Raw genomic sequence first — 101,412 nt, forward strand, 5'->3', positions numbered from 1 at the left:
TGGGGGTCTTGATCCCAGGACCCTGAGACCATGATTTGAGTGGAAGGCAGATGCTTAACCAACCGAGCCACCCAGGTGCCCCACATTGTTGTATATTCTTAAATACAAATCTTGTTCAATAGATATCAAGACCTTATATAGCCGATTTCTTCATGACTTATACACCTTGTTTTGGGTCTTTTTTTTTTTTTTAAGATTTTATTTTATTTATTTATTTATTTATTTATTTATTTATTTATTTATTTATTTATTTATTTTTTAAAGATTTTATTTATTTATGTGACAGAGAGACAGCCAGCGAGAGAGGGAACACAAGCAGGGGGAGTGGGAGAGGAAGAAGCAGGCTCCTAGCGGAGGAGCCTGATGTGGGACTCCATCCCAGAATGCTGGGATCATGCCCTGAGCCGAAGGCAAACGCTTAACGACTGCGCCAGCCAGGCTCCCCATGGGTCTTGTTTTTATTCAGTATGTAATTGTATCATTCTGAATGCTTTTTTTTTTTTTTTAAATTTGAGAGAGAGAGAGAGAGCGAACTCGTGAGAAAAGCACGGGAGGGGCAGAGGAAGAGGATCTGAAGCAGACTCTCCGCTGAGCGGGGAGCCCCACTTGGAATTCAAACTCATGACCCTGAGATCATGATCTGAGCCGAAACCAAGAGTCCGACTGAGCCACCTAGGCACCCCTCATTTTGAATGCCTTTTTTTTTTTCTTAAAGATTTTATTTAGGGGCGTCTGGGTGGCTCAGTTGGTTAAGCGTCTGCCTTCGGCTCAGGTCATGATCCCAGAGTCCTGGGATCGAGCCCCGCATCAGGCTCCCTGCTCGGCGGGAAGCCTGCTTCTCCCCTCTCCCACTCCCCCTGCTTGTGTTTCCTCTCTCTCTGTCAAATAAATAAAAAAAATCTTTTAAAAAATTAAAAAATAAAGATCATGACCAGAGCCAAAGACAGATGCTTAACTGACGGAGCCACCCAGGTGCCCCATCTCCCTTTTTTAAAGATTGAATCCTTTTTAAATTTGAGAGCAAAAATCTTGTCATATACTAAGAATCATAAAAATTTAGGTGTCTAGGAAATCAAGGCCTAGAGAAAAGGAACTTGTCTTCAAATCAAATGGTCAAACATTGAGAAAGCTGGTATTAGAACTTGAATTGTCACCTACTTTACTGCCTCTTATTTTTTAACCATATGAGATCTTCAAAGCTGCTACTATAGCTGCCTAATAAATTCCAGGTGAATTGAATATCATTTTTATATCAGTGATAGGTTTTTTGAGAGGATATTATTAGGAATTTTATTGTTTAAAATTATTTAACACAGATTAAACAATAAATATAACACATTAGACAAAACAACAATGGAAAGGCATCACAATGAACTCTGTACAGACAGTGGAGTTGATCGAATCTTATTGGGGTGGAAACGATTTGAAGTTCGAAGATCAGTGTGTAAGACTAACACACATATTAGAAAGATTACTAAGGGGCACCTGGGTGGCTCAGTCACTTAGGCATCTGCTTTTGGCTCAGATCATGATCTCTGGGTCTTGGCACCGAGCCCTGCATCAGGCCCCACGCTCAGCGGGGCTTGCTTTTTCCTCTCCTTCTGCCCTCTCCCCTCACGCCCTGTTTCAAATAAATAAAATCTTAAAAAATAAAAATAAAAAAAGATTACTAAAACTGTCTCCGAAGTACAATACAGATGACACTTTTTTCCCAGATGAGTACCAGTCAAATAATTGGTTTACACTTAAGGTACAGATACAAAATGTTACACATTATCTTTAAACAACAGAATCACCCAACAAGACAGAGGTTCACACAATGATAGGCAGGGAAGAAAGACCTGCCTGAAACTTTAAAGAGCAGATTATGAAATTTACCACTTATGTTCCCTCCTCCAGACTATAATAGCCATTGAGTCTGAAGGCAGGTGGGACAACTCCCTCTCATTCACTTTGTGTGTGGAAGTTGCACATGCTCAATGCTATTCTGTGGTAGGTCAAATGGCCACATGGTCCTTGTGGCCTCATCCCAAGCTCAAATGGCAGACTCCTGAGGCTACTTCCAGAACAGAGACCCAACACCTCACACATTCCTGTATTTTATCAGGTCTTTCTCTCAACAAGGTTGCCAGAGTTTCTCTTAGCACTTTACCTTCAAGAAGTCAGAGATTTAAATCTACTAAACTTTCAAAGTTTTGGGCAATCTGTGGGGCACCTGTCTGGCTCAGTCAGTGGAGCAAGTGACTCTTGGTCTTGGGGTTGTAGGTTCGAGCCCCATGTTGGGTGTAGAGATTACTTAAAAATAAAATATTTTTTAAATTATTTTTTTAAAAAGATTTTATTTATTTAATAGAGAGAAAGAGAGAGAACACAAGCAGGGAGAGTGGCAGGCAGAGAGAGGGAGAAGCAGGCTCCCAGCTGAGCGGGGAGCACCACGTGGGTCTCAATCCCAGGACACTGGGACCACTACCTGAGCTGAAGGCAGACAGACAATTAATCGACTGAGCCACCCAGGTGCCCCAAAAATAAAATATTTTAAAAAAATAAAAATAAATTTTTGGGCAATTTGGAAAAAAAAGAACATTTTATGATTTTTAGAGTGTACAAGGTGTTTTCACATAAATTCTCCCATTTAACCTTCACAATAATTCAAACTGCAATTAATTAGTAATTAGATCTAAAGTCCAAGTTCCCTACCTATAAATCAACTGCTCCTCTCTAGAAAAATAGGAATCTCAGGAAATAAAAAACTCCTCAAGGTTTCTTAGCAGCAAAATTTTGGAGTGTTTTGTTTTGTAAATCAGATTTCCTCAAATTTCATTTTGCATGGCCTAAGATAAAAATTGTTCTGCAATATCTGCATACATCACTCACAAAAATAATGGAAAGCAGTCTAAAGATGACGCCAGAGTGGAGCTGGACATAAGAGGAAATGATAGTTTGGGATTAAAATTTCCCTTTTGTCATTTTTGCAAAAGTTCCCTACACTGAGACCAGAGCTATCACTACTGCCATCTGCTGGTTGTAAAGAAAAACTTCATTTGTTAAAAACCTTGCTACCATGGTCGCTGGGAAGTGGTGGTTTCTTAGGTTTTAATAAGATCTCCAGGGTAGAACCCTGCAACTTGTATTCTCAACTAAATCTCCATGGATTCTCATGTAGCCAGTCCACACATAGGGAAGTGGTATAAGGCTGTGATAGATAAGAGGTACTATTTTCCCCCATCACTAAACATAAGGCAAATTAATTTGGCAAACATGGCAAATGACCAATTGTAATCTCATTACTATTTATAGTTGAAGCTATTTAAAAAACAAACAAAACCCCAATACACAGGCAGGTGAAACAATTTTATTTCACAGTTGTTTTTACAAGCACAAAGACAGTATGTTCTTCATATAAAAACATTAGTACAGATAACTATGCTTTCTAGAAAATTTTATAGACCCTCTCAAAGAAAAATTCACACCATTATATGGTTTCTGACAAGCTGCTTGGGAACAAGAAGCCTGGACTGATTCCTAAACAAGCCGCAATACCACCACGCATCTTTTGGTTCAAAGTATAGATTATGGTCATCAGTATGTGCTCCTGCATTCCTACAGATCTGATAATACACATACAGACTGGTTTGTAACTTAATGTTCCATCGGTTCATCCGCCTTTTCTGCAGGTTCATCAGCTGGTTGAGCAGGCTGTAAGGGGAAGAAAAAAGAAAACAGATTAAAAAAAAAAAATTCACTTGACCAATATATACTTCTTATCACAAATATTATAAAAGAATTTACAAGAAAAAGGGGTTAGGAGGTATTCTGGATACTCAATTTTAGTTCATTGTCCTGTTAAAATTTCTGAACAAAGGTGTTTTTTTAAACAGACATAATTTTATAGGTCTGAAAACCTAAGCATCATCGAACAATTCCAGCATTTTATCATACTTTGTCTCGTTCACGAATAAACCTCCTTTTTATTATCACTACTAGCCTTAGAATATAATCAGTACACTTCCGACATTCTTATCCTCTTTAGCACTAATAAACACAGAGAAAACATGATCAAACAAATCAGCTGTGTGGAACTCACGGCATTCTTCCCAACAGTGCTGGTTCTTATCAACAGTTTAAATAATGCAAATCCTACTCCTCTAAATAGTACCAACAATATCCTCTCCAAGTTGAAAAAAAAATTCACACTGTAGAAAATATTTCTCTCCAGGACACTTTATTTTCAATTACACAGCTATCAACTAAGTATCTATAAACAGCATCTGTGTATTCTAAATACCCAACAAAAAAGACCAGTATTTAATCTGAGACTTTCCAACACTTTCTGATCCTTTTCTCCGTATTTGTGAAGGGCCAACTTAGTTTCCAAAGGGTCCCTGATGAATTTTCTCTCAGTCCCCACTCCTATAGACTGTTGGCCGGCCTTATGATTTCCTTTCAACCAACAGAATGAGCAAAACTGATGCTGGGCCACTCCTGAGCCTCAGCCTTTAAGAATGTCTGGCAGCTTCCACTTCTGAGCTTTTGAACTTTTGCAAGCTCTGAGATTACATGGACAGTGGTCCAGCCATCTAGCAGAGGTCCCAGCCTTCTAGCTGTCCCTCTAGGATATACCTGGAGAGTATCAATAAAGAAGACTGGGAATAAAGCCATCTTGGATGTTCCAGTCCCACTGCTTCAACTGACTACAAGAGACCCTAAAATGAGACCAGCAAAAGAATGACTTAGCCATAGTCAATCCACAGAACTGCAAAAAATAGCAACAGATAACCAAATCATCAACGCTTGCTGTTTATGGAGATCACTGCCCCCACAGTATTTTAAATTATGCAGTTCTAAGTTTTCCTACTGCCATTTGAACTGTGAGCCTATCTCAATAATTAAAGACAAAAATGGTAGGTTTACTAAACAACTGTGGTAGGAACAGCAGTTAATGATAGAACTAAAGCCTCTGGTGTTATGATTAGTTACATACCTGCGCCTTTCTCTGTGGTCTTTCCTCAAGACCTTCCAGGAATGGAGATACATCATCATCATCATAAATCGTAAACTCCAAGTCTTTACCAACAATTCCAATGGAAACATTCTGGGGGGGATAAAAATTAAAAATCAAGAGAATTTATGTTGGAAAAATGCTTTTTTTTTTTTTTAAAGATTTTATTTATTTATTTGACAGAGAGAGAGACAGCCAGCGAGAAAGGGAACACAGGCAGGGGGAGTGGGAGAGGAAGAAGCAGGCTCCCAGCGGAGAAGCCTGATGTGGGGCTCGATCCCAGGACTCTGGGATCACGCCCTGAGCCAAAGGCAGACGCTTAACGACTGAGCCACCCAGGCGCCCCTGGAAAAATGCTTTTGATTAAATGTTGGGTGAAAAAAGGAGAATAAGTTTATATAGCACTTAATAAGAGTAAAAAAATACTTAAGTATAGCAAAAAAGGGAAGAAAACTAGCAGATTCTCGTAACTTGCAGATTTAAGATTCACTTTTGATAATCATCAATAATGCCAAAGGTCTATGCCACCTAGAAATTTGTAACTTGGCTCATAATGGAAATGTGCTGCAGACCAGTGTTATCGGAGCAAGCAACTTAGCTGGGAAGTAAGCCTAACTCCAAAGAAATAATCAGCTTTGTTCCTTGTGTAAGTTAAGACACGATGGTTCTTAACAAGGAAATAGAGTAAGTTTTGGGTTCTAAAATGTTGAATTTGGTGGGGTCTTGGAACTATTTTCTATACGTTAAAATTAAAGAGAAATTCTTAAAATGCTCAGTGAATGCTAACCAGTGTAAAAAAGCCTCCTGTAAGATTAAAATTTTAGTGAAAGTTTGAGGCATAAGAATATACAGGCCCTCTCTCAATGATTTCACTGAATCATTTTGTATGATTCAGTAAAAATATAAAATCAGAAAGCCAGATACTTGAGCAAACTCTTCGAAATTGTAAATGTCAACAGTAACTGTAAACCCAAATTTTAAAAGATAGTCATCTTGGAATGATGGCATTATGGGTACTTTATTTATTCTTTGGGGGGGAGGGAGGGTGGAAGGGAGAGAGAGAATCTTTTTTTTTTTTTTAAGATTTTATTTATTTATTCGACAGAGATAGAGACAGCCAGCGAGAGAGGGAACACAAGCAGGGGGAGTGGGAGAGGAAGAAGCAGGCTCATAGTGGAGGAGCCTGATGTGGGGCTCGATCCCATAACACCGGGATCACGCCCTGAGCCGAAGGCAGATGCTTAACCGCTGTGCCACCCAGGCGCCCCAGGGAGAGAAAGAATCTTAAGCAGGTCCCACGCTCAGCGTGGAGCTGGATGCAAGCTTGATCTCATCGTGACCTGAGCCAAAATCAAGAGTCAGATGCTTAACCAGCTGAGCCACCCAGGGGCCCCTATGCGTACTTTAAACAAATAAAAATAATTTAATGTACATTCCTGATTTTTTGGAAAAAAAATTATTTTTAGGATAAGAAAAATTACTTTTAAAAGATTACACAGGATATAAATTCTTCACATACATATTAAATAATAATTACCCAATCACTATAATAAAATGGATTTACAAAATGCTGACTTGATCTCACTTTAGTTAATAATCGTTAACCACAAGGAGGCCCACAGTGGTTCCTGCATTGTACTATACGGGTTCCTAGATCATCCAACTGCCTCTTCTCCTGGACATCTTTCTAGCATTTTCCATTCTCCTTGCTCCTTATTTCACTGAGAAAACAGAAGCAATTAGAAGAGAACGTTCACAAGCTCCCACAGTATCTGTTTCCTGTATCTATGTCCCTAGATCTCTCTCTTCTTGTTAGTGTGAATGAATGATCCATTTCCTCTCTAAGGTCTACCTTTCCACCTGTATACTGTTTAAAGACATTGGTCCAGCAGTTTTTCTCATATTTCTCCTACATAAATGTTTCCCTTTACACTGGATTATTTTTATAACCATGCACCAGACGTGCTGTAATTTCTCCCATCTTAAAAAACCAAAACAATGAAAAACCCTCACTACATTCTCTTCCAGTCAGCACCCCATTTCTCTGAACCTGCAAGAGAAAATCTCCAAAGAGCTGCCTCTAATTCCTCTTCGCCCATTCTCTCCTGATTCCATTGCTTTCAGGCTTTGGGCTCGCCATTCCAATGAAATTGTCAAGTCACCGGTGACGTCATTGCTAATCTAATGGTTAATTCTCATTCCACATATCATCCTCTCCTCCTTGAAATAGTTTCTCATTTGTTTTCAAGAATGTCTCACTTTCCAAGTTTTCCTCCTACCTTTCTGGTCATCTTTTTCAGTCCTTTTTTGCTGGTACTTACCTTCCAATCTCTAAAGGTTAGAGTGCCCCTTGCCCAGGCCTCAAACCTCTTGTAAAACTATTTGATTCCTTTAGTGGTTTCATCCAATCCAATCTCTAAATGCCATTTCTACATAAAGACTCCAAAATTTGTTAAGTCTAGCTAGACCATTCTCCACCAAACTCCAGGAGATACACATCTGATAGCTGCTTATTTTTTTTTTTTTAAGTAAGCTTTATGCCCAACATGGGGCATGAACTCATGACCCCTAGATCAAGAGCTGCATGCTCTACTGACTGAGCCAGCCACGTTCCCCAATATTTGCTTATTCTATATCATCAATGGACAGTAAGCATTTCAAGTTTTATAAGTCCTAAGCTAACTGCCTGATCTTTCTCCGCAACTCCTACCCCAAGACTTGTTCCTTCCACTGTCTTGACCACTTCAGTAAACCATAAATCTCTCCTTCCTCTAATCAAGCCCAAAATCTTGAAAACAACTTTTTTTTTTTGTTTCTACACCCTCACAACCAATTCACTAGCAGATGTTTTTAGCTCTAATTTTAAAACCTACCCAAAACTGAACCACTTATCCTCATCTCCAATCCCAAAGCTCTTTTACTTCACCACAATTTCTCATCTGTGTTACCCTAACAGTTTCAAAACTATTTTCACCCATGCTGCGTACTATAATCTATTTTCAGAATGGCGACCAGAATAACTCTTTTGAAACCTAAATCAAATTATGGTATTCTTCTTTTCAAACTCTAACAATCCACTCAGTAAAATCCAAAGTACCTGCAATGGTTTATACATGATTTCTCTTATCTGACTTTATTACTTCTCTTCCTTTTGATCATTGATCCAACATTCCTGGCCGCCTTGCCTCAAATACTAGGAATATTCTGGACTCAAGGCACTTATACTTGTATTCCTTAGAATGATCTTGCTCTAGACATCTGAATTGCTCACTCACTCACCTCCTTTAGATATTTTCCTCAAATTTCACTTTCTCAGTGAGGCCACCATTGACCACCCTATTTTAAATTTCCCTCACCACATCTCCTTCCTATACCCGGATGGTCCTTCTTTCTCCTCTTAACCTATTTTTTCTGTAGTATTTATCATTTTTTAATATATTATCTAATTTACTTAGGTATATTGTCTATCTCCCTGACTTGGATGTATGTTCCACGAAGGCCAAGATGTTTGCCGTGTTTACTGTATTCTCAATGTCTAGTGCCTACACACAGTAGATGCTCAATATATATTATTTGTTACCTGAGTTAATCACACAAAGATATTCCTACCTGCTGAAGAAACCGAAGGACATTTCACCTAAGACTCATTGTTTTATTCCAAAAAGAAATGTTTGAAAATCATTTCAAAATCAGATACTTCATGAACAGCTTAAAGAGAAAGAAAGAATGAACCAAGGCAACCATCTCCCAAATTAAAGAACTGTTAAGTATACACTCTGCTATTATATTTACGAAATAAATGACTGACCTGTAATGTTAAAATCTCAAATTGAAAAACATGATATCTACCTTTGTAGTTAGGTCCTGTTCTGCAGGAAGTGTCTCTCGTAAGGCACGCAGACCATGTTTAACCAGTTCATTCAAATTGCCTATATAATAAATTAACAGTTATTTCTTAATTCCATCTTCATGCTAGGCCGCTCTTATTTGTCAGGTCTATAGTCTGAAATTATGGTTTCAGTCACATACTAAATATATCACAATAAAAACAGCCCAAATTTTAATGTTTAGCCATATAATCTTCTAATAATAATAAATAACATCACTATTATTTTAATGAGAATACATTTTTGTTACTAAATTTGACCTTTTTTATGCTAAATTAAATGAGAATCCTGAATCACAAATGATACAGCACAAAGTTTTGTTCTGAATGTATTCTATAGAAGGTGTTTGCTTTTTATAAACAAAGTCTCCAACTCTTTCTATGTGGCCAGTATTAACCTGATACCAAAACTAGACAAAAATATCACAAGAAAATAAAACTACAGATCAATAACCCTTATGAATACAGACACAAAAAACCTCAACAAAATACATCCAGCAACATTTATGTTTATGTAAACATATATATATAATATATATATAACATATATATATATATTTAGTTTATATTATAAATCATGAGCAAGAAGGATTTATTCTAGGAATGCAAAGCTGGTTTAACATTCAAAAGTCATATAATGCAATATACCACAATAGAATGAAGGGGAAACACCACATGGTCACCTCAAGAGATGTCCAAAAAGCATGTGTTAAAGTCCAAGACCCTTGCATAAAGCAAAGCACTTGAAAACCTGTCCTATGATCACATCTTACATCAACATTTTACCTTTCTTTCCCATAGCTACATTAATTTTTTACTTGTTTACAGACTACTTAATGCAGAAATGTCTGTGTGGCTAAAAATAAGAACAGAATCACAGAAAACTAAAAGTTGGTAACAGAACTTACAAGTGATAACCAGTACAATGGTTCTCAACTCTGGCTGGGGCACACTTCAGACCAACTGAACCAAGACTCTTCAAAGTCGAGGACATTTGTATTTTCATATTTGTATTCTGACAAAGTTCTACTCATGATTGAAACCACTGTGATGGCTAAATGAGGTAATAACCAGTATGTATAACAGAAATAATAAACACTCCATGGGCTTATTTAAAAACAAAACAAAATAAAACAAAACAAAACAAAACAAAAAGCTTTCTGTAAGGCTGATAGTTTTCTTCATTTAGTATACTATTTATTCACAATATAAAGACTGGAGGGGACAAAAAAAAATCACTTACACTCCATAAACCCAGACATATGTCTCTCCAAATATGTACGAGCTGATTGAGAACGGGCTCCAATGGACATGGCTCTACAGTCAAAATAGTTGGCAGATGGACAGGTTTGGAAAATGTGAGGGCCCATATCCTACAAATAGAAAACACACACACACACATACACAAAACGTAATTTCTAGTCAGTTTTTAAAAAATCATTAAAATGTAATAATTCTATGAACTTACATCATAACCAGCAATAAGGAGTCCAACACCATATGGTCTCCGTCCATATCGCTGTGTTGGTATCTGGGTCTCTTAAACTAGTTAAAGAAACTGTTCTAACAAGGAAAAAGTACTATCTTTATTTTCAAATTAAACACAATTAACAAAGAGCTCTGTTTTTTTTTAGTGGCTGCATAATCCACCACAGCAAGAAGAAAATAAAAGAGCAATATTTCTTTGACCTAGTATTAAAAAATGTTAGGACTATCCACCAAACCCAAGAATGAGTGCTAGCAAAATGATCTCTTCTCACGTACAGAACCTCATCTGTTTTGGATATAAGGGGTCAAGAATTCTGAAGGACATCTAGAACCACCAATAAAAACTTTAAATCTTCTCTAAAAATGAGACTTGAATGGTTTTCCTCAAATTGGGCTTATCTAGGTCTGGAAAAGGGCTGACGAAACAGCAACCCAATTCCTTACTTAGAACACATTTTTCCACGGCAAAATGTCCCACAATTCTTCTAAATTTTAAACATTCTGTTATTGACGAGGAACTAACCTTAAAGTTTTCAAAATCTTACCTATGCTATCTATTATATTCCCAATAATTAACATAACACTTATCAAATCAATACTTATCAAATACTTATCAATACTTATCAATCAATACAAAAAGTACTTATCAATACTTATCAAAACTCTTAAGTTCACATCCATAAATGCTAACAAAAAAGGATACTGCTTCCAATTAGAGATACAAGACGAGACACAGGAAGAGGTCTGTCAAATACAAATCTGGAATCCAAACACTCCTGGCGCATAAAATTACTAAAAAAGAAACAAGGAAAATTAGTTATTTCACATCAGTTATTTCAATCTAAATAAAGTAGTTTCATTTCTTTTTGCTTTCTTCACATGGATTACATCCATATAAGGGAATCAGAAAGACATGCCACAAGGATGCATTTTTATACCAAACCCTTGGGCCATATGAGTTTTTTTTTTTTTAAAGATTAAAATATTCCTTAGCTCTAGATAAATTTGGTCTCTGAGCACTTTAGAGAACAGAGAAGGCTGAGCAAGAGAAAAAGAGCAAGCTCTCTTTTCTTACCCCTCCCAGTGTCAGCAAGGTTGTCTTAATTCAAGGTTTTGAACCAGCAAAAAGAGTAACTACTTGCTTTTTTTCTTGAAAGCTGACCGAAACCTCCCCAAGAGAGCAACTGCAAGAAATAGAACCTATACTAGGACATTGCTACATGTTCTTGCCAACGCTGCTTCTATCCGTAAGTAGCACTCTAGAGGAGACGCTGGACACTAGACTGCTCAGCCTCGCTGTTAAACCTGACAAGAGTCAAGCAAATGTAACCCTGGAGAAAAGGGAATTCATGCCTAACTACTAAAGACAAGAGGATAAACAACAAGAAATGGATATGCATCTTTCCTTCCATGTTGCTTTGTCCAGTTTATGTGTGTATGTCACATCTGAGAATCAAATGTTGACTGGGGGAACCACGCTATTTGTTCAGTACTTTGAAGTCCATTTCCCAAGGCTAGCTAAACTGCATTGCTCAACATGGCAGGTACTGGTTACACGTGACTATTCAGCACTTGAGAAGTGGCTAGTCTGAATTGAGAAGTACCGCAAGTGCAAAATACACGTGAAATTTCAAAGACTCAGTACAAAAAACAATGTAAAATATCTCATTAATAAGTTTTTATATTCATTACATGTTGACATGGCAGTATTTTGGATAGATTGGGTTAAATAAAATGTTTGACCATGCAACATATTTTACATTTTCAAAAGCTTTCAGAAACCAATAATGCTCTCACTGTATCGCCAACCTAAGAAAGCAGACAGCTTGCTGGGTAACTTGAAAACTTAAAACAGTAGCACTATTATTTGCTCTTAGTGTTCATATTCTTTCTTCCCTAATTAAATCACAGGCTTAAGAAATTAGTTTTGGCTAACTACCTTTAACCTCCTAACACAATCATATATTACCTGAAAGGCGCTGTGTTAAATGCTCTACATGTTAGGTTCTTAAACAATAACCTTGAAAAAGAAAATTAAAAGAACTGATGGTGTAAGCAACTAGTCTCATCTCACATACTAAGTGGTAAAGGTGAGAACGAAACTCAATTCTGCATGACTTCAAACCCCAGCTCTTCATTTATAGAACGCCTCTCAACTAGACATTATCTCCTCTGGACTCTCACAGAAATCTACCTGTTACTCTCTCCTTTCTACCTCGCATTACAGATATACTACTAAATTTTAAGTTCTTAAAAGACAAGATGCATATCTGACTCACCTTTGCGTACCCTGCAGTATCCAGCATTGAGCTTCACAAAAAATATATGTCTAATTAATACTGGCATATTAAAGAAAAAAGGGTAGTTCCCCCGATCCTTAGAAACCAGACAAAAATGTCAAGCTCTTCTTAGACATAACATTGTCTCGAACAATATATCCTGAGTTAACAAGTATCACATTATTTGGTGACTTCTCAAAAGCTTTAATCTTAACATGGTTAATTCTAGTAGTTACTATTACAGGGATCAAGAAATGGAGTACTGGGGCACCTGGGTGGCTCAGTTGGTTAAACCTCTGCCTTCGGCTAGGGTCATGATCTCGGGGTCCTGGGATCAAGCCCCGAATTGGGCTCCCTGCTCTGCCGGAAGCCTGCTTCTCCCTCTCCCTCTGCCTACTTGTGCAATAAGTAAGTAAAATCTTTGCAAAAAAAAAAAAAAAAGGAAAAGAAATGGAGTACTTAGTAACTGAGCACAAATCCACTAAGGTATCACAATCTGCATTTAGAAACTCTGCCAGACAACTTCCTAAAATATCTTAGCAGGATGAATCAAAATGTTTCTTTTGTTTTTCATGATCATACTCACCATAACAGTCTAGCATCAGCAGTAAGTCCCGCAATTGAGATACCAATATGGTTGTCAACATGGAGAATTTTTTTCTGATGAGCTGCAAGCTCTGACTGCGCTCTCTAAATATAGACATTATAAAACATAAAGACACATTTATAATTTCATTATTTACACAGTGAAACTTACATTTGTTAGTCCCATTTTCTACATGAGGAAGATTTATTTACTGCCTCACTCACCTTCAATGCAACCAACACTGCATGGGTTTTTGATTTTAGACCAACTGTGGCTGAACCTTGCTTGACAGCTTCCATTGCATACTCAATTTGATGAATTCTGCCCTAAAGAGAAAACAACACCACATCTTAGAGTCATCTTACAAGACCCTTTTATATATTTAAAATTGATCTAGTGTTCCCAAATCTCAGGTGAATATAGTTAAATCTGAAATGATTTTTCTTTCAATTAGGAAACTTACTTTAATGATAAATTTAGGTTCCAGGAATGTCTAAAATGATTATATTCCATTTTCTCACAGCCAACAATTTCATGAGTTTCTTTCTTTCTTTTCTTTTCTTTCTTTCTTTTTAAAGTAGGCTCCACACCCAAAGTGGGGTTCTAACTCACCACCCCAAGATCAAGAGCTGCATGCTCTACCAGTGAGCTAGCTAGGTGACCCTCTAAAGCCACTTCACAGATAAAGTATAAAACATTTTTACCTGAGGGCTCCAAACAGTGACATCATTGTCATACTGGTTGCGAAACTGAAAGTAAAAAACCGTATTAAGAACATTACAAATTCCAATTTTTAATAAGCCCTATCACTAAAAAATGTTCTCCCATCTGCTTCTATCATGCTGTTAATACAACCTCATTGGAAGATTACTCAGTTGCAAACAAATTCTAAATTTACCCTGAGTTAGAAGGAAGGAACAGATCTAGATGGGACCTAACTTCCCAACTTTCAATTCTACCACTGTCTGTAGCACTCCCTTTGGGTTCAATTACCGAAGTTCATAGTGTCAACTTTGCTTCCCTTCTCTGCTTATGCTCTTCCCTTATACTGGGCCCTAATAAAAAGAGTTAAAAGCACTTTTTCTTTAAACTAACTCAAACGTCTACGTCTTTAAGTCTTCCCCATCTTTTCTCCCAAAATTCCAACACATACTCCTATCAGTTCTTTATCTACACGTCCCTTTCTATTTTGTGATTAGGGACATGGCAGATTTATCTTTGAACCCTACTGCACTTAAAACAGTGCCTTGTACATATAAACACTCAAATTGAATGAATAAACACAAGAATGTTCTCAGGAAGTTACATGTTGACACAAATAGCTACAGCATCAGAACCATTACTGCTTTGATAAGGATATTAAAACAAGTCTACTAGCAGAATGTTGGGAGAATAATCTGGGGACGGGGGAAGAGTGAGAAAGTTGAGTGCTGGAATGGCAGATGAGGCTGGAAGCCATGAGCCTAGGTGGTAACCGTGATATCACCACTTCTCTCAGCCGCGGTTTATTCATCCATAAAACTAGGTGACTCGACAAAGTGATTGAAAAGAACCCTTTCTGATCAAGCTCTAGGGGAGACTGAAATCAGATGGACCCACAAGTAAAATGGACGCTATCCTGGAACCCAAACCCTGGAATCAAGTCTGCACTGGCAGTACAGTGAAGCCGCGAAGTCCAGTCCCTATTTCCTCCGCTCTCCCACACAGAGCACGAGGGGCCACTCTGGGCCGCTCGGAACTACTCCCCTGAAGGAACTGGAGGGGCGAACTCGGCAAGCTGACCGAGGAAGTAGTGCCGAGGCCCGGCAGAAAACGAAACGAACCCCGAGGAATGGCCGCAGCGACTACCCACCGCCCCTCTCCCGGCCAGGCCGGAGATGCTGAATCACTACCGGAACCCTCCCGTTGGCGGAGGCTCCCATACCCCATGGCCCCGGGCCGCTCTGAGGATGACAGGAGGGGCGGCTCGCCATCCCCCCGCGGGCTGACCTCAGCCCCAACCCTGCCCGCGCTCAGAATCCAACGCACCATGGTTCCGGCGCGGGTCTGGCTGCGGCCTCCTGCGAGGCGCGGATTCAGAAAGGTTGCCGAAACTACCGTTCGGCGATCTGCAGAGAAGCCTTCGGGATTTTGACGGAGGCGGCGCAGGGCAGGGCAGTCTATCCCAGAGATATCGATAGACACCCAACGCTTCCCCGCCCTTAAAGCTCTCGGCCCCTCCAAAGTGGGCGGGGCCTCGGAGGAAGGAGGAGTTGAGGTTGGCGGGAAATCTCGGGCTAGGAGTACCCGCGGCAGCTAAGAGCTGCGGGATGGCCACTACAAAATCGCCCCTTTCGGATTCTCAGTGATGATTACCTGTGTGTTGCAGATTCCCGCCAGTTCCTCACCCGCCCTGCCGATACACCCGAAATCCATCGGAGGCGACGCCTGCGACTCCAGGTGATCCAGTGTGCCGCTGGACATCTCTCATTCAGGATCCACAGAGATTTGGGGTGTTGTGTGACTGGGAGAAGGACGAGGCTGTAAGAAAGGCCACAAGATAATGGTCCGTTTGTATGTGTCAGCCCCACTCTTCGTCAAGTATGTTGTTTGTGTACATGCTTTTCTTTCTACTTTGGAATTCTTTTCTCCGTTTCCTGGAGAAAACATTTTTCAAGGATCTCTCTTTATTATCATTAGTGGTCTCCTCTACAAGACTTTGAACTCCACGAGGGCAGTAATGTCTTTCTGTGGTCTCAAAACTAAGTATGATGCTTGGTTTTTATGTGTTTTTTTTAAATATGATTTTTTTAAGCTGGTGGATTAGACCACTGAAAAAAACTGGGGATTTTCTTCCGAAACACATATTTTCTCTGTTGAGAACTTTTGGTAAATCCCCAGATGAAAGACTTTAGTACAGCTCTGCAAATATCTGCCAATTTAACATCTACTTTGCACCAATGGTGATTTATTTTCTTTATAAAGTAGAAAAGATAAATACTTAGGCTCAGGTAGGGTATGAATCGAAAGGGTCCTTAAAGATCTAAGCTTTGCAGATGGAAGTAACAGACTCATATCACTTGAAGTGATTTGCTCAAGTTCAGAGCAATGTAGTATGACACTCTTTTTAAACCTATCACTTTTATATTTTGGTCTTTTTTCCCCTGTTAAACATTTTCTAGGTTAAATATGACTTTCTAGTATTCTGCATTATGAACATATGATGTTTTATTTGCCCAAGTCCCCACTGTTTAATATTAGGTTCCCCCCCTACTGACCCACTCATTTATGAGCTGCTTGATAGATATTTTTACACTGCTTTTTTTTTTTTTTAAGATTTTATTTATTTGTCTGAGAGAGAGAGAGAGGACAGCAGGCGGATTGGGGAGCAGAGGGAGAAGCAGGCTATACTCCTTTCTTTAGAATAAATTCCTAAAAATGGAATTGCAGGGTCAAATGAAATTGATTTTTCTAAAGCTTTTAATAGAAAGTGCTAAGTTGCCCTCCAGAAATGTTTTACCAGTTTATACTGTGCACAATATGGTGGTCTAATGGTTAGGATTTGGCGCTCTTCACAATAATAGTTTATGAGGGTCTCCTCCTCCTTAAATTCACCAATACTGGTTGTTGTCATTTTAAAAAAATCAGTTAATTTAGTGGATTAAATTAACAGGTTTAAATTAACAGAGTGTTCTCTTTTGTTTCTCTAGCACTCAGCATAATGCCTAGCACATACTAAATGCTTAATAAATGTTGTTGAATAATTAAGTAACTACTTATTTAAAAATTTTCATATAGTACATAAACATTTTGACTATTCTTTTCTACGTATATATATATTCACTTGCTTCAAAAATATGTATAATGGGGGCATCTGGGTGGCTCAGTCCATTAAGTGTCCAACTCTTGGTCTCAGCTCAGGGTTGTGATTTCAAGCCCCACACTGGCTCCACACTGGGCATGGAGCCAACTTAAAATTATATATATGTATAATAAATATATAATTGTTTTTACGAATAAGATCACACTAAACTATTTTATACTACACTTAAAAAGTTATGGCAGGGGCGCCTGGGTGGCTCAGTTGGTTAAGCATCTGACTCTTGGTTTTGGCCTAGGTCATGATCTCAGAGTCATGAGATGGAGCCCCATATCAGCTCCATACTCAGTGGGGAGTTAGCTTGAGATTCTCTCCCTCTCTCCCTCCCCTTCTGCCCCTCTCCCTACTTGTGCATGTCTGAGCTCTTGCTGTCTCTCTAAAATAAATAAATAAATAAATAAATAAATAAATAAATAAATAAATAAATAAAATCTTAAAAAAAAAGTCATGGCCATGTTTTCATGTTCACTAAGTAATGATATTATTTTCAATAGTTGCATATTATTCTATTGTATAGAAATATGATACTTAACTGTGGGTGAGCCATGAGATTATTTCTAAGCCTTTGGAAATACTATAAAAATACCATAATGAATATTCTTATGCATACATACATTTTGTGTAATTTCCTGATTACCTCCTTATGATGAATTCATAGCAATAGAATTGCCAGGTCAAGGGGAACCTGCATTTACAATTAGGATAAACATGGCTAAATTACAAAAAATAAAATTACATCAATTTATATTCTACAGTGCCTGAGAGTCCCACTTTCTTTATGACTTCAACAGCACTGGATAGGGTGAGTACTTTTTACCTTTTTCAAGCTGATAGGCAGAAAAAGAAAAAAACTTTATTTGTATTTTTTTATTACTAGCAAAAAAAACTTTTCATGTATTTCTTGGCAATTTATGTTGCTTTAGTGAATTGTCATTTAATTCCTTTTCTCAATTTGTTATTATTAGTCATTTTCTCATTGATTTGTAGGAGTTCCCTTCCATTATCTAGTTATTGTGTTACTTTTGTAGAAGGAACCTGTTGAATACAAAGAAAAGAAGTCCAATGAAGTTAACTCAAGTGAAAGTTGGGGGGGTGCAGCATGGGGATATTGTAAATATGTAATAGGGAATCACATGAATACTCAAGGATAGGAATTTTTTATTTACTGAGGTATTTCCAGTGTTTGAACAAAGCCTGGCATAATAATAGGCACTCACTAAACATTTGTTGAAAGAAGGAATGATGAATCTCTTACTCCCAAACTTGCCCTTTTCATTATCTCCTAAGCAAATATCGGGGCTTTGTGATATATTATTCATTCACAGTGAATGGCTCTTACCAAAGCTCCACTTATGAGCCATCGGAAGGGGCATTTGGTTGTCCTTTTTGTCAAAACCGAAGGTCCTGAGTACTTATAAAGTTTCTATATGACTTTCAGCTCCTCTGCATGTTTTGGGGATTTGGCTTGGGATACATCTTGGTCCTTAACCAAGAGCTGAAAAATTGGTCATTAAAGATATTTGGTAGGAAGACTGGGTCAGCAAATATAGCACTACTTCTTCAATTTAAAGGTCATTGGTTAATTTATGTCAGAATTTTTTTATTTCTTTTTTTAAAAATTTTATTATTTATTTGAGAGAGACAGTGGGCGAGAGAAAGAGCACAAGCAGGTTAAGGGGAGAGGCAGAAGGAGAAGGAGATTCCCTGCTGAGCAGGGAGCTGGATACAGGGCTCCATCTCAGGACCTTGAGATCATGACCTGAGTCAAAGGCAGAGGCTTAGCTGACTGAGCTACCCAGGTACCCCTATGCCAGGCTTTTTTAGAATCAAATAAAAAGTAAATGCTAAATAAAAACCAAGTTGAAATTTTTTTCCATGGGCATATAAATCTCAATATGTTACTCTGTTTAGCAGCTGTAATTGGTACATTGTACAAATGAGATGTGTAGGGTGCAATTTGCAAATAACTTATTATTTTCCCCCATATATTTAAACACACCCAGGGGATGGGGTGCCTGGGTGGTTCAGCCAGTTAAGCGTCGGACTTTTGATTTTGGCTTGGGTCATGGTCTCAGAGTCATGAGATTGAGCCCAGAGTGGGGCTCTATGCTGAGCGTGGAGACTGCTGAAGATTCTTTCTCCTTCATCCCCTCCCACACTCCCCCAGCACGCGTGTTCTCGAGCTCTCTCTCCCTTAAAAAACAAAAACAAAAACCACAGCCAGTGGAGTTAATTCCTACCTGCTCCGTGAATGAAACACGGCACAAATATCACCAGTATTAACTAGTGAGTTCAACAGCCTCAGATCGGTAATTAATACGTTCAGTATAATAATAAAATCTTTAGGAGTGAAGCCTCTTCCCTCCAGCTTGGGCCTGCCATGACAAAAGGGAAATGATTGACTTCGTTTCTGTGTCCCTACCTAAAATTTCTTTTTTAATATCCCTACCCATTACCAACACCGAGTAGGTTGCCTTACTTCTCCCAAGTAGGAACAGAGGGAAGGGCAAGAGAGTTCTTTTTTTTTTTTTTTTAATTTTATTTATTTATTTATTCGATAGAGATAGAGACAGCCAGCGAGAGAGGGAACACAAGCAGGGGGAGTGGGAGAGGAAGAAGCAGGCTCATAGCGGAAGAGCCTGATGTGGGGCTCGATCCCATAACGCCGGGATCACGCCCTGAGCCGAAGGCAGACGCTTAACCGCTGTTCCACCCAGGCGCCCCAGGGCAAGAGAGTTCTTAACATGCCTAATACAGTTCTGCAATTAAGGGTTGATGCTCTCTGAGCTTAACAGGTGTTTACACTTGACACTTGTTACTTTATGCATTCTTTGGAAACATCTCTATCCTCACCTTATCCTGATGAGCAAATACTGGCAATCTCTTACTTGCACTTGGGTAAATATATGTCATCTGGCAATCAGCTCCATGTCCGTTGCCGGCATCTGTGCTATATGCCTCAAGCTTCTTTCTGTGGAAGTCTCTACTCTTCCACTTGACTTTCTTCAGTAGCCGGTATCTGATCCAGATATCCAGAGTGGCTTTGCCTCACACCTCTGGGAGTATAGATTTTGACCAAACTCAGAACTCATCTTTGCAGTTAGCCAGCCATCTTTGCTTGTCCAGATTCCACTAGAATGTTGGCTCCATGAAAGCAGGGGATTTTCATGTATTTCATTCACTGCTGTAGTCACCTGTGCCTAGAATAGTACCTGTACTTAATAAGTGTTCTGTAAGTATTGAATGAATGATTTCCTCAGATATGATCCTGACATTAATCCACTGTGACCCCCAGAACCCCCAGCTCTAAGGGCCATGTATCAAAGTTCCATTACAGTTCCTCTCCCTAGGCATGAGGTGAGGAAAAAGCAATGTCAACACACTGCACTGAAAACCCTCTCAAAGTCTTTTGAAATTCAACTTTTTTCTGACTTAGAAGTGGATGGACAAGTAGGGGTTGCAAAGGCAGCCCCCCGCATTTTTTTCAATTTCCGCTTTGGTGGCCTTCCACTTTTTGTGGAATGTGGGAATAATTTACTTTCTTAGAGGCACGGACAAAAGTGAGATAGAAAGAGTCTCATTTTAACATCCTGCTACATACATAGAACAATTGAACCTGTTTGTTTCCATATTGTCTCCATCTATTAAATTATAAGCTCCTGGAAGACAGGGCCTATGTTTTATTTATTTATATTTATATATATGGTGTCGTACAAATGGAATGCTCAATATAGTTTATAAAGTTAGGAATGAATAAAAGTGCTTTAGCAATTGTAATAATTTCAAACGTACTGCACAGTACCAAAGATTAATGTCTAAAACTGTCTTTCGAGTACTCTTCTAGTAGAAATCTTTAAATTTGGAAGTATTTTTTTCTATTTAAAAAATTTTTTTTAATTGAAGTATAATTGACATATAATATTATATTAGTTTCAGGTACAACATAGCGATCCGACAATTATATATGTTACAAGATGCTCACGACAGTAAATGTAGTCACCGCCCACCCACCGTACAGAGTTATTACAATATTATTGACAATATACCCTATGCTGTACTCTTCATCCCTGTGATTTGTTTTATAACTAGAAGTTTGTACCTCTTTTTTTTTTTTTTTAAAGATTTTATTTATTTATGTGACAGAGAGACAGCCAGCAAGAGAGGGAACACAGCAGGGGAGTGGGAGAGGAAGAAGCAGGCTCCTAGCCGAGGAGCCCGATGTGGGACTCGATCCCAGAACGCCGGGATCACGCCCTGAGCCGAAGGCAGACGCTTAACGACTGCGCTACCCAGGCGCCCCAGAAGTTTGTACCTCTTAATCCCTAAATTTGGAAATATTTATAGCAAATTTGTAGGATTGCTCGCACCTTGATGTTTCTGTGCTAGGTAGTCTCCATTGCCCCAGTAGATCTTCAGCAATGTCCCTTTGCCTTCTGGCTTCTGGTTGAACTCAGCTGATGGAGGGCAGTAGCAGGAGATCAGAAGGCAATGGGAGAAAGAGATCAGGGTATTTAGTACCCTCCCTCCCTCCATATTGGCCACTAGTTGGCAGTGGTACTGGTACCATCTCATCTCTTGCTGTTTCCCTGCCCACATTCTGATTACATTCTCTTTAGTTGTGCCTTTTAAGTGTGCCATCTGTATCCTGCTGGGACCCTGACTGATTCAATCATATTTAAAATTTTTACAGGGTACAGGAGCTATACAATACTTTTTTTTTTTTTTAAGTGTGAGAAAACGCTGTTTTCTTTTCCTGAAGTTGAATTTATATTATACCTCTAAGAATGTTAAATTGGTAGGTCTGAAACAGCTGGGAACTAGAACCTAAGATTATGATATATGCCCTTCCCTGTTTTTTACCTGCTCAAATATACAGGAAAAAAAAAGTCTGAGCTTATGGTTGGTTTTATAATTTTTTTCCAATAATAAAAGGAATACACATTTATTTAAACTTTTTCAAATGGCAAACAGTATGAAAAAAATCCCTTATAATTCACTAGGTAGAGAAAAATCACTGTTAATATTTTAGTGATTTTTTCCCCTATGTAGCTAAAGAAAGGAAGGAAATTATTCTGAGAGTATATTTTCTAATATTTATAATATGCAATACACTGTATATGCATATGTGTATGGTAGGTGTGGCTCTCATTCCATAGAAATAAATATTGCATTTCTTTAGATCAACCTGAATCTAATCCTGAGCTCCAACCCTGCCGTGCTGGTGGGAAAGTTAATTCTCAGTTACTGAGCATTTCCTCTCCACCCAAGATTGTATGAAGTTTCTAGGGCCTTAATTATTGTGGAAGTACCTGGAAATTATTATTTTTTAAAGGTTTTATCTTTCATTTATTTGAGCGAGCTAAAGAGACTGCGTAAGTGGAGAATTTATATTTATATAAGCAGACTCCCTGCTGAGCAGTGAGCCCTGATGCGATGTGATGATGCGGGGCTGCATCCCAGAGCCCTGAGATCATGACCTGAGCCACCCAGTTGCCCTGTACCTGGAAATTATTTAGTTGTCTGTCCACATTGATTTACTGCTGAGATTTCCTTTTATGCCATCTTCCCTTCTGGTCTAATGACTACAGTATTCCTTTACCACCCTTGGAACTCAAGAATCTGGAATCAAATGAGTGAATCTGGCAGCCCCAGCACCCAGGTGCAGCCTTACCCTTTGAGGTTTTGCCATCATCCTGGGCTCTGTCACGGAGCAAGACGGAAGACTTAGCTGCTCACTCAACCTTTGGATTTCAGACTTCTAAGTCTTGAGGAATCTCTCTTCCACCTCACTTTCAAAGGCATTCCTGTCGTCTCCCCCCCCCCCCCACCTTCGCATTTCAAAAGACAGCAAGAGCCTATGTTGTCTCTAAGCAGCTTTTGCTTTTTGCCTTACAAAAATATGAGGGTCTAGATACCTGATGGTATGGGGGCAAGGGGTAGGGGACTAGGAGAACACATAGAGTTAAAATCTCAACAAAATAATGTGTTACTAAAATTTATATCAAATGATAAATGCTTATTTTTCCCCGGCTTTTTTATTTAAACATTCTACCACAAACATTTCGTGTCACATTTCATGCTTTTAAATGTCTGTAGAACAGTAGGATCCTCCATCATACGAATGTATCATAATTTATTTAACTGACGTTTAACTAATAGCTCACTCTAAAGGCAGCCTTATCTGTATTTACTACTACCTTTTTATTTTTGTTTTTTCTATTTATTCAGAAGCTAAGGTTCTCTTCTGGTAATAACTAAAGCTTAGAACAGGGCAATTGGAACTGATAGACATAATTTAGAAGAGTAACAATTTAGAATCTTATCTAAAATCTATAATATAATTTCCCCTCCCTCAGTATTACCAAAAGTGAGGCCTGTACAAAAGCCATTGGCATACTTGAGTTGTTTAGAAATATTTTTTCCAGAAATGAAGCAATTATTACAGAATGTCATCTAGATAGTTGAGTAACAATGAATGTTACATGTCCATGGGAAAATTTCAACTTGGCTCTTATTAAAATTTATTTTTATTTAATTCTAAAAAATCCTGAACGAACAAACAATGACCTTTAAATCAGAGAAGAAGTACTGCTTTTCTGGTCTATTCTTTCTACCAAATACCCTTATTGATCAATTTTGCAGCTACTGGTTAAGAATGAGGTTGTACCCTGAGCAGAGTCCCCACATCATGCTTAAAGGAACTGAAACCCATTAATACCCTAAGAGACCAAATGTCTCTTCTGTTGGTCCACAAGTGAGGCTTGATATAAGAAGAGTCCAGCCAACCACCTTCAACTCACAGAGTCACCAATATATGCATGGAAAGGAATGATGAAAAGGAAGAGTTCTAGAATCAGATTTTTTTCATTCATTTAATATTTGTTGATCTTACTATATACTAAGCATTATCACTAAGTTACTAAGAATACCTCAGTAAACAGACAAAAATTCCGGAGGAAGAATATAATGACATGAAATCAGAAAGGAAATGGGATGAGGGTTACAGATCATATAGGGCCTTCAGGCCACAGTAAAGACTTTGAGAGAGATAGAAAGCTGCTAGAGGGTATTGAATACAGAAATGTCATGACTAACACTTTATTTTTATTTTTTTTAAGTTTATTTATTTTTAAGTAATCTGTACACCTAATGTGGGGCTCGAACTCATGACCCCAAGATCAAGAGTCACAAACTCTTCCAACTGAGGCAGCCAAGTACCCTATGACTGACATTTAAAAAAGATTATCCTGACCCATGTGTTGAGAACAGATTGTAGGCGGCCAAGCAGGCTAACAAGATCAAGGCTCTTACAGTAATCCAAGTGAGAGAAGACAATGGCTTAGACCAGAGCTGAGATGGTGGGACACAGTTGGATTCTGCATATATTTTGAAGGCAGAGCCAACAGTACTTTGCTGATGGATTGGATGTGGCAGGTAAGAGAAAGAGAGGTTTTGACATGATGAATGTTAATGGCCTAAGCAGCTGAAGAATGGAGTCACAGTGAACTGCAAGGAAGGAGAGATAGGAGGAGCAGGTTTTGGGAGAGAAGATGATGATGCAGTTTTGTACATTTCAACTTTGGGATGTCTGTTGGACTTCCTAGTGGAGTTAAGGCATAGTTTGTTGGTATGTGAGTTGCAGTTCAGTGGAGAGATGGAGGCTGCAGATCTAAAATTGGGAGTCACCAGGGCTCCTGACTGGCTTACTCAGTAAAGCGCATGACTCTTGATCTTGGGGTTGTGAGTTCGAGCCCCACCCTGGGTGTAGAGATTACTTAAAAATAAAATCTTTAAGGGGCACCTGGGTGGCTCGGTCGGTTAAGTGTCTGCCTTCGACTCAGGTCATGAGCTCCAGGGAGCCTGCTTCTCCCTCTCCCTCTGCTGCTCCCCTGCTTGTACTCATTTGCTCTCTGTCAAATAAATAAATAAGATCTTTAAAAAGAATAAAAATACATCAAAAACTAAAGATGTACTGTATGGTGACTAACATAACGTAATAAAAAATTTTATTAAAAAAATAAAAATAAAAAGATAAAATAAAATAGAGATAATATTGGCTAATATCTTTTATGATTATTGTGATGACTAAGTGAATTTTTCATTTAAAATGCTTAACACACTGTCTGGCACATGGTAAATACTCAATAAAATATTAGCTACTATTATTATTTTAAAACCAGCGTTTGGGGCACCTGGGTGGCTTAGTTGGTTAAACGACTGCCTTCAGCTCAGGTCATGATCCTGGAGTTCCAGGATCAAGTCCCACATCGGGCTCCCTGCTTAGCAGGGAGTCTGCTTCTCCCTCTGATCCTCCCCCCTCTCATGCTCACTCTCTCTCTCATTCTGTCTCTCTCAAATAAATAAATAAAATCTTTAAAACAAAACAAAACAAAACAAAACAAAAAAACCCCCAGCATTTGTCTTCCAAAATGTTGCTGGTTGCCTTGGTGATAATATACTTATAGAATTGGTAGAGTAGCAATACCTATTATTTAGCTAGATAAAAAGTGGCAAACTAAAGTGTCTAGTGAGTGACTGACTCTCTCCCCCATATATAGTATCTTAAATAAATAAATAAAATAATGGGGTGCCTGGGTGGCTCAGTAGGTTAAGCATTTGCCTTCGGCTCAGGTCATGATCTCAGGGTCCTGGGATCAAGTCCCACATCAGGCTCCCCGCTCAGCGGGGAATCTGCTTCTCCTCCCTCTGCCCCTCCCCCTGCTCATGCTCTCTTGTGCGTGCTCTCTGTCAAATAAATAAATAAATCTTAAAAAAAAGAAGTTTTAAATAAATAAATAAATAAATAAATAAATAAATAAACACTTTCAAAGGAGATTCAAGCAAAACTAAATATTTAGGAGGACTTCAGAAACTAACAACTTGAAAAAAAACATTCCTGGCTAAAAGTGTAACTTATTTTTCATCATGAGAAATGTATTCCTTAATCCCAATCACCTATTTCACCCATCTCCTCACCCACCTCCCCTCTGGTAACCACCAGTTTGTTCTCTATAGTTAAGAGTCTATTTCTTGGTTGACTGGCTCAGTTGGTAGAGCGTGCAACTCTTGATCTCGGGATTGTGAGTTCAAGCATCATGTTGGACATAAAGCTTAGTTAAAAAAAAAGAGTCTATTTCTTAGTTTGTCTTTTTTTTCCTTTCCTCATTTGTTTTGTTTTTTAAATTTCACATATGAGTGAAATCATATAGTGTCTTGCTGACTGACTTATTTTGCTTAGCATTATACTCTCTAGCTCCATCCATGTTGTTGCAAATGGCAAGATTTCATTCTTTTTGATGACTGAGTAATATTCCATTGTGTATATACCCCACATCTTCTTTATCCATTCATTAATCAGTGGACACTTGGGCAGTTTTCATAGTTTAGCTATGGTAAATAATGCTGCAATAAACATAGGGGTGCATGTATCCCTTTGAATTAGTGCTTTTGTATTTTTTGTATAAATACCCAGTAGTGCGATTACTGGATTGTAGGGTAGTTCTGTGTTTAATATTTTGAGGAACCTCCATACTGTCTTCCACAGTGGCTGTACCAGTTTGCATTCCCACGAACAGTGTACAAGGGTTCCTTTTTTTCCACATCCTTGTCAACACTTGTTGTTTCTTGTGTTTTTGATATTAGCCACTCTGACAGGTGTGAGGTGATATCTCATTGTGGTTTGGATTTGCATTTCCCTGATGATGAGTGATATTGAACACTTTCTCATGTGTCTGTTGGCCATCTGTAGGTCTTCTTTGGAGAAAGAAGTTATTTTTATTTAGCTGCCAAGATCTATGAAACACAATGATAGAGACTCTTCTTTAAAGCTTTGGCATCCAGTATGGCTGACTGCTATAAAAGTAACATGTGGTCGATAAAGTTTGAAATAAGGATGTCCTTCTTCAACAGATTTGAATAATCCTTTGGTCTAGAAATTATTTCATCCTTTATAGGAAGATGTCTCCTGATTTTCAAAATAAATGACCTCTTACCATCCTAGCAAAATAAAATCCATTTGGATCTTTTTTTTTTTTTTTTTAATAAAAATCTACCCCGAGATTATTTGGGAAACCACTTTCTGTATTTAAAAAGGGCATTTCTTCCTTTAATAAGCCAAAGCCAGAACTTTTTAGTGTCAGGGTGGCTTCAGCATTTCTTTTCCTTTGGCCTATTGCTGAGGTGGCAAGGGTAGCCATTGAGAAACAAACAAAAAAAACAAGACATTTTATGATGGAAAGAGCATTCCTATAAATAAGCCAAAATTTTTCATGGGTTGTATTTCTTTTTTTTCTCATGACAAGAGAGAAAAAATTCAGTCCCTAATCTACCAGTAGGCCAATAATTCTTTAAATATTGGTAATGATAAAAGTAACGTGCCATTTGCCTGGGTGGCTCACTTGGTTAAGCATCTGCCTTTGGCTCAGGTCATGATCCCAGGGTCCTGGGATGGAGTCCTGCACGGGGCTCCCCGCTCAGCAGGGAGTCTGCTTCTCCCTCTGCCCCTCTTGTGCTTGTGCTCCAGTGTGGAGCGCGCTCTCTCTCTCTCTCTTGCAAATAAAGAAATAAAATCTTAAAAAAAACAAAAAAGTAACGTGCCCTTTAAGAGCACCTGGCTGGCTTACTCTGTGGAGCGGGCAACTCTTGATCTTGGGGTTGTGGGTTCAGGTCCCATGTTGGGTGTTGAAATTATTAAAAAAAAAAAATCTTAAAAAAAAAGAAGTAACGTGCCTTTTAAAACCAATTGAGCTGGAAGTCCAAAGTTAGTGCGCAATTCCCTTCTCTGCTGCTAGGTGGCAATTAATGCCTTGGAGAGGAAAAAAGTCTGCCGCCCCCCTTCCCCACCCAGAAAGATACGTGCATTTCTCTTCCTTAAGGTAAGAATTCTCTTAAGGATAATATTCTCTTTCCTGTTTTGTTTTGTCCAAGTGAATTTACATTCACCTTTTCCTTTAATTGTTAAGAATAACACATACAAATCTAAAGCAGACTGCTATAGCTAGGGAGGAATAGATCGTATCTTTTAAAGAGGGTGGTTTCCAAAAAGAGTGTATGTTCATGAGTGATATAGAGTAGGAAGTTGCTATAATTTCCCTGCAGCATTTTTTCTTTTTTAAATTTTACTAAAGAAAATTTCCTGTGAAAGGAATTATAACTGGCCTACGCCAACTTTATGCCAAATGTAATATAATTAAATATAAAACAAAAATGGAAAGAAAATAATTGTAAAGACCTAAAAGTAATGCCAGTGTGTTGAAGCTGCTTTTTCAGGTGAACTGTAGAAAAAACAATAAAATAATTCTTTATCAGAATCACAGACTGGTACAATATAATAACCATTTTTTTTTCAGGCAACCTATTCAGATTTATCTATTCCTAGCAAAATTATTTAAAGACTACACATAGTTTCTGTGTATTTATAAATCTAGGAGTCTGGTCTACATCCTTATAAAAATATGCTTACTCATGTACATTACTTTTTGTGACTTTCCTTACCAAAAGACTATATGTAGTGGGTGTTTGCTCCATAAAATTCAAAATATCAAATCCCTATTCAAAGAAGACTCTCAGTTTGGGTCTTAAACCAAAAAGACTCTCCCCAGGCTGAACTTAATGAAGCCTAACACCAAAAAGAAAAGCTGTTTCTGGCATTCTAGGCCTTCCCTGCATCCAGATGGCCTGTCTGTAGCCTAGCCAGGACCAAACCCTTCCTGCTGCCTTTTCTGCTGGCCTTGGATGACAGCCCCAGGCTACACCAGCTTCCATACCCCTTTAACTCCTCAGTGTCCAAGGTTTTAAGAGATGGGACTTAGAGAGTGAATTGGTTGAAAGAGTAAATCAAATTTTAAGCGTAAAGTTTAGTTTATAAAATATTTATCCACAACACCTTCCCCCTCCCCTCCCATAGGCTTCCGCCCAGAGTAGCTCAGCTAGCCAACTGGCATCACAAGAGCACCGTTTGGAAGGGAGTGTGTGTGGGCAGCTTGCAGGTGAGGACAGGGCTGCCAAGGCAGACCATGCGGTTTGTCCTGTGCCTACACCCAATACCTGACTTGTGCCTTTCCAGAGCATTTGTATACACACAGCAGTTCTGCAGTTTAGGGTGTGGGTAACTTTGAAAAGTATTTTTTAAAATAGCTCATTGACAAGACTTACGTTCAGCAAACAAGAATGCATAAATGGGAGATATAAAATGACCATGCGTGGACTTAAGTGAGAACTTCTCTGAAGTAGTTGTGCCAGCAAAACAAATCTACTCTACGTTTTACAAGGACCCTTGGAAATCTTACTAGTGGCAGCCATTGTTTTCATCATGGGTTTTCAACGGTTTGTTTGTATATGGGAATTTCACCAGAAGGTAATACACAAAGCAAACTTTACACTTGAAGGCAGTATTTCCCAATGGTTTTGCTTTTCTCCACGTAGAGAGATGCTATGATTTGTAAGGGTGCTTCTAAGTTGGCCAGAATAGATATTTTTGCATGAAAGCCTATGACTCTCTATCACTTTCCTTCTTATTTTTGAATCTCATTTCTTAGTTCTGTGCTCACTGTTATTTTTAATTATTATTATTATTATGCCTGTTGCCAAGCTATTTCACTTTCCACAGAGTTGATTAGAGACCTGAAAAATCTAGGCCAACATAAAGTCCTGGTTTCCAGGTCAGACTACAGGAGCAAAGGGGAAAAAGAAAGGGAAAAGCGCTAGCTTCGCAAAGCCCTTCATGAAAACAAAACCAAAAAACTCAAAGGAACCTAGAACCGTAGAGAATGGAGTTTAAAAACAGGAACTGTGGAAAGAAGAATGAAAGGATAAAAAGCTATCACAGCACTGAGATGAAAAGAAAGAATTTAAAAGAGTGAATACAAATAGGTCTGATAGACCTATTGATTTTCAGTGTTTAGCCTGGAGTGCTGGGTGTCTACTCCAAGCAATAGAACTCTCTCAACGGTTGACATAAAAGAGGCACTCTGGCCCTGCTTCCTGTTTGTGGCTTCAGAGCTGAAACACTACCCTTGACCCTCTCCACCCACCTCACTCTGTTGAGGTCTTCACTCACCTGATCTCAGCTTCACCACTTACTTCTCTGCATTTGCCTGGCCCACAAACGCACAAGGTTGTCTTCTGTGCCGTGACCTTGTCTCCTTGCAAACAGGATGATGAAAACTGGGGACTCTCCATCCAGCTATGGTGTCTCAGGCTAGCTTGGGTAACATTCCTCCCTGCTGGACCCACTCTTCAGGATTCTTCCTCCCATGACAAAGACAGTGAACCAGACAGGCATTTGGGAAAGATCATGTCCTCGGGAGAGATCAGATAGCACTTACGGTTCAGTGCACATTTCCAGAATACAGGCTGATAGCACCTCAGTGCATAATGAGCAAAAAGTCCCATCATTTCTGGACATACGTGTTTGTTTTTCAGTTTTACACATTTTTTTTAAAGATTTTATTTATTTATTTGACAGAGATAGAGTACAAGCAGCAGGAGCAGCAGGGCGATTGAGAAGCAGACTCCCGTTAGCAGAGATCCCCACATGCAGCTCGATCCCAGGACCCTGGGATCATGACCTGAGCCAAAGGCAGACGCTCAACTGACTGAGCCACCCAGGGGCCCCAGTTTTATAAACATTACCTTACTAACAACTGATACCTGATGGCTTACCATCAGATTTTCACAGAACGATAAAATAGTACTCCCCCCAGGAAGCAAATGTGGGAAAACAATTTATGAAAGCAAATAAGTAACAAACAAATCAAGGTAGACGTCAGTTTTTCTTCCTAGAAAATCTGAAGAAAAACCCAATTAAAGAGGAAGATTGTTTTTTACTAAGTCATCTAATGTTGGCTTAATGCTTTTTTTTTCCTTAAGTGTTTTTATTTCTGTGGAAAGAATTTTACTCCCTTTTCATTTTGAGGAGAGGGGCAAAAACTTGGGAGCACCATTCCTGTGTTCCAGTATAAAAAGAAAATTGCTGGCATGAGAAATGTTATGAATTTATGAAAAATAATAGCTTTCTCTCCTAATTAGAATATTGCATTTTTCTTTACTTTTCCCCATCACCATGAGAACGTATGCATATACGTGTATATGTGTGTGTGTGTGTGTGTGTATATATATATATATATATATAGGCATCCTTGCATGAAACCCTTTGACCAGATTTCACAACTCTAGTCCTACGCTCATAAGAAGTCTTTATTTAGTTTCAGTCTTTCCAAATAAGCCTGTACGTTTCTGACAGAGCAAATACCAGTTTGGTCCTCTCTGTCCTCTGTCCCTTGACCCCCTGCTGAAACCTGGCTCAGTCTGTTCACCTAAAAAGGTGAAACTAGACCCTATTTCTACAGAGTATTTTTTTTTTATACAGGGCCACACAGAGCCCTGGAGAGGTCCAGGCGGCCCAGGAAGGAGACAGAGATTGGCTGCCATCCAGTTGGGCTGGCTCACGAGAAGTTCAGCTTCCTTGTCCTCTCACAGACAGTCCCTTCCGTGCTGACCTTTGACTAGCTTGGCAGGGCTCTCGAGCCCTGACCCTGCTGCCTCTCTGCGCACACTCTTCCTCTTCCCCACACTGTTGGTACTTCTTGGAAGGGGGAAAAAGCCTGAGGAAAAAAGGCTGGGGAAAGGAAAAGTGAAAGTCCTGACTTTCGAGCCTCTAAGGATTTTCTCCCCGTCCTTGATAAGGGATACTGTTAATTTAAAAGGATGTCAACATAGGACATGCGAAATTTGCAAAAACGTGGAGAATTTAGCATGGCCTATGCATCAGGGTAGTTTGAAAGCCTCAGAAGAATATGCTAGCCCTTCTGCAAATATCCTATAGTCTTTTTTAAACTCCATATTTAATGGAATTTTTGCAGACAGTTTGCTTCCTTTTTGTAATTATTATTATCAGTAGTTCTGTTGTAGAGAAATAGATTCCAGGAAAAATTGCAGTGCATATAGACAATGATCAAATAGCTTATAGAATGTAATGCTAAAGCCTTTGAAAATGCAAATGATTTTTTTCATAATTATTTGATTAGTTTTGAAAGAACTAATCCCAAGCAATATGTAACACTAAACCCAAGCAATATGTAACACCTTCTATACCGTGTTTAAAATTTAAGAAACAAGTGAATAATATGGAGCAACAATTGTAAAATTACCTTTATCATCGCAAAACTAAAGATTTTATTGTATTTTCCTGATTTTTCTTCCCCTTTGATGACTTTAGTGCCAGTGGCTCCGTTGCATGCTTGGCATCTCTCCTCCTGCTAACTTTGTACAAACAATGCCCTCCCTCATGTGGGGGTGTCTATTACCCTTTCATCTAGGCTGTTCTATTTACCCTCCAAAAGCTGGCATTCAGCTGAAACCAGAGGAAAAAAATCTTTTCCCAGTTTGTTGGAGACTTGTTGAAGGCAATTGACTGCTTTTCAACAGAAAACATTTCCTTCCCCTATTGTGTCACCTCTACCCCTTAAAACACTTCATAAAGCTCTGGCTGAGCCCTCGGGTGATTGCCAGAGCATGGCTTCCTTTAAAAAAAGTACTTAGAAGCAACTGGTATTTTCTTAAGAGAAGAGTCATTGATCTCTACCCATAATGTCTGCACAATAAAAGGCACCATAGAACTGGAAGGGACCTCCCAATTCAATTCCACCCATGAATTTTCCAGAGGAGGGAACTGAGGCCCAGAGAAGTAAGAGTACTGTCCAATTTCTAAAGCAAAGATTCCTCATTTTTTCTTTCTTTTTTTTTTTTTTTAAGATTTTATTTATTCATTCGACAGAGAGAGAGACAGCCAGCGAGAGAGGGAACACAACCAGGGGGAGTGGGAGAGGAAGAAGCAGGCTCCCAGAAGAGGAGCCTGATGTGGGGCTCGATTCCAGAACGCCAGGATCACGCCCTGAGCGGAAGGCAGACGCTTAACGACTGAGCCACCCAGGTGTCCCTTCCTCATTTTTTCTGTACCATGAATCACCTTGTCAGTCTGGTGAAGCCTATGAACTCCATTTCAAAATAATGTTCTTTTTTTTTTTTTAAAGATTTTATTTACTTACTTGAGAGAAAGAGAGGACATGAGCAGGGGGGAGGGGCAGAGGGAGAGGGAAAAGCAGGCTCCCCGATGAGTGGGGAGCCCGGCACAGGGCTCCAGCCCAGAATCCTGGGATCATAATCTGAGCCAAAGGCAGATGCTTAACCGACTGAGCCACCCAAGTGCCTCTCAAAATAATGTTCTTAAGAGCATAAAATAAGGGGCGCTTGGGTGGCTCAGTCGGTTGAGTGGCCAACTCTCGATTTTGACTGGGGTAGTGATCTCAGGGTCCTGAGATCCAGCCCTGCGGCAGGCTCCGCACTCAGCGGGGAGTCTGCTTGAGATTCTTCCTCTCCCTGTCCTTCTGCTCCCCCTGCCGCATGCTCTCTCTCTCCTTCTAAAATAGATAAATAAATAAAAAAAAATTTTTTTAAAGAGCATAAAATAAAATATATGAAGTTGGACTCCTTCCTTACAGCATAAACAAAAATTAACTCAGAATGGATAAAAAACTAAATGTAGAACTAAAACGATATAATTCTTAGAGGAAAACATGAGTAAACATGAGTATGACTGTAGATTAGGGAATGGTTTCTTCTGTCTTTTTGAAAACACCTTTATTGAAATATAATCTCTATATACCATAAAATCCATCCATTTAAAGTGTATACAGTTTTAGTATATTTACAGAGTTGTGCAACCATTATCATGGTCTAATTTTAGGACCTGATTTATTGATTTTATATATATATATATTTTTTTTTTAATTTTTTTTCTAAGTAATCTCTACACTCACTGTGGGGCTTAAACTCACAAACCCGGAGATCAAGAGTCAAATGCTCTTCCATCCGAGGCAGCCAGGTGCCTTATTTTTAAACAATAAGGAGGATTTATTGGTTTATGTACAGAGATGACCAGTGACACCAAGGTCTGAATTTTTCTGAGTCTACCTCTTCTTTTCTTTTGCTATTTTTTAAAGCTTATCTCTCTTAGATTAAGCCACATATAATTCACTCATTTAAAATGTATAATTCGGTAGTTTTTGGTATATTCACAGAGTTGTGCAATCATTACTGAGGTATTGGTTTCTTAGATATGACATCAAAAGCACAAGCCACAAAGATAAAAAATAAATTGTACTACTTCCAAAAAAAAGAAAAGCTTCTCTGCTGCAAATAATACCAAGTGAGTGAAAAGGCAACCCAAAGAATGGGAGACAATATTTCCAAATTATACATATGATAGGGGACTTCTATTCAGAATATATAAAGAACTCTTACAGCTCAATAATTAAGGGCAAACGTTCCAATTAAAGAATGCGCAAAGAATTTGAATAAATATTTCTTCAAAGAAGAAATACAAATGGCCCATAACTGTGGAGCCTGCTTTCAGGCAAAGAGCTTGAGCAATGGAATGTAGAGAAGGCCCACTGGGGGACCCACCTCCAGATATCCATAGACCCTAACTAACCAATGGGCTACTTACAACCAGGCACAGTTACCAAAAAAGGGAGAATTCCAGACGTTGCCATACCTCCTCACCTCCCCTCTTTAAAAACAGCCCTACCCACTGCTTCGTTGCAGACAGCCTCTCCCCTGCTGTCCTGCCTGCCACTCTTCTACAGTACGTTCAGTAAACTTCTGTCTCCTTTGTTCTGCCTCACGTGAATGCTTTTACTGCCCATGCCACTGGCTTCCATCCTATTGTTGCCCCACATTTGGGGGACCCCATCCGATCAAGAGACACCCTGTTTAGATACCACAATAACTGCATGAAAAAATGTGAAGCGTTATTAGCCATTAGGGAAATGCAGATCAAAACCACAAGGAGATACTACTTCATACCTACTAGGATGCTATAAACAAAAAGATACACACTAACAAGAGATAGAGAGGATATTGAGAAATCGGAACTAGCGAACACTGCTGGTGGTATAAAATAGTACAACCGCTGGGGCGCCTGGGTGGCACAGCAGTGAAGCGTCTGCCTTCGGCTCAGGGCGTGATCCTGGTGTTGTGGGATCGAGCCCCACATCAGGCTCCTCCGCTATGAGCCTGCTTCTTCCTCTCCCATTCCCCCTGCTTGTGTTCCCTCTCTCGCTGGCTGTCTCTATCTCTGTCAAATAAATAAATAAAATCTTAAAAAAAAAATAGCACAGGGGCGCCTGGGTGGCACAGCGGTTAAGCGTCTGCCTTCGGCTCAGGGTGTGATCCCGGCGTTATGGGATCGAGCCCCACGTCAGGCTCCTCCGCTATGAGCCTGCTTCTTCCTCTCCCACTCCCCCTGCTTGTGTTCCCTCTCTCGCTGGCTGTCTCTATCTCTGTCGAATAAATAAATAAAAATCTTTAAAAAAAAAAATAGCACAACCGCTTTGGACAACAGTCTGGCAATTCCTCAAAAGGTTAAACATGAAATTACCATATGACCCAGCAATTCTAGGTGTAAACCCATTATAAATGAAAATGTCCATCTACACAAACATTTGTACATGAATGCTCATAGCAGCATTATTCATAATAGCTAAAAAGTTGGAACAATCTAAATCTCCATCAGTATGAATAAACCAAACATGGTATATCCATTGCAATGGGATATTTTTGACAATAGAAAGGAATGAAGTCCTGATACATGGTACAACTCAGATGAACCTTAAAAACATTACATTAAGTGAAAGAAGCTAGTCACAAAAGACTACATACTGCATGATTCCATTTATTTGAAAGGTCTGGAATAGGCAAATCTATAAAGGCAGAAAGTAGATTAGTGGTTGTCTAGGGCTGGGGGCTAGAAGGGAGGAGAGTGGAAAGTGATTGCTAATGAGTATGGGTTTCTTTTTGTGGTGATGAAAATGTTCCAAAATTAGATTATAATGATGGTTGCATAGTTCTGTGCCTATCGTTAACCCATTGAATTATACACTTTAAATGGGTGAATTTTATGTTATGTGAATTATATCTCAATAAAGATGTTTTTAAAAAATAGAATACATAAGAATCCAAAGGAAATCAATTCTATCAAAATGACAAAAACAATGTGATATTATACGTGCTTCTTTATCAACACATTACATTTTAAGATATAGCAGCAAATCTATTAACTACCATAATTTTGAAGTAGTGATAAATGGTTGTGATATTTCGAGATATCAGCAACAAATGTAAAAGCAGTAAGAAAATATCTGGTTTCTATTGGTGAAAAGTCACAAGTCCTACTAACACTCTGGTTTCTTGTCTGTAGTAATAATCGAAGGACTACATGGCACATTTAAGCCTACAAATGGGAAGAAGTAACAGATAGGGGAGAGGTTGGGGAGGTGCTGAATGAAATGCCAAATTTCAGTTAACAATGATGTAATTTGTTTCCCTTCCAAATTCACTGGCACCTTGAATTTTGTCTGTAGACCCCCTGGGGGTTCATCAAGAAAGTCAGTGAGAAACCTGGTTTAAAATCTGTGCTTCATGACAGTCCAGTACCCTTACTCTTTTTTCTCTTTTAATAAAGGGGAGAAAGTAGAAAAGAATGAGTTTTATTTAAACTGCTAGAGTGAGTCATTTCTAAAAAGAGAGGGATCCAAGATTTGCTTGCATGGGAGTTTCTAAGGAAAAAAAGATTTTTGGCTATGACCTTCCCCTTCCTACCCTGTCCCAGCCCCACCACCACAACCACCATCACCAAATGATGCTATAACGCTTCGTCTCCCTTTCAATAGAAGACAGTGATTTCGAGAAATAATTGTTATTTAGAACTCTAGTGGAAATGTGATTTTTGCAGTTTTCTCAGAGGGAATATTTTCAAGAATTTGCCTTTGGATGTCTGGCAAGGCAGGGAAGCTGCCGGCAGAGTTTGAATCAGTGGGAAATGGTGGGGTAACCAAGCTCCAACCACTGATTTTAGATTTCGCAGAAATTTAGCCACTTTCCGATTTACAGAGGAGTTTACCAAGGCATGCCATCATTAGAGACAGCTGCTGATACACATGTGGTCACTAAGAGGTGGAATGGAGGAAAACAGTCAAATTGTTTGCCTCCATTACATTCAGACAACAAATATCAGATTATTACAATATGTACGCACAAATAGAGTAAATGATTTTTAAAAACGAGAACCGAATGTGTGACATTTCTGCCATTATTTGAAATCTGGGACAAGGAAGTTTTTGGGTCCTCCTGTGAACTATGCCTTCTTTCCAAATCACTTACACCATGCAATATGTTACTGTCTGATAGAGTAGTAGAACTTGGACCGTGGATTGGGATTGGCCATTAAGACTAGTGGTCACTTCTTGGGGGGCCTGGGTGGCTTAATTGGTTAAGCGTCTGCCTTCAGCCCTGTATTGGGCTCCCTGTTCAGTGGGGAGCCTGCTTCTTCCTCTCCCTCTGCCCCTCCCCCACACTCATTTTCTCTCTCTCTCTCTCAAATAAATAAATAAAATCTTAAAAAAAAAGACTGGTTGTCACTTTAGTATTGGAAATTAAAAGGTTAGACAAACCATGATTTTTCTGAATTAAAGAAAAAAGGATATGTTTTGACTATGGGGTTTTGTAGTTCTTTCTGTCATCAAAAATTCTCTGGGCAATATACTTTATATACCAAAGAACTAAAGTCAAAAGGACAGAATATTTAAAATTGGCACTATCTGGAAAACCCAGGTTGAATGGCCATGATAGTTATAGATATCCCAGATCAAGAGAATTGGAATTGCAGTTAAAATGGATAAGAAATGGGGAAAGTTGAGAACAAGATCATCAGGTGGGTTCCAAAGCAAAGCAAGGTCATGAGGTCAAAACCCAGCCATTGAGGTCCAGAGACCCAGGTACACACTGGAGAGAAGGAGATGCAGGGCAGCAGCAGCTGCTTCAGGTGGGCAAGATCCTGATAAATCTTTACATATGTGTGTACACACATAAATGCACACACAGATATTATCTATATTATATATAGATAATAATAGCAACAGCAATAATCATAGCTGATGCTTATATGGCACTTAACGTGTTACTTTCCATACTTTACATATATTTATTTAATCTGCATAACATACCTTCTAAGTGGTACAATTATTATTATGTTCATAATGCAAAAGAGGAAAACCGAAGAACATAAAAATTAAGTGATTTGCCCCAAGTCACATAACTAGAGATTGGTCGGTAGAGGTGGGATTTCAAAATAGGCACTGCCTTCGGTCTTCCTCTCTACTCCATAGCCGCCTTCGTGTGTGTGTGTGTGTGTGTGTGTGTGTGTGTGTGTGTGTGTGGTGTATACCTACCCAAACCACAGGAGTATGTGCTTGTGTGCACACATATCTTCATATATATATGTATATTTACATGTACACACACACCTATGTATAGATACAGTAATGAACCGGGGCTTGTTGGTTCTGACTCACTAGAGCCACATGTGCACATCTCTTCCCAACTTCACGTTCAGTGGCATCATGTCAGTAGCTTAAAATTTGGCCACGGTGGGAGTATTTACAGCATGGAAATTGTCAAAGGCTACAAATCAAGACTTTAACTTTTTTGAAGGGCTGACTTACCAGCATACCACTGGCTATACATATCACATAGATACATTATAAACCACACATAAAGCAAAAATCCCCAAATATAAAGAAAAGTTTAAAAATACTAAGGCTGCATAGTAACTTTATTTTGACCTGCTTTCCCTCACACTCAGCCTAACTGATTAAAAGATCAATTTAGAAGATTTCTTTAGAAGATACTTGCTATAAAATGTGAAATTAAATTTCGTTATAGGAAATAATGCCTTGAGGGCGCCTGGGTGGCTCAGTCGCTAAGTGTCTGCCTTCAGCCCAGGGTGTGATCCCAGGGTCCTGGAATCGAGTCCCGCATCGGGCTCCCTGCTCCACTGGGAGCCTACTTCTTCCTATTCCACTCCCCCTGCTTGTGTTCCCTCTCTTGCTGGCTGTCTCTCTGTGTGTGAAATAAATAAATAAAATGTTTTAAAAAAAGAAAAAAAGGAAATAATGCCTTGATACTGCTCTGTGGACAGCACCATCTGATAGGTCCCTAGATCTGCTATGTTGCCAAAAGAAAAATACTGATTAAAAAAAAAAGCAACCCCGATTTTTGTGATTACTGTTTGTTTTTCAGCTGGACTCATGATAGAGTCAGAGGTGAAAAAGATACATTACTACAATGTCTCTCTTAAGGCTTTTGATGAACTGTGCCTATGGGTTGCTGTGAATTTTAATATGAAACTCATTGTCTGGAATCTGCACAACTTTTGTTGTTTGACTTAATACAATCCTCCGGATATGGATCAACTTCCTCTGCTCAATATTTATTATTGTTTCAACTGCAATGAAATGGAAACTATAAGCATTTTGGCAAGTGGGCTGAAAGTCTTCTAAATCTCACTCTAGCCTCTTAGAGTGAGTCCCATTTTGTTCAGTAATCTGATTTTAGAATTTCCTGCAGTGCAAATTAAACCTGAAGAGAGATTCTTGTCACCTCATGCAACAAGACAATAGTAGGCAGCTCTCCCTGCGCCCTTGGTTCCCCCTGGCCAAGTGCGTGTCACAGAGTGTGTGGAAGACCGGAGCTCTCGCCAGAGCCAAGAGGACAAGAACAGAATCTGTCCTGACGCTCCAATCCTGATGCAATAGGATGGAGTCAGTAGGTAATAATGATACTGGATCTATTCTTGTCTTAGCAAAACAAAACATGTTAACTCTTCTAAGCCTCATCTTACCCTAATGCCTGGTGTTCTGTATTTAACAAAAACGTATCTTGGGTGAAATGGTCATCTGAACAAGATTCTGAGCACAGTCATTGCTTGTAATCATGCTGAGAGCAATGGAGACCATACGACTTCCCTCTGGGGCTCTGACTGCATCACTTCATCTCAAAGGACAGAGCTGAACACAACTAGCTTATTATTATTATTTCAAGTTTACATAAATAAAAAGGGTCAGTATGCATGAGTTGGAGGAAAGCAAAGCTCAAAGTAAATATATTCATGTATTTCATAAACATTCATGTGTTTCATAAATAGCCAAGGAATCAAATCAAAATAAAACAGCACAACTTGATAGAAACATTATGCTGTTTTACCCCCAAACCAGTTGAACTGAACTTTAAAAACTTCATTTTCTCATATACTGCCTTTGGAAGCCTAAAATTATACTGGAATTACTCAGAAGCCCTAACATGCTAGTGGCTTATCTATTTATCTTGATAGATAAAGCTATTACAAAATCATTCATGAGGCCATTTGGGTGGTGTTTTTTTCTTGCTTTTTTGGACTTAATGAATTGATTAAGATTGGGAAGATCTCATTAGTAATGATGAGTACCCTGCTTGTGCCATTTTGAGAAAACTAGAGAAAGAAAGATAATATTGAAAAGAGAAATAAAAAGCAAGCAGAAGTTACTAGAGAATACAAGGTAACTGAACAGTTTGAGGGAACAAGGTTAGTCTGAATTTTATTCTTGCTGCCATGGGTGATATAACTGAAACTTTTTATGGGAAAAATGACTTTGCAATCTATTTTTATTGTTACTCTTATTACTAATGTTAATTATATTTTCTTATTCTTCCATAAAGTAGAAAATAGGGTAATAATTCTTAATATACACATAGATAATTTACGTGAGGAATTACCATAAAGATTGCTTTTAAGCGCTTTCAAATTTGGAGTACAATACTTTTGTTAGAACATCCATTATTTCTTTGCAAAGAGTGGGAAGAAATGTCATGGACTTGCTTGTCCTATACTAGACTATTGATATATCTGAGGTTTAGATATCTCAACACAGCACACATACAATAACCCAAAAAAGATACTGTTACCCACTAAAACATAAATACCTAGGAACATTTACAGTGAAATCACTTAATACTTAACAGTATGTACTCAACACTTACAAATCTGATTTTGGTGACATTATTATTGGATCATTTGTATCCAGCAGATTTCACCCATCATCATGCATATAACAATTATTCTTCAATGGTTACAATGATGTAATTTTTTTAAAAAGTGTGATTATTTAAAAAAAATTTTAAGAGAATTCTTTTGGATGCTTCTGTGTTTATCCCACATTGAAGATCTAATATAATTAGTTTTGTATATACCGTTATCAGGATGTGGCAGGAACAGGAAGAGTAACCCAAGAACAAAGAAATTATATGGCTTTAGATTGAACTAAAGTCCCTGTGCAACTGATTGGAAGAGATCTATGCAAAATCATCCCAAAGAGACATGAATCCTAAGCCAGCAGGACTGGCCTGTTATTTGATGAAAGAGCTGATCAGTTGTGGAAGCATAGAAAAAGGACAGTCTCTAGGACAAATGGTGGTGGTGTTCATCCAAGTGCTCTCCTGGGAGAGTCCTTTCCAAATGCCTCTGAATATTGCAACTCTGCTGGCAAGGACATTCTCAAAGTGAACATGGACCCAGGGGACTATAGCCAATGAACTTCCAGTGTTTCCAACTCCCTTAGCATGATGTCAGTATCCCTACCGTGGAATTGATACATCAGACTAAAACAGTCTGACCCTCTTATTTATTTATTTGTTTGTTTGTTTGTTCGTTCGTTCATTCATTCATTCATTCATTCATTCATTCATTCAGCCTGACCCCTTTAAATGTTCAGTTGTTCTAATTTCCCTGTTCTGATTCTAGGCTCATCAAGCAACAATCTAACTAGAATCTTGAATATATAAAAAAAAAAAGAATCTTGAATATCTATGTTAAAGAGAGCAGAATGGGGCATCTGGATAGCTTAATCAGCTAAGCAACTCTGTCTCGCTCAGGTCATGATCCTGGGGCCCTGGGATTCAGCCCCTTGTCAGACTCCCTGCTTAGCGGGAAGTCTGCTTCTCCCTCTTACTCTGTGCCCCGCCTTCCCATCCTGCTCTCCCTTGAGCTCGCTCTGTCTCAAATAAATAAGTAAATCTTTTTTTTAAAAAAAGGAGCAGAATGGGCTAGCCACGTGAATGTGAACTGTTGCTGTGATATTTATTGCTTATTGCAAATTAATTAAAGGGCTTTTCTGGTCCAATGTAGTTTTGGCAGAATGAATTGTTAAAATATTAATTTTATTTTGTTCTCCCTATATTTTTCCCCACATTTCAGAAGTTGGTGAGGCTTTGTAATTACCGTGGGTATTTTGGCAGGACCAAAAATAAAAGCAGCTTCAAGCTAGTGGATTTTCCCACCATCTGGAAAAGCTAACCTGATTGATCAGATGATGCTGGGTGTCCTTGGAGGACCGGGAGAGAAAGGATATTAGAGAAGTAAGTGGCTTCTCTAGGAGTTTCCCTGAGGCAGGGGAGGGGGAGTTTCAGAGCCTGAGAAGGTGCAAGACCTCAGGGGAAAAAGGCTGCATGGAGTTCGCAGGGAGGCTGCCTTCCAGGCACTGAAGACAGTTACTGAGTCCCAAGTTATCACAGAAGCCACAGTCACCATTTTGGGGAATACCCTTCAGAGTACAATAGCGGGTGTCTGTGCAGTCCCCAGACCAATGATGCCTTTCCAAAAAATTACTTAGGTTGAATTTCCTCCAGCTTATCGGATGGGGGTTTGGAGTTCAAAGTGAGTTGATTTAAAGAACAGAGAGAAATTTGGTTTTTCTGGCACACCTGAGTGTGGCTGAGATTGTCATTCATAGCACATCAGTCTTGTGAGCTCCGTTAATGGAGAACCCATGCTCAATCTGCAAGAAAATTAGGTTTTTGAGCTGAAAAGCTGAGGGCCAGACATGGGGCTAGGGTAAGAAGTGCCACTTGGTAACGACTCTTAGAAATATGCTACTTGCCTTCCTGAAACAATGAGCACCTACGGAAGCACCCTGCCTCCCCAGGGCTCTTTGCCTTCACTGTATTTTTTTTTTTTTTAAGATTTTATTTATTTATTTGACACAGAGACAGCCAGAGAGAGAGGGAACACAAGCAGGGGAAGTGGGAGAGGAAGAAGCAGGCTCCCAGCGGACCAGCCTGATGCGGGGCTCGATCCCATAACGCCCGGATCACGCCCTGAGCCGGAGGCAGCTGCTTAACGACTGAGCCACCCAGACGCCCCTGCCTTCACTGTATTTTGAAAGAAGCACTATTTTTAGATGAATTTTTACAATTTCTACCAACACTTCCACTATTTAAATGATCATTTTATACAATCTATAAAGAGCTTGCTAAATAAAGATAACGTTAATCCCCAAATTGATAAGATTTACGTAACTTTTTTTTCACAGCGTTTGTTTTTCCTTTTTAACTTTAGTTTGAAATAATTATAGATTCACAGGAAATTGCAAACACAATACAGGGAGGTCTAGTGTATTCTGCACCCAGTTTCCCCAGTGGTTACGACAATAATATAATATCAAACCCAGGAAATTGTCCTTGGTACAGTCAATAGACTTTATTCAGATTCAGATTTCACAGTTTTATATATACTTGTGTGTGTGTGTGTGTGTGTGTGTGTGTGTGTGTGTGTTTATGTGTGTGTATTGATTGCTGGGTCAGGAGTTTTGATTGCTGGGTCACGTGATAAGTGTATGTTCAGTTTTTTTAAGAAATCGCCAAATTATGTTGCAGAGTAGTTATACTGTTTTACATTACAACCAGCAATATGTGATAGAGCCAATTTCGCCGTCAGCACTTGGTTCTGTCTCTGTATTTTATTTTAGCCATTCTCATAGATGTATAGTGAAATCTCATCGTGGTTTTAATTTGCATTCCTCTTTTTTTTTTTTTTTAAGATTTTATTTATTTATCTGACAGAGACAGCCAGTGAGAGAGGGAACACAAGCAGGGGGAGTGGGAGAGGAAGAAGCAGGCTTCTAGCAGAGAAGCCTGATTTGGGGCTCGATCCCAGAATGCTGGCATCAGGCCCTGAGCTGAAGGCAGACGCTTAATGACTGCGCCACCCAGGCGCCCCTTGCATTCCTCTAATGGCTAATGATGTTGAATATATTTTTATTTGCCACTGTATGTCATCTTTCCAGAATGTCTTTTCATTTCTTTTGCCCATTTTCTAATTAGATTGTTTTCTTACTGTTGATTTTTGAGGGTTCTTTATGGTCCTTTACAGAAGTTTGGTTTGCAGGACTTTCTGCAATACTTTTTGGTTTGTAACTACTTTCTCCCAATCTGTGTCTTGTCCTTTCATCCTTTTTTTTTTTTTTTAAAGATTTTATTTATTTATTTGACAGAGAGACAGCCAGCCAGAGAGGGAACACAAGCAGGGGGAATGGGAGAGGAAGAAGCAGGCTACCAGTGGAGGAGCCTGATGCGGGGCTCGATCCCAGGACCCCGGGATCACGCCCTGAGCCAAAGGCAGACGCTTAACGACTGAGCCACCCAGGCGCCCCCTTTCATCCTTTTAACAGGGTCTTTTTAACAGGTTTGCTCTTTGTTTTGTTTTGTTTTTAAGATTTATTTATTTATTTGAGAGTGAGAGAGAGCGTGCGCCCCCAGGGTTGGGGGGAGGGAGCAAGAAACTCTAAGCAGACTCTGCACTGACCACAGGGTCCAATGCAGGGCTTGATCTTATGACCCCGAGCTGATACCAAGAGTCCATCACTTAACCAACTGTGCCGCCCAGGTGCCCCAACAGGTTTGCTCTTAATAGAGCAGAGCAAACATTTTTAAGTTGATGAAGTCCAGCTTGTCACATTTTCTCTTACTGAGTATGCTTCGACTATCATATCTAAGAAATCTTCACCTAGCCTTAGGTTCTGCAGATTTTCTCCTTTGTTTTTATCTAAAAGTTGTATAGTTTGACATATTATATTTAAATCTATGATCCATTTTGAGTTAATTTTTGTATAAGGTGTGAAGTTTACATTAAAGTTCATTTCTTTGACTATGGATATCCAATTGCTCTAGCACCATTTGTTGAAAAGACTATCTTTCCTCCATTAAATATTTTGTATTTTTGTCAAAAATGAGTTGACTATGTGCACCTGGGTGGCTCAGTCAGTTAAATGTCTGTGTTCGGCTCAGGTCATGATCCCGGAGTCCTGGAATTGAGTCCCACATCCAGCTCTCTGCTCCTCGGGGAGCCTGCTTCTCCCTCTGCCTCTGCACCCCCCACCCCCCCACCTCTGCTCGTTTTTTTTTCTCTCTCTCTTTCTTGCTGACTGAAATAAATAAATAAAACCTTTAAAAGAAAAAATCAATCGCCTATACTTGTGTGGATCTATTTCTGTATACTATTCCATTAATCAACGTATCTATCCCTTCACCAATATCTTGGTATTTTGCTTAGTATAGTCTTATCCTATGTGATCCATTTTTAAAAAACATTTCTCTGAATAATAGCTATCTTTTTCTTTGAGTGCTTATATATATGCCAGGCATCACTGTAAGTGCTTCATAAGCATAAACATATTTAATCCTCACAGAATCCTACAAAATGATGATATTTAGGCCTATTTTATAGATGAGAAAACTGAGTACAGAGTAGTTGAGTAACTTTCTTCAGAGACAGATTTGGAACTCAGGCCCACGCACGAGCCACCATTTTTCACTACCTCTCCGAAGTGAACAGATTTTTATCTCTTCACAGAATTGCTTTTATTGGAGTCTGCCCTGGCATTTTGTCATCAACCTACATCAAGAAACATCATAAGAAACAGCTTAATGAAACTTACAGTTGCAGTTACTGGAGGCAAGATGATGAGGTTGTGGTTCACTATGTCACATGATGTCCTCTTTAGGAGGACAGATGGGACAAATGTCTCTCCCATCTCGGTCCCGGGGGGTGCCTGGGTGGCTCAGGCGGTTGGACGTCTGCCTTCCACTCACATCATGACCTCAGGGTCCTGGGATTGAGCCCCCCATTGGGCTCCTTGCTCAACAGGGAGACTGCTTCTCCTTCTCCCTCTGCCTGCCTCTCCCCCTGCTTGTGCTCTCTGTCAAATAAATAAATAAAACCTTAAAAAAAAAAAAAAAAGATCTCAGTACCAGGAATAGTTGTATTTCTCCTGAGTAAGTGGTTTGTTTTTATCTCTTGGACGTGGTGAAACTGTATAAATGATTACATTTCCCACTTTGTGCTGTCTGCTGAAAAGCTCAGAACCAAATTTTCAGCCTATCTTTAGCAATGATGTGTACTAGATCTAATATTACTTCTGACTTCTTGTTTTTTTATAAAAAATTTTCTTTTCTTCCTTATTTCCTCACTCACTTTTTTCTTTAGTCTTTTTAATAATCAAAATATAGAAGCACATAGCATATAAAATCAAATACAAAGCTTCTAACAATTGCAGCAAAACAAAATGGCCGTCCCTTTGCCCACTCCTCCCCACCTGTGATTTCTGCTCCACAGAGCCAACTATATTCACATCTTTTAGCTATTTCTTGTGGTGCTTATTGTTATTTTTTCCCCTGACTTTTCGGTTTAGGCATTATCTCCTGATTTCCTATTACAGAGGGTAGGATTTTGTTTTCTTATACCCACCCTCCACAACATACACCCTTCACCTACAACCATCCTTCCATTATGATTATACCACAATTTTGGTTAAACTCACTTGCAGTGTTTGCATTATTATGCCTATGGAAATACTGTTCACAAGTGACCTGTTCACTTTGTATCTTATGTAATAATTTTGTTTTCCCTTAGGTTACTAATTGTCTTTTTTAAACTTCAGTTTCATACAATCATTAATTTCTGCCCAAGTCTTCTGACAGAATTATAAATCTCTCACTCCATCAGTTTTGTGTGTTTTTTTTCCCTCACAGACTTCTCTTCTGGAACTTTCCATCATCCAGCTTAGTCTAAACCTGTTGCTCTCTAGGCCAGCTGTCCAGCTGTCATCCTAAGATTTCCCTTTTACATCATTTTAGGAATTTCTCCTGCATCTCTCTTTTGTTGGATCCGTTGTTTGCCAGATCTCATTTTTTCCTTTTGGTTTTACGCACTTGGTTTGGTGGAGCTCATCCTGCAAAGCTTCCCCAGAAAAAGATCATGAAAGGTAACTGTTTTTGAGACCTCACATGTCTGAAAATGCCTTTGTATTATCAGTACCCTTGAATGAGAGTCTGGGTGTAGGATTACAGGTTGGAAATGATTTTCACTCGGAATTTTAAAGGCATTGCTTCTTTGTTCTCTAGCTTCCCACCTTGCTATTGAGACGCTAATGCCTCCCAAGGTTTTTTCCTCCTCTCTGGAACGTTTTGAGATCTTCCCTTTCTCCCAAATGTTCTGACATTTCACGTTGATGCACCTTGGAACAGGGTCTCTTTTCATACACTGTGTGGAATGAACTCAATGCAATGGGCTCTTTCAATCTGAAAACACATTTCCTTCAGTTTTGAGAAATTATCACTTATATTCTTTTTTTAAATGTATATTCTTATTTTCGTCATCCCCTCCCCACCATTTTCTCTTATCACCCTTTCACCCTTTTTAGAACTCTTTTTTTTTTTAACATTTTTTAAAGGTTTTATTTATTTATTTGTAAGACAGAGAGAGAGAGAGAGAGAGAGAGAGAGCGCGCGTGAGAGAATACAAGCAGGGGGAGTGGGAGAGGGAGAAGCAGGCTCTCCACTGAGCAAGGAGCCCTATGGGGGCTTGATCCCAGGACCCTGGGATCATGACCTGAGCCTAAGGCAGATGCTTACTTGACTGAGCCACCCAGGTGCCCTGTTTCTAGAACTCTTTTTTTTTTTTTTAAAGATTTTATTTATTTATTTGACAGAGAGAGATAGCCAGCGAGAGAGGGAACACAAGCAGGGGGAGTGGGAGAGGAAGAAGCAGGCTCCCAGCAGAGGAGCCTGATGTGGCGCTCGATCCCATAACGCCAGGATCACGCCCTGAGCCAAAGGCTGACTCTTAACCGCTGTGCCACCCAGGCGCCCCTGTTTCTAGAACTCTTGATTTAGTTGTTGGGTCACTTGAACTGATGTAATGTTCTTCATATCTTTCCTTTATTTTTTTTCTGGGAGATTTTCTTTTTTTTTTTTTTTATTAATAATGATTTTTTATTATATTATGTTAGTCACCATACAGTACATCCCCGGTTTTCGATGTAAGGCTCGATGATTCATTAGTTGTGTATAACACCCAGTGCACCATGCAATATGTGCCCTCCTTACTACCCATCACCGGTCTATCCCATTCCCCCACCCCCCTCCCCTCTGTAGCCCTCAGTTTGTTTCTCATAGTCCATAGTCTCTCATGTTTCATTCCCCCTTCTGATTACCCCCCCTTTCTTTATCCCTTTCTTCCCCTACTGATCATTCTAGTTCTTATGTTCCATAGATGAGAGAAATCATATGATAGTTGTCTTTCTCTGCTTGACTTATTTCACTAAGCATTATCTCCTCCAGTGCTGTCCATGTTGTAGCAAATGTTGAGAACTCATTCTTTCTGATTGCTGAGTAATATTCCATTGTATATATGGACCACAACTTCTTAATCCAGTCATCTGTTGCAGGACATCTCGGCTCCTTCCACGATTTAGCTATTGTGGACATTGCTGCTATGAACATTGGGGTGCATATGGCCCTTCTCTTCACTACGTCTGTATCTTTGGGGTAAACACCCAGTAGTGCAATGGCTGGGTCATAGGGTAGCTCAATTTTTAACTTTTTAAGGGACCTCCACACGGTTTTCCAGAGTGGCTGTACCAACTTGCATTCCCACCAACAATGTAGGAGGGATCCCCTTTCTCCACATCCTCTCCAACAATTGTTGTTTCTTGCCTTGTCTATTTTTGCCATTCTAACTGGTGTAAGGTGGTATCTCAGTGTGGTTTTGATCTGAATTTCCTTGATGGCTAATGATTTTGAACATTTTTTCATGTGTCTGTTAGCCATTTGTATGTCTTCATTGGAAAAGTGTCTGTTCATATCTTCTGCCCATTTTTTGATTTGTTTATTTGTTTCTCGTGTATTGAGTTTGAGAAGTTCTTTGTAGATCTTGGATACCAGTCCTTTATCTGTAGTGTCATTTGCAAATATATTCTTCTGGGAGATTTTCTTAACTTTTTTCTGGGAGATTTCTTAACTAATTCGGTAGAAGAGAAGGTAGACAAAGACTGTGACTTTTAATACGATTACTCCTCCAGTTTCAGAACCGTTATTTCTGAATTTTTAAATTTCTGCTATCATATTATTATTTTTTAAAGCTTTATCTGGTTCTCTGACTGTCCCCTTCCTCCATTCCTGGTTTTGATTTGCTTTGTTTTTAAACGGCATCTTGTTCTTGCTGTTTAAATACTCCATGAATGCAGTATTTTCTCTCATCTAAGGACATTAATTTTAGCGGTTGAAGTTTTCTTTTATTTCCTACATTGTCACCTCCCTCTGAACTCTTTTCTGTGTGAATTTCACATTAGTGACTTCCCACGAATGGCTGTCTATTCATATTAAAGAGTGAGACACTTAAACGCCCCCTGTGAATGGGCAGAGCATGTTGGCTGTTGGGCTTCACAGTAGTTTCACATTTCTTTCTTGGGGGGGGGGGGCTCCAAATGTTGTTATGCGAAGATCTTTTCTCTTAGGCTGGTCAGTCAGTGAGTCAGAGAAATTTTTTTGCATAGGAATTTATAAACTTGCCTTCTAGCCCTCTAGGAGCTTATCAGGGGAAAGGGGCTGGAGGGTGGGGTGAGGGGAGTTCATCATTCCTTGTAGAGACTTTCATTTAACATCCCCCCTCCCCCGTCCCTGGTGCACCAAGCCTAGAGCGTTTGACCCAACCTCTCAAAAGAATGAACCTCCTGGCCTCTCCTAGAGTGGTGGAAGGGTAGTCGCTTGGCTGTGCTGTTGGGAAGATATGGGCATTTAACTGGTCATTGTAAAGACTTTTAAGCAATCTTTTCTTTCTACCCCACACACCAATCTTCAGGGGCATCTGATGCCTTACATTTCAGAGTATTCCAGGGTTCTGTGGTTCAATTTATCTTACTTCTTTCCGCCTTCTTTGATTTGTCCCAGTGTGAGGGAGCCTGAGTTCTGATTCAGGATCAAAACAAAAGCTGGAATTTAAAGTCAGAGAAGTGGTGCCTGTGGTTAGGTACGAAAGATGAGCAAGAAACAAGAAGGGTTCTGAAATGAGGAGTAATGTACTTAAAGTCACAGTCTTTTCTACATATCTACCTTCTCTACATATTTCTCCATTTGAAAAGACTGTACTTTGAGATAATGTGCTGAAGAGGAGCCAGTAGTTCCCTCTGCACCCCAAACTGCCCTGAGGGAGAGGCGAAGCTGTATAGGGGAGAAGGAATTCTCAGGTCAGAAACCTGGAGGTTGTAGAAAGATTGAGAAGTGTGTCCTGGCTTGAGAACTAAGGTGAACAACAATGTGAGGATGGAGAGGGTCCAGTTTTATGTGGCTCTTGATTTAGAAGTGCCCAAGAGGGCTTGATGTCTTAAAGGAGCCACTGGGGTGGGGGTGGGGGTGGGGGGACTGGGTTGTGGTTTCCAGCCTCCCGGACCAGTTGGCCTTTGAAGACTGGCCGGTTGATAGAAATCTACTAGTTGGGGACATTTCACGTTACTACACTAAATATAGTGGGCCTTTACAAAACTTGGAGGTCTTCCTACACAAAGAGAATGCTGTTAATATGCTCTCCATCCAAGGGCATGAGCTCTGGGTTGTTGTTCCAGTGGGATGTGCTGCAAGACTCAGCCAGACCAGCAATCTGCTGCCAACTTTGGCCCCTAGGGAATTTGCAAGAAGGAATGGTTGTGTCCCTAATATCACATTTAATGACCTTAAGTAAGGGTAGGTATGCCTGGCTTCACTTAAGAGATGACTCAGTGTTGGTACACAAGAAATTTACTAAAGGAAGGAAGGAAAGAGCTTAGTTCTCATTTATAGCTTTGTCATTCAGAAATTTTGAAGTGTAATAATAATAAAATTTGAAAGTGTAATACAGAGATTTCCTATAGAAGGGTGTTGAAAGCCCAGAGGGCACAGGAACTTGAAGATGCAGTGGAGTAAGGAAGTGACTTAACTCTCTGATCATGAGAGAAAGTCAATGGGGACAAATGAAAGAAACAGAAAGAAGATGGTGATTAGTAACCAGAGGGATTTAAGTTCCTCTCTTCCTGGTGACATGGAGGGATTCCCACAACTCCTTCAGCAGCTGGAACTTATTGGACTATGGGTGGAGGGAGACAAGTGACAGCTAATGGTACCAATAGCTTTCTGGAAAGATGGGATGGAAAAACTTTCTGGAAAGATGGCCTGGCACAACCAGAGAGCTGAAGAAGAAAAGAAATGACCATGAGATAGAAGCTGAACTGGAAGGCTTCTTGGCTGCTTCTCATATTCAGCACTTGCAACAGGGTCCCAGGAAAACAAAGTCTCCAAAAGGAGAAGCAGTAGTATCAGTGTTGTTGGTAAGGTCAATGAGCTTTCCAGATGCAGATCATCCAGGGATTCTTAGTATCTCTATGTATGATAGCCACACAAAGCCTGTGTGTTAGATGGTATTTTCTGTTAACAAAACAAAACAAAACAAACCCCCCAAAAAACCTGATATAACTGTTGCATACTAAGTTCCCCGGAAACTAACTCTGAGGTGGAGATTTGCATGCAGGAGGTTTACTGGGGAGCACCCGGGGATTCAACACCAGTAGATGAATGAAGGAAATAAGACTGGGTAGAAGGAGGGATTGAACGCAGCATAGTCACAAGAAGGGCCTCTCAGCCAGTCCTGTAGGGAACTCTGTCCTCCTGCCTTGGAGCAGAGTGGGCTAGGCCTTCATACCTGGGCACGAGCCGGTCATTGTGATGAGGGAGCAGAAGGCTAGCTGAAGACAAAGCATAAGCTGACATCCTGTAACCTTCCCCTCCCCCACCTTGGGTGGGATTTGTTTGACATTCTTCCAAGAATCTCGCAACTATTTTCATGTTAATACCTTGCTGGAGGGGAAAGCAACCCTAACTGGACAATGGCAAGGCCTCTGATACCTTATAGGTCCTCTTTAGCTTCTTGTAGATGCTCTTTAGCATATGAAAGTTCTTTTCCTTACCTCCTTACCTCCTCCAACTCCCAAGGATATAATCAGCCACCCCTCACAACCCTGGTGCAGCCGCCCTTTCTGCCCATGGGTCCTGTGCCTGTGCTTTAATAAAACCACCTTTTTGCACCAAAGATGTCTCAAGAATTCCTTCTTGGTCATCAGCTCCAGACCTCACCCCACCAAACCTCACCTATATTCCAAAACCACATCGATTAGATGTGGGCAAGGTGACTCTCCGGCTGAGGACAATGTCAGAAGAGACACTCATCTGAGAGCCATCGGCTGAGGGAATGATTGCCTTGATCCAGGAAGAAGGATCCGAGTGGCACACCATAGCATCCGTTACAGCAAACCCTTTGCACTGGATCCACTCACTTTGTGCAGTAAGGTCTGAGAACTCCTCCAGTACCCAAGTTGGTCTCTTCTGCTGGGGAAACTTACAAGAGGAAGGTTAGTAGGACGAGCTACAGCTGGTACTGCGCCTCGTCTGAAGGTTGCAACTGATATTTATCTCCCTACTCTATAACCCATTTTTGTTTCCCTCACTCTCAGCTCCATTTACCATCACAACTGGCAAAGCGTTTCTTAGTCAATCACCAGGACCTAAACCCACAGAGTTTAGAGTTGCTGGGACAAGAAGCATAAATACCACAAGTGGGTCACTGTGAGTGATGGTAAGCAGGGCTCAAAGCCACTCCTACTTCCTTCCCTTCAATTCCAGAATCATGTATTAGGCCTACTGAGAACATAGGCCCATACAATAACTGTTGATTTGCGTTAACATCTCGGCAGATGTCACTCGCTTCTTGAAAGGTATCACCTTCAGACTGGGAGCTCAGTTGCCCCTTCAAAAGGCCATTTCATCACTGTCAAGCTGACAGCTCCTGTGTAGCGAGGTGTGAAATAGGAGTGGATCCCAGGGTCATGGGCCACTGCTGCAGCTGCTCTGAAGTGAAATGGGTTCCTGGGTCCAATAAAAATATTACCCAAGATTCCATGTTGGTGAATCAAACACTCTGCATGCCCTCAGGGAGTGATACTGGCTGAGGCCTGAGGGCAGGAAAGGCAAACCTACACCTCAAATATATATATCCATTCCTGTCAAAACGAATCACTGCCTGTTCTGGTGTCATCAGCTTGTCATCAAGTGGCTGGTTGCTCTCCCAAAAGAATGGTGCTGTACTGGGGGCTCAGGCTTGGTATCGCTTGGTGGCGGGTTGGACAGAGGGAGAAGTGAACAGTGAATGCAGTTGCAACAAAGGCTCCCTTAGGGAGCTCTGGGCCATATGTTTCCTTGAGGCAAGGGAGTCCAGCCTTTATTCTCCGCCTCCCCCATCGTTGGCCAGACATTAGAAGTGGCTGCCCTCAAGGAAGGGGCACAACCTTGGGCAAGGCAGCTTTCCTCAGTTGCGGGAGGGCAATTCTTTTTTTTTTAAGATTTTATTTATTTATTTATTTGTTTGTTTGTTTGTTTGTTTATTTGACACAGAGAGAGAGCACAAGCAGGGGGAACTGCAGGCAGAGGGAGAAGCAGGCTCCCCACTGAGCAAGGACCATCCCAGGACCCTGGGATCATGACCTGAGCGGAAGGCAGATGCTTAACCAGCTGAGCCACCTAGGCACCTGGGAGGGCAATTCTTGAAGAGACACTTTCCTGAGAGTTGTCAGTCAACTCCCCTGCGACAGGGGTGGTGGAGTGGGGGTGGGGGTGGGGTGGATGAGTGCCTCAGTCCGGAATGGGAGATCTAGGGAGGCAGCCTACCACAGAATCCACTACAATGACTAAATGGTAGGAGTTTCTGTTCTAAATTTCAGATATTCTGAGGAGTTCTGGAATGGGGATGGGTTGGACTTAGGATAGAGATTTGTGAGATGTATCACCTGCCAAATTTCATAGTTGATTGTCCGGAAAAATTCATTGAAAACTGCATATTTTATGGTGTTATGCTGATCCAGGCAAAACATTTCTAAACAGATCAACAAAGTACAAAGAAGACTTTTATCATAAAATAAGCCCCATTTATGAGATTCTGCTTGCTTTTTAAAAAAATCTTTATTGTTGTATAGACATAATAATGTTTACACAGTCTTAACGAAAAGTTGTTTTCATACTATTTTAATTTCTGTTTTTCCTTTTCCATGAACACACGCTGTTCATAGATTAATTATTTTTATTAGCAATTCAGTGTTCTTCCGTATTAATATATCAACGTTTTCATAATGACTTAATCCCTCTATTTGGGGCATTTGCCTAATATCCAGTTTTTCACAATAATAAGTAGTGCATATTTATTTACTTGTTAAGATTTTATTCATTTGACACAGAGAGATACAGAGTCTGAGAGAGAGAGTATGAGCAGGGGGAGAGGGAGAAGCAGACTCCCCTCTGAGCCAGGAGCCGGACGTGGGGCTGGATCCCATGACCCTGGGATCATGACCTGAGCCAAAGGCAGATGCTTAGCCATGAGCCACCCAGGCGCCCCAGTAGTGCATATTTAAAAGACAGTTTTTAAGGGGCACCTGGGTGGCTCAGTCAGTTAAGCATCTGCCTTCAGCTCAGGTCATGATCCTGGGGTCCTGGGATGGAGCCCCATGTCTGGCTTCTGGCTCAGCTGGCTCCTGGCTCAGCAGGGAGTCTGCCTCTCCCTCTGACCCTCTGACCCCCCCTCCTCCCTGGCTCTCCCTGGCTCTCCCTGGCTCTCTCTCTCTCACTCAAATGAATAAATTTTAAAAATCTTTTTTAAAAAACCCAGTTTTTAAAATCTTCCTCCCTGCCCCCCCCCCCCCCAAGTGGGATTAACAGGTATATTCTCATGTTGCTTTTTAGGAAGGTTTTCCTAATTTGCAGTACTATAAGAAATGTTCAAATGCCTGTTTACCTATTATTATGCTAACATTGGATTTTTCACACTTGTATTTTTGAGAGTAGAATGAATTGTCACCTCATCACTGTTTTAAATTCAGTTTCCTTCATTATTAGTGAGGTGGAGAATTTTTCTAAGTATTTACTTACTTTTTGTATTTTTTGTTATTTATAGCTTTTGGCTATTTATCTTTCCCTAAACGGGTAATGAGTTTTCATATTTCTATCAGTCCCTTATGTATTATAGATAATAAACTTTATTTGACATTTCTTTTCAGTGGTCTCTCATTCCATTGCTCTTTATCTTGAATTCATTTTTTAGCTAAATAGTTGGCTTTGTGTTTTATAGCATAAAAACCACACTGACCTTGCCAGTAATGATTTCCTTAAGTGCTTCAATATTCCAACATTGATACCTTATTTTTTTTTAGGAAAGGAATATTGTTGGATCGTCTTCTATGTTTTATGACAAATTTTTGAAATTTTTATCTTCAAATGAAAATCGATTTCATTTCAACTTCTCCAAAGCTATTGTGGCAAATAGTGTAAATGGGTCATATATTTATATTCTTTTAAATGATACCTAGTTTCTCCTCTGTGGCTTAACAGGGATTCATTTTTTTTTTTGTTTATTTCAACAAATTTTTCATGTATTATGTAGATTTGAATTTATTTCTGCAATTTCTAATTTGGTCAATTGTCTACTTCTTTTTTTTTTTTTTAAGATTTATTTATTTATTTGAGAGATGGGGGCTGTGAGGGGCAGAGGGAGAGAGAATCCCAAGCAGACTCCCTGCTGAGTGTGCAACCCAACTCGGGCTGATCCGCAACCCCACGACCCCCTGGCCCCAAGATCACAACCTGAGCTGAAACCAAGAGTTGGATGCTTAACCAACTGCACCACCCAGCTACCCCCCAATTGGTCTACTTTTTTAAAAAAACCCTAGTACTATAAGACTCTTCCCTCTAAAATATATGCATATGACAATAGCTATATGCATGTAAATATGGAGACAAAAAAGTCTGGAAGGTTAACTGTGGATGGTTGGGTTACAGATTCATACTTTTCTTGTCATTTATCTGTAAATTCTAATATATATTACATTAAAATTAGCACATATCACTTCATTGCTTAAAAATGGAGAAACTCTTCAAACAAAATGAAGAAAACAAAAATATCAATCATGAAATAAAAGGCAATTATTAGGAAAATAAGAAGAAGGGGTGGGTTGGGGAATATGTCACATTGGGGGCAAATTCAGACAAATGGTAATTCCTTTCATGTCCCTTTATGTGACTATGCTTGACACCGTGCAGCTCTCTGTGTAAGCTCATCTCTGCATAGCTGCCCCTGACATCTCTGAAATGTCCACTTCTCCTGTCCCAGCCTGTCTCAGTTCTATTCCTGGAATCTTCTACCTGTTACTTGCAACTCTAGCTGCCTTTGGTGTTTGACCCAGTTGGTTACCACAGTGACTACCAGTCATTGATTTCTTTCTAGATTTCTGATATCAGATTTTGCTCTTTCCGTGTTTGGGCAACTGCTCAACTCTTGGTAGCCCTGCCTCAATTATCAACCCTCCTCACCTCCATACTGCCCACCTACCCCTAGCTCTACCACCTTGTGGGCTGTCCTATTCTCAGCTGCATCAGAATGTTTGGGGTGGCAGACCATCTGCTCAAAATAGCCATGCCCTGGACGTGGTTTTTTTGGATCAGAAATGGATATCTGCCTGCAAGAGAAATAGCTTGTGACTTGTGCACTCGAATGCTCAAAAAAACCAAACTAAGCTCAGCCCTGGAGCTGGCCCTGTAGCAATCAGGGTCCAATTGGGAAAACAGAAACCGCTGTTAAACGCTGTTAAACAGAAGGGATTTAATTCAGGGAATTTGTTGGAAAACTGGAAAAGCAAAAAAAAAAAAAAAAAAAAAAAAGCGGGGGGGGGGGAAGCTAGGAAAACCAGAGATGTATATTTCAGGCAACAGCTAGTGCCTCTAAGACTGGGAGAATGACAGTGAAGAGGTGGCATGGGCATCTCCAGGGCTGCCATCGCTGCAGGTGCTGGAACTGTGGGGGTAGGTGGGAGGGGCTGTCACCCAGCCAGTGCTCAGAGCCGGAGTGCAGGGCGGGGATTGCGGAGGCACTAGGAAGGGCTCCTGAGATCTGGAGAGAGTTGCCTTGATTCATAGTTTTCATGCAGTGAGGTCCTATTCTGCTTCCATCCTCAGTGAGGTGAAATTACTTATAGTCTTAAAATAAGCCTCCTTTGCTTGAGCTACCTTGTCTCACAAACAAACTCTCCCAAGACGCCCATTCCGGTCATCAGCCTGGGCCTCTTCCCCCATGTTTCCCTTCACCTCGCTGACTCAGAACAGACCCTTCACTTGGGAGTTGAGCTGCCCGAGAGTTGTGATCATTGTTGCTCTGTGACATCACAATGTTTTTAAATCCAGGAAAGGGAAGTTCTGCAACATTATCTTTTTTCCTCCCAGAACACGAGCACTTTTGTATGCTTCTTTTGGGTGCATTTTACAACTGTTTTGTATTTTATATTCCTAAAACTCTTAATGCTCCATTAATTCGCGTTGCATTAAATCTGTGAAGGGGAAGTGTTACCTTAACACTTGTTCAGTCTCTCCAGTTGTAAGCAATGTTAACTCTCCATCGAGTCTGATTTCCTTTTACTGTGTCAATCAAAGTGAAGTTTTCCTTATAGTTTTCGTTAGGTAGGCATTGAAATGTTTAGTGGAGATTTGGGATCTTGGTTGTGAATAGGTTGTTTTTTTTACACTTTCATTTCTGGCTATTGATTATAACAACTACATATTTTAAAATCTGTTTATGTTCCCTGCTGATCACTTGAGCAAGAGGAATTGTCCAGTGTGAGAGGGGGTGCAGAGCAGAGACGGATTTGTGTCACGTTTGCTTTCACGTGTTTGTGTCTCTTGTGCCCAATGTTTGAGTAGCGTGTGGTTCTTGTGAGCCATTGGACGGTATATCTTTCCCGTTTTCCCCCATGAATGATCCAAGTTAAATGACCTGTGCTAGGACCAAATCCATGGCCTTAAACCCTCTGAAGGCACAGGCAGTACAGACCTTTGCTTTCAACAGCTCTCATTTCTAATAATTAAAGCTACCTGGACTGCTTTGGGAAATACTGATTTCTATAATATGAAAGACCGAAATGACTGATTATTTGGAGATTGGTTACAGGTTTTCAAACCATGGATTAAGGGTTGGTCTAAAGAATGTCCTAAAAATATGGTGTGCTTTGAAAATTGCACGTATAATAAGTATTCACTATACAAAAATGAGAAAATGCCCATAACTAAAAGAAAGAAAGAAAGGAAAGAAAAAAAATGCTCATAATTCTACTACTTAGAGATGACTACTGTTATTTTGGTGTCTTTTCTTCTAAATGGTTTCCTATATCTGATGTACAGGATTATACAAATAAATGTGCACATTCATGGGACTTTCTCTATAATCATGTGAACCAATTCCTGTAATAAATCTCCTCTTACGTATCTATGTCTACCTGTATCTATGTATCTATATCAATATCAACATCTATATCTGTAGCCTATCTGTTCTGTTTCTCTGGGGAGCCCTAACTAATACACCCAGTTTCCTCCACTGGTAACATCTTGCAAAACTGTAGTATCTATTACAACCAGGATTTTGTTGGTTTTTTTTGAGAGGGAAGGTGGGGCTGGGGAGGGGCAGAGGGAGAGAGAGAATGTTAAGCAGGCTCCATGCTCAGTGCGGAGCCCGATGTAGGGCTTGATCTCACGACCCTGAGATTATAACCTGAGCTGAAACCAAGAGTCAGACACTTAACCAACTGAGACACCCAGACACCCCGCCAACAAGATATTGATACTGTACAGAACATTCCTTCACCACAAGAACCCCCATGTTGCCCTTTTATAAGGCAACTCTGTCCCATTCTCCTCACCCCCACTGGGTCTGTTACCCCAGGCAGCTACCAATTTATTCTTCATTTCTTTTTCTTTTTCTTTTTTTTTTAAAGATTTTATTTTATTATTTATTTGACAGAGATAGAGACAGCCAGCGAGAGAGGGAACACAAGCAGGGGGAGTGGGAGAGGAAGAAGCAGGCTCATAGCAGAGGAGCCTGATGTGGGGCTCGATCCCATAACGCCGGGATCACGCCCTGAGCCGAAGGCAGACACTTAACCGCTGTGCCACCCAGGCGCCCCTATTCTTCATTTCTATAATTTTGTTGTTTCAAGAATAGTCTATGAGTGGAATCACACCGTATGTGCCTTTTTGGCTTTTTTTCCACTTTGCATAATTCTTTTTTTAACTTAGCAAAATTAGTAATTTTTTCACTTGGCGTAATTTCACCTAGCATGCCAAATGTAGCATGTATCAATGAGGTGTTCTTTTTTTATTGTTGAGTATTCCATGGAATGGACATACGCAATCTGTTTAACCGTTCATCTGCTGAAGTATATCTGGGTTGTTTACAGCTTTTGGCTATTATAAATAAAGCCGCTATGAACATTCGCGGGCAGATTTTTGTGTGAACAGAAGTCTCCGTTTATCTAGGCTAAGCACCCAGGAATGCAGTGGCTGGGTCGTAGGGTAGTTGGATGCTTCGTGCTTTATAAAACTACCAAACTGCTTTCCAGAGTGGCTGTACCATGTTACAGTACTACCCACAATGTACGAATGATCTGGTTTCTCTGCATCCTCACCAGCATCTGTTGTTAACTTTTTACTTTAGCCGTCCCGATAGGTATGAATTTCCTTAATAGGTATAGTGCTGAGGCGCCTGGGTGGCACAGTCATTTAAGCGTCCGACTCATAGTTTCCGCTCAGGTCATGATCTCAGGGTCCTGGGAGAGAGTCCCGCATCGGGCTCTGTGCTAAATGTGGAGTCTTTTTGAGATTCTCTCTCCTTGTCTCTCTGCCCCTCCCACTCGTGCTGTCTCTCTCTAAAATACGTAAATAAATCTTAAAAAAAAGTTATAGTGCTACTCAAATGATCTATTTCATATTGAGTGAGTTGTGTTAGTTTGTGTTTTTCAACGAATTACTCCATTTCTTTTTTTTTTTTTAAGATTTTATTTATTTATTTGACAGAGAGACAGTGAGAGAGGAAACACAAGCTGGGGGAGTGAGAGAGGGAGAAGCAGGCTTCCCGCTGAGCAGGGAGCCGGATGTGGGGCTCAATCCCAGGACCCTGGGATCATGACCTGAGCTGAAAGCAGATGTTTAACGACTAAGTCACCCAGGAGCCCCAAATTACTCCATTCATCTAAGTTGTCAAATTTATGTGTGTAGAGTTGTTCGTAGTATTTTTTTTAAAAAATCATTGATTTGTCTTGCCACTTGCAATGACATGGATGGAGCTAGTGAGTATTAAGCATAAGTCAGTTAGAGAAAGACAAATACCATATGATTTCACTCCTATATGGAATTTAAGAAACAAAACAAATAAGCAAAGGGAAAAAAGGAGAAAGAGAGAGACACAAACCAAGAAACAGACTCTTAGCTATAGAGAACAGATGGTTACCAGAGGGAAGGTGGGTGGGGGAATGGGTGAAGTAGGTAATGGGGGTTAAGGAGGGCACTTGTTTTGGTGAGTACCCGGTGATGTAGGGAAGTGTTGAATCACTATACTGTATACCTGAAACTAATATTACACTATATGTTAAGTAACTGCAATTTAAATAAAAACTTTAACAAAAATTGAAAAAATGAAAATCATTGATTTCTGCTATTTGTTATTTACTTTCTTTTGCTTTGGGTTTATTTTTTCTCTTTTTCTAGTTTCTTAAGTGGGAGCTTAGAATATGGATCTGAGACTTTTCCTCTTTTCTAATATGTGCACTTAGTGTTATAAATTTCCCTGAAAGAGAGATTTTCTATTGAATAGGGAAACCTTAGTGTACCTGCCATGTGTATAGCTCCCCACCGAGGAATTCAATTCAATTCAGCAAATATTTATGGAGTGGCACTGTTCTAAACCCTCCGGTATACATCAGGGAACAAAACACACAAAGATCTCTATCTTTGTGGAGCTCACATTCTAGCTGGGGGAGACACACAACAACTAATAAGCGTCATTTAGATCGTATGCTAGAAAGTGATAAGTACAGGGACAAAAAGTACTGCAGGAGAAGAGGGGAGGGACATGTGGGGACTGTAGCGTTCAATACTCCAGTACTGACAGTACGGCATTTGATACTCCAGGTGTAGTACTGAATAGGTTGGTCAGGCAGGCCTGGTGGAGAAGGTGAGATTTGAGTAAAGATCTAAAGGAGTTAGTGAGGCCAGTGTCTGGTAGAAGTGTGCGTCAGACCGATGGGACAGCCAGAGCAAAGGCCCTCTGGTGGGAGCGTGCCTGGACTATCTGAGGAAAAGCAAGGCAGCCAGTGTGACTAGAGCGAGGTGAGCAAGGCGGGGAGTGGTAAAGATGAGGTGAGAGTGTAATGGGGGCCAGGTCTTTGGGTCTTTCTCTGAGTGAAATGGGGAGCCGTTGCAGTGTGTGAAGCAGAGGAATGACTAGGTGTTCAAAGAATCGCTCTGGCTGCCATGTGAGGGATAGACCATGTGTAGAAGCAGGTGACCTCTTAACAGGCTCCCGCAGCGATGCAAGTGGCTTGGAGCAGAGTGCTAGCTGCGGGAAAGGTGAGAAATGGTTACATTCTAAATACATTTTGAGGGGTGCCTGGGTGGTGCGGTCGACTCTTGGTTTCAGCCCAAGTCATGATCTGAGGGTGGTGAGATTGAACCCCATGTCAGGCTCTGTGCTCAGCACGGAGTCTGCTTGAGACTCCCTCTGCCCCTCCCCCACACGCACTCTCTCTAAAATTAATAAATATATGTTTAAAAATACATACATACATACATACATACATACATTTTGAGAGTAGAACTAATAGGAGTGCTTCATAGGCTGGACTTGGGGCGTTCGAAGAAGATAGGTATGTGAATAACCAGCTTGATCTAAATCCTTAAACGTAGGTGACCACATCCCATACCATACGCAACCTTCCTACCCCTACAGCCCTGCTCACAGCTTATTGGACAATGGCAGGCCCTTACCTAGGAGCAGCTGATCGAAAGGCTGGACATGAGCCTATAGAGTGTCCTGGCATGGAAGTTTTGCCCAAATAAGTGGCAATTAAGTGTGTCAATGGTTTTTCTCTTACAGGAATCAGAACTGGAGAGACAAGAAAAGACAATCCGTGGAAACAGAAGCTCACAGACACGGAGAGAGGCAGTATTCAGACGTTGTCGGTAAGCAGAAGCTGTGACTAAGCAAGAGCTCTGAGCGAACGGAAGCCACGAGGCGGCACAAAGATATACAAAGTAATGACAGGAATGATAGACAATAACTAAAAGAGCATCAAATTCTCAGGAGAAAGAGTCCATGGCCAGGCCTGGGTCACGGGCCAGCCCTGGAGCCGGAGGTACCGTCACCTCCTCTGTTACCAGGGGCGGGGGAATGGTGCTGGACAGACACAGACTATAGCTGTGCCCCAGCGTGTCAAGTCAGGCTGGGATCGGCTCTGTGGAAGGCAGAACCACATATGAGCCCAAACGCCAAGGGTATAAGCCAGCCAGAGAAAGCAGAGGGAAGTGGTCTCCCGAGGGAAGCAGGAAGCGAAGGAGATGCTCGGAGAGAAGCAGGGAGGGCAGATGATGCAGCCACGTGAGATACCGCCCTGCATCTCACCTTCCTGACTCTCTCCCATCCTGGGGGGTCCTGGCTGGGCTGATCCCTGCCCTTCAGAGCCCCTGGAGAGTACCTTTTGTATCAGTTCGAACTACCTCCTTTTCTGCTTGAGCTGCTGGGAGTCGTTTTTGGTCTAGGCTCCAAGGGATGGCACATTTAGCTGGAAATTTCTTGCCATTTACTTATCTCTCAGGATCGAGCATGGCAGACAAGGTACAAAAGGTGAAAATGCAGATATTTGGGTGAAGAACTAGCTGGAATCATGTGAAGTGTTTTACATACCTTGTCTTCTTTAATCTGTCGGGTCAGAGAGGTAGCAGTACGGAGGCTCACAGAGGGTAAGTACAGCCCACCTTCGTTATTCACTGCATCTGGATTTGCAAATTTGCCTACTCCCTGAAATTTATTTGTAACCCCAAATCAATACCCCGAGTGCTTTCCCAGTATTCACAGACATGTGCAGAGTGGTGAAAAATGGAGTCGTCCAGGCACACGTTCAGCTAACATAAAAAAGGCAACACTTGGCTTTTCTGTTTCAGCTCCCACACCGTAAGCAAGTTTTCCTTTTGCAGTCTATTTAAGGCCACATTTTTCAGATTTTGTGCTGTTTGTTGGTGATTTCACTATTTCAGGTTGCTCCCAGTTGTAACGTTGAAGTGCCGTCTTTGCTCCTAAGCACAAGAAGGCCATGACGTGCCTTACAGAGAAAATACGTGTTCGATAAGCTTTGTTTAGGCAGGAGTTATAGTACTGTTGGCTGTGAGGTCAGTGTTAATGAACCAATAATATATATTACATTGTCTGTCTTTAAACAGAAACAAACATAAAATGAAGTTGTACATTGACTGGTTGATGAAAATGTCATGACTGGAGGCCCACAGGAATCTAACCCTGTATTTCCCCTGGGAGTTATAGTTCAGTATTTGCTAATTCAGTGTTTGTAGCGACTTTTTAGAGCATAACTACCACGAAAAACAAGAATCCACTGTACCATGTGCAGGATGGGTGGAACAGTGGGATGCCCAGCTCCAAAGCCATGCCTCTCTGATTTTGGACACCTCGTGCTCATTCCATTGTGCCAGGCTGTGCTCCGGAAGAAAAAGAAAAGCTTCTCTGCTCCGCTTGCAGTGCTCCTTCCGCTGCACAATGCTGCCTTCTCTAGAACTTGTTGCCTAGCTGGGAAGTGAACTGGTATGAAACAACCATGGAAACCACAGTAGGATCTGCATTAGGGCTGGGACAGTAATGAGTAGCACATTTGTCCTCACTCATCCCTTAAATATATGGGGGCAGGCAGCGCTCATCTACCACAGCCCCTTTTCCTGCTTGAGCCCTGATGGGGGGCTCCACAGTCCTTTTCAAAACAGGATTCCAGGCAACCACTACCGGCTAATGAGAGTTGAATGTGAGATGAAACCGTTATCTTCCTTGCGTGATAACCGGCATCCTTAAAGAGTAAGCACACACTTGGAGGATCTGAGTTGCCAGGCTTAAGGAATTTTAGAGTTTAAGCAAATGTGTCCGTCTGTTTCAAAGCGTAGACCCCCTGGTAGCTCTGAGTGTCTGGTTAACTCTCTTCGGAAAGGCTTTCTGGATTCCTTTACATAGGACCTTGCTCCTGAAAGATTCATCTTGATGGCAACCATCTTTCTTGTTCATCTCTGAATCACTTTGCCTAGAGCGCTGTCTGGCGTACAGGTGATGCTCAGTGATGTTTGTGGAACGAAGGCCTGGGTACCTCGGTTGACACCTATCTTTCCCAGGGGGGAAGAGCTCTGATGTAGGCTGGCGACAGAATGCAATCCTTAAGGGCATAAAGCAGGGCAGGCACCGCCCGGGGGTGGGGGTGATGGTGGAGCTTTTCAGGGGAAGCAGTCAAGAAATTGTAAGTGAAACTGAACAGGAGCTGCGTTCTGTTGAATCTCTCTGCCTCTTTTCTTCATTTCTCTTCATGTTCTCTGCTATGGCTTACCTCTTTACTTCTGGTGCGATGGCTTTGGGAATCCCAAGCAGGACTGGGGTGGAGGCATACAGGGAAGAGAAGGCCTGAGGTATGGCTTGAGCTGAGAGCTAGTTTTGACCCTGAACTAAAGGATCCCAGCCTTCAGCTTCTGGACCTGCTGGGCACCAGGGCTACCTATCCTTACACAGGGCTCAGGATGCTTACCACTCCATCAGCCTAGCCCAGTCCCTCTCTTCCTCTGCCCTATTCCCTTTCTCCTTCTGTCCTCCATCAGTCATGGCAAATGGGGTTTGAGAGGGAGTACCGAAGAGGGGATGGGAAGTCAGGCCAGGAAGAGGGGGATCTATTTGACTAGGAGCCTAAGAAGAGAATGACACTTAGTGCACCAATATAGCATGGGAGTTAGGGTGGAAAAAATGTTAGATTTCTGAGCCATGTTTGCTATTTTAGTACTGGAAGTGATTTTCAGTCAAAATCTCTGCCCTGGTGTTGGGAGAGCTACAGAAAGCTGGAGCTTCCCAATCTGCAGCTAATTCTGGAGAAGTAGTGTGGTACTTACGACCATGGGAGACGGTGCATGGGCTTTGGAGTAAGTCTGAGCTGGGTTACCACTTGCTAGCTGTGTAGTTTGGGGTAGGTTCATTAATCGCTCTGGATTTTACTCCTTTTGTCTGTAAGATGAAGATAATATTAGTGTGTACCTTATGGGATCATAATGACGAAAAGAAATGAGGTTTTTCACGTTCTGTGAAATGTGCTTGGGAAACTCAAATGCTATCTAATGTTACCATTGATCATATGATCACCTTGTGTTATTCACTTACACATAGTGAGGTATTTTCTTTTCTTCTCAGCTCTGAGGATGGAAGTGAAATAGACTGAGTTTCTGAGAATTTTTAAGAGGAAGACAGGCACTCAGACAATGTGTCTGAGAAGCAATTCTGATACTTTCAGTGTCAGGAAGTCTGCAGATTCCCCAGCAGTGACTATAATGGCGGCTCTGGAGACCATTAGTTCTCAAGACCACAGGGTGACTGACTAGGAAAGTTTGCCTATATTGTGTGCTGCCCTTTCTCTACAGGTCTGGATTATAAGGAGTGGCCAAATCCAGTTTAACCAACAAACAAGCCAGTAAACCAGAGAGCCGACTACTAAGCTACTGTAAGCCCTGACACATTTGGCTTTACCTCGCCAGTTTCTGCAACATTTAGTTTCCCATAGCTGGGCTCACTGGTGCAAAATATCCCTGACTCCCGTTTTTGCCTATCACCCATTGTATTAGTTCTCCATGCTGCTGTTACAAATGATCACAACCTTGATGGCTTAACCCAAATTTATGATCTTATAGTTCTAGAGATCAAAAGAGCAAAATTGACCTCACTGGGCTAAAATCGAGGTGTTAGTAGGGCTGTGTTCCTTTCTAGAGGCCCTGGAGGGGACAATCTGTTTCCTTACTTTTCCAGCTTCTAAAGGCCACCTTACTTTTCCAGTTTCCTGGCTCATGGCCACCTATCATCTTCAAAGCCAGCAATGGCAGGGTGAGTCCTCACATCGAGCCACTCCAACCTCTGTGTCTGGCATCACATTTCCTTCTGACTTTTCTGCTTCCCTCTTCCATATTAAGGACCCTTAGGATTTCAGAGGGCCCACCCGAATAATCCAGGATAGTCTCCTTATTTTAGAGTCAGCTGATTTGCAACCTTAATTCTATTTGCAACTCTTGCCATAGTTCCATGATTTCCCTTGCCCTGTAACGTGATATATTCATAGGTTCCAGAGATAGGATATGCGTATCTTTGGGGGCTTTTGTTCTACCTTCAACAATCATCATCTATTATGCGCTGCCCTCTGCTTCTAAACCAGAATTTAGAATTTTGTAAACTCCCTCAGATACCAGGCTCAAGTCATCCTCTTTGTGATGGTATCCATGAATCCCATGCTGGAGGAGTTGGTCTCTGGCCTCGCTGGCTCCCTTCACCTCATTTGACCTTTATATAAAATGACCCGAGGTGCCGTACACGGAGCATACAAGCACTCTGGTTGCTCTGCCCAAACTGGTGGGTAGGAGAAACTTTGCTTTATTTCTTCACGTTCAGATTTTTTATTGTGGTAGCCAGCTCATAGATCCAGTTTTTCTTTGATGAATATTTTCAAACGTAAGAAGCTTATCTGTCCATTCTGTGTCACAGCCTTATCTGATAGTACTTTCATTAACTCGGTTAATGCCTGAGGACAGTTTACACAAAGTACAATAATCATTAGCTGCCAGTTCCTAAAACTACTCAGAGGTGCCTGTGCTGTTTTAGATATGTACATAAAAGCACACGCATACCTTCTTAGATACATGCATGAAGGCACACTCATCTACACAGACAGTGATCAATGTAGTGGGAAAAAGATCTTAAACATCTGTTAAGGTGCGCTGGATGTCGGGGCACCTGGGTGGCTCAGTCGTTAAGCGTCTGCCTTCGACTCAGGGCGTGATCCTAGAGTCCTGGGATTGAGCCCCGCATCGGGCTTCCTGCTCCGCTGGGAGCCTGCTTCTTCCTCTCCTACTCCCGTGCTTGTGTTCCCTCTCTCGCTGGCCGTCTCTCTCTCTGTCAAATGAATAAATAAAATCTTAAAAAAAAAAAAAGATGTGGTAGATGTCCACAGGGTGACATATAGAAGTGTTGAATTACTATATTGTATCCCTGAAACTAATATAACACTGTATGTTAACTAATTGGAATTAAAATAAAAATTAAAAAAAAAAGAAAGGTGTTAGATGTCATCTTAAGGGGAAGGAAACATTATATTGAGAACCTACTTTGGTGTTGAAAACTTTATATCTAAAACTTACTTTAATTCTCATTATAATGCAGGAAAACAGCTTTTATAATCTCCCTTTTACAAAGGGGAAAATTGCGGCACAAACATTACACAGCTAGTAAGAGCTCAACATTTCACACCTGGACTGTTTCTAAAACTTTTTTCTTTCCCCTTCACCTGACCAACGTGAAAGCAAGGGAATGGACCAAAATATGGACCAAAATGGGGATGTTCAAACAGATGACTGAAACGAGTCTTAGAGTCTTATGGAGGTACCCAGAGACTCCTCACATGGGAGTGAAGGTGCTCAGTAGGGGCAAGCTGAATGGGCTGGGTTTTAGGTTCTTCCCCCTTACAATGAGGCCAGCTCTGCTATTATTAGTTCTACATATTGGGATGCAATGTAGTGTTTCAGTAGAAAGAACGAGGGGATGGAGTTCTGCTAAAATAGCCTCTTGAAGGCCATTAGACTGGAATTTGACCACCATGTCCCTATAATTCTGGAAGTCTGTCCTAATTGTCCCCAGTTAATTAACCAGTTCTTCCAATGGTGGTGCCTTGGTTGTTCTCTGAATGTGATTAGAAGAGATCATCTCAGTTAGTGAGTGATGCGGGAATTATTAAAGTAGAGGAGAAGCAAGATTCTCTAGGTACTTTGCTGCATTGCAGAATGAATGTAAGCTGAAGGCAGAGGGGAAGTCTGATTCATGTTGAAGACAGCACTGATCAGGCGCTAGACAGTGGAAGATTCTACAGAAAAGGAAACCCTCACAGTGATGGCGAATGAGGTATGAGGAGGTACACAGATATTTTGAAAATTGTCCCTTTTAGGGACTATATGTGGTTGGGATATTGTTACGCTCCCTTCGGAGAGCCTGTCTTGCCATGCCGCTGATTGGCTTATAGTGAGTCAATATGAGACTCTCAAAGCAAGTTCAGTCCCATTAGAGTATCACTTATTTAAATCTGTAAAGGAGATAACAACTTTGAAAATTTTAAGTCAGCACCTCCTAGGCCACATTATTGGGGGTGAGTCACTATCTTAAGACAAAAGATCATATGTGGAATTTAGGAAACAAAACAAATGAGCAAGGGGGAAAAAGAGAGAGAGAGAGAGGCAAACCAAGAAGCCGACTCTTTTAACTATAGAGAACTGATGGTTACCAGAGGGGACGTGGGCAGGGGGATGGCTTAAGTAGCTGATGGGGATTAAAGAGGGCACTTGCTGTGAGGAACACCAGGGGCTGTATGGGAAGTATTGAATCACTATATTGGACGCCTGAAACGAGTATTACGCTGTATGTTAACTAACTGAAATTTAAATTAAAACGGTAAAAAAAAAAAAAAGACAGAAGATAGAATGAAGGCTACATTTTTTTTTTTTCTTTAAGGGGACACTTTACCGCTGCTTCCCTGAGTTACTCTTTGGTAATGGCTCAATGAAGAATACTGAAAGTGACATATTGATGGAGCTCTTGAATCTTTACAAGCACTTGTCTTTAATGGAGCCTCAGACTGTGCTCCCCAAAACACCTCACCCCTCTCTCATAGTAATAAGATTCCCAAGTCTCAGCTGTGCCAAGGCAGCCTGGCATTTCCCAGCTTCTCTTGCAGCTAGATATGACCATGTGACTTAAGTTCTTGTCAATGAGATACAAGCAGAAGTGTTGTATGGCAGCTTCTGGCAATTGTACTCAAAAGATAAATGGTACATGCCCTTTGCCTCTTCTTCATCCCATCCTCCACCCTGCTTCGGAACACAGATGTGATGGTTGCCACACTAGTTACCATCTTAGACCATGAGAGCGAGGGCCACGCTGCAGAATGAAGAGCAGTGAGATGACCCTGGGTCCCTGAGGACATTATGGAGAAGCTCTGTATTTTCTAACTCAGGACTTCCATGTGAAAGAAAAATAAAATATTGCTTAAATCACTTATATTGAATTTCTGTTTCTCATAGCCAATAGTAATACAAACTGATATGCTCTATATACTAGGTACGATATTATTCCAGTTTTACAAATGAGAAAACTGTGGCTTAGCCAGATTAAATCATTTGTGAAGGTCACCCAACTAGTAGATGAAGAAATTAGGGTCTGAATCACAGTTTTTGCCAAAGCCCATGTGCTTTTCTCCTCCTCATTGTTCACTCTCAGACCATGAGGGTGATAGTGTTTAAATTTCTCTGGTTGGCAAGAGCCTTTCAGCAAAGCCCTCTGACAGTGTCTGGTCATGAGACTACAGTCTTCAACTTGCCCCTCTTTTGTCTCTTTTAAAAGTAAAATCCACAAGTCACAAATATCATGGTGAGACTCGATTGCATATCATCTTGAGAGTTCTGGGATGTCACAGCAGCCCCCTGGGGGTCTGATTTGCATGAAGACTCTTAGGCCTTCTAGGAGAAAGGGTGTAGAGGACCATTGGAACTAATGATTGGGGACCTAGAGAGATGGTTGATGCCCTTGAACAGAGAGGGGATGATGAAGTAGGCCCTAATCCTAGGGGGAGGGCAGATGCCTGATGCAGGAAAATCAGAGGACTATCTTTCCTCCTTTTTATTTTTATTTTTTAAAGATTTTATTTATTTATTCGACAGAGAAAGACAGCCAGCGAGAGAGAGAACACAAGCAGGGGGAATGGGAGAGGAAGAAGCAGGCTCACAGCGGAAGAGCCTGATGTGGGGCTCGATCCCGCAACGCCGGGATCACGCCCTGAGCCAAAGGCAGACGCTTAACCGCTGTTGCCACCCAGGCGCCCCCTCCTCCTTTTTAAAAAATATTTTATTTTTATTTTAAAGCAATCTCTATACCCAGTGTGGGGCTCGAGCTTGCAACCCCAAGATCAAGAGTCAAGCAGGCCCCACCAGCTATCTTAAAGTGAGAATGGAGTGATGCTGGGCAGTGGAAGTGTATATCCATCTTACTATGGGCACAAATCAGATAGGCGAGGGAGGCTGAGATAGGTGGTGTCACCAAGGGAGTCCCAGACCAAATCGAACCTTAGTTAATGAAAAGAGCTTCATGGTTATCTGAGTCCAAGTGCGCTTGTTTTGATGCCGGACTACCTATGATTTGTTGGAAATACTTTCACTCTTTAGAGGAACAATTTCATTCTATTGTAGGGTTTGAGAAAGCTGTGGTGTGATTCAATAGAGCTAACATTGGTATGTGATCAACATTGGGGGACAGAGGAGGCAAATAGGCAGCACCAGCAGAAATGATGGAAAGGGAGAAAATGGACTGTCTTGCTCTTGACTTGCTCACCTCCATCAAGGGGAGAATCACAACCAGTGACGGATAAGGGCCAGATGGTTGGTTTATTAGAAGACCTAATAGAGGCATGGCCTGAGGCTCATCTGACAACAGATTCCTTAGGAATTTAAGGGGATATTAAAAAGCTGTGTTTCGTGGGGCGCCTGGGTGGCAGAGCGGTTAAGCGTCTGCCTTCGGCTCAGGGCATGATCCCGGCGTTATGGGATCGAGCCCCACATCAGGCTCCTCCGCTATGAGCCTGCTTCTTCCTCTCCCACTCCCCCTGCTTGTGTTCCCTCTCTCGCTGGCTGTCTCTATCTCTGTCAAATAAATAAATAAAATCTTAAAAAAAAAAAGCTGTGTTTCATAAACCAGACATAAATGGACAAATACTGTATGATTCCACTTATATGAGGTGTACGGAGTAGTCAAATTCATAGAAACAGAAAGTAGAACAGTGGTTGCTGGGGCCTGGGGCAGGGGAAATGGGGAGTTGTTTCATGGATATGGAGCTTTAGTTTGGGATGATGAAAAAGTTCTGGAGATGGATAGTGGTGACGTTGCACTCCAATGCAAATGTACTTAATACCCCCGAACTACATGCTTAAAAATAGTTAAAATGGTAAATTTTGTGTATGTTGAACACACATACAAAAAGGTATGTTTTAATGTGCAGGGCATATACTTTTTCCCCAACCTCTACCTCCCACTGAGGAGAGGGAGCCCCAGTATCCTAGCTCTGTGGTTAGAAATCCTGTACATTTTGCTTATTCCTGCCTTGTCCCTGTCTTCTGTTCTGTTTCTGCGTTTACTTGCTCCTGACATTGGGCTTCTTCCATTTCTGACCATTCCTTGTTCCTTGGACTTAATGCAGATTTGGTATCTGAGGCTCAGTTGCTGACCTATATTCTTAGAATACATTTGTTCTTTTTCCTGTCTCAATTATATCCCAAATGCTCTGGGGAACTCTGCACCCCAGGACCCCGAAGTTGCCCCTACCTTCTGGGCCTCACTTTTGCCAGTGGCCCTGCCTGGCTTCATCTGGCCTCTCTCCAAGGCAGATCGGATACCTAATCACTCAGACCCACACTGCTGTCTCTCTTCCCTAACCCCCTAGACTCTAGGATGTACAATACTTATCTACATAGTTCCTTGTGACACTCCTTGAGGGGGTGATAAGAGCTGAGGCCAGAGCTGACCAGGCCACTCTGACCAGCCCCAGAGACCAGAGAGACTAGCAGAGAGGCCCATGAGTGCACAGTGGTTTATGTGGCCAGCCTAAGAGTCAGGTGGTTCTGGTAGCAGGACCCACAGGCTATGTTCTGTTTTGCTTTCATTCCTGCTGTTACCCAGATGAAGGCTGAGGCTTCCCTGACCAATGAGAGCTAGATGAGATTGCCTCGACTACCTGATTCCATAACATGGGAGTAACACAAAGCTTTCCCCAGCCTTTTGGGAGTTTTTAGAGGTTTCTACTTTCCTAACCCTCTCTGCCTCCAGCCGTCTGCATTCGGCTGTGTTAGCTCTGACTTGCCCCTGTTCAACCCAAGTTTTGTTTGTTTGCTTTTGCTTTAGATTAACTTTATTTTTTTCTTGTTTCTTTTTTAAAATTTGAATTAATTAACATATAATGTATTATAGTTTCAGAGGTAGAGTTCAGTGATTCATCAGTCCTTATATAACACCCACTCCTTATTATATCATATGCCCTCCACCCAGTTACCCCATCCCCCTACCCATCTCTCCTTCCACAACCCTGTTTATTTCCTATGATCAAAAGTCTCTTATGATTCGTCTCCCTCTCTGGTTTCGTCTTGTTTTATTTTTTCCTCTCTTCCCCTATGATCCCCTGTTTTGTTTCTTAAGTTCTGCATATGAGTAAAATCATATGACAATTGTCTTTCTCTGATTGACTTATTTTGCTTAGCATAATACCTTCTAGTTCCATCCACGTTGTTGCAAATGGCAAGATTTCATTTTTTTTGATGGCTGAGTGGTAGTCCATTGTATAGATATCCTACATCTTCTTTATCTATTCATCTGTTGATGGACATCTGGGCTCTTTCCAAAGTTTGGCTATTGTGGACATTGCTGCTATAAACATTGGGGTGCAGATGCCCCTTTGGATCACTACATTTGTATCTTTGGGGCAAATCCCTAGTAGTGCAATTGCTGGGTCTAGGGTAGCTCTATTTTCAACTTCTTGAGGAACCTCCATACTATTTTCCAGAGTGGCTGCACCAGCTTGCATTCCACCAACAGCGTAAAAGGATTCCCCTTTCTCCGCATCCTCGCCAACATCTGCCATTTCCTGAGTGGTTAACTTTTGCCATTCTGACCGGTGTGAGGTGGTATCTCATTGTGGTTTTGATTTGTATTTCCCTGATGCCGAGTGATGTCGAGCATTTTTTCATGTGTCTGTTGACCACTTGTATGTATTCTTTTTGCAGAAATGTCTGTTCATGTCTTCTGCCCATTTCTTGATTGGATTATTTGTTCTTTGGGTATTGAGTTTGACAAGTTCTTTATAGATTTTAGGTGCTAGCCCTTTATCTGGTAAGACATTTGCAAATATCTTTTCCTATTCTGTGGGTTGACCTTTGGTTTTGTCAACTGTTTCTTTTGCTGTGCGAAAGCTTTTTATCTTGATGCAGTCCCAGTAGTTCATTTTTTGCCTTTGTTTGCCTTGCCTTTGGAGACGTGTCTAGCAAGAAGTTGCGGTGGCCAAGGTCACAGAGGTTGCTGCCTGTGTTCTCCTTTAGGGTTTTGATGGATTCCTATCTCACATTTAGGTCTTTCATCCATTTTGAGTCTATTTTTGTGTATGGTGTAAGGAAATTATTCAACCCAAGTTTTGTCAAGAGCTAAAAAACTCAGCTTCTTCACATGTTACTCCCAACCAAAAAATCTGTGGGTGTTACGTAGTGGTAGGTATTATTACTACTGGTTTACTAATGGGGAAACTGAGGCACAGAGAGGACAATGAACACTTGTAATTTGATGGACTTTATTAAGCCTTTTCAGGGGAGGTGCTATTATATTGTATGGTACCCAGCCCACTGCTATCTTGTATGACTTCTCTCCCCATTTCTTTCTCTACCCTAACTTTATTCATTCCCACAGGGCCCTCCAAATTTCAAATTCTTGTTCCCTTTTATTCAGAGCAGATTTCCACTCTCACACTTTAGACTCTTACAAGCAGTTATCCAAATATTTCTTCTCAAACAGTTAATTCTCCCCTAATAGGAACACTAGTGCTAACCTTTAATGTAATACAATTTTCTCTACTATTACATTCTTTTAGTTTTGCATTTTCTTATATCAACCAAGCCAAACATTATCAAAATAAAACTACCAATGTGATCCATGCCACTCAGAATAGATTAAAAAATTGAAACCCTTCCAAATCAGTCCTTCTGTGATAGCCCTTCCTATATTTATGCCCAAATGTATACCCTTTCTCTCCAACCTCCTTAGATCATGTAGCAGTTCCTAAATCTGGCTGTATATTTGTCACCTGGGGATCTCTGACCAAGCCCCAGAGATTCTATTTAAGTAGATGAAAGTGGGGCCTGGGGTTCTGCATCTGAACTGAGGAAAAAATTCCTCAGTTATGATTTAGGATCACTGATCGGACTGGCCTCATTTCGAGGGCTCAATAGCCACATATGGCTTATGTCTACCATATTGGACAGGGCAGTGACGGAACATTTCCATCACTGCCTAAGGTTCTAGTTGATAGTGCTGATCTATACCGTATATTGTCCATGGCACTGTGATGTTTAGCAAATGTAGCCCTATCCCCATCCTTCCTCTACCTTCCAGATTCTTACCACGCCATCTGGACTGTCATTCCCTCACCAGAGAACCCTCTATAGCCTCAGTACCTTCTCTGACTATTCCCTCTAACTTTTGGCTGTATTTGATTTCCTCCATTCAGGGCCAGGATACGGTGGTGGGTCTGCTTTTCTCCCAGTACATGCCTCCACACTCCCGTGAAAGACTCAGCCATTGGAGGCTAACGCCATTTGGCTATGATTACTCTCTGCCTTCTCATTGCTTTACTGTCAGCCTCCTGGTCATCTCATTCACAGAAGACTTTTACATCTGGCTCACAGTGTTCCTGTTTATCTCAAACCTTGCTGTCACCTCAGATAATGCCAATGTCCAGCTAACAACTGGCCCCTCAGTTCCTTGACCTTCTCATCTCTAGTAAAAATGATAAGAATAAAAGCTAACACTTCCTACGTGCCAGTCACTAGTCTAAGAAATCAGCAAGTCATGTATTAACATTTGATTCCATGACAGCCTGGAAAGATCGGTCATTCTTATTATCATCATCTCCATTTTCTAAATGAGGAAGCAATTAAGTAAATTGCTCACGGTCATGACACCCATTAAGTAGTGAAGGTAGGCCTCAACTCAGGCACTCTAGTCCCAGAGAGCATGCACTTCACTACTCCAAATGTTCTCTTTCCAATGATGGTCTTTTTTCCATTTCAGTTCCCACGACCCACTTTCACTGTCATACCGTGAACTCTGCCATCACCTCTACCTGTGTCACCTTCAAATCACTAATTAAGGCATCCCAGCGTCTGGCCAACTTCCTCTCCCTCCAGCAGGTCAATAAATACAATAAAAATAATGATAATAATAGCTAACAGTTATATAGTCTAAGTGCTTTTCACATGCTGACTCATTCATTCCTCACAATTCTGTGATGAAGGTAGATATTAGTACCACTGTTCTACAGATGAGGAAATTGAAACACAGAGAGATAAAGTAAGATGTGCAATGTCACACAGCTTATAGATGTCAAAGCCACAACTGGAATCCAGTCAGGCTCCAGAGTCCCCATACTTATCTGCTGTGTTAAGGATGATAAGCCTGGAGTTGTGGGGAAAAGCATTATCTGGGGACTTTTTCAAATGTTGACCCTCCAGTTCTAAATGTCTGCTTATTTATTTACTTTGAAAGAGACTCTCAGATGATTTAGACATTGGCCTCATATTGAGAACCACAAATTAAATCATTTTCAACCACCTGCTAACATGGCCTTCTAGTAGAATTCAATCTACTGCTGCCCTGCCCGTCTCAGTCAAGACTGCCTCGCACAAACAGGTTAGGGCTGGGCCTGAGAGTGAAGGCATTGTGACCAGCACCACTGAATAAAAAACATCAGTACCAATAGCTTGGAGGGCCTGCAGTGAGTAGGGATGGAGAAATTTCTTTCTTTTTTTTTTTATTTATTTATTTGACAGAGATAGAGACAGCCAGCGAGACAGGGAACACAAGCAGAGGGAGTGGGAGAGGAAGAAGCAGGCTCATAGTGGAGGAGCCTGATGTGGGGCTCGATCCCAGAACACCGGGATCACGCCCTGAGCCGAACGCAGACGCCTAACCGCTGTGCCACCCAGGCGCCCCTGGATGGACAAATTTCTTGATGCCTACATAATACTTGGATTTTTTTTTCCTCATGTCCATCTGATTCAGTCCAATAGCCAGGAAGAGAACAGACTTCTTAGCTGAGGATTGCTTGGGGCAGCAATTTCCTCCCCAGTAATGTGATGGCTTCTGAGACAAGAAGAAAGCAGAATGAGAGTTAAGCAAAGAAAGTATTCTTGGCCTAGGTCCAGAGGAAAGGCAGTCTGGCTGAAACAGTTCAGTTCCCTTGGCCAGGAAGCAGCCACCTACGTAAACAGGAAGTAGAGAAGGTTGGGGGATAGGGCAGTGGTTAGTTGGTGAGAACAGGAGCTGACACCAGATGGGTGTCAAGTGGTTACATTCAAAAGAGATTCTGAGACAGGCCCTGACTTTGCACGTTCACCATCGCTGCTCTCTCCTGGGAGGCCTTCTTTCACTAGGGTGTCTGTCTGTGCTCTACGTGTCAGGTCCTACTCTTAAAAGGATAAATCTTTGAGCACCTACCTTTTTTGCCAGTTGTCTGCTGGCTAGTTTTATTTTATCTCGTTTAATAGTCTAAACATTCTGTGAGGATAGGGCTACTCTTTCCGTGTTTTCAGGTGAGAAATCCTCACAGGATTAAGTTAGCTTGCCCAAATCTGTTTACATTACACCACTATACAACACTTTTGAAAACTGTCTCCTCTCTGAAAAGTGACCACGAAGCATACCCCATTAGAGAGAGAGTGTGTAAGTTTTGTAAGGGCGCCATAACAAATTACCACAGACCTGCTGGCCTTAAACAATGTATTTATTTTCTCTACCTTCTGGAGGCCAGAAGGCTGGAATCAGGGTGTCGGCAGAGCCACGCTCCTTCTGAAAGCTCTAGAGGAGAATCGTTCCTCACCTCTTCCAGCTTCTGGTGGCCCCAGACATATCTTGCATTGTGACTGCAAAACTCCAGTCTCCTCCTCCAACTTCACATGGTCTTTCCTCTTTGTCCCCATCTCTTCTTCTGTATCTCTCTCTCTCTTTTTTTTTTTAAGATTTTATTTATTTGAAAGAGAGTGAGAGAGAGAGAGAGCACAAGCGGGGGAAGGGGCAGAGGGAAAGGGAGAAGAAGACTCCCCTGCTGAGTAGGGAGCCCGACTGCAGGATCATGACCTGAGCCAAAGGCAGCTGCCCAACCAACTGAGCCACCCAGGTGCCCCTCTTCTGTCTGTTATAAAGCCTCTCATTACTGGGTTTATGGCCCACCAGGATAATCCAGGATGATCTTATCTCAATATCCTTAACTTAATTACAGCTGCAAAGAGCTTTTTTTCCAAATAAGGTAACATTCACAGGAGCTAGGTATTAGGACATGGACATATCTTTTTGGAAACCACCATCCAACCAGCTAGAGAGGGTATCATTATTCAAATATCAGTACAGATTTTGTAGTATTTTAGTAACAACCATGGAATTGAGAGGGACATTATCTTGATTAGAGTGCCCATGGCCAGATCCCTACTCTTTATTTTTTTTTTTAAAGGTTTTATTTATTTGACAGAGAAACAGCCAGAGAGAGCGGGAACACAAGCAGGGGGAGTGGGAGAGGAAGAAGCATGCGCCCAGTAGAGGAGCCTGATGCGGGGCTCGATCCCATAATGCCAGGATCACACCCTGAGCTGAAGGCAGATGCTTAACGACTGAGCCACCCAGGTGCCCCAGATCCCTACTCTTTAAAAGAACAAACTTTTCCAGGGGTCCCTGGGTGGCTCAGTCAGTTAAGCAGCTGACTCTTGATTTCAGCTTAGGACATCTCAGGGTCGTGGGATCCAATCCCGTGTAGGGCTTCACACACAGTAGGGAGTCTGCTTCAGGATTCTCTCTCTCCCTCTGTTCCTCCGTGACCCCCCCTCAAATAAATAAATAAATCTTTAAAAAAATAAGCTTTCCAAAATGCTTTCTCCCCAGCCAACCCAACCCATCTTCCCAAACCTTAGGCCTATCACAATTTCAGGAAACGAGGAAAGTATCACAAAACCATATGTATTTTGAAAATGCCCTCCAGATGAAAATGACATACCCTTCCCACGGTGCACACAACCACACACAGGTGAGAATTACTTCTCTAAGGGAATGCTATCACCCAGGCTGATGGGTAAGGGGGATCCTTAGGGTATGCCGATTATTGTTGAGGAAGGAAAGAGAAACACCTCAAAACAATAGTGATCATGGAGACTGAAAGTTGGATCAATCCGAAGAACCTCAAATCCAAAGAGCAGGGCTGGAAGGAAGGGCTTGCTTACTAGAAGGGGGTGACCTGTTGTCCATGTGAATTGTCAGAAATACAAAGGTAATCATGTCACTCTGTCACTTGAGATCTTTCAGAGGCTCCCTATTTATGAATACTGAATGAATTCCACATTCTTTAACACAGCACATAAGGACTTGTCAAAAGCTAGCCTCTACTTACTTTTTTTTAGACTCCTCTCTCACCACTCCTTCTGAAAGACTGTCTCCTCCTGCTGCACCAAAACTCTATTTCCTGACAAGTCATGTCCTTTCTTGCTTTTCTAGCCTTGAACATGCTCTTCCATCTCCTTGGAATCCTCATCTCTCTTCTTTGTCTGCTAATTCCTACTGACATTTCAAAACCAATTTCCCTGCCACTTTATCTGCAATTCATCAACAAGCCTCCTCGGTCCTTTCCATGAGTTGGCACCTTCCTCTGCTATGATTTCAAGTCACTCTATTTGTGGGAACTGTTGACCTCTGACTTATCCAACCTCTCTTCAGTAGTTCAGGAGCTTTCAGAAAGAACTGTATCACATTCATCCCTGAATCCCTGATTCCTAGTAGGTGCTCAATGATTGTTTCCTGAAAAATGAAAGGACTGGGTCATCATGGATTCAAGTCTAAGATACTTGGTTTGGTGACAGTGGGACCCAGGATTTTATTCTGTAAACTTGTCAGGCTGGAACCATAGATGGAAAAGAACACAGAGGCAGTCCTAGAAGTAAGTCTGGAAGAGCGCAAGAAGAAGGAATTGTAGAAAACTGTGTTGTCTAGTTTGGGGGCATATGGGTGATGTTTTAAGACAGTTTGGAAGCCCTTGGGCCATTCAGCCATGTTCAGCATGAAGACTGTGGAAGTGGAATCATGTTGGGGTTCCCCATCAATATCAATGACAATACGTCAGAAGGGTTGGGGATGATGGATGAGCTGCAACTAGAAATTGTCAGTACTGATACCAGGGAGCTATGTAGTCATGGGATAAATTAAGGGAAAGAGGACAAAGGGAAGTATGTGGGAGAGATCCATTTAGGAATTTCCTAAACAAGAGAGTGATATGGTGTTGGGTCCCATTGGCCAGTACACATGTATTGGTTGAGTTTATTATATTCTTGGTACCTGCCACTCTTCGATGATTCTGAGGAAAGTGTATCATATTGCCCACCTCTGGCATTCATTCAGGGTATCTGACCCACAGGCTGGCAATAACTAATGAGGTCTTGGTTTGAGAGCTCTTAAAATGACATTAATAACCCCTGAGTCAGCAGGCTCAAGTAGCACAGCGTAATGATTAGCAGTCCCCAAGGTCTAAAATCAGAGTGCATACCAATTGGACAAGTTATTTAACTGCCTTAATTTTCTCTTTAGTCAAATGGTATGATAATAATAGTATTTATCTCATAAAGTTGCTTTAAAGTTACCTTGGGTTATTTAAGCCTTCAATAAGAGTAATCAATAAGTATTATCTAGTATTATAATTATTAAGAGGCAAATACAAAAAGAATTATATCAAATCCTCAAGTTATACACCTTAAAGTTATACAATGTTATATGTCAGTTACATCTCAATAAAGCTGGGGGAGGAAGAGGCACTAAAGTGCCAACTTAGGAACTGAAATAGTAATAGTCATCCTTTTCTAGCATGATGGGACCTATATGAGTTTAGACTCTTTCAGTTGGGTTTCAAATTACAGAAACCCAACTCAAAGTAGCTTAAGTGAAAAAGAGGGCTTTCTTGTCTTGTCTATCTGAAAAGCCCAGGGCTCTCTGTACATCAGCTTTAATATAGCTGGTTTCAGGAGCACAAAGTGATATTATCAGGGCTTGGCTTCTTTTTATTTCAGCTCTGCTTTCTTCTCTGCTAGTTTTATTCTCAGGCAGGTTCTTCTAGTAGAAGCAAAATGACTGTTGGCAATGTCAGACTTGCATTCTCACAACTGAACCGCCGTGGTAGAAAGATCCAGCAGGGGTGCCAGGGTGGCTCAGTCAGTTAAGCATCTGACTCTTGATTTTGGCTCAGGTCATGATCTCAGGGTTATGAGATCAAGCCCCACATTGAACTCCATACTAGGTGTAGAGCCTGCTTGAGATTCTCTTCCTCTCCCTTGTCCCTCTCCCCTTCCCCCCAAAAGAGAAAGATCCAGCAAAAATTCTAGTCCTGATCCTTATTGGCCTAAGTTGTATCACATGCTTATTCCTCAACCAGTCTCTGTCTCTCTGTGTGGCGAGGCCCAGATCATGTGCCTACCCCTAAGTGAGTAGAAGGGCTTTTCCACAAAGGCAAAGATAGGGTCTTGCTTACCAGAAGGAAACCAGTGGAGGCAGAAAGGGACAGATTCAGATTTTGTGGAACCTGAAGCTTTATATTTGGGGCACTCTTGAATAAAAATAATACAAACTTACAAATTAAAAAATATGTCTGAAACTGAATTTTATTTAGACTGAGAAAATAAGCCACAACCAGTTATTGGAATCGTGGAGATTCAGGGAGGAGAGTTGAGATGGCAGAGTAGTAGAGAGACCCTATGCTAGCCTGGCCCTTCGAACACAGCTAGATAAATTCAAATCATTCTGGAATCCTGGAGATTTGGGTTCTTTTCTTCTGAGGTCCGTTTAGGCAATTTATCAGAAATGCTTGCATATAAAAATGCTGCTTGTCAGGTGGCTTCCTCTCCCCATCTAGAACACTCCATCAGTCCTGGAATTTCCCGCACTTACAGGGACAGGGACCCATGCAAGTGAAGAGCTCTGCAGCTTAAACTTTGTTAGCTTCACAACAATTCCACCTCTGGACACAGGGTAAGCAGAACAACAGATGTCTATTTCTTAATAGCAAATTCCTTGTTTTATTTTATTTTATTTTTTTTTTAAAGATTTTTATTTATTTATTTATTTGACAGAGAGACAGCCAGTGAGAGAGGGAACACAAGCAGGGGAAGTGGGAGAGGAAGAAGCAGGCTCATAGCGGAGGAGCCTGATGTGGGGCTCGATCCCAGAACGCCGGGATCACGCCCTGAGCCAAAGGCAGACGCTTAACCGTTGTGCCACCCAGGCGCCCCAGCAAATTCCTTATTTTAAAGAATGGCAATCTGGACATATATCCAAATAACTCGGCTCAGGCCACCACGTCTGGGAACCTTGGGTGTTGGCAGAACAAGTGATCATCATTTTGTACTTTGTGGCATTCGCCAAATCCAGCTGGATTTTTGCTGCACTGATTTTAACAGCTCTGCACTCACGTAATTCAGTGCTTTAAAAGGCCATGTTTTATTTGGCACTGCTGCTTTCAACAAACTTACAGGGACCATTGGCCCCAGGAGTCCAAAGCTGAACCTGTCCCGACACAGCTCCCAGCCATGTTCTCATTTCCTCTTCTTCTTCTCATCTACCTTTTCTTCCACCTCTTCTCTTCTTCCTCCTCCTTTTCCTCCACTTTTTCTTCTTCCTTCTCTTTCGCCCTGATTATTTTGACAGATCTTTGAGTTCAGACAGTACATCACACATGAGGCCTAAATTATGAGCAAATTCCACTGACGTCAGGCCATTTGTACATTCAGTGAACTTGGCTCGATTCTTGGCATCTCTAAGCTGTGTCCATTGGAGATGCAGACAAGTGCCTTCAGGGCAACAGAGGCATTCCAGATGGTGGTGTTCGGATAGGCTCCCCAGCACACTACCTCCCATCTGGGCCAGTGCTCTGAATGCCATAGGCCACTCTCGGCACATCCACACAGCTGCTGTTGACTCTTGGAAGGAGAGCAGCAAACATACTGTGACTTATCAGGGGAAACCTGCAGATGATTAACTCTGGGCCCGTTATATGCTGCATTTCCACCCAAGCGGACTCCAGGCTGGGGGTAAAAGCAGGGTATGAGAGAGGACAGACACAGCGGAATACCAGGAGTTTGGCAGCAACCGAAAGTGTTTTCCCCAAGCAAAGGAGACACTTGAGTAGGGATAAAAAAACATTTAGAGATAGACAAGCACGGGTGCAGGTCTCTGCTATTTCCCTCTTACCTGTGTAAACTTGATAGATTGTGGTAGATATCTGCCATGCGTTATTTCCCACACTCCTACTGCGGAAAACAGCAGCCTCTTTCCTTCGGGACACTCCTTTCCGACTCCCTATGGCCTCAGGGCTCTATCTTCCTACCCCCCTCCCCCACCTCTTCTCCCTCCTACCCCTCAATGATAGTACACAGGGGGACCAATTACATTGTCACAGCCCCCTGGACATAGCAAATAAACACATGGTGTATGCCAGCCCATTATGGTCCTTCCTTGAAAGTTTCCAAAATTTGGGGTGCCTGGGTGGCTCTGTTGGTTGAGCGTTTCTTGGATTTGGCTCAGGAGATGATCTCATGGGTTGTGGGATTAAGCCCTCTGTGTCCTGTTCCACGCTCGATCCTGCTTGAAGGATTCTCTCCCTCTATCCCTCCCCCTGCTCGCTCACTCTCTCTCTCTCTCTCAAAATAAATAAGTAAATCTTGGGGGGAAAAAAGAAAGTTTCCAAAATTTCTAAATTAGGTCAAAGCTCTATAAGAATATTAATATACCTTACAACTCAAAAACGAGGGAGGAAGGAAAATAGCTGTCACACTAGCTGGGAGAAGAAGACATCCAAATTTAAAAAGTTATGCCTCCACTTCTCTGAATCGTTGCCGCAGCTACCTAGATTTATGGGGGCAATGTGGGATTACACATATGTGAATTTTCCTGGCAGCCTGAAGGTTATCCTTTCAAGGGCAAAAGAACTTTTTACTATTTTTTAACCATATTATTTGCAGACTTTTCTAAAATGTTTTAGATCCTTTCCTTATTTTTAAAATGGGAAATACCACCCTTAACCTCTTCTGGGGCTCAGGGTCGTCAAAATGAGGCTCATTTAGTAGGCTGCATGATAATATAGTTGAGGCCCCTTTTCTTTTTCTTTGTTTTGTTTTTTTTTTTAAAGATTATCCCACCCTGCACTTCCTAACTCCATCCTGCTCACCCAGCACCACAGGGTGAGCCCCCAACAAGAATGAGCTCCATCGACAGCCTGTGCTCCATTCCCTTCCTGTCTTGTGTCCCCCTTCCTGACGTGCTCCTGCATTCCTCTGGCTCCTGAGCTCCTGTTTGCTTCCTGCTCGGAGCCCAGCAGTTTCCCCTTAGATCTCACCTGGGATACAGCTGCTCTGGGGCTGACCTTTGGTCCTCTTCCTCATGTGCCACGCCGCCTCTGCCCTTGGGCCCTGTTCTGCCTCCAGCTGGCACTTGGACTGAGCCAGGCTAGGGTCCCATGACAAGGGATCAGATGTTAATGCTCCTGTCTCCTTTCACATGCTTAAACGAACTGGACCATTGGCTGCAGGGACAAACAGCCTGACACACCGCCATAACCCCCAGAGTAAGATTTTAAAATAACGGAGGGTGGAAGGGTGACAGAGGATATTCGCACTTGCTGTAGAAGGTATATCCTAATTGGGCAGTACAGGTATCAGTTCTCTGGGAACATCAGTTACCATTTTTACTGGTTAATCTGGTTACAGATGCTGCTTTTCCAAGCCTGACTGCTAAACTTGACTGCTGGCCCCTGTCTTACCGAGGCTGACCTTTCTCTTGTTCTCTCCCAGCTGACCCCGGGGCCCACGGACACCCAGGTTACAATATTTTCTTTCTGCTCCAACAAGCCCCTCTCTTTATCTCCATAAAAAGGGTTTCAAGATGAGTTAGAAAACCATGAAAATGTATGTGTATACATGTAAAAAATGGATCTTAAACCGTTTTCAAGGTTAAAGGGAGCTAATGTGATAAAAAATTATTCTGAAAGAATAGACAGACACCCTTTTTAAAAGCAAATGTAAAGGATTAATCATGCCAAGTAAAATGCTAAATTAAGTATAAACTTCCAGCTCCCATTTTAGAACTTCAGAGCACCCTGACCAATTCCATGTTCTCAGCGACCCGCTGGGTAGCGGCTTCTTGCCTCCTTTTACAGGGAGTTGGACCATCTGCCTGGCCAGCCAAAGAAAACACATGTGAGCCTCTCCCTCCCTTTGCACCCCTCTTGCTTACCCCATGCCCTGTTGTGCTCACTCTTGCTCTCTCATCCCGTGGCATACTTTATTTTTTTTAAAGATTTTATTTATTTATTTATTTGAGAGAGAGCAAGAGAGCACAAGCAGGGCGGAGGGGCAGAGAGAGAGGGAGAAGCAGGCTCCCTGCTGAGCAGGGAGCCCAATGCAGGACTCCATCCCAGGACCTCAAGGTCATGACAGGAGCCGAAGGCAGCCGCTTAACCAACTGAGCCACCCAGGCACACCCCCCACCGCACCCCCGGCCATGGCATACTTAAATCCTCAATCCTGGCCACACATTGCAATCATCCAGAGAGAGTTTTAAAAATTCTGATGTCCAGGCCCAAACGCAACCAATTAAATCAGAATCTCTGTGGCTAGGGCCTGAGCATAGCATTCCCCCCACAACATTTACTGAGAAAATTTCAAACATACAATTAAGTTGAAAAAAATTGACAAGACATCTGTATATCCACCACTTGGATTCCACCATTATATTATACATGTCTATCCTTCTGGTAACATTTTATTACTGCATATCCATCTATCTATTAGCATTCTGCTGATCATCCATTAATTCATCTTATTTTTTAAATATATTTTAAAGTGAATTGATTACCAGAGTGTGTGGGGAGGAGAGGATGGAGAGTTATTGCTTAATGGTAACAGAGTTTCTTTGGGAGATGAAAAAGTATCAGAAACAGATAGTGGTGATGGCCGCACAGTATCGTGAATGTAACTAATACCTATAACTAATGAATTACACACTTAAAAATGGTTATAATGAGAGCGCCTGGTGGCTCAGTCCTTAGGCGTCTGCTTTCGGCTCAGGGCGTGACCCCAGTGTCTTGGGATCAAGCCCCGCATCAGGCTCCTCCGCTGGGAGCCTGCTTCTTCCTCTCCCACTCCCCCTGCTGGTGTTCCCTCTCTCGTTGTGTCTCTCTCTCTGTCCAATAAATAAATAAAATCTTTAAAAAAAAAATGGTTATAATGGGGGTGCCTGGCTGGCTCAGTTAGAAGAACATGTGACTCTTGATATTGGGGTCAGGAGTTCAAGCCCCACCTTGGGTGTAGAGATTGCTAAAAAAAAACCAAAACAAAACTTAAAAAATGGGGGGCGCCTGGGTGGCTCAGTCGTTAAGCGTCTGCCTTTGGCTCAGGGCGTGATCCTGGTGTTCTGGGATCGAGCCCCACATCAGGCTCCTCCGCTGGGAGCCTGCTTCTTCCTCTCCCACTCCCCCTGCCTGTGTTCCCTCTCTTGCTGGCTGTCTCTCTCTCTCTGTCAAATAAATAAATAAAATCTTAAAAAAAAAACTTAAAAAATGGTTATAATGGTATATATATTTTAAAGATTTATTTATTTATGAGAGAGAGAGAGTGTGAGTGGGGGGAGGGGCAAAGGGAGGGAGAGAGAGAATCTCAGCAGACTCCCCACTGAGGGCGGAGCCCACCAGGGCTCAATCTCACAACCCCGAGATCATGACCTGAGCCAAAACCAAGGGTCGGACGCTTAACCAACTGAGCCACCCAGGCTCATGGTATATTTTATTATATACACACACATTTGTATATAAATATTGTGTGTGTGTGTATACACATTATTTAACCATAATAAAACATTTTAAAATCACAGATAATGATGTTTTACTTCCTGAGCTTGGATAATGTATATATGTTTACTTTTCTTTATTCTTTATACTGTGCACATATATCATAGATATTCCATTTTATCTACTGAGTAAAAGGCTTTTAAAAACAATGAGTAGTATGCTTTACCGGCAGGAGAATACTTGGGTGTTCTATCGGGAATACCCACTCTCTTTCCTTCACCTACAGCAATTCTCTCTTCAGGACTGTAAAGTCTCTCTCTCATTACTGCAGTCACGCGAATCTCCCTTTCTTCTGAATTTGCTTAATATCTTCCCTGTTCTTCCTGGCTCTGATTGGAGTACTATGTCATTTCCTTGTCCTTTCATCTCAGGTAAAGAGGTAGCACCCTTGCTCTGGCCTCAGCTCGAACCTCACCCTTTTGTGCTCTGCTCTTTTATTCCCTCTCATGGGCTCTCTTGCGTGTTGGCTCTTGATCGTTAAAGCCATGGGACACACCATCAAAGCTCGGAAGCAGGGGAAGGAAGAAGCCAGAGTATTTCTCACTCTTTCCCTGCTCTCTGTGGAATCTGGTAGGGTCCCACTGGACAGCCTCTCCCTACCTGGCCCCAGCTCTCCCTCAGACAGTTCCCGCAGTGCTTCTAGCTTCCTCTGCCTGACAGCCCAGGTTTTGGGGCCCCGGTAACACTGTGTTCTCCCAGCGTCACCCATGCAGCGAAGGGAGCACCTCCTGATTTTGGCAAATCTCTGGGTTGTTTCACCATTCCCTATTTGGCTTGTTCACGCTTCCATTCATCTATGTAACTAATCCTTTGGAAAAAAAAAAATCCCCTTCCTCTGGAAACCTATTTATTCTCCAGGGTAGATGCCAACTGATATAATGTATAGTAAAAAAAAGCACAGGCTTGGAAGCTGGAGGGACCTAATCTGAATCCTGCGGCTTACTCTATGAACTTGGACAGGTGACTTAACCGCATTCTATAAACCGGGGGGTCACGACACCTACCTCACTGGGCTGCTGTAACTGTTAAATAGCACACAAGCGCAGCCATGCTGTGTGGATAGTCCTTGTGCCATTGTTAGGACTCTGTTGACGGTAGCTATCGTCATTGACTTCTAAACTCCTTGACAGCATGGCTGTATTATTATCATTCTCTTTGCATCCCACTGCTTTGTGTAAAGGTATTTGTCACATTCTTGCCTCTTAAAATTTTATTTCATCAGCAGCTTACTGGGCCCTTGCGCTGTGCTAGCAATCGTCCCAGGCACTAGCTCTAGGAAACAAGATAAAAATAAAGGCCTTGGGGCGACTGGGTGGCTCAGTCGTCAAGTGTCTGCCTTTGGCTCAGGGCGTCATCCCGGTGGTCTGGGATCGAGCCCCACTTCAGGCTCCTCTGCTGGGAGCCTGCTTCTTCCTCTCCCACTCCCCCTGCTTGTGTTCCCTCTCTCGCTGGCTGTCTCTCTCTCTAAGAAATAAATAAAATCTTTAAAAAAAAGAAAAGAAAAGAAAAGAAAGGCCTTGCTTTCCGTGTGCTTACAACCTAGTGGGAGTAAGAGACACGACAACAGCTAAGTCTACGGGAAGGCAGTCCGACAAACACATGCAACATGGGTGGGTACGTGGCTGAAAGAGTGAGGGACTGACTCTGCTTAGGAATACCAAGCCCAAGTCTAGAGGAGTAGGAACCCTACTGGGTTCGAAGGAAGAGAAGACTTCCAACAGGCAACAAATGCAAGGAAGGGGAGCTCCGGCTGAGGGAATGGCATGAGCTAATGGTAGAGCTCTGAGCATGCATGTGCAGTTGGAGCACAATTTGTCCAGCCCGCTCCTTTAATGGGAATATGTGGAGGGACACCTAGAGGGAGACCTTGAAATCCTTGCTAGCTCCTTGGGCATGGACTTGATTCTGCAAGTAAACAAATCAGCAAAGTTTCGAGGAGAAGAAGAATTTGATCCATCTGCAACCTAAGAAATAGAAAAGTGGAGTTTGGGCAGACCTGTCAGCAAGTTCCTGTGGTGGTCCTGCTGTGGTAGGGTTCACGGCGCTTGGGCATTGATACGGGGGATGAATAGGAGGGTTGGTTGAAATTGTCTCTAAGGCAGCATTTCTCAGTCTGTGCAGCAGAATAGTGTCTCATGAGTAACAGCAATACTTATAGCTATTTTTTTTCAGTGTACTTAGAAAAAATACATAGATACATATTTCATACACTGGCCTGTCATTATCATATAAGGCTCTGTATGACCTGACCCAGATGACATCTTGTACCTCAGCTCAGCTTTCCTCTTGCTTAGTGTATTCCAGCTCTTTCAGCCACTTTTCTGTTGCTCAGATAGGCCAACCTTGGTCCCGAGTCAGGGCCTTACCACTTGCTATTCCATCTGCGTGGAAGAATTTTCCTGCAGACCTTTGCTTCTCCTTATATGATCTGGCACTTCGTTTCTTACCACTCTCCCTTTTACTTTCTCTCCTTTTTTTAAAAATTTTTTTTAAAGATTTATTTATTTGACAGAGATAGAGACAGCCAGCGAGAGAGGGAACACAAGCAGGGGGAGTGGGAGAGGAAGAAGCAGGCCTCCAGTAGAGAAGCCCGATGTGGGGCTCGATCCCAGAACACCGGGATCACGCCCTGAGCCGAAGGCAGCCGCCTAACGACTGAGTCACCCAGGCGCCCCTACTTTCTCTCCTTTGAGCATTCTATCCCTTTGCTCCTCTTGAATATATCAGGCATGCTCTGGCCCCAGTTATCTTCCTCTAGGTTTCTGCAACTTTCACTTTCTCATCTCTTTCAGGTCTTTCATTGCTTATGTGTCACTATTTCAGTGAGGGATCCCTGCATCGCTGTTTAAACTTTAAAGTTAAAATGAGGGGCACCTGGGTGGCTCAGTCAGTTAAGCATCTGCCTTTGGCTCAGGTCATGATCTCAGGGTCCTGTGATCGAGGCTCGCATCGGGCTCTCTGCTCAGCGGTGAGTCTGTTTCTCCCTCTTCCTCTTGCTCTGTGATCTCTCTCTCTCTCACTCTCTCTCAAATAAATGAATAAATAAATAAAATCTTTAAAAAAAAAAGAACATATGCTCCATGAGACCTGGAACCTTGGCACATACTAGGTAGTCGATAAATATTTGTTAAATGAATGAAGAAAAGCTATGCTAAGGGCTTCCTGTGGATTATCTCACCTTCTCACAGCAACCCCATTAACTAATACCATCAGACTCTTTTCTCCAATGACAAAACAGAGGTTTAAAGCACTTACACACCTGCGAGGTGGTAGAACCCAGATTTGAACAGAGGCAGTTTGATTTCAGAACTCATTCTGAGTTAATCTGTTCAACAGCAGGACTTGTCAGAGCTTCTGAATCTACAATCTATAACAGAAGGAAAGAAAGCGTATGCAACATTGCCCAAACTTACTTGACCACAGAATCCTTTTTTCTGGTGGAATATTTCTAGAGTTTTATGGATATATTTTGGAAATGCTGTTATAACTTTCTCACCAATTTGATTGGGAAGCTGGTAGAGTCTTGTTTACGGATCGATAACCTAACTCCGTTGTAATCCACGTGGCCTAATATACCAAAGAGGTGTGGTTGGATGAAAGAATAGAAGTCTTCTCCATGGGGAAACAAAGGGAGCCCAGGTTTATTGTCAAAAAAGCGATAGAAGAGGAAAGGAATCTAGGTGAGAGAGACAAAAAAAAAAAAAAAGGTAGTCCCTGTAAAGCACAAAGATCACCCTTTTTTCAGCAAAATCCGACTGTTCAGTATGTGGGCCTGAGTAAATCGGGCAGCAGAAGATTGTTTGGCCTGTAGCACAGAGGGGCCTGCAGATCTCAGCGGATGAATAGACATTGGTATTTGTTTACTCGACATGGTTTTCTTTCTTCCTCTTTCTAACAGAACCCCGTGTCTGCCCTTGTAATTCACCCGCTCTCACCCCGCCTCATGCTTCCTTATCTGCCTGCGAGTGAATGGTGTAGAAATGAATAGGTCACCTTATACATTTCTGGTCAGCAACACAGGAAGGCCAGACTGCCCGGGGACTTCTGGGAAAGTACCTGTCACCACCCGACGGGGAAAGAGACGCAGTGACGGAGGGAGTGTTGTGTCTGCGCGTGATGCTTGGGGCTAGGCAGAACTAACAGTCATGAGAGGGCAGCGCAGAAACATGGAATATTCTAGCGTTCTTGTGGGCTTTATTGTTTATTTCTGAGCCAGGTAAGGTATCTTGTGAGGCATAGTAGAGGGATTGAATTTTAGATAAGGAAATAAATCCCTCCTTTCCGGTGAGTAGCATCATGCCATGCCTTAGCTCCAGAATTTTAGCCGCGACTCCCTATTTCAGGTGACTGTCAGTTGACTGTTTCAGGAAGCAGGGGCTGGGCCTCAGTCACACAGGCAGTTTGCACAGGCTGTCGCAACAGGACTGGATCCGTGCCAGCTCAAGGGTGCTGCCTAAATTGGTAAGAGCAGGACTTGTGTTAGGAACAAACCAGAGGGGAGTAGCCATCAGATCAGTGGTGTAAGAGTGGAGTAAAGATCCCCTATGTACAGCAGTTGAGGATTTTAGGGATTCTTCCCATTCCTAAATTAAGCTCTCATCTCCTGGGTGCCAGCTCTCATCTCCTGGCTGTCCCTGGGTCTTGCGAAATTCCTGCTTGAAACCTGCAATGTCTGCTGTCCTTCCCCTTACAAAACAAGGGGCTGGTTGCCCGTGTCCTTGTCTGAGATCCTGTAGACAGATATAGCTTGGAGGAGGTGTAGACCAGGTCAGACTCAGCCCTCTTTTCTTGTTTAAAATTTATTTTATTTTTATTTTAATTCAAGTATAGTTAGCATGCAGTGTTATATTAGTTTCAGGTACGATATAGTGATTCAACACTTTGTACATCACCCAGTGTTCATCATAAGTGCACTGTTCAATCCCCATCACTTATTTCACCCAACCCTCCTCCTTTCCCTTCTGGTAACTATCCGTATGTTCTCTATACTTTAGGGTCTATTTCCTGGATTGTTGCTTTCTCTCTCTCTCTTTCCCTTTGCACATTTGTTTTGTTTCTTAAATTACACATACAAGTGAAATCATATAGAATTTGTCTTTCTCTGACTGATTTCACTTAGCGTAATACTCTCTAGCTCCATCCATGTCATTGCAAATGCCAAGATTTCATTCTTTTTGATGGCTGAATAATATTCCATTGTATATGGGATGACTGGGTGGCTCAGTTGGTTAAGCGTCTGCCTTCAGCTCAGGTCATGATCTCAGGGTCCTTGGATCAAGCCCCGCATCGGGCTCCCTGCTCAGCAGGGAGTCTGCTTCTCCCTGTCCCTCTGCCTCTGCCGTTCCCCCTACTTGTGTTCTCTCTCTCTCTGTCATGTAAATAAATAAAATCGTTAAAAAAAATATTCTGTTGTATATATATACCACATCTTCTTTATCCATTTATCTATCGATGGATACTTGGCTCCTTCCATAGTTCGGCTACTGTAAATAATGCTGCAATAAACATAGGGGTGCATGTATCCCTTTGAATTCAAGTTTTTTGTATTTTTTGAGTAACTACCCAGTAGTCCAATTAATGAATTATAAGGTAGTTCTATTTTGAACTTTTTGGGGAATCTCCATACTATTTTCTGCAGTGGCTGCACCAGTTTGCATTCCCACCAAGAGTGCACGAGGGTTCCTTTTTCTCCACATCCTCGCCAACACTTGTTTCTTGTGTTTTTGATTTTGGCCATTCTGACTGGTGTGAGGAGATAGCTCCTTGTGGTTTTGATTTGTATTTCCCTGCTGATGAGTGATGTCGAGCATCTTTCCATGTGTCTGTTGGCCATCTGGATGTCTTCTTCTTCTTCTTTTTTTAAAGATTTATTTATTTATTTATTTATTTATTTATTTATTTATTTATTTATCGGAGCACAAGCAGTGGGAGTGGCAGGCAGAGCAGGCAGAGGGAGAAGCAGACTCTGCTGAGCAAGGAGCCTGATGCGGGACTTGATCCCAGGAACCTGGGATCATGACCTGAGCTGAAGGCAGATATTTAACCGACTGAGCCACCCAGGCGTCCCCATCTGGATGTCTTCTTTAGAGAAATGTCTGTTCATGTCTTCTGCCCATTTTTAATTGGATTATTTGCCTTTGGGTGTTGAATGGTATAATTTCTTTATATATTTTGGATACTAACCCTTTATGGGATATATCATTTGCAAATGTCTTCTCCCATTCAGTGGATTGCCTTTTATTTTTGTTGATTGTTTCCTTTGCTGTGCAGAAGCTTTTATTTTGATGTAGTCCCAATAATTCACTTTTGCTTTTATTTCTCTTGCTCAGGAGACCTATCTAGAAAAATGTTGCTGTGGCCAATGTCAGAAACATTACTCCCTGTGCCCTCTTCTAGGATTTTTATGGTTTCCTGTGTCACATTTAGGTGTTTAACCCATTTTGAATTTACTTTTGTGTATGGTGTAAAAAAGTGGTCTGGTTTTATTATTTTGTTTGTAGCTGACCAGTTTTCCCAATACCATTTGTTGAAGAGACTATCATTTTCCCATTGGATATTCGTTCCTGCTTTATTGAAGATTGATTGACCATATAATTGTGGGTTTATTTCTGGGTTTCCTATTCTTTTCTATTTATCTATGTGTCTAAGTATGCCAGTACTACACTGTTTTGATGACTACAGCTTTGTAATATAACTTGAAGTCTGAAATTGTGATACCTCAGGCTTTGCTTTTATTTTTCAAGAATGCTTTGGCTATTCAGGGTATTTTGCTGTTCCATATAAATTTTAGGATTTTTTGTTCTAGTTATGTAAAAAATGCTGTTGGTATTTCGATAGGGATTGCATTAAATGCATAGATTGCTTTGGGTAGTATAGACATTTTAACAACATTTCTTCTTCCGATCCATGAACATGGATCATCTTTCCATTTCTTTGTGTCATCTTCAATTCCTTTTATCGGTGTTTTATAGTTTTGAGTACTAATCTTTCACCTCTCTGGTTAGGTTTATTCCCAGGTATCTTATTATTTTTGGTGCAGTTGTAAATGGGATTGTTTTCTTAATTTCTCCTTCTGCTGCTTCATTATTCATGTATAGAAATGCAACAGATTTTTGCACAATGATTTTGTATCCTTTGACTTTACCGAATTCATTCATCAGTTCTAGTAGTTTTTGGGTAGAGTCCTAAGGGTTTTCTAGATTATCATGTCATCTGTAAATGGTGAGAGTTTCACTTCTTCATTATTGATTTGGATGCCTTTTATTCCTTTTTGTTGTCTGATTGCTGTGGCTAGGACTTGCAGTACAATGTTGAATAAAAGTGGTGAGAGTGAACATCCTTGTCCTGTTCCTGACCCTAGGGGAAAATGTGTCAGTTTTTTCCCATTGAATATGATGATCCCTGTGGGTTTTTCATGTATGGCCTTTATTAAGCTGAGGTATATTCCCTGTAAGCCTACTTTGTTGAGGGCTTTTATCATGAATGGATGTTGTGCTTTGTCAAATTCTTTTTCTGCATCTAGTAAAATGATCATATGGTTTTTATCCTTTCTCTTATTAATGTAATGTATCACGTTGATTGATTTATGGCTATTGAACCAATCGTGCATACTGGGAATAAATCCCACTTGATCATGGTGAGTGATTTTTTTAATTGTATTGCTGGATTCTGTTTGCTAGTATTCTGTTGAGTATTTTTGCATCTATGTTCTTCAAAGATATTGTCTGTAGTTCTCTTTTTTGGTGATGTCTTTATCTGATTTTGGTATCAGGATAATGCTGGCCTCATTGGAAGTTGTCCTTCCTCTCCTATTTTTTGGAATAGTTTGAGAAGATGAGGTATTTCTTTAAATGTTTGATAGAATTTGCCTGTGAAGCCATCTGGTCCTGGACTTTTGTTTGTTGGGAATTTTTTGATTACCGATTCAATCTCCTTTCTGGCAGATTCATCTCTTGAGTCCTTAGTAACTCTGGGGAAATGGCAACTCCATATAAATAGAGCAGGGGCTTCTCCCGGGCCAGATAGTCCTGTCTACATGCTCCTTTCAGGGCAATAAGATAGCCATGGGCTTCAGACTCTGATTTTTGGATGCTTGAAGGAGTGAAAGTGAGCACCTCTGTCCCTCATCCCCCGAATTTGCTTAGGTAACTTGTCCAAGGCCACACATTTAGTTAATGGAAGAATGATGATTAAATTCCAAGTTGTCTAACTCCCAACATCTATGCCCACGACCATGACACTAAGTGAGACCTTTCAAAATTTGTGCCAAGTAACTTCATACATGAGAAAATCCTGTGGAGGACTTATAGTCAGGCAAAGATAATGAGACTGAGCCTCACCTTGACCTGTCATCATTCCCCATCTTTCACTTCCACCCAAAATTTGAAGCCTTTTACTCTCAGTATAGACCACTGGTTCCTCACTACATATGCATAGCTTCATGCTTCACAGCGAGTATAGCACAAATAAATATGTGGGTCCTATCTCAGGCTCAAGGGACCAGCTTCCTGGCCACATCTATCATTTGGATCCCTCCCACCAGAGGAAGAGGATCCAGCAGGATGGAGGAACCCATGAACCACTAAACTTTGGTTGAAGAGGGACTCTCCATTACTGTGACGAAGGTGGTTTCCCCGAACTGGGCACTTGAGCAAGCTGTCCGGGGCAGTGAAATGCTGGGCTATCATTAAGCTATTGGAAGTAGCAAGGAAAGTTGCCCTATTCTTCATCACCTCCCTGGGATATTTGTTTAAGAGCCAAGAATGGACCTTGTTTCCTAGTCTTTTCCTTAACTTAGTGTATTCATTCATTGGGCAGAAAGCCTCGTGTCGGCTTTCTAGCTCATTTTAGACCTTCAAAGTCATGAAAGAATGATAGTTATAGAAACTTTTTTTTTAAAAGATTTTATTTATTTATTTGGCAGAAAGAGAGAACACAAGCAGGGGGAGAGGCAAAGGGAGGGGGAGAAGCAGGCTCCCTGCTCAGCAGGGAGCCTGATTCAGGACCCTGGGATCATGACCTGAGCCAAAGGCAGATGCTTAACTGACTGAGCCACCCAGGCACCCGAAACTTGTTTATATATAATAACAATATATAAAAATAATAATTATTATCTTATAAGTTTATAATCTTGAAAGGCTTACAATTTGACCCTTTTTTGGAAGAATGGATGGGAAATCATGCTCATAATCCTGGAGTAGCCGTATTTGGACAGGTACTAAAAATGACGGCGGTACAGTGGATGAAGTGGTGATGAAGTTTAAATGAATAAACTTGGATAGGCAAAACAAGAAGCCATGGTGATTGATCTACAGTACAGGGAAAGAGAAAGACAGAAACCAGCTTGCTTTGAGCGCTAGTTGCATTTACGCTGAAGCAGAGACAGATAGTGAGTGTTTCTCATGGATTAGTTGTGGGCTCCGCAGAAAAGAGCGAACCTGGAGCCATTTCAAATTTCAGTCAAGAGTTCTACTCAAAAAGATGAAGTGACCCCAACAAAGGGCCAGTTCACCTGATTCCCGCTGCTGTGGGAGGAAACATAAGTGACCAGCTAGAGGTAAATATTTCACCCACAGTACAGGCAGTTCAATGTGGGAGCCTCCAAGGTACCCAGGAAGCCACCTGTGAGAAGAATAGTCAGCTTTGAACATCAACCAGAAAGAGACAGCTTTAAACATTTGCCACAGCCAGAGGAAACCGATGCCAGAGTATCTTGGTTCCAGTCAGGTAAGACATTTCCTACCCTTTAGTTCCTAGTCCTCCCCCCCCCCACCCCGTTTTAATGTTGGAGTATCCAGAGGCAGCCCAAGGGCAAGTGGGGATGGAGGAGTGGAAGCATCAGGTAGGGAAACAGAGATGGGGCTAACTAAGCCCCCCTCTCTCACTGCAAGTACATTGTCAAGGGGAGAAACTTTTTTTTAAAGATTTTATTTATTTGACAGAGAGAGAGACAGCTAGAGAGGGAACACAAGCAGGGGGAGTAGGAGAGGAGAAGCAGGCTCCCCGCTAAGCAGGGAGCCCGACATGGGGCTTGATCCCAGGACCCTGGGATCAGGATCCAAGTGGACTAAGCGACCCAGCTGCCCCTAAGGGAGAAACTTTAAATGGAATTTGGCATTTTGACTTTTACATTTAAATGATTGAACATTTTGATTAACAAAATGGGACTATTCATATGACCAGATGTAGTCAGAAGACTTATTATCTAGGAGTGTCCTGGTCTGGATTTCTCTTGAAGGAAGTACGAGCTCCTCAGGATGGGCAGTGTGGACGAAAGGAAAAGTTGTTCTTGACTGCACCCTGAGAGTCCACTGACTCAAAGTGCTTGCCAGAGCGTTTCGAGTTGTCTTTTTCTGTCATATGCAACTGAAAAGGTTCTAGTACCGTACTAAGTATCCCATGCATAGATTAAATACCAAATATATGCAAAAATGGATTTCCTAAAGTAATGTCTTACTTCAAATTCTAGCTCTCTCTGCTTATTGGGAAGGACATTCACTAGTCAGAAGAAATGTATTTTAATGTTGGAAAGAGCTCGTTAAAGGTGCTTTTTCAAGGGATTTTGTAGGAAATCAAACATGAGATCGTACACTGACTTTCTCAAGAGAAAGTCAAGCATCAGTCTCCTTTTTCCCCTTATAGAGGGATCAAGCGACAAACTCTATGTAGCCCTCTTGGCAGAGCTATGGAACTAAAGCATCTCTTTGCCTTTGGATTTCTGGGACATTTCTTGATGCTGATTTTCAATTCACAATTTTATGGATCTATTTTTTCTGTTGCCACATCTCTGCATTTTGAAAAAATTTGTTTCTTACATTTATAATTAAATAGTCGACCAGCCTATGTCCAATAAAAATTTAATTGAGGCCACATATTTGCTGCTTTTAGCATGCCTAATAATTTCCATCTTTTCTTACTCAAATAGTTGTAAGTATTAGCATTTTATTTTTCTGCTTTCTACTCATTTTTATAAAATAGGTTTAAGCAAAATATTCATTGCATAAGCCAGTAATGCTTTATGGATAATAATACAATCCAGACAAAATAGGACCAATAGTTAATGACACCATTATGAAAACTTTATTAATTAGCAAATGTTTGAGATTCCCAATTTATGCATATAAAAGGTGGGTTAGGGTGCCTGGGTGGCTCAGTCAGTTAAGTGTCTGCCTTCGGCTCAGGTCATGATCCCAGGGTCTTGGGATTGAGTCCCATGTCAGGCTCCCTGTTCAGTGGGGAGTCCACTTCTCTCTCTCCTTCTGCCCCTCCCGCAGCTTGTACACACCCTCTCTCTCTCAAATAAATAAATAAACTCTTAAAAAAAAAAAAAAAGAAAAGGTGGGTTATAAGGTATCAAAAGACAGTGTCAGGGTCTCCTTCATCTGAGGGATACCAGTATCTAGAAACATGGTGCTCAGTAAATGTTTGCCCAGGGAATGAATTCCCTTCCTAGAAGGTGTGGAGTAGATTTCTAAGTTTGATAAATTTTACCTGATTGTTAAGATATTTACTTAACCATGTTAATTCTGCTTCCTTGACTATTATGTTCAAACCATTTGAAATATCTAGATTCAAGCCTTCCCAGGTCCCCAACACAAAGATGAAAATATTGGGACAAACACAATTTTGGACTACTCTTTGTCATGTGCTAGGTCACATTAGAGAATATGATAGTTAGAAGTTGTTTTTCTTCAAATCCTTTGAAGTGTTTGTCAAGACATTCAGTGAGGGGTACCTAGCTGGCTCTGTCGGAAGAGCATGGGACTTTTGATCTCAGGGTCATGAGTTCGAGCCCCACATGGGGTATAGAGAGCACTTGAATAAATAAAAAAATTCTTAAAAAAATTTTAAAAAAGACATTTGGTGAGAGATTTCAAATGTGACAATTTAAAAGTTTAAAAATAATCCAAGATAAGTAAGTGCAAGGCTACAGAACCAAACCTTATGGGGGCACCCGGGTGGCTCAGTCGTTAAGCATCTGCCTTCGGCTCAGGGTGTGATCCCGGAGTCCTGGGATTGAGCCCCACATCAGGCTCCTCTGCTGGGAGCCAGCTTCTTCCTCTCCCACTCCCCCTGCCTGTGTCCCCTCTCTCACTGGCTATCTCTCTCTGTCAAATAAATAAATAAATAATCTTTAAAAAAAAGAAAAAAAAAAAAAGAACCAAACCTTATGAACACTACTAACGTATCCACTAGTGGGTTTTTCTAATTTTTGTTTGTCAAAAGTTTTCCCTATGCAAATAGCACTATAATAAATGACTAAATTAAAAAGCATGGAAGCTAAGAACTCAATTGTTAGCTCTCAATTCTTCCTGAATTCTAATTCCCCCACTTGTTAGCTATATGATCTTCAGAAAGTTGCTTGGCTCACCTTATCTCAGTTTCCTCTTAGGTAAAAAGGGAATAATAGTACCATCTCCCCATGAAAGTCAAGAACCAGTTATGAGACAGAAAAGGAGAAGATAAATGGTGATCAAAATACCACCTACTAAACAGATAAAGATGAGAATCGAAGGTGTGGCTTGGATATAAGCAACATTAGGTAGCCTAATATGGAATCACAGTCATACACTGAGTAGCGCTGAATCAGCTGGGCTCCCCATGCAGGAGCCTACCTCCGTAAAACTAGTATGGCGTGGAGAAGCAGAATAGATGCATGCTCTCTGTGGCTCCTGGGGTAAAATGAAGTAGGAAGGAGCTGAGATAAGCCTTTTAAAATTATTCTTCTTAACTCATCAAGATGAGAAGTCATTCCTCTTTCTCTGTGGGAGGATTGAGAGGGGTTGTCAGAGAGTTGACAGAAGTATTACATTAGTGAAGCTCCTTCTATAAACATTGGGGTGGGGGGACATTCCTAGACTTTTGTTCTCTTAATCCATTGGGATTAAGAGACCATCTAGCCTGTACTCAACCAGGCCATGGCTATCCCCTTGTGGGAAACAGATCAGCAGACTATCAGGATCCTTCTATTCTCACTTTCATTAGGCTATTGCTCCAACACTAATCATGCTCGTCTATGGGTCCTCCTGATATACTCCAGGTAAGTAGTGTTGCCTCTGCCTACAGAATGCTCTGAAACAGGCCAGATGAACACATTAAATAAAGTAACCTAGAGGCAACACTGTGCCCAGGGCTGAAAATCAATTTCCTATTTTATTTCCTCATGAAAATTATGTCTAGCCAAGTTGTCCAGTTACAGTTGACCCTTGAACAATCCAGGCGTTCAGGGTCCTGACCCCCTACACAGTCCAAAATGCATGTATAACTTTTGACTCCCCAGAAACTCAACTACTAATAGCTTACCGTTGGCCAGAAGCCTTACCAATAACAGTCACTTTACATGTATTTTGTATATTATCTGTTTTTTACAGCGTTCTTATGATAAAGTAAGCTAGAGAAAAGAAAATTTTAAGAAAATCATAAGGCAAAGAACATACATTTACAGTAGTACTGTATTTTTTTTAAAAATGCATTTAAGCAGACCTGCACAGTTCAAACCTATGTTGTTCAAGGGGCAACTGCACATATGTGTTATTCCAGTCCACTGAGAAGCAGATTCCAAGAAAAGACCAAACATATAAGAGATTTACAGGGAGAGGGGATAGAAGATGAGGAGAGGATTCAAGCCACAGCACTGGTCTGTCACCTGTGCAAGAAGAGAAGGAAAGGATTTTTCCCACACCTGGATCGGAGGAGTCTTAGACTGCAGTGCAGTTCCTAGAAAGGTTACACCTGACTGATGGGGAATCCTTGAGCCAAAGTTGCTTGTCGGAAGAGTTCTACACCTCATTGAAAAGTGCCTGCTCTAGTACCCCAGCCATCCTCAGTCATTGGCCAAGAGCAGTTAGCAGAAAGGATGGCCTCTGCGTGAACGTGATGACGGTATGCTCCCTGCAGCAGGGGATCTGAGCAGTGTATTTTCAGGGCCGCAACATGTATATAGCCCATCAGAGGTTCCACAATTTGACAACATAAAGATACTCCCATAATAATATATTAACAATAAGATGCTTCGCATCTGAATATAGACCCCTTCCCATGACCAGATTCCAGGGAGAAATTATAGTAAAATTAAAAAAAAATTGGATGGTCTTGCAAGTTAAGTCCAAGTAAGTTCAAGTCCAAAGGATTGAAGTCCTGGCTGTCTCAGTTGGTAGAACATGTGACTCTTGATCTTGGGGCTGTAAGTTCAAGCCCCATGTTGGGTATAGAGATTACTTAAAAATAAAATCTTTTTTCTGGGATGCCTGAATGGCTCAGTTGGCTAAGTGTCTGACTCTTGATTTCATGCTGGGCTTGGAGCCTACTTAAAAAAAAAAAAAAAAAGTTAAAGTCCAAAATTCATCTTCTCCAAATTCTTATCCTCTCAATCTTAGTCAAGATGTAAGATTGGGTTCCCTGAGCAGCACTTCTGGAATGGATGTGGTGCCTTTGAAAACTCAAGATAGAATTTGCCTTCATGGTCCCCACTTTAGAAAAAGTCCAAAGAATTCCTGGAACATACAAATTATAAGAGTTCTAGTTAAAAACTATACAACTTAGAAAGCAAACCAATCCCTACATCATAATGCAGCTGTCACAGGGGAATTATGCTCCCAGATCACTTCACTGGGGGAGGCCAAAGATTATATCAAAGGTGAGTAAATGAAAATAAACTGGCTTTTCATTTCACCAAGATTCATTTATTCATATCACAACTAGTTACAGGATAACTACTGTGTTTCAGGAGGTATTCTAGCAGTGAGTGAAACAGGTGAAAGTACTTGCCCTCATGAAGCAAAATTGTAATCCATTGGGGAAGGCATTCTTAACATGGGACAAATAATTAAATATGTAACATATTAGTGACATGATAAGGAGAAAAAATAAGTAAAAGAGGAGGCCATGACATGTTGGGAGGGGATTAGAATTTTAGTTAGGATAGACAGGGAAGGTAATTTTAAATAAAAACCTGGAGGATGTTGAAGAGCAAGCCAGGAGGATATCAAGGGAGCAATCATTGTAGGGTAGAGGGGATAACACATGCGAAGATGATAGGTAGGAATGTTCCCAGGGTGCTTAACAAACAACAAAAAGGTCTGTGTGGCTGGAGTACAGTGAGGAAGGTGGACAGTGCCCAGGGAAGAGATCAGAGGGACAGAGAGGGACAATTGTGTGGAGCCTTGTTAGTGTTCACTCTGATGAGCTGAGAAGCCAGTGGAGGGTTTAGAGTATTGGCTGGAACTAACAAGATCATCCTGGATGCCGTGCTGAGAAGAGACTCTACAGGTCCAGGTCCAGAAGCAGAAGGATCATTTAGAAAGCTGTTGCAGTAATCTAGGGATGAAATTATGTTTTGGACCCAGGTGATAGCAATGAGAGCGATGACAAATGGTTGGGTTTCTCAACATAG

At 41.3% G+C, this 101,412-nt stretch overlaps 1 protein-coding gene and 1 long non-coding RNA gene across 2 annotated transcripts; one reads left to right on the top strand and one right to left on the bottom strand.

Annotated features, from left to right (window-relative positions):
* Window positions 1-3,332: 3,332 nt before the first annotated feature.
* PSMA1 (proteasome 20S subunit alpha 1) lies at window positions 3,333-15,410 on the bottom strand. Its single transcript, XM_045796543.2, has 10 exons — window positions 15,267-15,410; window positions 13,943-13,987; window positions 13,463-13,564; window positions 13,239-13,342; window positions 11,077-11,165; window positions 10,354-10,424; window positions 10,129-10,258; window positions 8,849-8,928; window positions 4,982-5,092; window positions 3,333-3,696 (listed from the first exon to the last, which is right to left on the bottom strand). Exons 1-10 carry the CDS (start codon window positions 15,267-15,269, stop codon window positions 3,640-3,642), a joined length of 792 nt encoding a protein of 263 aa, XP_045652499.1. The 5' UTR covers window positions 15,270-15,410; the 3' UTR covers window positions 3,333-3,639.
* Window positions 15,411-15,507: 97 nt separating this feature from the next.
* LOC123791635 (uncharacterized) lies at window positions 15,508-62,977 on the top strand. The gene is made up of 4 exons (XR_006779468.2): window positions 15,508-15,783; window positions 17,853-17,899; window positions 62,120-62,205; window positions 62,838-62,977. It is a non-coding gene; the product is annotated as an uncharacterized LOC123791635 (long non-coding RNA).
* Window positions 62,978-101,412: the final 38,435 nt, after the last annotated feature.

Source organism: Ursus americanus, chromosome 24 (assembly GCF_024610735.1).
Source record: "Ursus americanus isolate L20-20 chromosome 24, mUrsAme1.1.p, whole genome shotgun sequence".
NCBI classification, from domain to species: Eukaryota; Metazoa; Chordata; class Mammalia; order Carnivora; family Ursidae; genus Ursus; species Ursus americanus.

What these genes read in the sequence shown, in the direction of transcription:
- PSMA1 (XM_045796543.2), bottom strand. An exon ending in GCTGATGCTAGACTGTTATG is followed by an intron (nt 11,166 to 13,238) that starts GTGAGTATGATC and finishes TTTCTTTTTTAG; the next exon opens with TAATTTTATGCGCCAGGAGT. An exon ending in TCCTTATTGCTGGTTATGAT is followed by an intron (nt 10,259 to 10,353) that starts GTAAGTTCATAG and finishes TTCTATTTGTAG; the next exon opens with GATATGGGCCCTCACATTTT.